The 144,179-nt window shown below is 47.3% G+C and overlaps 1 protein-coding gene across 4 annotated transcripts; it reads left to right on the top strand.

The window, feature by feature from the left end:
• Positions 1-40,192: 40,192 nt before the first annotated feature.
• Positions 40,193-136,273, top strand: LOC137531629 (caveolin-3-like). Of its 4 annotated transcripts, none has more exons than XR_011023688.1 (4): positions 40,193-40,277; positions 54,376-54,526; positions 73,342-73,395; positions 135,762-136,273. XR_011023688.1 is itself a non-coding variant. In XM_068251567.1 (3 exons), exons 2-3 carry the CDS (start codon positions 118,738-118,740, stop codon positions 132,880-132,882), a joined length of 426 nt encoding a protein of 141 aa, XP_068107668.1. In that variant the 5' UTR covers positions 114,932-114,957; positions 118,529-118,737; the 3' UTR covers positions 132,883-133,066. The 4 variants fall into 4 exon arrangements, 2 of the variants coding, with proteins under 2 accessions (XP_068107668.1, XP_068107669.1); XR_011023687.1 differs by lacking the exon at positions 135,762-136,273 and adding an exon at positions 132,544-132,631; XM_068251567.1 differs by lacking the exons at positions 40,193-40,277; positions 54,376-54,526; positions 73,342-73,395; positions 135,762-136,273 and adding exons at positions 114,932-114,957; positions 118,529-118,824; positions 132,544-133,066.
• The last annotated feature ends 7,906 nt before the right edge of the window (positions 136,274-144,179 follow it).

The raw sequence follows: 144,179 nt of genomic DNA, 5'->3' as shown, positions 1-144,179 counted from the left end.
TCAACATGAGTTCCCCAGAGACCTCCGCTGTGAGCAGCACTCCCAACAACAGCAACAGCCAACGCCCCACGCAAGCTATAACATCCACCCCAGCAGCCAGTGGTCAGCAGCAGCCCTCCCCGGAGGAGAACGTTGTGTCCATCAGTCCGTCGCCAGAGCGATTAATGAGGGCTGCCATTGAGGAGATGATGGGGCCTGATGTGGAGGAGGAGGTCTGGCTCAGGCCAGCATCCCAAGTTAATGTTGAGGACGATGAGGGGTCTGTGTCTGGGGATGTTGGGGTGGCAGAGGTGGTGGGTGGGTCAGACTCAGGAGAAGAGTTGTATGATGAGGATGATGATCGGGACCATCTGTATGTGCCTCAGAGTCCGACCCCGGAAAACATGTTGTATCGTGTGTTTAGGTACTAAAATCTGCGTTCCCTCCCAGTAGTGTTGGGCGAACAGTGTTTGCCACTGTTCGGGTTCTGCAGAACATCACCCTGTTCGGGGTGACTATATAGCAGACTATATAGCATTGTGTTTAATGCCACTCTGTGTACACGGCTCAGCCACACTATATAGCATTGTGTTTACTTCCACTCTGTGTCTGCTGGGAACAGTAGTACACCGCTCACCCGCCACTGTATAGCATTGTGCTCTGTGTCACTGCTGACAATAGTGGTACACCGCTCACCCACCACTGTATAGCATTTCTGTACTGCCACTGTACTGCTGCCAGTCAGCGTGTACTTTAAGGATAAGTGAAATGAGGAAGAAATCCGGTGAAAGAGGGAGGGGCAAGGGAAGAGGTGTTTCCCCTGACGGTTCACGTACAGGCCACAGGGGAGCACCCAAGAAAACCCACTCAATACTGCCCATGTTGTCCAGGACAACAACCCTCACAGATCCAAAAGAACAGGACCAGATAATTACTTGGATGACCTCTCAAGCGTCCAGCAGTGGGTTAAGCAGCACCAGCACATCACGCACGAGGTCCGAGTCCTCAGCCAGTTAAAGTCTGGGCTTTCTTTGAAGACTGCACTGAGGATGTTACCATGGCGATTTGCAAGGTGTGCAAGACCCGCCTGAGCAGGGGGAAAAGTATTAACAACCTCTCCACCACCAGCATGAGCCGCCACATTCTATCCAAACATCCCACTCTGTGGGCAAACGCGGCAGGACAGGGTACCACCAGCAACACTGCCTCCCTTGGGTTCACCAGACTCACCACCAGACCCGCCTCAGCAGCAGCAGTAGCCCAGCCATTGCGTGGTTCACAACATTCACAAACATCAGACGATGCTGACACTGTCACTTTCCGGACTAGTGCTCTTGAGGTCTCCCAGTGTTCATCAAACACAACAACCAACAGCCCTTCGGTGTGCAGCGCTACGGTTGAGTTGTCTGTCTCTGAGATGTTTGAGCACAAGAGGAAATTGCCAGCAAATGACCCCCGGGCCGTGGCAGTAACAGCCAGCCAGCATAGCCAAGCTTCTGGCCTGCGAAATGCTGCCATATCGAGTGGTGGAGACAAACAGCTTCAAGGGCATGATGTCAGTGGCCATCCCACGTTACGTGGTTCCCAGCCGCTACCACTTTGCGCGCTCTGCAGTGCCTGAGTTGCATGAGCACGTGGTCAGCTAAATAACCCGAAGCTTGAAGAATGCCGTTGCCTGCAAGGTTCACCTCACCACTGACACCTGGACGAGTGCGTTCGGCCAGGGTCGATACATCTCCCTTACCGCGCACTGGGTGAACCTTGTGGAGCCTGGCAGCGATTCCTCACCTGCTACGGCGCGGGTGTTGCCCACGCCGCAAACAGCTGGATAACAACAGCAGCACCTACCTCTCTGACTCCTTCTCCTCCAACGCATCTCAAAGCTGTACCTCATCCGGAAATGCTAACCCAGCACCAGCAGCAGTAGGATCGTGGAAGCAGTGCAGCACAGCTGTTGGCATGCGTCAGCAAGCGTTGCTGAAGCTGATCTGCCTTGGGGATAAGCAGCACACAGGGGAGGAAATTTGGAGGGGAATAAAGGAACAGACGGATTTGTGGCTGGCACCGCTGGACCTGAAACCGGGCATGAAGCTAGACACCTGGCACGAACTGGCAATGTACGCAATAGAGGTGCTGGCTTGCCCGGCAGCCAGCGTTATGTCGGAACGCTGTTTCAGTGCTGCCGGAGGCATCATCACAGATCGGCGTATCCGCCTCTCCACAGAAAATGCAGACCGTCTGACTCAAATTAAAATGAATCAATCCTGGATTGGAAACGACTACGCAACACTCCTGGACCCCAACCAAGTAACATGACCGATGAACATCTGGGATGGTTTAGCGTTTCCGGTCCCTGTTTATTGAACCTCTCATCTGTATTACATTTATGACTGCATGGCGGCAAAAAGCATTGCTGCTATATCCGCACGCTTTTTGTCCTCATGCAAGGCCTGGGTTGTTGTGTCTCACAAAGCGTGGCCTTCTCCTCCTGCGCCTCCTCCTGTTCCATCACGTGTGCTGCTGCTGCTGCTGCTGCTGCTGGGTTACCGTTGCCGGTCCCTGTTTATGGAACCTCTTATCTTTATTACATTTATGACTACATGGCGGTACAAAGCATGCTATCCGCACGCTTTTTGTCCTCATGCAAGGCCTGGGTTGTTGTGTCTCACAAAGCGTGGCCTTCTCCTCCTGCGCCTCCTCCTGTTCCATCACGTGTGCTGCTGCTGCTGCTGCTGCTGGGTTAGCGTTGCCGCGTGGTCCCTGTTTATTGAACCTCTTATCTTTATTACATTTATGACTACATGGCGGTACAAAGCATGCTATCCGCACGCTTTTTGTCCTCATGCAAGGCCTGGGTTGTTGTGTCTCACAAAGTGTGGCCTTCTCCTCCTGCGCCTCCTCCTGTTCCATCACGTGTGCTGCTGCTGCTGCTGCTGCTGGGTTAGCGTTGCCGCGTGGTCCCTGTTTATTGAACCTCTTATCTTTATTACATTTATGACTACATGGCGGTACAAAGCATGCTATCCGCACGCTTTTTGTCCTCATGCAAGGCCTGGGTTGTTGTGTCTCACAAAGCGTGGCCTTCTCCTCCTGCGCCTCCTCCTGTTCCATCACGTGTGCTGCTGCTGCTGCTGCTGCTGGGTTAGCGTTGCCGCGTGGTCCCTGTTTATTGAACCTCTTATCTTTATTACATTTATGACTACATGGCGGTACAAAGCATGCTATCCGCACGCTTTTTGTCCTCATGCAAGGCCTGGGTTGTTGTGTCTCACAAAGCGTGGCCTTCTCCTCCTGCGCCTCCTCCTGTTCCATCACGTGTGCTGCTGCTGGGTTAGCGTTGCCGCGTGGTCCCTGTTTATTGAACCACTTATCTTTATTACATTTATGACTGCATGGTGGTACAAAGCATGCTATCCGCACGCTTCTTGTCCTCATGCAAGGCCTGGGTTGTTGTGTCTCAAAGCGTGGCCTTCTCCTCCTGCGCCACCCTCCTCCTGTTCCATCACGTGTGCTGCTGCTGGATTAGCATTACCGGTCCCTTTTCCTGGAACCTCTTATATGTATTACATTTATGACTGCATGCCGACAAAAAGCATGTTACCTGTGCAAAGAAAACAGACATTTCCCGCATTTAAAAGACAGTTTTCCCTTTGAAACTTTAAAATCGATTTTCTCAAAAACTATAAGCTCTTTTTGCTAAATTTTTTTCCCTCTTGTACCCACTCCCAAGGTGCACATACCCTGTAAATTTGGGGTATGTAGCATGTAAGGAGGCTTTACAAACCACAAAAGTTCGGGTCCCCATTGACTTCCATTATGTTCGGAGTTCGGGTCGAACACCCGAACATCGCGGCCATGTTCGGCCTGTTCGGCCCGAACCCGAACATCTAGATGTTCGCCCAACACTAGCTTCTACCAAAGGGCGCCGGACCGAAACGTAACTCAAAATTTTATAATCAGCACGTCGCGCTCTTTCCACAGGGCGCCGGACCAAAAGGTAACTCAAAAATTATATTATCAGCCCGTCGCGCTCCTACCAAAGGGCGCCGGACCAAAAGGTAATTTAAAATGTTATTATCAGCCCGTCGCGCTCTTACCAAAGGGCGCCGGACCAAATGGAAACTCAAAATTATATTATCAGCCCGTCGCGTTCCTACCAAAGGGAGTGCCGGACCAAATGGTAAATCAAAATTACATTATCAGCTCATCGCGCTCCTACCGCAGGGCGACAGACCAAAAAGGTAACTCGAAAATCAGAGAAGAACTCAGGGGCATATTTCAAATGATTTAAATATACCCCCACATTCTACTTATGGCCTCCTCCTCCCCTACAGCCATTCCAAACCTCACCAAAAAGGTAAAAAAAGCATAAGCGTGCAAACAAAACAAAGAAGATGCAGGCCGACAATTGCCATTCCAGAAAGTACCAATAGCACTAGCAAAGACCAAGAACTGTGATTTACATGTTCATCGCAGTGCTGTTACTAATGACAAAACAGAAACGATTCAAACTTTTAGATCGAAAAGTGCTTAGTGGATAAGAGCCCTAATTAGTCGTTCTCCTCTAAGCAATTTTTTATATTCTTTTTTGGCATATTACTTTGGGTAACGTAATTCAAAATTATTTTATCAGCCTGTCTTGATCTTGCCACAGGACGCCGGATCAAAAGGTAACTCAAAAATTATATTATCAGCCTGTCGCGCTCCTACCGAAGGGAGCCGCACCAAAAAGAAACTCAAAATTACACTATCAGCTCATCGCGATCCTGCCACAGGGCGACGGATCAAAAGGTAACTCAAAAATTATATTGTCAGCCCATCGCGCTCCTACCGAAGGGCACCGGACCAAAAGGTAACTCAAAATTACATTATCAGCTCATCGCGATCCTACCGCAGGGCGACAGACCAAAAGGTAGCTCGAAAATCAGAGTAGAACTCAGGGGCATATTTAAAATGATTTAAATATACCCCCAAATTCTACTTATGGCCTCCTCCTCCCCTACAGCCATACCAATCCTCACCAAAATGGTAAAAAAGCATAAGAGTACAAACAAAACAAAGAAAATGCAGGCCGGCAATTGCCATTTCAGAAAATAACAATAGCACTAGCAAAGACCAAGAACTGCGATTTACATTTTCATTGCAGTGCTGTTACTAATGACAAAACAGAAATGATTAGATTTTTAGATCGAAAAGTGCTTAGTGGATAAGGGCCCTAATTAGTTGTTCTCCTCTAAGCAATTTTTTATATTCTTTTTTGGCACAGTACTTTGGGTAAGGTAATTCAAAATTATTTTATCAGCCTTTCTTGATCTTGCCACAGGACACCGGACCAAAAGGTAACTCAAAATTATATTATCAGACCGTCTCGCTCCTACCAAAGGGCGCCGGACCAAAAGGTAACTCAAAATTTTTTAATCAGCCCGTTGCGGTCTTTCCACAGGGCACCGGACCAAAAGGTAACTCAAAAATTATATTATCAGCCCTTCGCGCTCCTACTAAAGGGCACCAGACCAAATGGTAATTCAGAGTTGCATTATCAGCCCTTCATGTCCTATCGCAGGGCGCCGGACCAAAAGGTAAATTTAAAATTACATTATCAGCTCATCACGCTCCTACCGCAGGGCGACGGACCAAAAAGGTAGCTCGAAAATCAGAGTAGAACTCAGAGGCAAATTTAAAATGATTTAAATATACCCTCAAATTCTACTTATGGCCTCCTCCTCCCCTACAGCCATACCAATCCTCACCAAAAAGGTAAAAAAACATGAGTGCGAACAAAACACAGAAAATTCAGGTCGACAATTGCCATTCCAGAAAATACCAATAGCACTAGCAAAGACCCAGAACTGCGATTTACATGTTCATCGCAGTGCTGTTACTAATGACAAAACAGAAACAATTCGATTTTTAGATCGAAAACGCATTGAACCACTGTGTGCAGGTCATCACAATTTTCATAATTTTTCAAAAGGCCTTGCGATTTTAAAAACGCAGTGCAACGCAACCAGTGTGTACAGACCCTTACCGATATTTTACTATTGCAGTGTAAATGACGATAATACAATGTCAGTAATACACACCAATATTTTGTTAAAGCTAAACACAACCCTATTCTTACACTGAATACTCCCACTGTCCCACTGAATACTCCCACTGTCAATGCCTACCCTTAACTTCTCTGTCCCACGGCTAACCTCAACCACCCACCCCACTTGGCCAGCTTGAACCAGCCACACATCCCTCCCCCAGCTAGGAGTGCTGCAAAAACATCACTGGAGATTTGGGCGCAGCTGGCACCAAATAGGAATTGCGGCTATAGCTGCACTTAGACAGTAATTTGGGTGCCGTCAAAAGTCGCCCAAATTACTTTGAGGGAAAACTGAAGTGAGAGGGATATGGAGGCTGACGTATTAAACAATACCAGTTGCCTGACAGCACTGCTGACCTATTTGGCTGTTGTAGTGTCTGAATAACACCAAAAACCAGCATGCAGCTAAACTTGCCATATCTGACAATAATGTCAGAAACACCTAATCTGCTGCAAGCTTGTTCAGGGTCTATGGCTGAAAGTATTAGAGGCAGAGGATCAGCAGGACAGCCAGGCAACTGGTATTATTTTAAAAGAAATAAATCTGGTATCCTCCATATCCCTCTCGCTTCATTTGCCCTTTAACCTCCCTGGCATTACGCAGTTTAAGTGGCTGCGTATGCGGGAGGGATTTTTTTTAATTAAATGGGGTTTTTTGTGTTAGCCAGTAGGGATGCTCGGAAAATTCCGCGGAATTATGAATTCCATGATTCCGGCCGGAATTAGGTTAATTCCGATTCCGGTAGTCGAAACGGAATTCCTATACCTCTCAAACGGAATTCCGCGGAAATTTTATAATTCCGACGGAATTTTCCGGAATAGCACAAAAAAACGTCATGGATGTCATGCGCAGTTCCGATCCTCCCCATAGCGAAGCCGGGTGCTGATCGCGGGATCCCTGGGGGTATGTATACCGGAGGTGATCGGGGGCGATCGGAGGGGACCGGAGCGAGTTGGGCAGCATAGTTAGCTAGCCAAGTGCTAGCTAAACACAATGCAACAAATTTTATTTAAAAAATCCTCCCGGGGCGATGTGATCCCCTGCGGCGGCTAGCCTGACACTGTGTCGGGCATACCACCAGGGAGGTTATAAACAGCGTAATTTAGCTGCCAATTGAATTACATCTTTGGCCATTATCCACTGCGACCTGGAGGAGGAATAGCAAATAACGCCGCCAGAACTGAGCCGCTCTTCGGCTTTACCCTGTGCCTCCCAATGGCTTAATTATAGGCATGTCCACAGCTGACCTTAAGGGAAAACTGTAATATCAAAAAAAAGTTTTAAAAGTTTTACTTACCTGGGGCTTCTGCCGCCCTCTGAAGCCTTCCTGTGCCTGCCTCATCTCTGTACGATCCTCCGGTCCCCCGCTGTGGCTGTTTTGTTATCGCAAGTCTAGAGCCCCTGCGCAGCCCTGGCAGTTCATGTCCTTGTTCGCTTTTCCCTCACCTGAAGCGTCCTGCGCAGGCGCAGTACAAGGTTTTCTCATACTGCTCCTACGCAGGATGTTCCCAGGGACAGGGGGTTGGCTGAAGCCCCAGGTAAGTGAAACTTTTTCTTCTTCTTTTTTTAATATTACAGATTTCCTTTGACCTCATGTCCCTCCCCCACCAGTCACTGCAGGGCTGAGGCAGAGGCGAGAGAGGCTCCAGCCTCAGGGCGCAGTTTGGGACGCACAACTGACTCACCTATCATTCCCCTATTGTGTTTGAAGCAAAAAGAAATAAGAAAAAGGGGATACATGGCAGTGACTGCAAGCTAGATAACTAAAGATTAGGATGTTGGAGGGGTTGGGGGCCCTGGGGCGCCTCTTAGTCTAATAGAAATCACTGTATGACAGCTGGGGTGGGAGGGATGGGGGGTGGATTTGGTGTCTCAGTCTTGGATGCTGGAGGACCTTGTCCCGGCTCTGAGTCACTGAAAAAAAATAATTTTGGGGTGCCAACATATGTGCCTAATTAAGTATCTGAACGGGCGCCTATGGCAGCGCCCAAATTTCCTGTTTTAGAGTCTCCCATATAGGTAGCCAGAGAGCCCTGTTTATGTGGCAAGAGAGGGCCCCAAATGCAGTGCACAGCGGAGAGGTGAATTAAAGAGAACCTTAACTGTACGAAAAAAAAAAAGAGTAACTGGGGCTTCTACCAGCTCCCTGCAGCCACCCCGGGGCCTGCACCAGGACAAACCCATCCTCTGGGCCACCGCAGCAACCTACTTTCATTATAATGAGCGCCTTAGTTCCGCTCACCAGGGCCAAGGCAGAGACAAGAGAGGCTCCAGCCTCAGGGCGCAGTGTAGGAGGAGGTGCACATCTCACTCAGCTAACATTTCCCTATTGTGTTTGAAACATAGGAAAAGGGGATACATAGCAGTGACACGGGGGGGGCGCACTTTGGTGTCTCAGCTTAGGGTGCTGGAGGACCTTTTCCTGGCTCTGAAACCCAGCAAGGCATTTTACATATTCATCGCCAGGCTGTTGCTATTGGCAAAACGGGCACAATATGATTTATAGATCAAAATGTGCTTAGTGGAAAAGGGCCCTAATTACGGTAGTTGTTCTCCCCTTCAGATGTTTTATTATATTTTTTTCGGCAGAGTACTTTGGCTAATCTAGTTGGCTAAAAGTAAAACACATTTTGGCCAATAGGATTGTAAGCCGGCACAACACAGCAAGGTAGACTCTTTTAGGCGAATTTCTCACCAAGACGTTGCGTTTTAGGGGACGTTGTGATCGCATAACGTGCCCCTAACGCAACGCATGGTGGTGTTGAAGTTGGACGTCAGATTGAGCTGCGTTATGTAGCTCTCAAAGCAGCCGCTCCAGGTTAGTAATAGGAAGTCCGGATCTTTTTAAGGATTCGGATCATTTGAATTGGATCATTGTAAAGATCCGGATCTTTGAACCAAATCATTTGAATCATTTTACTAGGGAAGCAGACTGGGGGTGAAATGACTAGCAGGACAGGACTTTCCCTGCACTGTACATTCTGTATGTTCCTGTTTCTTCCAGACAGACATCCACTGTGAACCAAACATTGTGATGATCCGGATGATTCGACTCACAAAAAAGATCCGGATCAAATGAACGATTCGTTCATGATCTGGACAACACTACAGTCCCACTATGAGTCACCACAGTGCAGTGAATATTAATTAGCCATGTGGCTGGCCGCGGAGGAGGAGGAGAACTCCTCCTCCAACATTACTGAGCATGTGCAAACAGTCTAACGCTGCTTAGCCAAGTATATCGTACAGCATGCAGCACTTTGTTTAAACGTGCAGCGTTAGAATGTAACGCAACATGTGCACTGTGAACAGCACATTGATTTTACAGTGCTGTGAGTTAGGCTGCGTTACTGGCTGCTGTAACGTGGGACTTTAACGTCCCTCTGTGAAACCAGCCTAAGGGCGGGTTGGGGTTGGGAGTTAGAGAGGTATAGGGGATGGCGGTTTGGAAAAGGATGAGGGGGATAGGTGGTCATAATGGATACCCCTCTTCAGAGCCGGCCTTCGAGTACCAGTGTCATATGCAGGGCATAGAGGCATAAGTGAAGGCCATGTACCATACCACCACCACAGTCACGGGCTTGTCCACCTCTAAAGCAGTATGTCTTATTATTGTTTAAAAACTTGTTAAAGGCCCCTAAGCCAACCAATACAGGAACAATTACAATATGTAATGTAATCAAACTGTACCTATCCCTAGCTCCCCAGCCAGCCTCTACCTATCCCTAGCTCCCCATGAAACCTAGCACCAATCCACAGCCAGTCTGAAAGCTCCAGCCTGAGCCCCCTCTAGCTCCAGTCCATGCTTGACTGACCTAAATGCTCCTGGGGCCCTCAGGCTGAGGCTCTTACATTACCTTAATCTGACATTTGGCAAGTTCATGTCAGTGCAGAAATTTATTACAAAAATGCAAACGGCATAGTACAGTAAAGCATGCTGAAGACGAAAACCTAAGCAATAAAGGGGGGGGGGGGGCAAAATATAAGGTGTGTAAAACAAAATAGGAAAATCTGAGTATTTGTAAATGACACACTGCTCATAACACAAACAGCTAGACTTCTGTAGACCATTCCTTCACCACCACCAAAATGAGCATGGTATGGCGGGCATGACATGCAGGGCCCTCTTCATGTGCGGGGCCTGGGACGATCGCCTCACTTGCCACCCCCAAAGGCCACCTCTGCCCCTCTTACACCCTCAAGTGTAAAGTCCAGGAACATGCCGACCACCTCAGACGGAATTGGGATCCAGTTGGTTCCCGCTTAGCCCTGGTTTAACCCTGGGATCGCAAATTGCAAACGCCTGTGGAATGATTGCATTTTTGCTGCACAATTGTGGACATGGAAGACGACCCCCCCCCCCCACAACTTTTCCAGTTAAAATATAGAGTTTGGGATATACACATGTATAAGACTACCCCTCTTCCAATGCACGTCAAATAAAAAAACATCACATACTGGTGCTATGTATGAACAGATACTGGTGCTGTACTGTATGGGGAATTCCACCTCCCGTGCATGCGCAGTAGACCCGGACTGACGTCACTGAGGCTGGTAATGGAGGACGGCGTGGGACTTAGACACATTTATGGGGCAGGAGGAAGCCCCAGGTAATCAGAGCTTGAGTTAATTTCATCTCTTAGTCTCTTTAAGCCTGGCACTTTCAGGCCTTGTTCACATCTAAAAACGAAAGCGCAAACATTGTGTTTTTGTGTGCTTTTTTTACTGCGCTTTGCGTTTTTGTTAAAAGCGCTTTTCCACGGCGTTTTTTTTATTTACTTCCTGATGCAAGTCAGGAAGTGGACTCTTTGACCCAGAAAAGAATACAGTGTATTTATTCCTAAAAACGGAAATGCAATCGCTGCACAAAGTGATTTTGTGAGCGTTTTGCATTTTTTCTATACCTTCCGTTATAGCAAAAACGCCCCAAAAATGGTACATCCCTTTGCGGACCACATAGCGGACGCAACGTGTTGTGATTAAGGACTTTGGTCCGAAACATGTCAGCTATGAGGTTCTTTGACTGTACTGAGGACATGTCCTATATAAAGTATTTGGTGAAGACATCGTTGCGGATCACTTTTTCATTTTAATATCTGTTGGCTCTCATACTACATGGAGTCAGTAAGATTGGTCAGTGATTGGCCAATCATAGTTGAAAGTGTGTACCAGGCTTTATTCACTGGGTAGCGAATTCACATGCAATTTCCTTCATATACAAAGATCAAATCGATAACTTCCAACAGGTCTGATCTGATTTCAGATCGGTTTTCTGATCGATTTTCCTAAAACTTCTACAAAAAAATGGATCAGAAAAATGATCAGAAATCAGATAGGACCTGTCAGAAATCATCGATTGGACCCGTCTATCTGATGGTAAATTGCATGGTGTGTACCAGGCATAACTTCTATCTGATCAAGTATATGTGTGAAAGTGGAGATTCCATTCTCTATAATGGGGGACAGTTTTATTTACCTAGTTGTGTCCTATTTTGTTCCATCTTATACCTGCTTATTAATGTTATGTTCTCTTTATGGTTATGATTGTCTCACAAGGATATATTCTCTGTCTCAGGCGTATTACCTCCTTCCATAGAGTCCTGTTATAGCTATTGGATGGTTATATATAACAGTCCTTTCTGACATAACGTGATATATCTGTCTATATTACTTTCTATTTTGCTGCTAATTACCATAGTTTCTGTATACAGATTACAAATACACTCACCTAAAGGATTATTAGGAACACCTGTTCAGTTTCTCAAAAATGCAATTATTTAATCAACCAATCACATGGCAGTTGCTTAAATGCATTTAGGGGTGTGGTCCTGGTCAAGACAATATCCTGAACTCCAAAATGAATGTCAGAATGGGAAAGAAATGTGATTTAAGCAATTTTGAGCGTGGCATGGTTGTTGGTGCCAGACAGGCTGGTTTGAGTATTTCACAATCTGCTCAGTTACTGAGATTTTCACGCACAACCATTTCTAGGTTTCACAAAGAATGGTGTGAAAAGGGAAAAAACATCCAGTATGCGGCAGTCCTGTGGGTGAAAATGCCTTGTTGATGCTAGAGGTCAGAGGTGAATGAGCTGACTGAATCAAGCTAATAGAAGAGTAACATTGACTGAAACAACCACTCGTTACAACCGAGGTATGCAGCAAAGCATTTGTGAAGCCACAACACGCACAACCTTGAGGCGGATGGGCTACAACAACAGAAGACCCCACCGGGTACCACTCATCTCCACTACAAATAGGAAAAAGAGGCTACAATTTGCACAAGCTTACCAAAATTGGACCGTTGAAGACTGGAAAAATGTTGCCTGGTCTGAGAAGTCTCGATAGAGTCAGAATTTGGCGTAAACAGAAAGAAAACATAGATCCATCATGCCTTGTTGGTGGTTGAGATGTAATGGTGGTGGTGGTGTAATAGCGTGGGGGGTGTTTTCTTGGCACACTTTAGGCCCCTTCGTTCCAATTGGGCATTGTTTAAATGCCATGGGCTACCTGAGTATTGTTTCTGACCATGTCCATCCCTTCATGACCACCATGTACCCATCCTCTGATGTCTACTTCCAGCAGGATAATGCACTCACAAAGCTCGAATCAATTGGTTTCTTGAACATGATAATGAGTTCACTGTACTAAAATGGCCCCCACAGTCACCAGATCTCATCTCAATAGAGCATCTTTGGGATGTGATGGAACGGGAGCTTCGAGCCCTGGATCTGCATCCCACAAATCTCCGTCAACTGCAAGATGCTATCCTACCAACATTTCTAAAGAGTGCTTTCAGCATCTTGTTGAATCAATGCCACATAGAATTAAGGCAGTTCTGAAGGCGAAAGGGGGTCAAACACCATACTAGTATAGTGTTCCTAATAATCCTTTAGGTGAGTGTATAATGATATGATGAAATCTACTAACACCAAGTGGCCAGTCACGGCTGCTAAATCCCCAGTTATGGTTACTAATGCACTTAAACTCTGCTCATACTTAGTGCTTAATACTGACTGTATGTTCTCTATTAGCAGATAGGATAACTGTAACTGTAAGGCCACATACACACATCAGACCATAGTCTTTTGAAAATGAAAGATCACAGACCAATTTTACCCCCTTCCATGTAGTATATGAGCCATACTCTTCACAGTCTTTTCTATGGAGCTGAAATCCCCATCAGAAAAAAAATATTTGCAAGATGCTGCACACACCGATGCTGTACAGACACAAAAGATCAGTATCTGCAAAAGATCTGTTCCTGCCAAAGATCCGTTCCTGCAAATTGCATTCATAGTCTATGAGATCTGCAGATCATCATACACAACTTGTTTAACTGACATTCATCTGCAGATCAGACAATCATCTGCAGATCTGAAAATCCATCCTGGTGGATCTGATCTGCAGATGAATGTCTGTTAAACCAGGTGTGTATGATGATCTGCAGATATCATAGACTATGAATGCATTTTGCAGGAACGGATCTTTTGCAGGAACAGATCTTTTGCAGATACTGATCTTTTGAATGTCCACAGCATCTTTGTGTGCAGCATCTTGCAAAGATTTATGTCTGATGGGGGGGGGGGGGGGGAGTTCAGCTCCATAGAATAGACTGTGTAGGTATGGCTCTCATACTACATGGAAGGGGGTAAAATTGGTCTGTGGTCTTTCATTTTCAAAAGACTATGGTCTGATGTGTGTATGGGGCCTTAAGAGTTCCTAGTGAGAGTCGTAATGGAGCAAGAGAGACAATGTGGACTTTGTGCGCAAACTGGTGTTCTGTGTGCTAAACTGCGAACAATAAGCATGCGTCCTGCTACAGCGAAGTGGGTAAAAAGGGCACCCGCTGTGCCGTGAAATACAGGGCACATTTATACGCGGCAATTATAAAATAGCAGCTAGCCCCAAATTTCCAGCTATTGCTGCTAATTGCAGCTTGGCGGCAGGGGTGGGAGGGTGTTAAGGATTAGGCTCCATTAACAGAGGTGGTTAATGGTTAGGCACTACGGGGTGGGGGGCCATTAAAAGGTTAGGCACCCCTATGGGTGGCGATGGGTACACAAGCTTGGCTGCTGTCATCGGAAACTAACGAAAAATGATGGCTCGGTCGAGAATTGGGTATAATAAGGGTCCCAATCATGGTAAAAGAGCGATTATTGTCCATATGATGGTTTGGTCGACAATTGTGTATTAACAGTGTCCCAATCATGGTAAAAGAGCGATTATTGTCCATGTAGACCGATCTGTCCCGGAGGATTGGTTTAGATGAGTGTGGCAAATGTCACACTTCTGGGTCCTCATCTTCGCGCTTCTGGTAATAATCCGATTGGCAGGCCATCGTCATGCCATTACTGAATTAAAATGTGCGTCAACAACATTCACTCATCCCTAACCGTCTGGGATTGCTCGTTTTCCAACAATCACGATCTAGCGACTAGCGTGTACCTTCGCACACATGCTAGAGTGTGTCTTTTAGGAAACTAGCTTTAGAGTACAACTTTAAAAGGAACTGTACTGAAAATATTGTAATTAAGGTGGCCATTAACGGTACAATTTTTTTCACCAAATGCGATCTTTCGATGTGATTTTAATGATCGAATTTATGAAGGCAATCAATAAGGAATGATTCTTTGGTCGATTGCTGAGTAGGATAAAATCGACCCAAAAAGACAGAATCATTCATGAAATGTGAACAATCGATAATTACCTTCCGATTATTTTCAATAATGAAAAACGCATTGAATTATGGCATTTGGTGAAAAAATTGTACCATTAATGGGCACCTTTAGTAAAATAGCTTATTACGTACAATATAACTTTATAAATGATCTGGTCAGTGTTTGCCCATTTTAAAATCTTTCCTCATCCCAATTTGCATTCTGAAATCTTTACTGCTGTCTCTGTGGAATTCTTGTTTATTGAGAGTCCCGAAGCCAGTGAAAATAATACCTAATCTCCCAGAATGCTGTGGGAGGAGAATTCTGCATATTTAAATAGCCTCGGCTGTGACTTAATTTGGAGGGAAGGGCTACATACCAATATATTGCAAAATATATAGATATAGGAAGTGATTCTGATGCTGAAAGCAAAATAATTATGGTAAACGTGAGTATCCTGAATAATTTACAATGTGTCATTTTGGTGCCTCTTTAGGGGCTGATGCTATAAAGTCTGGTGACGTTGCCGCGTGCTCCCTTCAATATTACCACGGTAACGCACAAGGCGCTAATGGATTAATGGGTGGTCCTCCTACTGTGCTTCTAATGGTAAAATTGCTGTGCGCTCCCTGCACAATTACCTCTGAGCTCAAATCACACTGCTGTCCATGCACCTGACCCTGTCATAGGAATGAATCAGCCCTGTGCTGCTGGAGCTATAAAGTCTATTTCCACCCCCACCCCACACACTTTCCATGACATGAGGAGTGCACATGGAGGATAGAATTGCACCTCTGTTCTCTTTTTGGCTGGAGAAATGTGAAGGATACATCAGTTGTCATGCTTTGTCATGTGATGTGAGGCTCCATGGCCCCTTAAAGGACAACTGAAGTGAGAAGACTATGGAGGCTGCCATGTTTATTTCCTTTTAAACAATACCAGTTGCCTGGCAGCCCTGCTGGTCTGTTTGGCTGCAGAAGTGTCTGAATAATACCAGAAACAAGCATGCAGCAAATCTGTCAGATATGACAATAATGTCAAACACCTGATCTGCTGCATGCTTGTTCAGGGTCTATGGCTAAAAGTATTAGAGGCCAAGGATCAGCAAGGCTGCCAGGCAACTGGTATTGCTTAAAAGGAAATAAACATGGCAGACTCCATATACCTCTCTCTTCAGTTGTCCTTTAACCACTTCACCACTGAGGGGTTTTACCCCGACCACTAGAGCAATTTTCACCTTTCAGCGCTCCTTCCATTCATTCGTCTATAACTTTATCATTACTTATCACAATGAAATGAACTATATCTTGTTTTTTCCGCCACCAATTAGGCTTTCTTTAGGTGGGACATTATGCCAAGAATTATTTTATTCTAAATATGTTTTAATGGGAAAATAGGAAAAATGTAGGAAAAAATTAATTATTTTTCAGTTTTCGGCCATTATAGTGTTTAAATAATGCATGCTACTGTAATTAAAACCCATGTAATGTATTTGCCCATTTGTCCCGGTTATAAAACCATTTAAATGATGTCCCTATCACAATGTTTGGCGCCAATATTTTATTTGGAAATAAAGGTGCATTTTTTTCAGTTTTGCGTCCATCCCTAATTACAAGCCCATAGTTTATAAAATAACAGTGTTGTACCCTCCTGACATAAAAATTTAAAAAGTTCAGTCCCTAAGGTAACTATTTATGTATTTTTTAATTGTACATTTTTTAATTTTTTTTTAATTACAAAAAAAAAAATGGGGAGTGTGGGAGGTAATGAGTTAATTTTTTGTGTATAAGTAATGAATTTGTATGTGAAAAATGATTTAGGGTGTAGTTTTACTATTTGGCCACATGCGACCTCCAAGTGTCCTTCTGGACGCTTGGAGGAAGTACTAGGAGGCTGGGTACGTTTTTTTTTTCACAATGATCGCGCTGCTTAGCGGAAAAGCAGCAGATCATTGCGGGGCTTAGATCAAGGAACGGGAATGGATTTTCCCGTTCATTGATCTCCAGGCGAGCGGCGGGCGGCGTGTTTACGAGCGGGAGTGCACACTAGAGCGAGCGGGAGCGCGGGCAGCGGCGGGAGCGCGGAAAGTACGGGATTTCTCCGTCCCTGGGGGTTAAAGGATGGAAAAAGGGACGGAGAAATTCGTACGGGCGGGGGTAAAGTGGTTAAAAAGGACCACTATTGCGAAACTCGTAAAATTTTAAATATATGTCAACACATACAAATAAGAATTACGTTTCTCCCAAATTAAAATCAGCTATAAAAAATCCTTTTCAGGGAGTGTCTTTATAAAGGCCATGCTGAGAATCCCCCATGAGGATATGGACTAGTCCAAATCCTATCAGTATTGTCAGATTTGTGCTACAAACTCTAAGTGACAGCAACATAGGAGAAAAGTAATTCATAGCTCATTTTACTCTGGGAGAAACGTGCTTCTTATTTATGTGTTTACATGTATTTATGGCTGAATAGAGTACTGGTTAAGGGCACTGCCTTTGACATGGGAGACCAGGGTTCGAATCCTGCCTAGGGTCGGTACCTATTCAGTAAGGAGTTAAAGGCAAGACTCCTAACACTGCAGGGTGGGCTCTTGAGCGCGTCCCAGTGGCTGCAGCTCTTGAGCGCTTTGAGTCCGACATGAGAAAAGCGCTATATAAATGTTTGGATTATTATTATTATGTATTTCAAATTGTTTTGCTATAATGGTCCTTTAAGAAGAATCAGAGAATAGCTGTCATGTTCCATCTCCCTGTTGGGCCTGTGTGTGAAGAAGAATGTGCAGTGTGTGTGGATCCACATACCGAAGATGAATGAAATTTATATTGTTCTGAGCTACATAATGATTGTGAGACTGACAGCGGGAGGTGACCGCAAGGAGTAATGAGCAGCAGCTGCTGACAGTTTGCGGCCATATTGTGTGTGCCGGGTTCGGTTGGGCCTTACTGTCGAATGATTTGCCTTACCCTCAAGGGATTATGGGACTGGTCAGTGGACAACATAGGGACAGTGCTAGAAGGTTTATTTACATGGGATGTTACTGATATTGTATTGTGGAGCGCCAACCAAAAAAAAAGACAGGAAAAAACTGGAATGAGGGCCGGCAGCAGTGGAACGAGGGGATGCAGAGAGGAACGGGAAGGCTCTAAGGCAGGGGCGGCAAACTCCAGTACAAAATGGGCAGAATTATACACTGGGACCAAGTTGTGGGCCAACTTCAATGTCTAATGGCCACTGCTTTAGCAGTGTCTGTGTTCTATGTTCTCCTCGTGTCTGTGTGAGTTTCCTCCAGGCACTCTGGTTTTTGCCCACATCCCAAAAACATACAGGATTAATTATTAGGCTTCCCCCTAAATTGGTCCTAGACTACGATACATGCACTACACGATATATACATAGACATATGACTATGGTAGAGATTGTGAGCTCCTCTGAGGGACAGTTAAGTGACAAGATCATAAACTCTGTAAAGCACTGCAAAACATGTTGGTGCTATATAAATACTAATGCCTTACAATTATGCCCTGTCTCTACCCAGTAGTTACCTTGTTTTGATGATTAAACCCCCTATTGCAGGGGTCCCCAACCACCGGTCCGTGGGCAGTGTTCCGCTGGGCCGTTTCGGGTCTGGCCTTTCCCCTGTTATCCTATGAGCTGGAAACCGCTTCCTTTCTTATATTCCTCCGTAGCCCCTCTCCTCTTTGCAGCATCTGCAATTACAGCATTGTGTCCCATGGCTGCTGTAAGGAGGGGAAGGAAGCAGGGCAGCGGTTCCCATGGTAATGAAGAAGCATATCGCTGCTACAGGAAGCCGCTGTCCCGCTTCCTTCTCTCCTTACAGTAACTGTGGGATGCGATGCTGTAATTGAAGATGCTGAAAAGAGGAAAGGGGCTACTGGGGAATATAGGAAAGGAAACGGCCGCCAGCTCATAAGGTAACAGGAGCGGGGGTCGTGGGGGGAGGGGGCACCTATCCTAGCTACACTGGGGTAGCTATACTAGCAATATAGGGGTAGCTAAACTGGGGTAACTATGCTAGCTATACTGGGGCAACTATGCTAGCTATACTGGGGTAACTATACTAGCTATACTGGGCTAACTGTACTAGCTATTCTGGGCTAACTGTACTAGCTATACTGGGGTAACTGTGCTAGCTATACTGGGCTAACTGTACTAGCTATACTGGGGTAACTGTACTTGCTATACTGGGGTAACTATACTACCTTTACTGGGGTAACTATACTATCTATACTGGGGTAACTATACTACCTAACTAACTATGCTGGGGCAACTATAGTCCTTATACAGGGGGAAACTGTATTAGCTACCTATACTGGGGGCAACTATACCTAGATACCTACTTACCTATATACTTTACTCCAAATCGGGGAAGAAGGGGGGTGTGGCTGCCGCCACTAACCCGGGGCCCCAGGGAAAAGTTTGGTCGGGATAGCAGGCCCGGGGCTGAAAAAGGTTGGGGACCCCTGCCCTATTGTATTGTGATTACCTATCTAGACTGTCATTAGCTTAGACTTCAGTATTCCCCACATTCAGATTACACACACGCTTTCTCACAGCTCCGTCTCCTGGTATTTACATCTGCAAAAACTAACATTCTCACAGTGCGGCCACACGGGGAGCGCCGCGCACAAGTTCAATAAACATTCTCACAGTACGGCCACAAGGGGGAGCTCCGCACACAAGTTCAATGGACATTTTCCCAGTAACGTCCACAAGGGGGAGCTCCGCACACAATGCTGCCGGCTTACATACGGTTCCTGGTTCCTGGATACTCCGAGGGATGCTTTTAGTCTCGTCCCCCTCAGCTGTGTAGAGCAGAGACACGCCGTCCACCTCCAGCCATTTGTCGCTCGAGCGCTGCTTCCTGTGTCCGCGGAGGTCATGTTTCTGTCCCGCAGGTGATGTAGAAGCCTCGTGCTAGTGACGTGGAGCTGTGCGATTAAGCACACCTTGCCAGTGCTGTATATACTAAACTGTAATATATATGTTATATCTATTAATAAAAGATTAATTCTAGGCACAGCATATACTGTCAGGCTGTATAATGGGAAGCACAGCTTTAATACAAGGTTTTCACACTCAGGCTTATACTGAGCCACCGAAGTGCCGATGGTCCCATCCTGGGGGCCCCAATGCTGAACAAGAGGGGGGCTAGCGCAGGAAGGGGGGAAAGTGGGGACAGAGCGGTGAGGAGAGGGGAAGCCTCCCCCCCTCCCTCACCTAGGGGCCCCCCCTTCCGCGCTCCCCCTCCCTCCAAAATTGCAGCCAGCCAGCGGCAGCAGCGAGGAATAGCTTTCCGACTGAGAGTCAGATCCATAGCTCTGCGTGCCGCTGGCTGGTCTGGGCTTCTGCACTGACTGTCCAATCACGCTCTTGCAGTACTTCCTGTGAGAGCATGATTGGACAGTGCAGTGCAGGAGGCCAGACCAGCCAGCAGCACGCAGAGCTATGGATCTGACACTCGGATGGTAAGTGATTCCTGCGCTTGCTGCCGCTGCTGGCTGCTATTTTGGAGGGAGGGGGAGCGCGGAAGGGGGGAGCCCTAGGTGAGGGAGGGGGGAGGCTTTCATCATCGATCTGTGCCTGCTGCCCCCCCCTTCCAAGCTGGGGGGAACTTGCATTTTGTGGGGGTATCTGCCATCAACCTGATTGCATTTTGTGGGGGTATCTGCCCCCAACCTGATTGCAATTTGTGGGGGTATCTGCCACCAACCTGATTGCATTTTGTGGGGGTATCTGCCGCCAACCTGATTGCATTTTGTGGGGGTATCTGCCGCCAAACTGATTGCATTTTGTGGGGGTATCTGCCGCCAATCTTATTGCATTTTGTCGGAAAATCTGCCGCCATTTGACTACTCGACGAATTATCATGAGGCGTGTAACTACCTGAATATTTTATCTAAAATGTATCTGGTCGGACCTAATCTCTGTGAATAACACCGCTACTTATTTTGTGTCTTGTTTTTTTTTTTTTTTAAGTCTGCCCATGACTCATCATGACCACCCCGATGTACCAGTGCGTGGTGACACCGATTTATCTTTGCTGTGGCGCGCTACGCGCGCGCATGTGGTCATATTCCTATTGGAGACTGTCCTCAGAAGTGCTCACAATCTATTCCCTACCATAAAGTCATGTAAAATTTGTAGAATACATGTGTATATGAGCCCAAAATGGGGGGGGGGGGGAGGAGGAGAGGGGGTGGGCCCCAGGCTGAAACTTCTTTGGTGGGCCCTTAGTGTCCCAGTCCGAACCTGTTCACACTGGTTTCTTAAACTAGATGTTCAAGCATTACTGCACTTGTAGTCATGTCAAACCTGCATGGTGGAAGTTGCTGCGGTGAGGAAGGGAGAGGTGACCAGGGGAAGATTAGGACGGCACTACAGCCGTTTTACGCCGCTCGGGCGCTTGCTCACATGTGTGTCCGTAAGGAGACGGTGCCGGACGGCTTCCTGTATAGGACCTTCAGGCCACGCCTCCGGCGCCGTCTCATTGGTGTGGAGTGACGATGGGGAAAGGTCAGGGGTGAAGGGGCGGGGCTTCGCTGTCTAGCGGCGAAGGGCTTGCATCTGTGTAAAATGATTGGATTACGTAGTGCAGTAAGCCATAAGAGTGACATTAATACAATTACATAAACAAGTGCATAACACTGGGAGCTCTGTGTATAAACTCCATTGTGCAAAAGATCATAACTAATTTAATACGAAACACTGTCCAAATCCTTAAAAAATAATCCAACAGTAAAACCATCTCTCTGTGCTCTGTGCTAACTAGCATACATCCACTGCCGCTTACCTAGAAACATTCATGTTTCTCACTGTTCTTTTCCCCCTAAAATGCATAAAATCATTATTTTATTCCCACATTTTGCTAACCCCCACCTATATTGAACCCATTAAAAAGATCAGAAGCAGCTATGCGAATCCTAAAGACCTAATAGGTTACATTAACCCTTTGGATTGCCATCCTTTTTTGTGTTACTGAAACAAAGGGAGAAATGGCATTATTATACCGAAGGGTAACCAAAAGCACGGGGGAACAAAGGATCCTACATTTTTTCACACTTAATACATCCTCTTGACAGGACACCAAATAGGTAAAGGCTCACACCCCCGCTAAACCGCCGCTCGTGAGTGGAGAAGCGTGTATCAGACAGTCTCCGCGTCCGGTGACGTCACACATGCAGCGCCGCTCCGTAGCTCCGCCCGTAGGGCTACGGAGCGGCGCTGCGCGTGTGAGGTCACCGGACGCGGAGACTGTCTGATACACGTTTCTCCACTCACGAGCGGCGGTTTAGCGGGGGGGGGTGAGCCGGAGCAGCATACTTAGCGCGGCAGGCTACTTCAGAGCTGTATGCTTCCCCTTTGCTATTACCACCTGCATGTGATCTTATGGACTGTGTCCACAAACTTTTATATGTTTTTTATTTTTTAATAAACGTGGGACTACATCCCTTACACTTTTACGCTATGTGAGGCGTTTCTTTTTGGAGGTGACACGCTTTGGATAACAAGTGCCCAGCTGTGGTTGCCTGGGGTGGTTGGGGGGTGGCCTATACCCCTACCTTGCTGACGGGCCCGTTTGGCCAGAATATCCGGTGAGTCTCTTCATATAGGGGGGAAGTTTTGTCTGAGCACATATTCCCTTGCATGCTGTATGGAACATATGCTATTGCCTGCTACATAGAAGGGACTGGACTGTGTTGAGCGCTGAACCCATTTACACTTAAAGTGGACCCAAATTAAAAATACAAGATTTCAGAAATAAAATCTATTTTCTAAACTATAATAATAAATAGCAGCCTTTTTTCAGCTGCATGATGACAATAGAGATGGGCCGAACCGTTCGCCTGGCGAACCTCTCTGGGCCTCTTACTACTTCCGGGTCGCAATGGCCCGGAGTAGTACGCCTGCGCTGCCCGGCGGAGCGCGTCCTAGATCGCGCTCCTGTTGCCGGGCACTCTCTGCGCATGAGCGTGATGTCACTCATGACGTCACACACATGCGCAGAGAGTGCCCGGCAACAGGAGTGCGATCTAGGACGCGCTTCGCCGGGCAGCGCAGGGGTACTACTCCGGGTCAGAGCGACCCGGAAGTAGTAAAACCCCCATGGATTTAGAGATGTTCGCCGGCGAACGGTTCGGGAACCGTTCGCCACATCTCTAGATGACAAATATAAAATATTTTACATTTTTCGGAAGACACCTCTCCATTCCTTTCAAATTGCCGGGATTTTTCTGGCAAACTGGTGGAGTAGATGGTGTCTGGCAATGGAGGAATTGCTAATGGCTGCCCCCAGTATAATCAGTATATGCGATAAAAGTGGCTAGCAATTGGCTAATCAATTTTGGATGTGTGTATGCGCCCTAAGTTACTTTCCCTCTATCTGCAATGCTGAGGTTATGTGATATACACATGGCCCCGGCTGTCTAGAATACTCTGGCCCGCCCCCTAGAATGTGGCTGCTCCTCCCCTCCTTAGTGCTGTCAGACTGGGCAGCTCCACCCCCTGATCTCCAAACAATACAGCAGAAGCTGTCACCTTGTTAGCCACAGCTTGGCACTGACACACTGGCCTGCCCTTCAGTATGTCGCTGCTCCTCCCCTCCTCAATGCTGCTGGTGCACCCAGAGAAACATATAGTAAAATGTCTGTAGATGTAAGGCCTGTATACACTGAAAATCACCAAACACAGTGTGATGCAATTTTGCTGAGGCTATCTGTTGCTGGTTTCATGATTGTTAAATTATAAAACGCAATGAAAAGTACCAGTATGGGCTGCTGGCCGGGGGAGAGCACACCTGTCTGCTCAGCTTGCCATGTGCAGCAGCAGCACCCCTGATCACCTGCAGCTCAGTCTGCAGCCACCTGCATCTATATACAGCAGCCCTGTCCCTTCCAGCAGCCTAACTTCTGTATTCTCCAGACCCACAATGTACAAACAGGTTCTCAGAGCCCTCCCATAGACCTGGCTCCTAACAGCATCTATTTACATCAATAAGACATTCTATAGCGGCCACACGGGGGAGCTCCACACACATGTTCCATGGACATTTTACAGTCCGGCCACAAGAGGGAGCTCCACACACAATGCTACCAGCTTACATACGGGCTTCCTGGTTCCAGGCTGCTCCGTTTGATGCTTTCAGAGGGTTCGCGTCCTCGGCTGTGGAGAGCGGAGACTCCTCCACCTCCATCGGCTTTCCGTGTCTCGAGCGTGCTGTGTCTGCGGAGTTCGTGTTTCCGGTCACCTCACCTGCTGCAGATGCCTCGCGCTTCCAGCTCACCCGGCCAGTGCTATATGTAATGTATGCATGTGGCTGTGCACTGTATAAGAGTCAGCCTGCAGCTGATTTAGAAAAATGTCTGGCTGTTTTTTTTTTTTGGATGCTCTCTTCTGTGCCTGTAGTGTTATGCTGTCTGTGTTCAGGCAGAAGACACAGCGCTGTCTCTGCCTGAACTTTTGAACCTCTATACGCTGCTTTTACCCCCTGCCCCTCACAGACACAAATGATGTGCTGCCCAGCAACCAGAACATCACCCTCTCCTCTCCACCTGACTGTCCCAGGATCCCCAAAACAACCAACCAAAGGGTCACAGAAACAGTAGAAGCTTAGAAATATGGGGAGCAGTGAAGGTGAATTTTTTGTGTGTGTGTACAATCCCCAATAACAAACCTCTCTCCATTTACTTTCTTCTCTTCTCCACCTCTCTCTGTCTCTCTTACCCATCTCTCCCCATATCTCTCTCACTATAGCTATCACTCTTTCCCTCCCTTTCTCCCTTTCTCTTTGCTCTCCCTTAACCTTTTGGGGACCGACGTAATTGGAATCTACGTCCAGCAGGTGCTGCTGCCACCCTGACTGGACGTCGATTCAATGTCCGCGCTAAAGAACCGTCCCGACGCTATTGTGCGCACCGGAGACGGGAGATTAAGCTGTCACGTGACAGCTGACATCTCCCCTCAGTGATCATCGAGTATGGCTGCTGATCATGTGATCACTATGACTGCCGGCGGACCATAGTGATCACTTACAGAGCTGCGGCGGTAGGGGAAAAAGAAGAGGATACACTCACCTTCCTGCCGTTCCCCCGACGATCGGCGCTCCGCTCTGGCCGGCATTCCTGCTGTATTGACGCTAAGTGCCGGGTCCCGGCTTGATGACGTCATCAAGCTGCGACCCGGGACATAGCGTCAGTACGAGCCGGGAAGCCAGCGAGAGCGGAGGGGTCCACAGCAGCTTAACGCTGGAGCCTGGGAGGTGAGTAAAGGCTGCCATCAATACGGGGGACACCTGGCCATCCAGGGGGGACCACAGCTAAGTGCCCACAATAGGGATCCGGCTGCCTGGGCCCTGCACAAATGCGACCCCCCCCCCCTCCGCATGTAAAACACCTGGTCCTTAAGAGGGAGTGGGGCGGGGTGGGGTAGGCAGCCGGTCCCGAAGGGGTTAAGGTGGCCACACACAACACAATTCAGCAATCAATGTTTATAACAATTATTCATATGAACTACCGTAAATGAACGTTTGGGACCACCGATGGACAAAAATCTCCTACCTGATCCAATCAGACTAATGAAATCGATCCGTCAATCAGATTGGTTAGGAGATTTATGTCTATTTGTGGGTCCCAAACATTCACTTACGATCATACATAGAAATAATCATTTGTAAACGATCGTTCAAGGAACTATATCGTTAGTGTCCACCTTACCTCTCATATCACAATTTCCTCTGTCTCCCCCGCCTGTCCTCTCTTCATCATCTCTCTCTTCCCCATATCTCTGTCTCTCTCTTACCCCCCTTCCCTCCTCTCATAAATAAGCAGAAAATTTGGGCATCTGAGGTGCCCAATAAAAATAGCTGGGGACTGCCTTTTATATGAACTGCGGCTAGTTGTAACTACATTTTGTATAGCAGGCAGCCCCACTGCCTGCTGATTTTATCTGGTACCTCAGGCACCCAAGTTTCCTATTATACCTGCCATTTCTGGCTGTTAACATGGCTGCCTATGGCAGCACCCAAAGTTCCCGGGTGTTTTGGAGTTCCGCTACTGCGTTCTGCTGCCACAGTTGAGCGGCTATACACTGCTGGCTTTATTGTTGATGAACTCTGGGCTTTGGGGCCTGGTTAGTGTTAGGCATAAATGAAAGAGGGCTGTTAAGAAGTTGGTGGTTAGTGTTAGGCGTAGATAGAGGATTTGTGTGAGGGCTTGTGCACACCTAAAAGAGCTAGCCTAATTGCAAACGCTAGGCGTTTTTAGAAGTGATTTTTCTTAGCGATTCCAGGCATTGGCCTAGTGACTTCCTAGATATGCCCATCGATTTTTGGAGTGTTTTGGTGTGGCATTTTTTATTTTTTTTTCAGTAGAGCTGAAAGTGTATAGCTTTTCCTTTTACTTAACATTGAGGCTGAATCGCCTCAGAAATGCTGCAGGACCCACATTTGTGTTTGGGAAAAAAAATCACATCACTCTGGTGTGATCTATCCCATTCAAATACATTAGCCAAGCGCTTTTCAAAGTGCTAGCGTTTTAAAAAGCACTCAGAAGAGCTCTAGGTCTGCACCAGCCATGAGAGTTGGGATACACCGTATAGTAGTATATCAGTCAAATATTTTAGGGGGGCATACTAGGATATGTAGGAGGGGCCCAGGAATTTCTTATAGCAGCCCTGGGCCCACAGAGCACAGGGAGGGAGGAGTCAGGACATGGTGATACAGGAATCGTAGGGCACAAAAGGTGACACGGGGAGCTGGGGGGACAATAGATGATAGGGGAGAAGCTGGGGGTATAAGAGATTACAGGGGAGAAGCTGGGGGGAAAAGATATTACATGGGGGCACAAGAGATGACATGGGAGCAGCTGGGGAGATTAGAGAGGACAGGGGAGAAGCTGGGGGGACAAGAGATGACAGGGGAGAAGCTGGGTGGACAAGAGATGACACAGGGTAGTTAGGGGGTAGTTGGTGGGACAAGACATGACGGGAGAAGCTGGGGGGGACAAGAGATGATGGGGTAGCTGGGGGACAAGAGATGATGGGAGAAGCTGGGGGGACAAGAGATGACATGGGGGGACAAGAGATGACACGGGGTAGCTGGGGGGACAAAAGGTGACACTGCGGAGCTGGGGGGACAAGAGATGACATGGGGGGACAAGAGATGACAGGGGTGAAGCTGGGGGGACAAGAGATGACAGGGGAGACGCTGGGGGACAAGATATTACATGGGGGCACAATATGACAAGGGAGAAGCTGGGGGGACAAGATATTACATGGGGGTAACAAGAGATGACGGGAGAAGCTGGGGGGACAAGAGATTACAGGGGAGAAGCTGGGGAGGACAAGATATTACATGGGGGCACAAGAGATGACAAGGGAGAAGCTGGGGGGACAAGACGGGGAAGCTGGGGGGACAAGAGATGACGGGGAAGCTGGGGGACAAGGGATGGCACAGGGGAGCTGGGGGAACGAGATGAAACGGGGAGACCTGTGGGGACAAGAGATGACGAGGAAGTTTGTGGGATGAGAGATGACAGGGGGTAGCTGGAGGAACAGATGATGAGAAAGCTGGGGACAATAGATGACGGGAGGGGGGGAAGCTGGGGGTGGCAAGAGATGACACGGGGAGGAGCTGGGGGGACAAGGTGACACAGGGGAAACTGAGGGCACAAAAGACATAGAGGGGGTTGGGGGGGGGGGGAAAAGAGATGACACGTGGGGGAAGCTGGGGGACAAGAGATGACAGAGGGGGAAGCGTGGGAGCGAGATGATGGGGAAGTTGGGGAAACAAGAGGTGACATAGGTGTTGGGACTGGTAGGACAAGAGATGACACATGGGAGGACAAAAGCTGCCACGGGCAAACTGGGGTGGACAAGAGGTGACACAGGGAGGGAAGCCAGGGGCACAAGAGGGGATGGGGAAGCCGGGGGCACAAGAAGTAACCAGGGCTGTGGAGTCTGTACAAAAATCCACCGACTCCTCAGTTTAGGATTCCACCGACTCCAACTCCGACTCCGACTAAAAGACAACTGAATTGAGAAGGATATGGAGACTGCCATATTTATTCCCTTTAGTCATAGACTAAAACTAGTCCTTGCTAAGAGTACTTGTAAAAGGTACAGACCGGAACAAAGAACATCAGGCCCTAGGCAATGTAACTGTGGGTATATGTAAGAGTGATGTGCAGGTACTCTGCAGGGGAATAAGGAGATTCTTCCTCTATTACACATTCTTCATGCACAATCTGAACCAGTTTTATGGGTGATAGACAACACCTAAGTGTTCAATGTGCACAACATTCTCAGTGGATTCCCAGAGTATAGTACTACTGTGTAACAAAGTAAACCTGAGACAGATGAAATTAAAGTTTTATACATACCTGGGGCTTCCTCCAGCCCCCTTCAGGCTAATCAGTCCCTCGCTGTCCTCCTCCGCCACCTGGATCTTCTGCTATGAGTCCTGGTACTTGAGCCAGTCTGGCGTAGTGCGCATGCACGCACTCTTGCGCAGGTGCAGAACGCTCCTGGCTGTGGAAGCGGCATGCGGCCGGACTGCGCTGACTGGCTGAATTACCAGGACTCATAGCAGAAGATCCAGGTGGTGGAGGTGGACAGCGAGGGACTGATTAGCCTGAAGGGGGCTGGAAGAAGCCCCAGGTATGTATAAAACTTTAATTTCATCCTTCTCAGGTACCATTTAATTCGTAGTCACCAAACCAAATTTTAACAACATATGAAATTATTTGATTTCATGAGCAAAGAGTACATTTGCATAAATCAGAATCAACGCAGATTACCATCTCATAGACCATCTCTATTAGTGACACGGCTACACATCAGGCTTTATACTTACAGCATAGATGTTATTTCGTATATATGTTATGGCCAGAACCCGAAGTGTGGCCACTTCGCACATTGGCCGGCCAGAACCCGAAGTGGATGGCCAGAACAGACGGGGACATGCGTGCCCCCGAGAGTCATTTGCCGCGGCAGGGGAATCCTGCCGTTCCTGCAGAGCGGGTGCTGGCAGAAGCAATGTCTGCAGCCTCCCCGCTCTGCTGCCCCTGCCGCGGCGAATGACTCTCGGGGGCACGCATGTCCCCGTCTGCTCCGTATTGTATAGAAGGCAGGGAGAGGAGAGAGGCGGGGGGGTCGGGGGGAGGAGGAGGCAGTGCGAAAGCCGGCGGCTTCATCTATTACATTGCCGCTGGCTATATTTCATTAAATTAACCAAGTTGTAATACATTTGGCCGCAGCGAGACGGCCGTAAAATACATTGAGCTTAGTGTAATCATTACATTTCTAACATTGGCCGCTGCGCTGCGGCCACTTCGCACATTGGCCGGCCAGAACCCGAAGCGGTTGGCCAGAACGCGAAGTGGCCACATTTCGGGTTCTGGCCATAACATATATAAGAAATTCCTGTGTACCCATCATATATACAGTCACAATCAGATATGTATATCTGACTTTAAAAATACGGGGACTGCTTTATTGAAGCAGCACAAGTAACTAATTTTGATTGGTTTATTTCATTTTTGTGGACTAAGCACAGCTATTACTGTATGTATATTTATTTATGATGACTATTATCTGAGAAATAGAACATTTTATCATATTTTCTATTTTAATTACAGTTTAAATTCATTAGGGGTCGGAGTCGGTGCATTTTTTTCCCGACTCCAGGCACCCGTAATTGCCACGACTCCGACTCCACAGCCCTGGAAGTAACATGAGGGGAAGCCGGGGGCACGAGGTGACGATGTATGCTGGGGACACAAAAGGTGACTTGGGGGAAGGCAGGGGCACAAGAGGTGACGGTGTAAGCTTGGGGCACAAAACGTGACATGGGGTAAGCCAGGGGTCACAAGAGGTGACTGTGGAAGACAGGGACACAAGAGGTGACACAGGGGAAACACAGTGGGGGGACAAGAGTTGGTGACACAGGGGAAAAGAGGAGAAACATGGCAGCCTCCATATACCTCTCTCTTCAGTTGTCCTTTAAAAGGACCACTATTGCGAAACTCGTAAAATTTTAAATATATGTCAACTCATACAAATAAGAAGTACGTTTATCCCAAATTAAAATGAGCTATAAAAAAAATCCTTTTCAGGGAGTGTCTTTATAAAGGCCATGCTGAGAATCCCCCATGAGGATATGGACTAGTCCAAATCCTATCAGTTCTGTCAGATTTCTGCTACAAACTATAAGTGACAGCAACATAGGAGAAAAGTAATTCATAGCTCATTTTACTCTGGGAGAAACGTTCGTCTTATTTGTGTTTACATGTATTTCAAATTTTCTAATTGTTTTGCTATAATGGTCCTTTAAGATGAATTAGAGGATAGCTGTCATGTTCCATCTCCCTGTTGGGCCTGTGTGTGAAGAGGAATGTGCAGTGTGTGTGATCCACAGACCGAAGATGAATGAAATTTATATTGTTCTGAGCTACATAATGATTGTGGGACTGACAGCGGGAGGTGACCGCAAGGAGTAATGAGCAGTAGCTGCTGACAGTTTGCGGCCATATTGTGTGTGTGCCGGGTTCGGTTGGGCCTTACTGTCGAATGATTCGCCTTACCCTCAAGGGAATATGGGACTGGTCAGTGGACAGCATAGGGACAGTGCTAGAAGGTTTATTTACACGGGATGTTTCTGATATTGTATTGTGGAGTGCCAACCAAAAAAAAGACAGCTGTAACCTGCTATAAAAAAGTAAGATACTCACCTCAGAAGAGGGAAGACTCTAGATCCCTAATAGCCCTCCCGTTCCTCGTGTCCCCTCGTTCCACTGCAGGGGCCCTTGTTCAAATCTCCCGCCGGCTGCTTCTTCAGTTCTTCTAGTATGGAGCTGCTCGTCTTTGGGAGTATATAGAGACCCGAGTACTTCAGTGGCCCTCCGAGGATACCCAAAGGCCTCGTCGACATTAAAGTTGAAAACTGGAATGAGGGCCGGCAGCAGTGGAACGAGGGGATGCAGAGAGGAACGGGAAGGCTCTAAGGCAGGGGTGGCAAACTCCAGTACAAAATGGGCAGAATTATACACTGGGACCAAGTTGTGGGCCAACTTCAATGTCTAATGGCCACTGCTTTAGCAGTGTCTGTGTTCTATGTTCTCCCCATGTCTTTGTGAGTTTCCTTCAGGCACTCTGGTTTTTGCCCACATCCCAAAAACATACAGGATTAATGATTAGGCATCCCCCTAAATTGGTCCTAGACTACGATACATGCACTACATGATACAGTGGGTTGCAAAAGTATTCAGTCCCCTTGAAGTTTTCCACATTTTGTCACTTTACTGCCACAAACATGAATCAATTTTATTGGCATTTCACGTGAAAGACCAATACAAAGTGGCGTACACGTGAGAAGTGGAACAAAAATCATACATGATTCCAAACATTTTTTACAAATTAATAACTGCAAAGTTATTCAGCCCCCTGACTCAATACTTTGTAGAACCACCGTTTGCTGCAATTACAGCTGCCAGTCTTTTAGGGTATGTCTCTACCAGCTTTGCACATATAGAGACTGAAATCCTTGCCCATTCTTCTTTGCAAAACAGCTCCAGCTTAGTCAGATTAGATGGACAGCGTTTGTGAACAGCAGTTTTCAGATCTTGCCACAGATTCTCGATTGGATTTATATCTAGACTTTGACTGGGCCCTTCTAACACATGGATATGTTTTGTTTTAAACCATTCCATTGTTGCCCTGGCTTTATGTTTAGGGTCGTTGTCCTGCTGGAAGGTGAACCTCCGCCCCAGTCTCAAGTCTTTTGCAGACTCCAAGAGGTTTTCTTCTAAGTTTGCCCTGTATTTAGCTACATCTATCTTCCCATCAACTCTGACCAGCTTCCCTGTCCCTGCTGAAGAGAAGCACCCCCAGAGCATGATGCTGCCACCAGGGCTGTGGAGTCGGAGTCGGGGCAATTTTGGGTGCCTGGAGTCGGAGTCGGGAAAAAATGCACCGACTCCTAATGAATTTAAACTGTAATTAAAATAGAAAATATGATAAAATGTTCTATTTCTCAGCTAATAGTCATCATAAATAATTAATACATACAGTAATAGCTAGCACAGCTATTAGCTAGCACTAGTCCACAAAAATGAAATAAACCAATCAAAATGAGTTACTTGTGCTGCTTCAATAAAGCAGTCCCCATATTTTTAAAGTCAGATATACATATCTGATTGTGACTGTATATATGATGGGTACACAGGAATCTTATATATACTAAATAACATCTATGCTGTAAGTATAAAGCCTGATGTGTAGCCGTGTCATTAATAGAGATGGTTAATGAGATGGAAATAATTCTGCGTTGATTCTGATTTATGCAAATGTACGCACTCTGTTTGCTCATGAAATTAAATAATTTGATATGTTTTTAAAATTTGGTTTGGTGACTTCAAATTAAATGGTACCTGAGAAGTAGAGTTGGGCGAACAGTTCGGCTGTGTTAGCCGAACTGCAGCCGAACTGTTCGGCTGCCCAACCTGTCATTTTGATGTGGCTCTTACTACTTCCGGGTCGCAATGACCCGGAGTAGTACGTCTGCGCTGGCCCGGCGTAGCGCGTCATAGATCGCGCTCCCGTTGCCGGGCACTCTCTGCGCATGTGTGTGACGTCACTCATGATGTCACACACATGCGCAGAGAGTGCCCGGCAACGGGAGCGCGATCTAGGACGCGCTCCGCCGGGCCAGCGCAGACGTACTACTCCGGGTCATTGCGACCCGGAAGTAGTAAGAGCCACATCAAAATGACAGGTTGGGCAGCCGAACAGTTCGGCTGCAGTTCGGCTAACACAGCCGAACTGTTCGCCCAACTCTACTGAGAAGGATGAAAAGAAAAGTTTTATACATACCTGGGGCCTCTTCCAGCCCCCTTCAGGCTAATCAGTCCCTCGCTGTCCACCTCCACCACCTGGATCTTCTGCTATGAGTCCTGGTAATTCAGCCAGTCAGCTCAGTCCGGGCGCATGCCACTTCCACAGCCAGGAGCGTTCTGCACCTGCGCAATAGTGCTGCGCAGGTGTAGTACGCTCTCGGCGGCGGAGTGTGTGCATGTGCACTACGCCAGACTGGCTCAAGTACCTGGACTCATAGCAGAAGATCCAGGTGGCAAAGGAGGACAGCGAGGGACTGATTAGCCTGAAGGGGGCTGGAGGAAGCCCCAGGTATGCATAAAACTTTAATTTCATCTGTCTCAGGTTTACTTTGTTACACAGTAGTACTATACTCTACATATGCACTCTCCACAGAGCTGCAGGGAATCCACTGAGAATGTTGTGCACATTGAACACAGAGGTGTTGTCTATCACCCATAAACCTGGTTCAGATTGTCAGTCAGTAGAAAGAAGCAGGAGGCGGCACTAGTTGCTGAATGGCACCTTTGCGGGGGTCAGTGGTCAAGGCTGGTATGTGCCTCCGATAAATAGGGCATATATCCAATACAGTAGAAAAGTAGATCCGGGCACCAATACACTGCGAATTCCACTTTTATTTCATCCCACACACAGACAGATACAAGAGCATGGGGCTGGTCTAACAGCCGTTTCACAAGCTCAACAGCTTGCTTCCTCAGAGACAAAAACCCCAGCTACAATGACACATTATATACAGATACACATTTCCGCAATTGTCTTACGTATACACGGAAGAAGGAGGGAGGAGAGAGGGAGGAAACACTCACCAAACCGCCGTCCGGTTCATTTCCGAGCGTGCATCAACTCTGATGGAACGCCCCGAGCCTTCCGGAGTGCACCGCACATAGGCTCCACCCCTTTCAGGGAGGATACCTCCAGGAGTTTCCCTCCAATCGTACTCACCAGCGTCATTGGCGTGGTGACCTCAACATGCGTGCAGCTTCCCGGATGGTACCAATAAACCTGCTTCCGCGTTCCACCCAGCTGGTAACCTGGGGAACGCGTATAGCAACGCCGTTGCTATACGCGTTCCCCAGGTTACCAGCTGGGTGGAACGCGGAAGCAGGTTTATTGGTACCATCCGGGAAGCTGCACGCATGTTGAGGTCACCACGCCAATGACGCTGGTGAGTACGATTGGAGGGAAACTCCTGGAGGTATCCTCCCTGAAAGGGGTGGAGCCTATGTGCGGTGCACTCCGGAAGGCTCGGGGCGTTCCATCAGAGTTGATGCACGCTCGGAAATGAACCGGACGGCGGTTTGGTGAGTGTTTCCTCCCTCTCTCCTCCCTCCTTCTTCCGTGTATACGTAAGACAATTGCGGAAATGTGTATCTGTATATAATGTGTCATTGTAGCTGGGGTTTTTGTCTCTGAGGAAGCAAGCTGTTGAGCTTGTGAAACGGCTGTTAGACCAGCCCCATGCTCTTGTATCTGTCTGTGTGTGGGATGAAATAAAAGTGGAATTCGCAGTGTATTGGTGCCCGGATCTACTTTTCTACTGTATTGGATATACGCTGGTTCAGATTGTGCATGAAGAATATGTGATAGAGGAAGAATCTCCTTATTCCCCTGCAGAGTACCTGCACATCACTCTTACATGTACCCACAGTTACATTGCCTAGGGCCTGATAGATGTTCTTTGTTCCGGTCTGTACCTTTTACAAGTACTCTTACCAAGGACTAGTTTTAGTCTATGACTAAAGGGAATAAATATGGCAGTCTCCATATCCTTCTTACTTCAGTTGTCTTTTAAAATTCCTAAGCGTTGGCAGTTAAAGTACGAATTTCATGTTACATACTTTCAATCAACAAGATTGTAATATGCAAGTTAGAGGAGTCGGAGTCGAGGAGTCGGAGTCGGTGGAATCCTAAACTGAGGAGTCGGAGTCGGTGGATTTTTGTACCGACTCCACAGCCCTGGCTGCCACCACCATTACTGACAGTGGGGATGGTGTGTTCTGAGTGATGTACAGTGTTAGTTTACCGCCACACATAGCGTTTTGCATTTTGGTTGAAAGGATGTGGTCCGCAACAAGTTCTCTCCACAGATACCGTAGTTTATTTAGGACGTATCCTCACAGCAGATAAGTACATAGGATGACATGTTTCAGGCCAAGCGGCCCTTAATCATAGCTCTCATAACTATGATTAAGGGCCGCATGGCCTGAAACATGTCAGCCTATGTACTTTTTATCTGCTGTGAGGATACGTCCTAAATAAACTACGGTATCTGTGGAGAGAACTTGTTGGGGACCACATCCTTTCAACCTATACTTCGGTATCCGGCAGGGACGGATCTAGGGGGGGGGGGGGGCAAGCGGGTCTCTTGCCCCAGGCGCAGTTTGTTGAATTCTTAAAAAGGCGGCAAAATTTGGATGGGGAATGGCAGTTTAGGCGCCAAAACCTGACCTTGCCCCAGGCGCAACTTGGGGCAACTTGGTCTAGATCTGTCCCTGGTATCCGGGCCTGGCCGCCTTGGGTCCAGCACTGCTCTACACGGTGCAGTTGAGCGGTGTTCCATCCCTTTTTTGTATCTGCTTTGCATTTTGGACAAAAAGTTCCATTTTTGGTCTCATCTGTCCAGAGCAACTTCTTCCACATGTTTGCTGTGTCCCCCACATGGCTTGTGGCAAACTGCAAATGGGACTTCTTATGCTTTTCTGTTAACAATGGCTTTCTTCTTGCCATTCTTCCATAAAGGCCAACTGTGTGCAGTGCACGACTAATAGTTCTCCTATGGACAGATTCCCCCACTGTAGATCTCTGCAGCTCGTCCAGAGTCGCCATGGGCCTCTTGACTGCATTTCTGACCAGCGCTCTCCTTGTTCGGCCTGTGAGTTTAGGTGGACGGCCTTGTCTTGGTAGGTTTACAGTTGTGCCATACTCCTTCCATTTCTGATTGATCGCTTGAACAGTGCTCCGTGGGATGTTCAAGGCTTTGGAAATCTTTTTGTAGCCAAAGCCTGCTTTAAATTTCTCAATAACTTTATCCCTGACCTGTCTGGTGTGTTCTTTGGACTTCATGGTGTTGTCGCTCCCAAGATTCTCTTAGACAACCTCTGAGGCCGTCACAGAGCAGCTGTATTTGTACTGACATTAGATTACACACAGGTGCACTCTATTTAGTCATTAGCACTCATCAGGCAATGTCTATGGGCAACTGACTACACTCAGAAAAAAGGGGGCTGAATAATTACGCACACCCCACTTTGCAGTTATTGATTTGTAAAAAATGTTTGGAATCATGTTTGATTTTCGTTCTACTTCTCACGTGTACACCACTTTGTATTGGTCTTTCACGTGGAATTCCAATAAAATTGATTCATGTTTGTGGCAGTAATGTGACAAAATGTGGAAAACTTCAAGGGGGCCGAATACTTTTGCAAGTCACTGTACTCTGTACAGCGCTGCGAAACATGTCGGTGCTATATAAATACAAATGCCTTACAATTATGTCCTGTCTCTACCCAGCAGTTACCTTGTTTTGATGATTAAACCCCCTATTGTAGGGGTCCCCAACCACCGGTCCGTGGGCAGTGTTCCGCTGGGCCGCGGTGGGTCTGGCCTTTCCCCCCACGGTGGCCGCTCCTGTTACCTTATGAGCTGGCGGCCGCTTCCTTTCTTATATTCCCCCCTAGCCCCTCTCCTCTTTGCAGCATCTTCAATTGCAGTATCTTCAATTACAGCATCACGTCCCACGGCTGCTGTAAAAAGGGAAGGAAGCAGGGCAGCGGTTCCCATGGTAACGGCGATGCATATCGCCGCTATAGGAAGCCGCAGTCCAGCTTCCTTCCCTCCATACAGCAACTGTGGGACGTGATGCTGTAATTGAAGATGCTGTAAAGAGGAGAGGGGCCTACGGGGGAATATAGGAAAGGAAACGGCCGCCAGCTCATAAGGTAACAGGAGCGGTGGCCGCGGGGGGAGGGGGGCATCTATCCTAGCTACACTGGGGTAGCTATACTAGCAATACAGGGGTAGCTATACTGGGGTAACTATGCTAGCTATACTGGGGTTACTATGCTAGCTATACTGGGGTAACTATGCTAGCTATACTGGGGTAACTGTGCTAGCTATACTGGGCTAACTGTGCTAGCTATACTGGGCTAACTGTACTAGCTATACTGGGGTAACTGTACTAGCTATACTGGGCTTAACTGTACTTGCTATACTGGGGTAACTATACTAACTATACTGGGGTAACTATACTAACTATACTGGGGTAACTATACTACCTAACTAAATATACTGGGGCAACTGTATTAGCTACCTTTACTGGGGGCAACTATACCTAGATACCTACTTACCTATATACTTTACTCCAAATCAGGGAAGAAGGGGGGGTGTGGCTACCGCCACTAACCCCGGGCCCCAGAGAAAAGTTTGGTCGAGATAGCAGGCCCCGGGCTGAAAAAGGTTGGGGACCCCTGCCCTATTGTATTGCGATTACCTAGCTAGACTGTCATTAGCTTAGACTTCAGTATTTCCCCACATTCAGATTACACACACACTTTCTCACAGCTCCGTCTCCTGGTATTTACATCTACAAAAACTAACATTCTCACAGTGCGGCCACACAGGGAACGCCGCGCACAATTTCAATGAACATTCTCACAGTACGGCCACAAGGGGGAGCTCCGCACACAAGTTCAATGGACATTTTCCCAGTAACATCCACAAGGGGGAGCTCCGCACACAATGCTGCCGGCTTACATACGGTTCCTGGTTCCTGGATACTCCGAGGGATGCTTTTAGTCTCGTCCCCCTCAGCTGTGTAGAGCAGAGACACGCCGTCCACCTCCAGCCATTTGTCACTCGAGCGCTGCTTCCAGTGTCCTCGGAGGTCGTATTTCTGTCCCGCAGGTGATGTAGATGCCTCCCACTGGTGACGTGGAGTTATGCGATTAAGCACATCTTGCCAGTGCTGTATATACTATACTGTAATATATATGTTATATCTATTAATAAAAGATTAATTCTAGGCACAGCATATACTGTCAGGCTGTATAATGGTAAGCACAGCTTTAATACAAAGTTTTCACACTGGTTTCTTAAACTAGATGTTCAAGCATTACTGTACTTGCCTTGTGCTAGCCTTGCAACACATAGTTGGGCTTGATTCACTAACCGGTGCTAAGTGTTAGCGCCGGTGTGAAAAGCCCTTTTTGGCCGCAAACCTACTCTGCGCACGGCCCCGTGCACTGCGCGCGCAGTGCGGGTGCGCCGATATTAGTGCGTGGTGCGATAAAAACGTTGCACCCGCTGGTCCTTAACCCCCCTGGCGTTCTATTAAGATCGCCAGGGCAGCTGCGGGAGGGTTTTTTTTTAATAAAAAAAAAACGATTTCATGCAGCCAACTGAAAGTTGGCTGCATGAAAGCCCACTAGAGGGCGCTCCTAACCCATATTTCTGATCGCCTCCGGCGATCCGCAGTAACAAGGAAGGCCGCAATGAGCGGCCTTCCTTGTTTCGTTTTGCTCGTCGCCATGGCGACGAGCGGAGTGACGTCATGGACGTCAGCCGACGTCCTGACGTCAGCCGCCTCCGATCCAGCCCTCAGCGCTGGCCGGAACTGTTTGTTCCGGCTGCGCAGGGCTCGGGCGGCTGGGGGGACCCTCTTTCGCCGCTGCACGCGGCGGATCGCCGCGCTGCAGCGGCGATCGGGCAGCACACGCGGCTGGCAAAGTGCTGGCTGCGTGTGCTGCTTTTTACAGCGAGCAAATCGGCCCAGCAGGGCCTGAGCGGCAGCCACCGGCGGTGATGGACGAGCTGAGCTCGTCCATACCGCTAAGGTGGTTAAAAGTCGCACCCGAGGCAACAAAAATGACGCATCGGGTGCCTCCGAAGTGGCGCATCATAGCGCTGCTTAACGGGCACCCGATGCGTCATTTTCGTCGCATCAGGTGTGACTGTTAAGGACCAGCAATGCGCACTATTAGCAGTGAGCGGGATTATTTCAACTGTGTGGGAGCAAACCCCCTAACGCCGTGGTTTGCGCACACTAACACTTAGGGCACACTAACCTGTTTAGCGCCGGTTAGTGAATCAAGCCCAGCTGTCTCTTGCAGCATTTCATAGCTCCCAACTATCCCTGTTTTGGAGGGACAGTACCTCTTTGGGGACCCTGTCCCTCTTTCTTCCTCAGTTGTCCATCTTTCATGACTGATGTATACATCTATGTAATCATATGCATATTTCTTATTTTCAAATGTTAATATGAAGGAAAATGAACCAGGATAGAAAGTTCTAGTGTGGTTTAAATTATAAAATAACATATTTTTCTTTTGAAGTCTTTATGGTATGTGCGACTAGGGGTGGGCCTAGGGCGTGATTAACCTCCTTACCATTTATCCCGAGCTCAGCTCGGGGTAACATGCGCAGGAGGATTTCTCAGGCCCCGCTGGGCCGATTTTCACAATTTTTTTTTTATTGCACGCAGCTAGCACTTTGCTAGCTGATTGCATATCTCGATCGCCGCTGATTCGCCGCTACGCTAAAGATCGCCGGCGGCGATCGAAGTAGGTAGGGGGATGCCGCTTGTCAGCGGCTATCATGTAGCTAGCGCTAGGCTAGCTACATGAATTTAAAAAAAAAAGTGCTGCGCCGCCCTCTTGCCGACATAATTGGAACAGCAAGGGGGTTAAGGGTGTGGCAGGGGTGTGGCTTAAGTGTCCCTATTTCTTATCTCAAAAATTTGGGAGGTTTGGCCTGGCCCGGTTCTAGGGGCCGGTTACAATTTTTGGGGCATCAACACAGGTGCCCATTTAAATATCTGAATGGTTGCCTATGGCAGCGCCCAAATTTACTATTTCAGTCTCCCACATAGGTAGCCAGAGAGCCCTGTTTATGTGGCAAGAGAGGGCCCCGAATACACCACACAGCTGAGGGTGAATTAAAGTGAACCTTAACTGTATGAAAGGAAAAAAAAAAAAGTTTTACTTCCCTGGGGCATCTACCAGCCCCCTGCAGCTGCCCTGTGCCCGCTGCGGGACAAACCCATCCTCCGGCGCCCCGCAGCACCCTACTTTCGTTCTAATGAGCACCTCTGGTCCGCTCGCATGCTAATCGCACTCCCAGGATGGGAGCACTCTGCGGATTTGCAGCACCCCGGAGTCGCTTTGTAAGGGCACATTGTGGTCAATGACTGCTGCTCAGGGTAAAGTCCCTGACCATGTATATATGCTACCAAAAGGAATTCAAGGCAGTTTTTTTTTTTTTTTTTTTAAGTAATCGATTATCCCAGGATGGGTGCCATAAACCCATTTCTGTTATTAGATATCGCCTCTATCCTACCTCACTGTGTAATTTCTACTACCGGCCGCTAGGGGGAGCTCCGGGATAACTGCTTGTTCCTTCCTGGAGCTTCTGCCGGAGAATTTCGGGGCTGAAGAGTTCCTGGCTAACGGGGATACAGAGAGAGAGAGGCCACGTCTGCCTCCGATGCTGCCGTTGCTTCGTCTGCAGGAGGATGAGTGCCGGGGTGACGTCATAGCAGCTATTGTGACGTGTGCAGGTGGGCCTCACGTGCACCGCTGAGGATGGCACCTGCAGTGACACGTGACCACGCCCCTCTGCTATTGCTGTGACAATGCTAGTGGATGGAGGTGAGGCATTATGTGCAACAGGGAAAGGCGAGGGAGCGTGTGCTGCGCTGTATATACTGCTGTACATGCAGTTATGTACTCAGTGAAGTGCATATGCATATCCATACTCAAGCTTGGGACACACATTCAATTTTGATTGGCCAATCATTGGCCAATTTTATCACAGCCATGTCGTATCTTGCACAAGCTGGTCTTAGTATTTAAAGTCTCTCACTCTACATTGAGGTGATAAAAGTCTCTAGCAATTGGCCAATCAATTTTGGATGTGTGTATGCACCCTAAGTTACTTTCCCTCTATCTGCAATGCTGGCGTTATGTGATATACACATGGCCCAGCTTTCTAGAGTACTCTGGCCCGCCCCTTAGAATGTGGCTGCTCCTCCCCTCCTTTGTGCTGTCAGACTGGGCAGCTCCGCCCTGATCTCCAAGCAATACAGCACAAGCTGTCACCTTAGCCACAGCTTGGCACTGACACGCTGACCTGCCCTTCAATATGTCGCTGCTCCTCCCCCCCTCCTCAATGCTGCTGGTGCACGTGCACCCAGTAGAGATGGGAAGTTCGGATGTTTTCAATGATTCGGATGATTCGAATCGGATCATTGAAAAGATCCGGATCTTTGATCCGAATCTCGGATCATTTTACTAGAAAGGCATTCGGGGGTGAAATGACTAGCAGGACAGGACTTTCCCTTGGTGGACAGAGAAGGGGAGGGGGGTGGACACAGAGAAGGGGAGATGGTGGGCAGGGAGTGCACAGAGAAGGGAGGAGGGACGAGCAGAGAGCAGAAATGTTTGTTTGCACCCACATGCTGCAATCATATGCTTTACATATATTTCACCTATATGTTCATCTGTATACTTTGCATGCAAACGTTGCACAGTGAAAGAAAGCATTCCCCAATGCATTCCCAGAAGTGAAGTGCAGCTGTTTAGAGCAGTGCAGGAGAATCATATTGCCCTGCAATCACAGTTCCTGCCCTTCTAGCCCAGCACTCTGACTACAAAGTTACTGAGCTGTGCTTCTGAGCCAAAAGTTTCCAATTTGTTCACTGTGCACAACTACGGAACAGACGGCCTGTAATGAGCAGCACATTATAGCCAGGGCCGGCCCGCCCATGAGGCGGGGTGAAACGTTTGCCTCAGGCGGCACTTCTGGGGGGGGGGTGGCACCCACCCGTCCGTGGGTGTGAGGGGCCGCCCAAGCTGGAGGGAATAGCGGGCAGGAAGGGGGTATTGGGCCTAGCGGCAGGGAGGGGGGGTCGGACCCCCCTCCCTCCCTCGCCTGGGTCCCCCGTCCTCTGCTCCCCTCCAGCTTTAAAAAGTTGCGTCGCTGGCTGCAGCTATAAGAGGCAACGGGCGGGTATTACTCACCTCTTCCTCGTTCCAGCGTGCGCTCCACTGACGTCACTTTCTGCGGCTCTCCTCTCCACCTGACTGCCCCAGGATCCCCAAAACAACCAACCAAAGGGTCACAGAAACAGTAGAAGTATGTGGAGCAGTGAAGGTGATTTTTTGTGTGTATGCAATTCCCAATAACAAACCTCTCTCCATTTACTTTCTTCTCTTCTCCACCTCTCTCTATCTCTCTTACCCATTTCTCCCCATATCTCTCTCACTATAGCTATCGCTCTTTCCCTCTCTTTCTCCCTTTCTCTTTGCTCTCCCTTAACCTTTTGGGGACCGACGTAGGTTGAATCTACGTCCAGCAGGCGGTGCTGCCGCCCTGACTGGACGTCGATTCAACGTCCGCGCTAAAGAACCGTCCCAACGCGATTGTGCGCACCGGAGACGGGAGATTATGACCTCTCCCTTCAGTGATCATCGCCTATGGCTGCTGATCACGTGATCACTATGACCGCCGGCGGATCTTAGTGATCACTTACAGAGCTGCGGCAGTAGGGGAAAAAGAAGAGGATCCACTCACTGTCCTGCCGTACCCCCGACGATCGGCGCTCTCCTCCGCTCTGGCCGCCATTCCTGCTGTATTGATGCTAAGTGCCGGGTCCCGGCTTGATGAAGTCATCAAGCCGCGACCCGGGACTTAGCATCAGTACGAGCCGGGAAGCCAGCGAGAGCGGAGGGGTCCACAGCAGCTTAACGCTGGAGCCTGGGAGGTGAGTAAAGGCTGCCATGAATACGGGGGCCACCTAGCCACCCAGGGAGGACAAAAGCTAAAGCTGGCCATACGCTAGGCCTATTACCCGCCGATCAACAGCAGATTCGATCACTGGGATCGAATCTGCTGTCACGTCATTCACGCTAAACGCTAAATTTCGATCGATTCGATCCCGAAATAGATCGGTCCCATCGATCGCTCCGTGCGGGTAATTACCGTCGATCACCCGCGGGTAGGGAGCGCATCGCTAGCGGCGTACGATTGATGCAGGTATACATTACCTGAAGCTGGCATCACCTCCCGTCTCCCAGCTGGCATCTTCTCTGCATCACCTTCCGCATCCGTGTATAACTTCCTGTGTCACTGCAGTGACAGCGGAAGTACAAATAGAGGGCGCTCTATTTGAACTTCCGCTGTCACTGGAGTGACAGAAAGTTATACGCGGATGCCGTGTTGCGGAGAAGATTCCCGGGACCAGGCTTCAGGTAATGTATGCGGGTGGGGGGACAGGCGACAGCGGCAGCTCAGCAGATGGTGAATCGGTTTCAGGCTGAAATCGATTCACAATCTGTTTGCAGTAAAGGCAGCCATACGATCCCTCTCTGATCAGATTCGATCAGAGAGGGATCTATCTGTTGCTCGGATCTGATGGCAAATCGACCAGTGTATGGGTACCTTAAGTGCCCACAGTAGGGATCCGGCTGCCTGGGCCCCGCCCAAATGTGACCCCCCCCCTCCGCATGTAAAATGCCTGGTCCTTAAGGGGGGGGGGGGGGGGTAGGCAGCCGTGTTTATAACAATTATTCATGTGAATTATTGTTATAATCGGGGCAGCACGGTGGCGTAGTGGTTAGCTCTCTCGCCTTGCAACGCTGGCTCCCTGGTTCGAATCCCAGCCAGGGCACTATCTGCAAAGAGTTTGTATGTTCTCTCCGTGTCTGCGTGGGTTTCCTCCGGGCACTCCGGTTTCCTCCCACATACCAAAAACATACGGATAAGTTAATTGGCTCCCCCTAAAAATTGGCCCTAGACTACAGTACTTACACTACATAATATAGACATATGGCAATGTTAGGGATTAGATTGTGAGCTCCTTTGAGGAACAGTTTGAGGGACATTATAGCGCTGCATAATATGTCGGCGCTATATAAATACTAAATAATAATAATAATATGAACTATCGGAAATGAACGTTTGGGACCACCGTGGGTCAAAAATCTCCTACCTGATCCAATCAGACTAATGAAACCGATCCGTCAATCAGATTGGTTAGGAGATTTATGTCTATTTGTGGGTCCCAAACATTCACTTCCGATCATACATAGAAATAATCATTTGTAAACGATCGTTCAAGGAACTGTATCGTTAGTGTCCACCTTACGCCTCATATCACAATTTCCTCTGTCTCCCCCGCCTGTCCTCTCTTCATCATCTCTCTCTTCCCCATATCTCTGTCTCTCTCTTACCCCCCTTCCCTCCTCTCATAAATAAGCAGAAAATTTGGGGAATTTTGGGCATCTGAGGTGCCCGATAAAAATAGCTGGGGCTTCCTGTTATATGAACTGCGGCTAGTTGTAACTACAGCTTGTATAGCAGGCAGCCCCACTGCCTGCTAATTTATCTGGTACCTCAGGCACCCAAGTTTCCTATTATACCTGCCATTCCTGGCTGTTAACATGTTCCCGGGTGTTTTGGAGTCCCGCTACTGCGTTCTGCTGCCACAGTTGAGCGGCTATACACTGCTGGCTTTATTGTTGCCGAACTCTGGGCTTTGGGGCCTGGTTAGTGTTAGGCATAAAAGAAAGAGGGCTAGTGTTAGAAAGTTGGTGGTTAGTGTTAGGCGTAGATAGAGGATTTGTGTGAGGGCTTGTGCACACCTAAAAGAGCTAGCCTATTGCAAACGCTAGGCATTTTTAGAAGTGATTTTTCTTAGCGATTCCAGGCATGGGCCTAGCGATTTCCTAGGTATGCCCAGCGATTTTTGTAGTGTTTTGGTGTAGCATTTTTTTTTTATTGTTCAGTAGAGCTGAAAGTGTATAGCTTTTGTAATAAAAAAATAAATAAAAAAAGCTTGTAAAATCCAGGGCTGTGGAGTCGGTCCAAAAATCCTCCGACTCCTCAGTTTAGGATTCCACCGACTCCGACTCCACGACTCCGACTCCTCTAATTTGCATATTACAATTTTGTTGATTAAAAGTATGTAACATGAAATTCGTCTCTTAACTGCCAACGCTTAGGAATTTTACAAGACAACTGAAGTGAGAAGGATATGGAGACTGCCATATTTATTCCCTTTAGACTAAAACTAGTCCTTGGTAAGAGTACTTGTAAAAGGTACAAACCGGAACAAAGAACATCTATCAGGCCCTAGGCAATGTAAGTGTGGGTACATGTAAGAATGATGTGCAGGTACTCTGCAGGGGAATGAGGAGATTGTAAACAGACAACACCTCTGTGTTCAATGTGGACAGCATTCTCAGTGGATTCCTGCAGCTCAGTGGGGAGTGCATATGTAGAGTATAGTACTACTGTGTAACAAGATAAACCTGAGACAGATGAAATTAAAGTTTTATACATACCTGGGGCTTCCTCCAGCCGCCTTCAGGATAAACAGTCCCTCGTTGTCCTCCTCCACCACCTGGATCTTCTGCTATGAGTCCAGGTACTTGAGCCAGTCAGGCGTAGTGCACATGCACACACTCCGCCGCCAGGAGCATACTACACCTGTGCAGCACTATTGCGCAGGTGCAGAATGTTCCTGGCTGTGGGAGCGGCATGCGGCCGGACAGCGCTGACTGGCTGAATTACCAGGACTCATAGCAGAAGATCCGGGTGGTGGAGGACAGCGAGGGACTGATTAGCCTGAAGGGGGCTGGAGGAAGCCCCAGGTATGTATAAAACTTTACTTTTCATCCGTTTCAGTTACCCTTTAATTTGTAGTCACCAAACCAAATTTTAATAACATATCACATTATTTGATTTCATCAGCAAAGGGAGTGCATACATTTGCATAAATCAGCATCAATGCAGAATTATTTCCATCTCGTTGACCATCTCTATTAGTGACACAGCTACACATCAGGCTTTATTCTTACAGCATAGATGTTATTTAGTATATATAAGAGATTCCTGTGTACACATCATATATACAGTCATAATCAGATATGTATATCTGACCTTAAAAATACGTGGACTGCTTTATTGAAGCAGCACAAGTAACTAATTTTGACTGGTTTATTTCATTTTTGTGGACTAAGCACAGCTATTACTGTATATATACATTATTTTTAATGACTATTATCTGAGAAATAGAACATTTTATCATATTTTCTATTTTAATTACAGTTACAAATTCATTAGGAGTCGGAGTCGGTGCATTTTTTCCCGACTCCGACTCCAGGCACCCAAAATTGCCCGACTCCACGACTCCGACTCCGACTCCACAGCCCTGGTAAAATCGCTCTGTTCTAGCATTTTTTAGAGCGATTTTCCACTTTCTTTTACTTAACATTGAGGCTGAATCGCCTCAGACATGCTGCAGGACCCGCGTTTGTGTTTGGGAAAAAAATCACATCACTCTGGTGTGATCCATCCCATTCAAGTACATTAGCCAAGCGCTTTTCAAAGTGCTAGCGTTTTAAAAAGCGCTGAGAAGAGCTCTAGGTCTGCACCAGCCATGAGAGTTGGGATACACCGAATAGTAGTATATCAGTCAAATATTTTAGGGGGGCATGCTAGGATATGTAGGAGGGGCTCAGGAATTTCTTATAGCAGCCCTGGGCCCACAGAGCACAGGGAGGGAGGAGTCGGGGACATGGTGATACAGGAATTGTGGGGCTCAAAAGGTGACACGGGGAGCTGGGGGGACAAGAGATAACATGGGGGGACAAGAGATGGCAGGGGAGAAGCTGGGCGGACAAGATATTATATGGGGGCACAAGAGATGACAAGGGAGAAGCTGGGGGGATTAGAGAGGACACGGGAGAAGCTGGGGGGACAAGATATTACATGAGGGGACGAGATGACACACGGTAGCTGGGGGGACAAGAGATGACATGGGGGAGCTGGGGAGGCGAGATGACATGGTGGGACAAGAGATGGCAGGGGAGAAGCTGGGGGACAAGATATTACATGGGGGGACAAGAGATGGCAGGGGAAAAGCTGGGAGGACAAGATATTACATGGGGGGGACAAGAGATGGCAGGGGAGAAGCTGGGGGGACAAGATATTACATGGGGGTAACAAGAGATGACAGGGGAGAAGCTGGGGGGACAAAATATTTCATGGGATTACAAGAGATGACAAGGGAGAAGCTGGGGGGACAAGAGATGACAAGGAAGAAGCTAGGGGGACGAGATGATGGGAGAAGCTGGGGGGACAAGAGCTGATGCGGGAAGCTGGGGGACAAGAAATGGCACGGGGGAGCTGGGGGGACAAGAGATGAAACGGGGAGACCTGTGGGGACTAGATGACGAGGAAGTTTGTGTGATACGAGATGACAGGGGGTAGCTGGAGGAACAAGAGATTACGAGAAAGCTGGGGACAAGAGATGACGGGGGGGGGGGGTGGAGGAAGCTGGGGGTGGCAAGAGATGACACGGGGAGGAGTTGGGGGGGGGGGGGGTTGGACAAGGTGACACAGGGGAAACTGAGGGCACAAAAGTTGACATAGAGGGGGCTGGGGGGGGGGGGGGGGAACGAGATGACACGTGGGGGGAAGCTGGGGGACAAGAGATGACAGAGGGGGAAGCGTCGGGACGAGATGTTGGGGAAACAAAAGGTGACATGGGCATTGGGGCTGATGGGACAAGAGGTGACACATGGGGGACAAAAGCTGACACAGGGAAGCTGGGGGGACAAGAGGTGACACAGGGAGGGAAGCCAGGGGCACAAGAGGGGATGGGGAAGCCGGGGGCACAAGAAGTAACATGAGGGGAAGCCAGGGGCACAAGAAGTAACATGGGGGAAAGCTGGGGGCACAAGAGGTGACAGGGTGTAAGCTGGGGACACAAAAGGTGACTTGGGGGAAAGCTGGGGGCACAAGAGGTGACAGGGTGTAAGCTGGGGGCACAAAAGGTGACATGGGGAACCAGGGGTCACAAGAGGTTACACGGTGGAAGCTGGGGACACAAGAGGTGACACGGGAAACAGTGGGGGGACAAGAGTTGGTGACACGGGAACAGAGGTTAAGAGGTGACACCGAGGGGTCAACAGGTGATATGGGGGCAAAAGAGGAATAGCAGGACATGTGTTTACACAAAGGGGGGACAAGAGGTGACACAAAGGGGGATACAAGAGGCACAGGGGGAACAGAGGGGGCAAGAGGTTACAGAGGGGGATAAAAGAGGCACAGGGGGAACAGAGGGGGACAGGAGGTTACACAGGGAGAACAGAGGTGACACAGAGGGGGACAAAGAAGGCAGAGGGGGACATGAGGTGACACAGAGGAGGACAAAATAGGTGCAGGAACAGAGGAAACACTGGGAACAGAGGTGACACAGGACAGGCTAAAAAAAGATCAAAGATTAGTGGTCCATATTGAAATGACAGCGTCATGCAAGTGGCTCCACCCAAATCATGTCATGGCCACGCCAATGTTTTTTGCCACAGTACGCAAAGAGCGCCGCTCCCTTTGGAAGGGGGATGCAGGTTGTCAGTCGCTTGGGCCACAAAAACCTTAGCTGCACCCCTGGGATGGCGTATGGGGGAATCACCACAGTCCAGAAGGGTAGGGAATAGGGATAATGGCGCCGTGCCGGGCTGCAGCTAATAAGCAAGTCTTGATAAAGAGTATTGATTTTAATTTATGAGTAATAAATGGCGTGACATGCCCCTGATGAGTCATTGATGAGGAAACAGGTAGGGCGGGGCCTCAGGCGCGGTGTGCGGAGACGCTGGATACGAAACGGCAGTAGTGAGGACGTGTAACTTTTAAATGCGCATTTAATCCTGATGACATGTGCAGCGCTGTTCGGTCAGGGTGGATAGCCCAAACAAGCGATTGTAGCTGGTCATTACTGGATCAGCCATAGAAGCTGGTGAGCGTGCATTTCTCTCATTTTCCACTGTGGTGTGGACACGTGTGGGGAGTTACACACTGAGCACTCGTGGTGACTATATGGAAGTATAAAACAGGGTCACGCGCTATGTTTCTACTTTTCTTGTTTTGAGTGACATCTAGGAAGAAGGTAGTCCGTGAAAAAAGTGGATTGCATCTCTTCACTCAAAAAACGTATATGCTGATTTGTCAATTGATCAGCCAATCCCGTTGGTAAGGGTGTTCTGACATTTATGTGTGTGGAGTCAATCAAGCTGGTGTTGGAGTTATTTGAACTTTGTGAACTGCTGTTAAAGTGCAGACTGAAGTATCAGCACAGTGTGGCAACACTGGGACATTAATATACGCTGGTTATATGTGATCTATATGCTGGATTATTTACAGAATTTATATACAATTTATACACATTTTATACTGTTGGAAGTAGGTTGTGTTGAGCGCTACACCCATGTACCATATGGTGCAATCATTAATAAATGGAGTGAGCAAGGGATCAGTGCTATGTGGTAATGGCAGGATTGATTTATCAACAACCTGGCAATGGTGCTTTGTACTACCTGCAGCCTGTGCAAGATAATTTTTTGTGATGCCTGTGTAGAGGGAATTGCAATAGCATGAGTATTAAATGGAGTGAGCAAGAGATCAGTGCTATGTGGTAATGGCAGGATTGGTTTATTAACATATAAATAGCTGAATTTTTTGCTTTTGTTTAATAAACTGTATAATGCAGTTGTTACATGTATACATCATCTATACATATTTCTGGGCCTCAGGGAAGGTTGCTACAGACTGTATTGGTAAATATATGCAATGTGTGACCACACCCACTTTTGTTGTAGTCACACCTACTTTTAGCTGCATGTCAGGGCCCGCAGTTGGAATTTTGCACAGGGGCCCACAGCTGGCAGTGTCCGCCACTGATGCAATAGCATTGCTGACTATACTGTAATATATATGCTGTATATTAATAGAAGATTAATACTAGGCACTGCATATATTGTCAGGCTGTATAAATGGAAAGCACAGCTTTTATGCAATGATTTAACATTTGCTTCTGCAACTGGGTTTACAATCATTACCTTTGTGCTGTAACTGTGGACTTATCATTCTGGTGGACTATATTTACATTGATAACACAGTCCACTTCAGCTTATAGGAGGGCTATCTAACTCTGGCCTCACCTCCATCTCCTCTGGTCTGTTACCTGAACTCTAGCAATCATTAGGGCTCTTTCACATCACAGAACGTGTGCAGGAACCAATTTTGTGTGCACATTATGACCTACGGCGTGAACGTCGGGAAGTTGCGGTGCAAAGCTTATTGGCGGCAGTAGTTCTAATTCCCCCGATGGGAGAACGCTGCGTCTGGACGTTACAAAGCTCCCACGTTACAACGTATTTGCTCTGGAATGCTTTGTCTAATGTAAAAGTTAACATAAAAGTCAAATAGGCTTTCATGTTACCTTTCTAAACACAGCCTAGGAGTGATCGGTCAAAACGCACGGTGCAGCTCCTAGTGTGACAGAGCCCTTACTGGTTCAGCTGTATCACACTGCAGTCCTCAGATCCAAGTTGCACAGCTGCTGAGCCATAAAATATTACCTGCAATTCTTCTTAGGGCTCGTTCACACTAAGTGCTGCGCTGTCAGCTATGACGCATTGCATATAGTGTGCGGTCCATAGACTTTCATGTTACTTTTCACCGTACACATTTTTCCAATAGGTTCTATTGTGTTGCCGCTGCCAATGTCTGCGCTTTGAGACCCCTCGATGTGCATTCCGTGTGATTGCAACGCATGCACAATATCACATTAGGGCATGTGTTCTGTAGTGTAAATGAGCCCTTAGCAATGGTGCTGGGGATACCCTGTTTAATAAAGGGCTCCTGACCTGAATCTTGGGCCTGTCATCTGGCATACTGTGATCTTCTGGGCTGTCTATAACCTGAGGTCTGTGTATGGGGCCATGCTGAGCGATATTATACCTGAGGTCTGTGTATGGGGCGATGCTGAGCGATATTATACCTGAGGTCTGTGTATGGGGCAATGCTGAGCGATATTATACCTAAGGTCTGTGTATGGGGTGATGCTGAGTGATATTATACCTGAGGTCTGTGTATGGGGTGATGCAGAGCGATATTATACATGAGGTCTGTGTATGGGGCAATGCTGAGCAATATTATACCTGAGGTCTGTGTATGGGGTGATGCTGAGCAATATTATACCTGAGGTCTGTGTATGGGGCGATGCTGAGCGATATTATACCTGAGGTCTGTGTATGGGGCGATGCTGAGCGATATTATACCTGAGGTCTGTGTATGGGGCAATGCTGAGCAATATTATACCTGAGGTCTGTGTATGGGGTGATGCTGAGCGATATTATACATGAGGTCTGTGTATGGGGTGATGCTGAGCGATATTATACCTGAGGTCTGTGTATGGGGCGATGCTGAGCGATATTATACCTGAGGTCTGTGTATGGGGCGATGCTGAGCGATATTATACCTGAGGTCTGTGTATGGGGCGATGCTGAGCGATATTATACCTGAGGTCTGTGTATGGGGCAATGCTGAGCAATATTATGCCTGAGGTCTGTGTATGGGGTGATGCTGAGCGATATTATACCTGAGGTCTGTGTATGGGGTGATGCTGAGCGATATTATACCTGAGGTCTGTGTATGGGGTGATGCTGAGCGATATTATACCTGAGGTCTGTGTATGGGGCGATGCTGAGCGATATTATACCTGAGGTCTGTGTATGGGGCGATGCTGAGCGATATTATACCTGAGGTCTGTGTATAGGGCGATGCTGAGCGATATTATACCTGAGGTCTCTGTATGGGGCGATGCTGAGCGATATTATACCTGAGGTCTGTGTATAGGGCGATACTGAGCGATATTATACCTGAGGTCTGTGTATGGGGTGATGCTGAGCGATATTATACCTGAGGTCTCTGTATGGGGCGATGCTGAGCGATATTATACCTGAGGTCTGTGTATAGGGCGATACTGAGCGATATTATACCTGAGGTCTGTGTATGGGGCGATGCTGAGCGATATTATACCTGAGGTCCGTGTATGGGGTGATGCTGAGTGATATACCTGAGGTCTGTGTATGGGGCGATGCTGAGCGATATTATACCTGAGGTCTGTGTATGGGGTGATGCTCAGCCATATTATGGTGCAGTTTGGGAAGGGGAGGTGGGGAGTTTAGCTGGCAGTGTGTAGGGCTGGCTCATATTCCACAAGGTGGCTGCTATGGCTTCGATATGCTGAAGCTATGTACACACATGCGAGAATTGTCACCCGTAAGAGATCGAGAAACAATCCCTCGGGCAATAATTCGGGGAATGATGTTGTTGAGGCCAGCAATGTGCTCTTTTGCTATGGAGGAGGGCAGAGGGACGACAACCGGGGGATGACGGAGGGGCTTTAATTAGTGGGCGGGGGCTAGTAAAAAGCATTGCGAATGGTTGTGCTTGGGCATCGGGGATCGTTAAAAATCCTACAGGACGGATCTTTAATGTTGCCCGAGCAATAGCGATCCGCGGCCTCTGTACACACATAATAATCGTCAGTTGAAACTGAAACAGCGGATAACGACAGACGCATGTGTGTGCGTAGCTTTAGGGTGCATATACACATGCAGTTTTAATTGGAACAATAATTGACCAATTTTTCCATTTCTATGTAGTATGAGGGTCAATAGACTGCATACTATGAGCAGATTGTGTAGGTAAAACCTCATACTGCACGGAAGTAGTAAAATTGGCAGATCAGAATTGAAGCAGGCATGTACAGGGAGCAGTCCTTATGCCCACTGTGTTCCCCCCCCCCCCCCCCCCCATTCATCCCCCTCTGTTCTCTCCTAAATGCAAACAGAAGGTGCTTCAGGGTTGGCAGGCACTAGGCCTGGCGTGTGTGCGTCATTGACTCGTAGTTTGCAATGATGACGCTTGCGCACTGCTGCTGACCCGGTAGCGGCTTTTGCTGGCTTCTAGGAGAGAGCAGAGGGACACCGACCCGACTCTTCCGTCCTAGCCTGAATCCAGCATACTTGCCTCAGTGTTGCTCTTCCACCTTCTCGTCTGCATTTCTAACACACAATATCTCAGAGATGCTATCGTACTGTTATGCTGCTAGTATGTGAAACTGTAGCCGCTAATGTATTGTAAATGCTATTAGTATATGTAATTTGTCACCGTGTATATGTAAAATGTATAACTGTCTTTATGTACGTGTCCAAGCTGTGTGTATCACAAGCAATTCCGAGTATGGCACCACCGTACTTGGCGAATAAATCCATCTTGTATCTTGTAGAGGTGAAGGCGGGGGAGTGGGGGGGGGGGGGGGGGGCATGAGGATAACTCTCTGTACATGCCTGCTTCAATTCTGATTGGCCAATTTTACTACTTCTATGCAGTATGAGGTTTGAGGCTTAAGTGCCTCTTTAAAGCGGATCCGAGATGAAAAACTAACTATAACAAGTGTCTATCTTATCTAAAGCTTAGTTTACACAGCATATCTAGCTGCAAACCGCTTTAAACGTATATGATTATTTATTTACATGTTCTGTTTGTCACATTGTCACAGGCTGAGGGCTGGAGATGCTATCAGCTTGCCTGTGTGTAAATTTAGTCCCCTCTCCTCCTCCATCCTCCCCTCTGCCTCTGAAATTAATGGCTAGTAACCCCCTCCTCCTCCTGCCCAGACTGAGCTCCCATAAGCCCTTGTTACAGTGCCAAGGCACAAAAGGAGCTGTGGGTGAGGCTTGTTTAGTTTATAGGGAATTAGAGTATTAAAACAAAACAAAAAAGATTTTGGCTTGAGGAATGCCCTATAAACTATATGAAAGGAACACAATTATGCAACGAGTAAAAGTTTGTCTCAGATCCTCTTTAAGTTTTGGGTAGGTTGGAAAATGAGTAGCGCCTTTAAAGACCATTGATGTGACAGAAAATTAGAGCATGTATCTAGGATCCAGCAACTGAAAATTTCAAATGCAAATACATTTTTTTGTTGTTGATTTTGTCCTCACTTGTATAACAATCCGGTATAACGCAGGTGTTTAATATGTATCTGCTGTATCCCCTTTCTGGCTACTTATATTTTATTTAGTGACTTCAGATCCAGATAGACATCTGCTGATGGTTGTGTAGCCTTAGGGATTGTTTCTATTGAAGGGCAGAGCCCTGTGGGTGCGCGTCACTCCCGGTGGATGGGCGGGGCTTGCGAGGGGCTAAAGCGCCCCGAAATGCAGCAAACCATGCGCGATTCAGCGCTGAATCACCGTGCATGAATGGTAATGGCAGACAGTGCAGTCTATGCACTGTATGCTGTCTGCTGTCCCTGCGATTGCATTTCCATAAGTGTGCATGAAAGTGCACTATATGGAAAACAAGCCCTTATTTTCTATTTAGTGCCAGTAGAGAGGGTTAGCATTCAGCTGACTTCCATGCATCCAGATTTGCTTGCCAATGCTGTCCCTTTCTTCTGTATCAATACAAATGTCTCACTTGACCGTTTTGCCGGCGATTTCGGCAAAACGCTCAAACACTAATGCTTTTCAAAGTGCTAGAGTAATAAAAGTCTATGGGCCCGTTCTCATTTGGGTGATTTGCGCTAATAGCTGCAAATCACCCAAAAATGCTAAATGCAAACGCGTAGCCTGCACCATTTTCTGGCGATTTCCCGGCGATGACGTTTTAGTGCTATAGAAGCGCAAAACGCGATCACTAAAAAAATTGCCAGGTGTGAATGGTAATTTTTTTTTTTTGGGCGCTAATCGCCAAAAAACGCCAGAGCAAAACGCTAGCAAAATTGCTAGCGTTTTGCGATCAGCAAGTGTGAATGGGCCCTAAATATCTGTTTTTGCCTAGAAAAAGTGTGATCACCTGACCAGTCTCCTCTTCTTCCCCCTACCCTAGACCGCTCCGCAATGTTCATCCCACTGGCATTCTGGGACATACAAATCTGCCATGGCACTCTATGGGGCTCTACATCATTACCTTTGGATGCAGCCCCTGGCTCACCAGAAACAAGAAACACTGAGGACAACATTGTCTCTGAGAAAAAAAGGTATGAAAGACCATCTGAGTAAAACAAAGCAGAAAAAATTCCTTAAGGCCCCCATTTCCATAAGGGGTTTTTGTGCCTGACTTCACATGCACAAATCTAAATTCAGAATTGCAGCCTATTGAAATCAATGGGCTGATTCCCAATTTGTGTGCATGAAAAAAACAGAAGCATTGCTTTTCTTCTTTCTCTGCCTGAAAGAGGTAATATTGTATTATGCAACTAAAGGTGCTCATACATCAGGCGACTTTGGCGGCCGACTGACTAACCAATTTGATTATTATTGAACTGGTTGAAAATCGGTGCCATCAAGTGCAGGCCCGATCGATGATACGACCAATTTAAGGCCGAAAGTTGGTTGCTCGGGTGTGAGGCGGTATGGTGGCCGAGTTTGAAACGTGCACGAAACCCGCGCCGCTGCCGCCTTAATGTATAAATGTGCCCACCTCTGTGTGCATTTATACATTACCCGTCCTGTAGCAGCCTCCTCACGGTGTCTGTAACCTCCAGGTGGCCTCCGTACACGCCACTGGCACATAGCGTGTAACGTCAGACACTATGTGCCAGTGGCATGTACAGAGAGTCGCCCGGAGGTTACGGACACCGCGCGGAGGCTGCTACAGGACAGGTAATGTATAAATGCACACATGGGGGGGCACATTTATACATTAGGGGGGCAGCGGCTAGGTGGACGTGGTGGGCACAGCCGATTCCCTGTTTAAATCGGACAGAAATTGACCTGCAGTATATGGGCAGCTTCGATGAACAGACAAATTTATCTAATCAGATTCGATTACAGATAAATGTGTCTCTTTGTCGAATCTGCGCATAATCTCCTGATGTATGGGCACCTTAACAGTTTTCTCCAGTCAGGACCCAGTGAGACTACTGATAAGGAATTACAGCCATAAACTACTTTACTCTAGGAAGCCCAGTTCTCTGCCAGGAGAGGATAGAAATAAAAAAAAGGTTAATATTTCATATATTTCAGCACTCTGAGGGATATCTAAAAGTAGGAGGATATATACAATCGTTTACCTCTTCACTTAAGTGTCACTTTAAAGGGAATCCGAGGAGTGCCTGCATTTAAAAGAATACACTTACCTGGGGCTTCTTCCAGCTCACCATAGGTGGCGAGGTCCTGCGGCGTCCTCCTGGCTCCTCGCCTTCAGCCTCCATCGGCCCCCTGTTATCGGCGACACCCGGGCCTGGTGTTGGCAGGCTCTTCCTGGTTAATGACGCAATGCGTCATCACGGCGGCCGGCGTGACAGGTCTGCGCATGTGCAGGTTTTACTCTTCCTCCTTCAGGTGCATTATCTTCAGCCGCTTTCTCCCTTGCACCTGTCACAGCCACCCTCCTCCATTCCGTCTCTCACCTTGAGCACTTCCTGCTCCTCTGCCCACAGCAGCAGCCAGGTGTCCGTGAAAGAAATCTTTGAGCGGAAGAAGCCAATGTCTGCCAGTCACCCCCTTGCCCGGCGTCTGACAGCTGGCTTGGCAGAACTGTTATCTCGCCAGCTGTTGCCATACCGGCTGGTGGACTCTGAGGCCTTCAGAAAATTTGTGGGGTAACGCAGTGGAAGATACCAGGCCGCAATACCAGGCCCTTCACTACAAGCCACACCCTCTTTTTCTTACCCGCCAGTGTCTGCCTGTGAACTCGCACAGGTTACATAGCCAGTCTTTCATGTGTCGCCCTATAAAAAAAAAAGTCAGCTTGCAGCCTAGACATTAACCATTGCTTAAAGGATTTATCAGGCTAAATTACACTAAATGAGCTTTATTCACCTGGTGCTTTCTCCAGCCCCTTGCAGCCGGCTGTCCCACGCCGACCGCTCTGCTCCCCGCCGCTGTCCCGGTCACCGTTCTCTGTATGCAGGCTGACCGCGAAGCGCCGCTGTCAATCAGCCACGTGGGCCATGGCGATTTGCAAAAGCACAGTAGTTTTGCGCCTGCGCAGTGCGCCGCGGACCACATGGCGATGATTGACAGCGGCGCTTCGCACAGCTGCAGTAAGGCCGGCCTCGCGGTCAGCCTGCATACAGAGAACGGAGACGGGGACAGCGGCAGGGAGCGGGACAGTCGGCTGCAAGGGGCTGAAGAAAGGCCCAGGTGAGTAAAGCTCATTTAGTGTAATTTAGCCTGATAACTCCTTTAATAACTATGGGAGGCTGCTCATCTAGCCTTCCATCTTTGTGGGCTGCGTCGTGGGAGTCCGCTGTGACCAGGAGTTAAAGATTTCACCTGTGCAATGTGCTCCTGGCCGTTGCAATGCATGCAGGGAGCTGTAGTTCGTAGATGTGAGTACATCTCCCGTCAAAGTGATGTATGACATGCACAGCGACAGTTGGAAACATGCTCCAGTGGTGGAATCTTTGAACTCCCAATCGCTCTGGACTCTCATTGCACACTCCACATGGATGGAGAGGCTAGAGGAGCAGCCCCCTAGTAAGCAATGGCACTCCCCTCAATGGCACACTGCGTTACAAATCCTCATGGGGAGGTTTAGACAAAAAAGGTCTTGGGTCCACGCCACTTTAACACACACGCCGCACACAAAACCACAGGATCCAGTTCAAGTTAACACACACCACACACAGGATCCATGGCTAGTATACACACACGCACGCACACACACACACACACACGATCCATGGCTAGCATACATGCACGCACACACTGTACACACACCCACACGCAGGATCCATGGCTAGTATACACGCACGCACACACACACTGTACACACACACACACACACACACACACAGGATCCATGGCTAGTGCACGCACGCACACACACACGATCCATGGCTAGTATACACACATGCACGCACACACTGTACACACACACCCACAGGATCCAGTGCAAGTTAACACACACCACACACAGGATCTATGGCTAGTATACACACACGCACACACTGTACACACACACACACACGATCCATGGCTAGCATACACACATGCACGCACACACTGTACACACACCCACACGCACCACACGCAGGATCCATGGCTAGTATACACGCACGCACACACTGTACACACACACACACGATCCATGGCTAGTATACACATGCACGCACACACACACGATCCATGACTAGTATACACACATGCACGCACACACTGTACACACACACGATCCATGGTTAGTATACACACACGCACACACTGTACACACACCCACACGCACCACACACAGAATCCATGGCTGGTATACACGCACGCACGCACGCACACACTGTACACACACACACACACACACACACACACACACACACACACACACACACACACACACACACGATCCATGGCTAGTATACACACATGCACGCACACACACACTGTACACACACACACACACACACACACACACACGATCCATGGTTAGTATACACACACGCACGCACACACTGTACACACACCCACTGTACACACACCCACACGCACCACACACAGAATCCATGGCTAGTATACACGCACGCACGCACACACTGTATACACACACACACACACACACACACACAGGATCCATGGCTAGTATACACACACGCACGCACACACTGTATACACACACACACACACACACAGGATCCATGGCTAGTATACACACACGCACGCACGCACTGTACACACACACACACACGCACTGTACACACACACACACACACACACGCACGCACACACTGTACACAGACACCACACACAGGATCCATGGCTAGTATACACACGCACGCACACACTGTACACACACCCCACACACACGATCCATGGCTAGCATACACACATGCACGCACACACTGTACACACACCCACACGCACCACACGTAGAATCCATGGCTAGTATACACACGCACGCACACACACACGATCCATGACTAGTATACACACATGCATGTACACACACACGATCCATGGTTAGTATACACACACGCACACACTGTACACACACCCACACGCACCACACACAGAATCCATGGCTAGTATACACGCACGCACACACTGTACACACACACACACACACACACACACACGATCCATGGCTAGTATACACACATGCACGCACACACTGTATACACACACACACACACACACACACACGATCCATGGTTAGTATACACACACGCAGGCACACACTGTACACACACCCACTGTACACACACCCACACGCACCACACACAGAATCCATGGCTAGTATGCAAGCACACACACACACACACACACACACACACACACACACACAGGATCCATGGCTAGTATACACACACGCACGCACACACTGTACACACACACACACACACACACAGGATCCATGGCTAGTATACACACACGCACGCACACACTGTACACACACACACACACACACACACACACACAGGATCCATGGCTAGTATACACACACGCACGCACACACTGTACACAGACACCACACACAGGATCCATGGCCAGTATACACACACACGCACGCACACACTGTACACACACCCCGCACACAGGATCCATGGCTAGTATACACACGCGCACGCACACACTGTATACACACACTGTACACACACCACACACAGGGTCCGTGGCTAGTATACAGAAACGCACCGCACGCACACACTGTACACACACACACACCAGGGCAAAGTTAACACACACCACACACGGCTGTTTCTTCCACCCCCTCTCCGTCTGTCACCTGAAAACGCATTCTGGTTGACTGCTTGGACACTGGACAGGAAAGGGGTCGGTGGGGCGGAGCTTTTTGCCTACCTGTGCTGCTGGATTCGTCGTCCTCTCTATCCCCTTCCATCAGGGCTCTGGGTGCAACAACGCAGACAGGCTAATTTCGCCGGACAGTGATGCCCCCGTATCGCCTTGGCCGTCCACGTGGTTTCAAAGTTCCACTCCCAGGACTTCAGCCGGCAGCAGAGACCAGACGAACAATCACGCCGCCCCGCGCCGCCTATGCATGCAGCTGCTGTTCATGTACAAGTTGCAGCGCTGCATGCAGGCTTCAATGCAGCGGCGGCCAGCCAGTGGGCGAGGAGAGCGGCACATAATGACTGTGTGTGTGCATGTGTCACTAGCAGCCCGCCCCTCACTGTAGTTGCGGTCACGGCCGCCGGATCATGTTGAAAGGAGGAGGAGGCGGGCGGCACTGGCATTAGAGTTGTGTTTTTCTGGTTTTTAACTCTAAAGGGACATGATTTAACCCCGCCTTTGCCAAATCTGGCGCCTGTAGGCATGTGCCTTGCGTGCCTTATGGTAAATCCGGCCCTGTGTACCATGATGTAGAAAGGCTAGTGGTGTCATCTCTGGCACACAGCGTTGGGTCAAGGGTCCATCTGACCACGGATGCCTGGTCTGCCAAGCACGGTCAGGGCAGGTACATTACTTATTCGGCACATTGGGTCAACCTGGTGACCGCTGGCAAGCAGGGAGTACATGGCTGTGTAGCGGACTTAGTTGTGACACCTCCACGGCTTGCAGGCAGGCCTGCTGCCACCTCCTCTCCTTCTCCTCCTACTCCTCCTGCTACATCCTCTCCAACTACACACCCCCAGCTCCTCAGGGCCTATGCTGCATTCCAGGTACGACGGTGTCACACCATCTTGGACATGTCTTGCCTCAAAGCCCAGAGTCACACTGGAGCAGCTCTCCTGGCTGCTCTGAACAAACAGGTGGATCAGTGGCTGACCTCGCACCAACTGGAGATAGGCAAAGTGGTGTGTGACAATGGCAGCAATCTCATTTCGGCTTTGAGTTTGGGAAAGTTGACACATGTACCCTGCATGGCACATGTGCTCAATCTCATAATACAAAGATTTGTGTGCAAGTACCCAGGCTTACAGGAGGTCCTGAAGCAGTCGATGTTCGACCGCCTGCTACAACAGGAGAAAGCCATCAAAGAGTATCTGTACAACTACAGTGAAAGGACATGCTCTGCGGAGCTGGGGATGTTATGGCCGAAGTACTGGACACTCATGCATAATGCCTGAAGGCTCATGCGTCCGTTTGAGGAGGTGACAAACCTGGTGAGTCACAGTGAAGGTGCCATCAGCTACTTGATCTCATATGCTTTCTTCCTGGAGCATGCCGTGCGTAGAGTGGTGGATCAAGCTGTGGAGGAGTGTGACCAGGAACAGGAGGAGGAGGAAGAGTTTTTGGAAACATCACCTGCGGCATCATCAACACCTGTGGCATCACGGGAGGAGGAGTTGTCTGGGGAAGAGAAGTCAAATGAGGAAGGTGTTTTTTTTAGTTGAGGCGGCGGAAGAACAACCACAGCAGGCATCGCAGGGGGCTTGTGCTTCTCACCTTTCTCGTGGTATTGTTCATGGCTGGGGGGAGGAGGAGAACTTACCTGAGATCACTGAGGAAGAGCAAGAGGAGATGGCTAGTACGGCAGCATCCGACTTAGTGCAGATAGGGTCTTTCATGCTGTCCAGCCTGTTGAGGGACCCCCGTATAAAAAAAAACTTAAGGGGAATGACCATTACTAGGTGGCAACACTAGACCCTCAGTATAAGCACATCTCTGCCTGCAGGCCGCTTGACTGCCTTCTCCGCCACCACCAACAGGGTCCAGGACTCTAGGTGGATTGCTGAATTTTTAAGGCCGCTGATAATAGTTTTTCTGGTGCGTGTGCATGCCTGCCTAATTTTTCTGCCTTCGCTGCGGCTGCAACAACAAAACAAAAGGCATGTACATGTGTCAATTCCCCTTCGTGATCGTTACCTTGCCGCGGTAAAGGGGCTTGCGTATCACAATGAAGCAATTACCGGCTAAATGAGTGTGTTGGGGGGCAGACCTGACCCAAGAAGATAGATGAGGTCGTTGCTTCATTGTGGACAGACCAAATTCGATCAGCTGGACACTGTCACTGTTGTTCTGTCATTCAGCTATCTCAGCCCAACCATATGGGCTTGAAAACAACCATCACCTGCACTCTCACCACGGTGCGCACCAGTCCTGCATGGCCGTCACTACACAAACAGCTGTTTGCCGTGCGTTACCCAGTGAGTTTAGTCTGTTAGTGTGAAGCAGTACACTAATTACACTAACTGATTGATGTATACACATGCAAAATGTTTTAAAGCACTTTAGGCCTCCAATTTAGCAATAAAATGTGATTTCTGCCCTTAACCATTTTCGGACCGCAGTGATTGAGATCTACGCCCTGTTTTGGTGGGCTCCTGGCTGGCAGGGCGTAGATCTCAATCACTGTCCGCAGCGCGCATCCGCCGTTTCCGCCGCTACCCGCCGATCGCGCCGCTCGAACCCGACTATTCTCGCCGCATCTCACAGGCTCTGCCTGTCTCTATAACGGCAGAGTCATGTGAGCCGGTCAGGAGCCGATTTCATTGGCTCCTGACCTTGTCTTTCAATGTAAGCCGTTCCCATTGGCTTACATTGAAAAACAGGGTCAGGAGCCAATGAAAGCGGCTCCTGTCCTGCTCACATGACTCTGCCGTCATAGAGACGGTATAGTCTATGTCCTGAGGGTCTCGGCGAGCGGCGATGACGGCGGTTGCGGCGAGTATGTGCGGCGATCCGTCGGGATTTCGTCGGGATTGGACCAGCGGTCTCTGGTCTTTAAGTGCCCAGAGACCGCTGGTCCTTAAGTGGTTAAAGAGACTCCGTAACAAAAATTGCATCCTGTTTTTTATCATCCTACAAGTTCCAAAAGCTATTCTAATGTGTTCTGGCTAACTGCAACACTTTCTACTATCACAGTCTCTGTAATAAATCAATGTATCTTTCCCCTGTCAGACTTGTCGATCTGTGTCTGGAAGGCTGCCAAGTTCTTCAGTGTTGTGGTTCTGCTATGAACTCCCCCTTCTAGGCCCCTCTATGCACACTGCCTGTGTATTATTTAGATTAGGGCAGCTTCTCTCTTCTCTCTTATCTTTTACAAGCTGGATAAATCGTCCTCTGAGCTGGCTGGGCTTTCACATACTGAGGAATCACAAACAAGGGCAAAGCTGTTTGCAGGAAGAAAAGATCAGCCTGAGGGCTCGTTTCCACTATCGCGAATCCGCATGCGTCCAACGCATGCGGATTCGCACATGGTATACAAGTGAATGGGCCTGTTTCCACTGTTGCGTTGGTGATGTGCGGTTTTTTGTGCGGTGAAAAAACGCACAAAAGAGCCAACGAATTCGCCTGAGAGTGGAATGCATGCAAATCGCATGCAATGTATTTAACCATCTTAGCGGTATGGACGAGCTCAGCTCGTCCATTACCGCCAGAGGGTGCCGCTCAGGCCCTGCTGGGCCGATTTTGATGAAATAAAGTGCAGCACACGCAGCCGGCACTTAGCCAGCCGCGTGTGCTGCCTGATCGCCGCCGCTCTGCGGCGATCCGCCGCGAGCAGCGGCGAAAGAGGGTCCCCCCAGCCGCCTGAGCCCTGCGCAGCCGGAACAAATAGTTCCGGCCAGCGCTAAGGGCTGGATCGGAGGCGGCTGACGTCAGGACGTCGTCTGACGTCCATGACGTCACTCCGCTCGTCGCCATGGCGACGAAGTAAGTTACTTTTGGCCGCCGGAGGCGATCAGAAGAACGCCTCCGGAGCGCCCTCTAGTGGGCTTTCATGCAGCCAACTTTCAGTTGGCTGCATGAAATAGTTTTTTTTTTTTATTTAAAAAAAACCCTCCCGCAGCCGCCCTGGCGATCTTAATAGAACGCCAGGGTGGTTAATAGGGAAATCGCACGTGTTTTTTTACGCGATTACGCGTGCGAAATTGTGACAGAGGGTAATAGGAGATGTCCCCTAACGCACTGGTTTGTTTACTTTTGAGCGATTTTAACAATACAGATTCTCTTTAAACCCTGCTGTGCGTAAAATCTGGATTTTTCCCTGGGACTTTTGGCGTGTATGCCCTCTGCTATGCCCCCCCTACCGGTGTTAGACCCCTTGAAACATCTTTTCCATCACTTTTGTGGCCAGCATAAATGTTTGTAGTTTTCAAAGTTCGCCTCCCCATTGAAGTCTATGGCGGGTTCGAAAGTTTGCGCGTACCCGAACTTTTGCGGAAGTTCGCATTCGAGGTTTGTGAACCTAAAATCGGAGGTTAGAGCCATCTCTAATGGTGGTGGCAGCATCATGCTCTGGGGGTGCTTCTCTTCAGCAAGGACAGGGAAGCTGGTCAGAGTTGATAGAAAGATGGATGGAGCCAAATACAGGGCAATCTTGGAAGAAAACCTCTTGGAGTCTGCAAAAGACTTGAGACTAGGGCGGAGGTTCACCTTCCAGTAGGACAACGATCTTAAACATAAAGCCAGGGCAACAATGGAATGGTTTAAAACAAAACATATCCATGTGTTAGAATGGCCCAGTCAAAGTCCAGATCTAAATGCAATCGAGAATTTAAAAACTGCTGTTCACAAACGCTGTCCATCTAATCTGACTGAGCTGGAGCTGTTTTGCAAAGAAGAAAGGGCAAGGATTTCCGTCTCGAGATGTGCAAAGCTGGTAGAGACATACCCTAAAAGACTGGCAGCTGTAATTGCAGCAAAAGGTGGTTCTACAAAGTATTGACTCAGAGGGGCAGAATAATTACGCACACCCCACTTTGCAGTTTTTTTTTTTTTTTAATGTTTGGAATCGTGTATGATTTTCGTTCCACTTCTCACGCGTACACCACTTTGTGTTGGTCTTTCATGTGGAATTCCAATAAAATTGATTCATGTTTGTGGCAGTAATGTGACAAAATGTGGAAAACTTCAAGGGCCCGAATACTTTTGCAAACCACTGTACAAGAGCTATGACTGATGCATGGCTATTGTTGTGTTTGAGTTATTTCTGTTATTATTATTGGGCATATCTATGGTGCTTACATGAGGAACAGATATCTCTGAGCATTAATTACCGAGGGGGCTATTTGCAAATCATCCTACTTTATTCTCCACTTCTTAAAATATTCTTATTATTGCTTTCATAAAGATGAATGTATAAATAAATCATATTTTGACCACTTCTGATCAGTATTTACAGGCTATACGAGCTGAAAAAGGACAAAAGGCTTTCCTCACCTGGGGCTTCTTTCAGCCACTTGAAGTCTATCTGCCCCGTGCTGGCGTTCCATCATGCTTTAGGCTGCCTTTGTCTGTAAGATTGTGTCCTGCAGCTTGGTTGTAGTCTTCTGCACGGTCGGAACCCTACTGCTGACTTGCAGTTTTCTGCTCATGTGCAGGCAGACTGTGTGCATCTCGTGATCACAATCCCATGGCTAGGAGCACTCTGCGCTTGCATCGGGGGCAATGGCAGCTTTGAGCATGGCAGAACTTAAGCGTGGGACAGATACTTGAAGGGGCTGGAAGAAGCCTTTTGTATGCACTAAATCACAGCGCAGATGATCATTCTCTCCAGGCACAGAGCGGATCCCACCTTCAGCGATCCCTCCAGTAAATCCCCTGAAGACGGTGGAAAGCCGAAAATAGTCAGGACTAGAGCGGGCAAAGTTGTGCAGACCAGCACTGTGCTTAGTACCACAAGGGTGGGAAGCGTATATACCAGGAGAGGGTCCTAAGTGACCCAGGATCCTCTAGATCACATGTGTCAAACTCCAGGCCTGGAGGACCAGATCCATGCTAGTGTTTAGGATGGACTGAGAAAGAAAGGAATGTGTTCTACCTGATGGACCACACCTTTCATGATTCAGACTCATCAATTCATCTGAGCTGTATCAAAAATGTGTGAGGATCTCGGCCCTCGTAGGACCGGTTTGACATACCTGCTTTAGATGTAAGTGACTTTGCTGTATCACTGGCTGCCTTTTTATGGAATAAAGTTTGATCCTGATTTCATCTACTGAGAGCATCCCTCTGCTTCTTTGGTGCACCGAGTGCACACCACTAGGTCTTTGGATCTACTGGAGGGATCTCTGGAGGTGGTATGGATCCGCTCTGGGCCTGGAGATAATGATCATCAGGGCTGTAATTTACTGCATACTGTTTATCTGAGGAGAACAAGGATATATCCTATACACAGCAGCAGATAATCTATTGAAATTGGGGCGCCTCTACTGTACATCTATGGAAGAAGAAGACCTTTGTCCAATGGAATTGACTCCTGACCGGTTCACGGAGCTCTGCTGTCATATCGACGGCAGAGCAAGTGGGCTTCAGTGACGGGTCCGTGCGACGTGTTGTCGGTGATTTAATAACATAAGTACATTTCTTCCAGAGTAAAATGATCCATAAATGACTTTTCTCCTGTATGCTGTCACTTACGGTAGGTAGTAGAAATGTGACAGAATCGACAGGTTTTTGGGCAAGTCCATCTCCTCATGGGGGATTCTTAGCATGGCCTTAAAGGGAACCTAAACCCAACAAGGAAAAATGAGTTTCACTTACCTGGGGCTTTTACCAGCCCCATGCAGCCATCCTGTGCCCTCGACGTCACTCCTGGGTCCTCTGGTCCCCCGCCGCAAGCTAGTTTCATTTTTGTCAACTCTGAGTTGGCGGGCCGCCACGCGTATCATTGAACGCGTTAACCAGGACGCTATAGCGGGTGTCAACACGTATCTTTGTACGCGTTGACACCCGCTATAGCGTCCTGTTACCGCGGTAACACGTTCAATGATACGCGTGGCGGCCCGCCGACTCCCGAGTCGGCAAAAACAAAACTAGCTTGCGGCGGGGGACCAGAGGATCCAGCAGTGACGTCGAGGGAACAGGATGGCTGCAGGGGGCTGGTAAAAGCCCCAGGTAATTTAAACTAATTTTTCCTCGTTGGGTTTAGGTTCCCTTTAAATCTTTATAAAGACTCTACCTGAAAACTATTTATACAAAAATGCTGGCCAGCCTCCCTGCTGACTTCACCCTTTTTTGGCAGTTGGATGGAGCAACTGCCATTCGCTAAGTACTTTTGAAAAGAAAGAAACCCCTGAGAATCCCCCATGAGGAGATGGGCTACTCCAAAACCTGTCAGTTCTGTCAGATTTATGCAATCTGCTGCATAAATCTGTGTAAATAAGTGACAGCAACATAGGAGAAAAGTAATTTTATGATTTTTGCGATACTGGTCCTTTTAAGGGGCAAAAGACTGCTGGTACGCAAGTGGTTATAGAAAACCTCTCAGGTACAAAACGGATACTTACTTCGGTAGAAGGAAGCGCTGGGTCCTCAAGACGCTTCATTTGCTGTATAGGCAAACCCAGGATTTTCAAAGGGGGAATCCTGAAAGGTCTCCCTCAGCCACACACACCACAGTATAATATCATGGTAGGACATCATGCTGGGTACACATAATGCAATTTCCCGTTCAATTGACAAGATCTGACAATTATTTCCTAAATGTCAAATCTCCTCACAATCGACAACGATATCGATCAGGAGCAGTTTGGATACAGATAATGACAGCCGACATTGTTAATGTAGGGGGAAGGGAAGTAATCACATAGCAGAGCTCAGGGCTGTGCTCATACCTGCTCTGTTATGCCAAGTACACACCATACAATTTTCTGGCAGATTTACCTGCCAGATCGATTATTTCCAACATTTCCATTCTGAATTTCGATCGAAATTTAAATTTCGTTTTGTATAATTTTTTTTGATCATTTTTTAGATCGATTTTCATTCAGTTTTATGAAAAATGTATTAAAAAACAGATCGAAAAACCGATTAAAAAATTATCGCAAAATTCAGTTTGGACATGTTGGAAATAATCTGGCAGGTAAATCTGACAGAAAATTGTATGGTGTGTACCTAGCATTAGGTTACCCATGCTCTACACATACTGCTGCTCCATTCAAGTAAACTGTAGCAGAGAAAGAAAGCGGGCAGCAGGGCAGTGCTATGAGCTGCAGGATACCTGCAGATATTCTGGTGTCTCAACTTGTGTCTGTCCCCAGAAACTGCACCGGCCCTGGTCTGAGGGGGGATTCTGGGCAGCTGTAATCCCTCCTGCGTTTGCCTATGACGCAGTACCCGTGCTATTGTGAAGCTGCAGTCGAATCGCTATAGCTGTGACATGCTTGGCTATAGGGATGCGGTCTGCGGAAAACTTCAGCCAACACCATTTTTTTTTCTGGGGGTTGGGAGACGGCGCACAATTTGGGATGCAACCTATTGATTTCTGAAATCACTTGCGGAAAATGTCCGTGGTTCACGGCTAGTGGAAATAGTCCAGCTATGCTGTGTAATATCTATTTGTCATACTGTGTTTTGACAGTACTGACAGTAAACTGTGTAGATGGATATACTCCGTGTACAGGTGGATGGTGTCTGCAGGTCTGTCCAGAGTGACAGGTGTTGTGTATTGTTAACAGGTGGAAAACACTGATGTGTGTCCTCACATTACATTTCTCCCCCTTGTCACTTTAAGATGGCCATACACACATAGATTGCAACCCAATGTGACAGTCAGATTGATTCCTCTCTGATCTGAATCTGATTAAAGACTTTCACAATGTATATACAATATAATTTCCTGTCAAATCAGTGAGTCGATTCCATAATTTACGGTGTGTCGATAGAGAACGGGATCAATTTTGTGCAGTACTCATCTGAAAATCAATCCCGTTCTCAATTGGGAGCAGATCGGACATGGCGTAAATGATAAATTTTGCCCAACGATGTGAAATTGCATTGTGTGTGCCAGCCTTTAGGTGCAGTGGAATGTTATGGGCCATTGATCGACCACCACTTATCCGCCTTCCCTGATCAAGTAAGATTTTCAGTCCAATCGTAATTTCAATACTTTTTTTTACCAAATATTGGTAGAGATTACAATTGATACAGCATGTTGTACTACAGATTTTTGGATAATGATTTTGGATTGATGAGGAAAATCTGTGTATATGGCCTGCTTCATTGATAACTTTTAACACTTAATAGAAGACCTAGGCCTATTACAATAATGGGCGCTACGCACCTCGCTCCCTCCCATCATCACCGCAGCATCACCCGCATGGTCAGCGCGCACACGACCACAAAGCTTGTACGCCTGCATGTCGCAACGGGGGAGAGACGCCAAAATGTGCGCGCACATACGCCTATCCCCCTGCACCAGTCCTCCTGTGCTGTCCAAAGTCAAACTATGTGCCGCGCGTGCCCGCTGGCCTAAACACAGGGACACAGGAGAATGAAGGGACACAGTGATTATTATATAGGAAGAGGCCAGTCACATCTTGTTTATCACCTACTCAGTGAAGTGATAGTTTTATTTAGGTTGGGGCAGGTACACTTGCACGATTACAGACTCAATCTCAGGCTGACACTTCAGGGCTGAATGCTGTACAGACCTATCGCTAGCCTATAGGCTAGGAAGGCGTCTGTTAATATGAAGTGCGTGGGGATGATAGGACGACAGATAATAGAGAGGGGACAGGTGGAAAACAGTCGGGCATAGCTTAGGTCTCATTACAGCTAAAGATACAATGTAAAAACAAAATAAAAGTCTGCGCTTATGGAATACAGTATCACTACATGGAGCGCACTGGTAAATGGCAGTCTGTAAATAGCCTATCGATCAATATGCGTAAAAAGTTCAGAAGCGCTCACAGCTCAACACAACACAAAGTTCAGTCTATCAGAAAGTCACCATCCAGAAGTTCAAAACAACCGACTGGGTCTCCCAGGGCTGTAACCAATTCCTTGGTAGCTTGGCCAACACGTCACATAAAATATAAAGAGAAAGGGCACATAGCGTAATCCAATACTCATATATTGCCCATCACCATTCAAAGTGAATTTGAATACCACCTCGTGCAGGATCACACTCCCCCCAATGCTCCCGCACTCACCCAGTCAGCCTCCAACTAATCCGAATGTCTGGATATAAGGCATAAACAGGGGATGTGGCAAATCTCACTTCCATTCACAGGATGATCTAAAACTTAAAAAGCGCCAGATAGTGTAAAACCTTTTTAATTCCTTTAAAACACAAGAGTATTGCACTCACAAGCGTAGTTGGTCATAACGCGTATAGTACATGCGTAGTCCGCGGTCCCGGGTAGCCGCTCACACACACGCCGCCTCAGACCCTCACGACCTGCTGCTTGACCAACCACGCTTGTGAGTGCAATACTCTTGTGTTTTAAAGGAATTAAAAAGCGCCAAATAGTGTAAAACCTTTTAATTCCTTTAAAACACAAGTATCTGATGGTGTCCATGGAGCCGCTCTCCAGTTGGGTGAAAAGCAGAGGCGGATTGCCGCCTCTCCTCGCCCCTCTCACTCTTCCTTCATAAAGGGGGGGGAGAGGCGGAGATCCGATCGTCGATTGATGTCAGGAGAGGCAGAGCTACAGCAGAAAGCTCTGCCTCTCAGCGCAGCAAAATCCATGACCAAGTTGGTCGTGGATGTTTGCCTGGTGAATTAGGGGGTCTAAACCCCTCGTTTTGTGGTGGGGATGCGGCGGTTTACTTGTGCTGAGACTACTGAAGCGAATAATAAGGTAAAAAGGGCAAAATGTATTCGCTTCAGTGTCTCTTTAAAGTGTACCACCAACTAGTGTTGTTTAAAAGAAAATAAATATGGCAGCTTCCGGAGGTCTCACACCATTCCATTCCATTTAAAGAGAGTCTGAAGCGAGAATAAATCTCGCTTCAGACCTCATAAATAGCAGGGGCATGTGTGCCCCTGCTAAAACGCCGCTATAGCGCGGCTTAACGGGGGTCCCTTCACCCCCAAATCCCCCTCGATACACCGGGGGAGCGCTTCCTGGTTGGGGCAGGGCTAACCGCCGCAGCCCTGCCCCACGCGCGTCTGTCAGCGCGTATCTCCGCCTCTCCCCCGCCCCTCTCAGTCTTCCTTCACTGAGAGGGGCGGGGGAGAGGCGGCGATGCGCCGCTGACAGACGCGACTGGAGGCAGGGCTGCAGCCGTTAGCCCTGCCTCCAGGAAGAGACAGCCAGCGACTTTTTTACGACACACTTTTGCGGGGGGTGGGTTGGGGGTGAAGGGACCCCCGTTTAGCCGCGGGATAGCGGCGTTTTAGCAGGGGCACACGTGCCCCTGCTATTTATGAGCTCTGAAGCGAGATTTATTCTCGCTTCAGAGTCTCTTTAAAGAGGCCAAAAAAGCCCTCTTTCAAAAACAATGCTAAATGTAATTTTACCTTCTTAACTGCTTGCCGTCCGCGTCACGCCCAGGACCGCCACTCGGCGTAAAGTCCTGGGGCTTTGTTTTGCAGGAGATCACGCACACGCTGCGCGTACATCTCCGCTTGATAGGCGGAGACGCTCAGAGACAGAGGGCGAAACCGCCGTCTATTTACCGTGTGCAGAGCTACGATCTACGGCTGCCCCCTCCAGAGTCTCGGCGGTGATCCGCTGTCAAAGGCTGAAGCCTATGACAGCTGATCACAGTGTTTGGCTGGTGGAAGAAGGGAGGGTGGGGATGGGATAAAATTCACAAAAAATTTGTGAAATGTATTAAAATTGTAGAAAAATAAACAAACATCCCAACAGGGATGAGAGCTCTGCTGGTGGGGAGAAAAGGGGGAAGGGGATCACTTGTGTGCTGTGTTGTGTGGCCCTGCAGCTTGGCCTTAAAGCTGCAGTGGCCTATTTTACAAAAAATGGGGGGGGGGGAGGGGGCGGTAAAGCATGTGGTCCTGAAGTGGTTAAAACAAGTTATTTGTGATAATTAAGCTGTGGTACATCACTCCTGAATATGCAAATCATCTCTTTATGCCCTTGAGAGCAAAGCTGCACATCCAAAACTGCTGGTGTATATTGAGCCTGTAGCTAATACATTTTACAGAGCCACACCAATTCAACAAATATACATACAGCCTGTTTCGGACTTATTGGTCATCATCAGTGTATGGTATGAATTGATATGGCTCTATGGAATAGGGCTATGGGCGGGGCTCCCAAACGAGAATTCTAGCTAAACATTCCACTGAGGCACATTCGAGCTTTGGGAGTGAAAAAGCCAGTGCTTAAATGATACATCCGGCAATCTGAAAAAATGAGGGCTCGTTCACATTGCGCTCTGTTGGCTTTTAGCATTTTTTGAGGTTTTTTTTCTCCTCCCGGCGCTCGGGTGGGTGCAGCGGTTTTCGTAAAACGCTTCAATAAGTGCTTTTTAAGTGCGATTGCGTTTTTTACTCCCTGATGCAAGTCAGGAAGTGAACTCTTTGACCCGGGAAAGAATAAATACAAATTCTTAAACGCGATTTTGTGAGCGTTTTGCGTTTTTCCTATACGTTCCATTGAGGCAAAATCGCCTCAAAAATGGTCCGCGCACCCCTTTGCTGAACACACAGTGCATGAACTTGCTCATAGACATTCATTGCACACGCATTTTGTGGTCGATTTTACAAATCGCCTGCGCTTGAAAAAAGGCCAAAAATGCCTCTAGTGTGAACGAGCCCTTGCGACCTGTTCACACTAGAAGCGCTTTTTTGAGCGTTTTGCAATTGATTAGCGTTTTTAAAATCACTCCCATTCACTTTTATTACAATTGCGGTAAAAACAGCCGCAATTTTGCGATCGCGTAAGTGAAAATCGCAGTGATTTTTTTTCCGCAATATTTACCTCGATTTTCATAAAAGTGAATGGGAGCGATTTTAAAAACCGCTATTCATTTGCAAAACACTCAGAAAAGCGCTTCTAGTGTGAATAAAAAAGATGTGTCTAGCGCTGCAATAGACTGTCCACACCGCCTATGGTATCTGATGGTGTCCATGGAGCCGCTCTCCAGTTGGGTGAAAAGCAAAAAGCGATCTAAGAAAGATACATAGAGCGCTCCATAGTGTAAAACCATAAGGAAGTTTAATATGCGCAGGTTAAAATTGTACTTACAAGATAAAAGATGCAATAAGACTCATAGATAGCCTGCAGACACTTCTGTCCCTCCTGTACGTGTTTTAGCATCCCTGCCTTCGTCAGATCACCGAAACGCGTTATCACGCTAGAGGCACGTTGTGACAGCAGACACGCCCCCCACCAGTGAGAGGACACTCCAGTACATCGGATGCCACGCTGCTGGCCACAGCCTGGCGGTGCCCATGCTACAGAAGGGACAGAAGTGTCTGCAGGCTATCTATGAGCCTTATTGCATCTTTTATCTTGTAAGTACAATTTTAACCTGCGCATATTAAACTTCTTTATGGTTTTACACTATGGAGCGCTCTATGTATCTTTCTTAGATCGCTTTTTGCTTCTAGTGTGAATGGGCCCTCAAAGTTTCACTCACTTGGTGCGTCTTCCGGCCCCTAGAAGTCTATTAGGTCTCACGGTGCAGTTCCTCTCTGACCCAGGCATCGCTCTCCCCTCTGTAAGATCAAAACCCACAGCTGGGTCGGGATTTTCTGCGCATGCGCGGGCATGCCTTTTGTGATTGCGCCATGTTAAGGCGGACTTGTAAGATCGAGACTCAGCATTGCGCTGGCGGCCTGCCGTGTGTCTCTCGTGATCATGCCCCTGTCGCCGGAAGCACTCTGCACTTGCGCAGTTCAGAAAGTATTGAACTGCGCAAGCGCAGACCACTCCTAGTTCCGGAAGTGCAATCACAAGAGGCACGCCCGCGCATGCACAGAAAATACCGACCCAGCCGTGGGTCACGATCTTACAGAAGGGAGAGCGGAGGCCTGGCTCACAGCGGAACTGCACTGTGGGACCTAACCGGCTTCTAGGGGCTGAAAGAAGCCTCAGATGAGTGAAACCTTTACTTTTCACTGTATAAGGACCTTACAAACCTGCCCTGCAGTCTTTGAATAAAACACTCTCTACAAAGCACTGTAGGGAACCACGTTCTATCTGAGTCACAGTGCTATGCAGTGCTAGCTTATTTTAGCTATAGCAGAACATTATTATGATGAAAAGGCCCTCACAAAAAGTATTGTTATAATTTTGGTATATCTTCATTGCAGGTGACTTCACCACATACTTGCAGCGCGTGAACAGATAGAGATGCATTGCCTTTGGTGAGTCCCTTCGTTTGAGTCTTCCTTTACTCCGTTTGTGACAGTTATATATATTTCTCCATTAGGGGGCGACAGAATCCTAGGGAAGAAATGTTCTGTTGTTCTTGAGACATAAGTCACCCACTGCATAAACCACGTTAAAGCGTACGTGAACTCAGAACTTCCTCTCTGCTCTAAAAGATAAGCAGCAGCATAGCTCCCAACTGTCACTCTTTTGGAGGGACAGTCCCTCTTTGGGGCGTACGAGAGGAATCGGCGACTGGTGGGCGCAGGATACAGCCGGTATATGGCTGATTCTGCTGCTGCACAAGTCCCGGCCATGTTAAATACTATTCCCCCTCCAGGCCACCATGAATGGTGGGGAATGCAATAATCTGGCTTCCAGCAATTGCTGGAAGCTGAATTATTGTGTTTTAAAAGTAACTTCAGCTCAGTCTTCTGACGGCGCCGAAGTTACTCCCTGTGCGCTGCGCCAAAGTCTCCTGCGCTGGATTCACTGTGTTCCTCTTTGGGAGCTCTGTCCCTCTTTCCTCTTCATTTGTCCTTATCTCAGGGCTTTGTCAATCTTTCTATGTAAATATATATTTTTCTCTACTAAAAATCGGTTTCATTGACTCTAAACTTCATTCCCATCCTTTAAAGAGACTCTGAAGTGAATAACATTTGCCATTTTTACCTTGTATTTCGCTTCAGAAGTCTCAGCAGAGGTAAACCGCCGCAAAACGAGGGCTTTAGACCCCCAAATATCTGGGCAGCGCTTCCTGAAAGAGGCAGAGCTTTCTGCGGTAGCTCTGAATCTACTGATGTCAATTGCTGCCTCTCCCCGCCCCTCTCAGTCTTCCTTTTAAGAGAAGGGCGGGGAGAGGCGGAGATCCGCACGGCGATTGACATCAGGAGAGGCAGAGCTACAGCTCAAAGCTCTGCCTCTCAGGGCAGAACAATCCACGACCAAGATAATCGTGGGTGTTTGCCCCGGGATTTGGGGGGTGTCTAAACCCCTCGTTTTGCGGCGGGGATGCAGCGGTTTACCTCTGCTGAGACTTCTGAAGTGAAATACAAGGTAAAAATGGCAAATTTTTTTCGCTTCAGAGTCTCTTTAAATTGATATATTACTAATTTTAAAATGTTAATATAAAGGAAATTGAACCAGGATGGAAAGCACCAGTGTGGTTTGAATTATAAAACAACATATTTTTGTTATGAAATCTTTATGGTATGCGTGATTAGGGGTGTGACCGGGGCGTGATCAGGGGTGTGGAAGGGCGTGGCTTAAAGAGAACCCGAGGTGGGATTCAATTATGTTAGTGGGGCACAGAGGCTGATTGTGGACACTAACACCAGCCTCTGTTGCCCAGTGGTGTGCCTCCAGGACCCCCCTGCGCGCCGCTATACCCCCCCGCAGTGCTACCGACACACAGCGTGTCGGCAGCACAATGTTTACCTATGCCTGTCTGTTAGCGCCGCTCCCCCCGCCTCCTCCGTATCGGCGCTACCCGCCCGCGTCACTTCCCTCCAATCAGCGGGAGGGAAGGGACACAGGCGGGTAGCGCCGATACAGAGGAGGCTGGGGAGCGGCGCTAACAGACAGGCATAGGTAAACATTGTGCTGGCGACATGCTGTGTGTCGCTAGTACTGCGGAGGGTATAGCGGCGCGCCCCTCTTTCTCATCTCAAAAAGTTGGAAGGTATGGCAACAGCATACTAACATTTAAAGAAAAACATTTCTTTATTACAGCTGATACAAATCTTGCAATAAATCTGCAGTGTGTCTACTTCCTGCTTTTATAGAAGCATATTGTTAACGTCCTGTGTTTACCAATTAGCTGCTCTGCCGTTGCAGCCAAGTGACACAGCTGTGAGATCAAATCACAACTTGTGATCAGTCACAGAAGAGGGGGAATTAGAGATTCTAAACTCTCTAAATACATACAAGGTGAATTTCTCTATGCTTTCCTTCTGTTCTGTGACAGAGTTCAGGTCCACTTTAAAGAGAACCTGAAGAGAGAGGGATATGGAGGTTGACATATTTATTTCCATTTAAACAATGCACATTGCATGGCTGTCCTGCTAATTCTCTGCCTCTAATACTTTTAGCCATAGAACCCTGAATAAGCATGCAGATCAGGTGAAGTCTGAAAAGATTTGCTGCATGTTTTAGGTTTGTGATTCAGACACTACTCATGCCAGATGATCAGCAGGACTGCCAAGTAATTGGTATTGTTTAAAAGGAATTAAAAAACAGCCTCCATAATCATCTTACTTCAGGGATCCTTTCAGATTGTCAGCTGCACGTTTTTGCTGCCAGTCCAAATGGCAGCATTTAATAATTCCAGTTGCATTATTTGTATAGCACGGTTTTCCTGTTGGACTCAGAGCGCTTGCGAGGCAGCCACTAGAGTGCATTAGCAGTGTTAGCATGGGCGTAGGGGTCACCGTCGCGACCGGGCCCAGCTCCTGAAGGGGCCGGGGGGGCCCGGGGGCAGAGGCGTCCCAGCCACCAGGCAAGGTCAAACGGTGGCCAGGAGCACAGGGTGGGGGGGGGGGGGGGGGTGCCAATGTTCCCCCGCCAGACTGTGCAACCCCTGTGGTGAACTGGCCGTGGCATCTAATAGACGCCGCGCCAGTTCATCCCCGCAGCTCACTGCTCCAGCCTACATAGTCTTCCGGCAGCCAGAGCAGGGCTACGGCAAGATGGCGTCCGAAGCCCTGTACTGGAGACTATTTGTGTCTCCAGTACAGGGCTTCGGGCGCCATCTTCCTGTAGCTCTGCTCTACCTGTCAGCGTGGGATATTCGCAGGCTGGCTGGCTGTGCTGCTGCAGATCGTCTGGGGAGCAGCGCCCAGGGAGAGGAGTCTTCTGCAGGTGAGTGAATGCTTTTCTTTTTACAGATAATTATACATTTTTAGTGTCACGCTGCCCGCATTAGGATGATTTCCTGGTGAACGCTGGCCACAATACGATTATTTTCTGGTGAACGCTGGCCACATTACGATTATTTTCTGGTGAACGCTGGCCACATTACGATTATTTCCTGGTGAACGCTGCCCATATTACGATTATTTTCTGGTGAACGCAGGCCACATTACGATTATTTCCTGGTGAACGCTGGCCACATTACCATTATTTCCTGGTGAACGCTGCCCATATTACGATTATTTTCTGGTGAATGCAGGCCACATTACGATTATTTCCTGGTGAACGCTGGCCACATTTTGATTATTTCCTGGTGAACGCTGGCCACATTATGATTATTTTCTGTTAAATGCTGGCCACATTACAATTATTTTCTGGTGAACGCTGGCCACATTACGATTATTTTATGGTGAAAGATTGCCACATTACAATTATTTTCTGGTGAACGCTGCCCACATTACGATTATTTTATGGTGAATCATTGCTGCGTTATAATTATTTTATGGTGAATCATTGCTGCGTTATGGATTATTTTCTGGTAAAAGATTGCCGCATTACTTTTATCCTATGGTGAAACATTGCTGCGTTATGATTATTTTCATCAGGGGGCACCACACGGGGGGGGGGGGGGGGGGGGGCGGGCACATCCAGATTCGGCATCGGGGACCAGAGGTTTGTAGTTACGCCACTGAATGTAAAGCTAAGTACACACTGGGGGACAATTGTAGCTGTCGCTAGCACACGGGAGCGTGTGCGCGACAGCTCGGCGACAGCTCGTCGCCAAGTCCCTCTGCATCCACACGGCAGCAGAGGGATTAGCGATGCGGCGGAAGCTGTCGCCGAGGTTCCTCCCCCCCGCCGGAAGCTCCGTGTGCTGTGTGTGGGTTGCTGTCGCTAGCCCGCATACACATGCGGGTTTGGCGACAGTTCCGGCGAGGTTGCGGCGGCAGCTGTAGCCGGCGATTGAACATGTCAATCGCCCGGCGACGGTTCGGGGCGGACGCGTCATACACACGGGCGAACTGTCGCCGCAACACGCGCGTGCCACGTGGTTGCAGCGACGCCCGTACCCCGTGTGTATGAGCCTTTAGGGAGCCTTGCCCAAGAACTACTGAATAGGTGCTTGATTACTGAATTGGGAAGCCTTTAACCATTACACTATCCAGCTACTGAATATCCATGTGTATCAAGAGTTTGGCAAACAGTGGAGTTACCCAGTGAATGCCGCAGCCATGCTCAGATATGGCTCAATATGACATCCGCTTCTCCACCGCCTGTGCCAAGTGCTAGCATGCACTTGGCCGGTGCACGGCAGGAGCTGACAAGCAGGGAATTCACCTCCCTCAGCCTCCCATGTGAAAGAGGCCTAAAGCTAACCTGTTACCAGGCTGTGTACCTCTCTGATAGAGGATTGCTATTGTCCTCTCAAATGTTTTATTTTAGTTTTATGATCATTTCCCCCTTCATAGCAATGTTGAATGCCTTTTCTAACCTGGAACTAGCGTGAAGCGCAGTGTAATAAGTGTAATATTTACCTGCTCCAGCACTTCCTTAGGTGTCCTCTTCCTCCCTGCAGCCATACACTCTATGCCTGCATACTGCCAGCTCCCAATGCATGTCATGTGATCAGAAGCCGGGTATCCAGCATAGAGTTTGCGGCTGCTGAGAAGAAGAGGAGACCGGATGCAGTGCTGGAGATGGTAAATGTTACCTTGGTCTGCAGGACTGTCAGGGGGTTGTTATGCCCCTGATCTCATTGACTCTTCATGCTTTTCAAATATGAAGTGGCAGCTTCTGTTAGAAAGCTTTTACCTTAATGTGAGCCTGATTTGAGGTAGGTATGATTGCTGACTTTCTAGGATTCTTTGAACTCTGTGGCAGTCTGTACTGCAGTGGTGCAGGTTGGAACTTGTGACTTTAGAACTGCATGATTGTTGCAGGTTAATTAATCTACCCATACATTATAATCTTGGTATAGTAAACTCTGATATAGTAAACATTCCGCCATAGTAAACTGAATGTCCAGGTCCCAGCCAAGCCCCATTATACGGTAAGTATATGGAAGCAATGTCTAGTATAGTAAACCTGGTATAGAACCTCTGTTATAGTAAATCTGTTTTTTGGCCCCTGCAGTATTTGGTATCTGGCTATAATGGAAAGTGGACAGGCGCATTCGTCCATCAGTTGGAGACTCATGAGCTGTGGGTGGGCTGGCAGCTACTTGTAGCCTGCTCGCTACTTGCACACTACTCTGGGACTGTGTGGATTTCCTTTAAAAGCATCAGCTGGTGATACCTATGCTTCCTGTGTATAAAGTGCTGCATGATTACTGAGAGGATTGCCTATCATCCGTGACTTGCTTGTGCATGGCTGCAACGCCACAGTATCATCCAGGCTGCACAGAAATATGGACAGAGTAGCACTCTAAGGGCCTGATTCACAAAGCGGTGCTAACAGTTAGCACGCTGGTAAAAAGCCCTTTATCACGCCTAAACTCAGTTTAGGCATGATAAGTTTAGGCATAATAGGTTTAAGTTTGATAAGTTTAGGCGTGATAAGTTTAAGCACCAACTGGGTTAGCACCGCAGTGCACAGCTGATCAAAAGTTTTGCACTAGCAAAGTCTGTTGCACTTCGCATAGAGTTTAATGGCGCTGCTTTGCGTGCGGGACTTTGTGCGCGATCTAAACTTATCTAAACTTAGCATGCCTAAACTTATCACGCCTAAACTTAGCATGCCTAAACTTATCATGCCTAAACTTATCATGCCTAAACTGGCTTTTCACCAGCGTGGTGCAATGGTTATCACGCCTAAAGTCTCTAACTGGGTTAGCACCGCTTTGTGAATCGAGCCCTAAAAGTGCTTTACCTGCATTACCTGGTGAGACCTGAGCTTCCTGTGCAAGCTGCTGCCTGATTATTGCATGCAAATCTCTACGTGTTGAGCACTGTGCATGTGATCTAGATTAGACTCTGTCTGTGCTTACTTACTGAAGCATTGAAGAGAAAAAATGACTCACAATTATTGAGCGAATAAAAGCGGACCTGAACTCAGAACTGCCTCTCTGCTCTAAAAGATACACAACAGCATACCGTAATAACCTTAATAAATCTGCACTGTTTCTACCTCCTTTCATTGAAAGAGACATATTATTAAAGTGTAACTGTTGGACATAAAATCAAAAATCAATTCTTTATTTTTATCTGGTAAACAAGTTATAAGAATGCTAACCAGGCAATCCAAAAGTTAAAAATCACTATTACTTTTCTTGTTGATAAATGATCATTCCCCAGTTTACCTGATTCTTATTTGGTACAGTGCCACACAAAGGAAGTTGCAGAGCATTCTGGCTTGTTTTGCTTCTTTACTTCCCCCTCAGACTTACCGTATATACTCGCAAGCAAGCCGAATTTTTGACCCCCAAAAAGGGGGTCAAAAGTTGGTGGGTTGGCTTGCTTGCGAGTCGCCTGTGGTCCGCCAACCAAGACCCCCCCCCCCCGCCCGGCGGCCGCCGCTATCACCAGAGCTGGCGCCGCATCTTCTATTATTCCCCTCTCCGCTCGTATAGTAATTCACTCACAGCAGTGCGCCCCACTGCGGCTGCTGTGTGATGACGAGGCAGGAAGCCATAGAGAGAGAGAGCGGCTTCCTGTAGCTATGGGAACCGCTCTCTCTCTCTATGGCTTCCTGCCTCGTCATCACACAGCAGCCCCGTGGGGCGCGCTGCTCTGAGTGAATTACTTTAAGAGCGGAGAGGGGAATAATAGAAGATGTGGCGCCAGCTCAGGTAATAGCGGCGACCGCGGGGCGGGGGAGAGGAGGGGGCACTACCTATACTGGGCACTGTACTAGCTATACTGGGGCACTATACTGGGCACTACCTACCTATACTGGGTGCTCTACTGGGCACTACCTACCTGTACTGGGCACTATACTAGGGCACTATACTGGGCACTACCTACCTATACTGGACACTATACTGGGCACTATACTAGCTATACAGGGCACTATACTGGGCACCACCTACCTATACTGGGCACTATACTAGCTAAACTGGGGCACTACCTACCCATACTGGGCACTATACTAGCTATACTGGGGCACTACCTACCCATACTGGGCACTATACTAGCTATACTGGGGCACTATACTAGCTATACTGGGGCACTATACTAGCTATACTGGGGCACTAAACTAGCTATACTGGGCACTTTACTAGCTATACTGGGCACTTTACATTGGGGCACTTTACTAGCTATACTGGGCACTTTACTAGCTATACTGGGCACTTTACTAGCTATACTGGGCAATATATTAGCTACACTGAGCACTATACTAGCTATACTGGGGAACTACCTACCCATACTGGGCACTATACTGGGCACTATACTAGCTATACTGGGCACTTTACTAGCTATACTAGGGCACTACCTACCCATACTGGGCACTATACTAGCTATACTGGGCACTATACTAGCTATACTGGGACACACTGGGGGGATCACGCGGCCAGCATTTCCTACCCCCGGCTTATATGAGGGTCAATCATTTTTTCCTGTTTTTTTTTTTCAAGTAAAAGTTGGGGGGTCGGCTTATATGTGGGTCGGCTTGCTTGCGTGTATGTACGGTAACTAATGCAGCCTGATTTGCGGAAGCCTCTTTCCCTCCTGTTTTTCCCTCCCCCACCTCTGTTCCTCTGATTGGCCAATATTTCTCATGCTGAGCCAATGCACTTTTTATTGCAGAGCTGGGTGGGAGTGCCTGAAGACTGGGAGGAGGGCGGGCAATGTATACACAATCAAGCAGAGGAGAGTAAGGGAGGAAATGACATCAGGATTGGCTTCAAGATAGACACAGTTAAAATGGAGAATCCTAAGAAGGATTTTCTCTTTTTTTTACTATAGAAAAATCACTGAAAACAAAATGTTGACAGTGCAAAACATATGTTGTGTAAGTAGAGGGAGTATTTATCTAGTTATATATGTGTTTTTTTATGAGACAGTATGGCTGACAGCTCCTCTTTAACATCCTGTGCTTTCAAATGAGATTATCTTTGTGCTTAAAGGGACACTTAAGCCAGGAATAAAAAAATCAGTTTACTTGCCTGGGGCTTCTACCAGCCCACTGCAGCTATCCCGTTCCCTAGTAGTCACTCACGGAGCCTCCGGTCCCCCGCTGCCAGCTGATTTTCGTCTTCGCTGACAGGTCTAGCCACAAGTATTTTTCTTCGCGTTCCCGTCCGCAATGGCGTCCTGCGCCTGTGCAGGGAGCTATTGAGGACGGGAACATGAAGAAGGATACGTGTGACCAGGCCTGCGCAGAAAGCCAGCCAACTCCCTGTCAGGGCCTGTCAGCGAAAACGAAACTAGCTGGCGGCGGGGGACCCGAGGAAGTGTGAGTGACTGCGAGGGCACAGGATGGCTGCAGGGGGCTGGTAGAAGCCCCAGGCAAGTAAAACTTATTTTTTATTACTGGCTTAAGTGTCCCTTTAAGTATGACAATTTATGATCTAGTAAACCACTTTGGCTGGTCCTTGCGAGTTTACTATAAAGGGATTCTACTGTATTGTGGCCTAATATGGCAAGCCAATCAATTCCCCTCCAATCAGAAATCAGTCAGATTATGATTGAGTCCTACGTTGCATGACACGCTCAGCCTCAAGTTTCATCATAGACCTGTCGAACATTGATCGAATGGCGAGTGTTGTACTACTCAATGCAGTGCAGTACAAGGCAGCCATCGACGCCCCGCATCTCCTCCCCCGTCCGCTTGCACTGAAAATTTCCAATGTGTCCAATCACACTTTGGATTGCTAAACTGGACAAAATCAATTGAAAGTGAATAATTTGGATGTGAGAGGGGCAATAGATGACCATGGAATTGGTAAACAATATTGATACATGTATGGCCAGTCTTAGTAAAGAGACAATAGATAGGGCATGACAACCAGGGAACCAGGGCCATCACCAGTTATATGCTAAAGTGAACCTGAACTGAGTAACATAATTTAAAATAAACACGATGTATCTGCAAATTAATATTACTTACTTAACTCGGCCTCAGTTCCTCACAGAAGCCATTTTCTTCTAACAACCATCCCTTCTAGTTCTGATGATTTTTTTCTGAACTGAAATATATCAGTTGCTGTCAGTTATAGCTGAAAGGACAACTGATGTGCAAGGTAATGTCCATGTTTCCCTATGGCTCACGTGGGCAATATTACAGTTTAACAGTGTGCTGACCCGAGAGCTGTTACAAGGTCATCACAATTTTTAAAATGGAAGATGGAGAATTCCACCGATCACAGTGGACAAACAGGACGCAGTAGAAGAGATGGAGATTGAGCAGACTACACAGGAGGCAAGTATGACGTGTGTATGTTTATTTTGACTTTTAATTTTCAGTTCAGGTTTGCTTTAGGGCTATTGCACACCGCAGGTGATTCCGCAGCGATTGGGCTGTCATTGCCATTATCAAATTGCAAGTGCATTCACACACAGCTGTCGCAAAAGCACTGTATGTAGCACAATGGGAGTGATGCCCCCCCCCCCCCCCCAAAAAAAAAGCGGCAAAATCAATCAATTTTTTGTTGATTTTTGTTGTGAAACAGCCCTTACATAATACTTATGAAAACATCCAACAAATGTCTGTTCTCATTTTTTTTTCTCTTCTTTTTGTGAACAATTAATAACAACAGATGAATAAAATGTGTAATCTACAAGGCCACAGAATTCACCCCGTTCCTTTGTTTGCCGCTGTCGTGTTGCCTCCCTCCAGTAAGCTGTAGAGAAAGCTGCCACCGGCTCTAGTGAATTCGGTCACCGGCTTTAGTGAATGCCGTGAATTGAGTGAAAAGAGTGTATGGATTTGCCTGACTTTTATAAATTTACACCCTGGAGATTCCCTATTAAAATCTCCATTTTGTCCAGCGGGGGGCAGTATATTATGCGGCGCATTATGCAGTATGATTATAGGATTCTGCATGCTGATTGATAGAAACAGCAACAGATGGTGGGAAGAGTAAATATTTTACACTCCAGTAATAAATGTCATTTTTATGCAGAGTTTCTATATCTGGAGGATAAACAAGCAGTAATGGGTCTGTCTATCCGGCTCTGTGGCACTGACAGAATAGATCATGTCCTAATGACGGGTCTGGGAATGGGGATATTGTACATGGCGATTAACTGGCGGAGAAGAGATACTTAGCGGGAGAGTAGAAATGGATGGTTTCGCATACAAGCGTGATTGTGCCGTCTGAAGGAAGACGCCTTTCCCATGAATCACCGCCATGTCCAAAGGGAGACGAAATTACATCTATCAAATGACATGAATAGAAATATGGAGGAGTGTATAGACACGTAAATGCAAAACACTGAAAATGATATTTTGCTATTTTGTGTAATGGGGAACATCTATTCTGACAGTTTCTGCTTTTACAGATCTGTTCTGGACAGTCTGTGCACAAACTTACTCCATATTTACATACCAATCGGTTTTCCCTGCAGTAGTTTGTGTCTCCCCTCCCACAATGGTGAGATTTCCCTGCAGTAGTTTGTGTCTCCTCCCCTCCCACAATAATGAGATTTCCCTGCAGTAGTTTGTGTCTGCTCTCCACCCACGATAATGAGATTTCCCTGTAGTAGTTTGTGTCTCCTCTCCACCCACAATGAGATTTCCCTGCAGTAGTTTGTGTCTGCTCTCCACCCACGATAATGAGATTTCCCTGTAGTAGTTTGTGTCTCCTCTCCACCCACAATGAGATTTCCCTGCAGTAGTTTGTGTCTGCTCTCCACCCACGATAATGAGATTTCCCTGTAGTAGTTTGTGTCTCCTCTCCACCCACAATGAGATTTCCCTGCAGTAGTTTGTGTCTGCTCTCCACCCATGATAATGAGATTTCCCTGTAGTAGTTTGTGTCTCCTCTCCACCCACAATGAGATTTCCCTGCAGTAGTTTGTGTCTGCTCTCCACCCACGATAATGAGATTTCCCTGTAGTAGTTTGTGTCTCCTCTCCACCCACAATGAGATTTCCCTGCAGTAGTTTGTGTCTGCTCTCCACCCACGATAATGAGATTTCCCTGTAGTAGTTTGTGTCTCCTCTCCACCCACAATGAGATTTCCCTGCAGTAGTTTGTGTCTGCTCTCCACCCACGATAATGAGATTTCCCTGTAGTAGTTTGTGTCTCCTCTCCACCCACAATGAGATTTCCCTGCAGTAGTTTGTGTCTGCTCTCCACCCATGATAATGAGATTTCCCTGTAGTAGTTTGTGTCTCCTCTCCACCCACAATGAGATTTCCCTGCAGTGGTTTGTGTCTCCTCCCCGCCCACAATAATGAGATTTCCTTGCAGTAGTTTGTGTCTGCTCTCTGCCCACAATAATGAGATTTCCCTGCAGTAATTTGTGTCTCCTCCCCTCCCACAATAGTGAGATTTCCCTGCAGTAGTTTGTGTCTCCTCCCCGCCCACAATAATGAGATTTCCCTGCAGTAGCTTGTCTCTTTCCCTCCTAAGATGGTAAGATTTCCCTGCAGTAGTTTGTGTCTCCTTCACTCCCCGCAATAGTGAGATATCCCTGCAGTAGGTAGTGTCTCCTCCCCTCCTAAGATGGCGAGGCTTCCCCTCAGTAATTTGGGTGTCTCTTGTTTTACTATACAGATGTTTTAAGGCCATTTTCCACTGGCCACCACGTGCGGCTGCGAGACGCGCGGTGGCTCTTCCTGGTCAGCGGGAATGCTGACGAATCCCAGAGACCGTGCCACGGCTATGGGATTCACAGCCTCCCGCATGGAAACTGAGGGCAACGTCGGTCGAATCTCTAAGGTAAGCAATTCGGCCGGTGGCGCCATTGTTTCCAATGGCAGAGTTTCCCCACGTGGTTTGCCTGCGGGGAAACTCTCAGAATTTGGCCCGGTTTCCACGCTAGTGGAAAACGGGCCCTTAAGGTAAGCACTGATGCTACATATTTGTCACTTGAGTGGATCAGTCATGACCCTCTAGCTGAAATTCTGCATCAATACAGCTAGTCCCCAATGTCTTCTAATCCGCCAACTTGAGCGATTACTATTGTGTGTGCCTCCCAATCATCCTCCACTCACCTGCCCTCCACTCTTTATTAAACAGAAGAGGGCTGCCTAAGGGCCTTTACACTATATCAGTAGAGATGGCCCGAACCTCCGATTTTCGGTTCGCAAACTTCCGCAAAAGTTTGGTTCGCGCAAACTTTCGCGAACCGCAATAGACTTCAATGGGGAGGCGAACTTTGAAAACTAGAAACACTCATGCTGGCCACAAAAGTGATGGAAAAGATGTTTCAAGGGGTCTAACATCTGAGTTTTTGCATGGATGAGTGGGATAGATGCCAAAAGTCCCGGGGAAAAATCTGGATTTGACGCACCGCAGCGTTTTAAGGGCAGAAATCACATTGCAAGCTAAATTACAGGCCTAAAGTGCTTTAAAACCTCTTGCATGTGCATACATCAATCAGGGAGTGTAATTAGAGTACTGCTTCACACCGACACACTAAACTCCCTGTGTAACGCACCGCAAACAGCTGTTTTTGTTGTGACAGCCGTGCTGGACTGGTGCGCACCATGGCGAGATTGCTCTTCCTCAGTGATATCAGGTAATGTCTGACTGCCTTATCAACTTTCGATAGTTCTTTCTCTACCATTGTTAAAGCTTACATCTATTTCTTTTTTTTTAAATTACATTTTCTGCTGGCTGTTCAGTACCTGTAACGAGAATCTGTTATGGAGGGCAAGTCTGTCATTGTGAATTACCACGGGTAATGGCCGGAGAATCGGGGTTCGGTTCCGGTCAGTAGTGGGAGCCTGAGAACCGGCTACCACCACCACACATCCAAGTAAGGACCCATTTGCTGTATAAGTAATGTACCTGCCCTGACCGTGCTTTGCAGACCAGGCATCTGTGGTCAGATGGACCCTTGATCCAACGCTGTGTGCCAGAGATGTCACCACTTGCTTTTCAACATCACGGTACAGTTTAGGTATCACCTTTTTTGACAAAAAAATTGCGGCCTGGTATCTTCCACTGCGGTGTGTGGCTTTGCTTTTGTGTTTGTGCTTTGTAATCATGTGCCTTCGTAAGGTAGTTGTCCCTACGCGGGTCTTGGTCTTTCTACGGCTCAATTTTCGGTGGCAGAGGGGGAACAGATGGCATTGCTCTCATCTGAGGCAGACGCACACAAAAATTTCCACACTGCTGAGCCCTGGGGTGATGGCACTTTGGTGGGGGCGGCCGACTGATTGTTTAGTGGGGTGCCAGAATCAGAGCAGGAGGAGGAAGATATGTCACGCTTCCGTGCAGAAGCTGAGAAAGATGAGGTGTTCTGTGTTAAGTAGTCAACTACGTCCTGACAAAATTGGGGGTTGATGACACGTGCCTTCTTCCGAACACTGTACTTTGGTCAGGGCCACACGAAATCACGACAGCGCGACCTCAAACAGACTTGCCAGGTGGCCTGTCTCTGCCTTTTGTTTTGTCCATATTGCGGGGGATGAAGTGAAAGATATGCACTGACTTGACTAATACAATGTGCAGTCTCACAGGTGCAGTTAACAGGTATGCACGGAGTGGTATATCACACTGCGTGCACTCACGTAGGTAGGTGGGTGCACTGAACACAACAGGTAGGTATATGCAGTGATGGGTATTACAAATGTACACCTGTCACACACACGTACCGTGAACAGGTAGAGTGACTGGTAGTATTAAATATCACACTGCATGCGCTCGTGTAGGTAGGTGGGTGCACTGTGAACAACAGGTAGGTATATGCAGTGATGGGTATTATAATGTGCACCTGTCACACACAGACAGGTACCAGACAGGCACAGTGACACTGCGTGCGCTCACGTAGGTAGGTGGGTGCACTTTGAACAGGTAGGTATATGCAGTGATGGGTATTACAATGTGCACCTATCACACACAGACAGGTACCGGACAGGCACAGTGACACTGCGTGCGCTCACTTAGGTAGGTGGGTGCACTGTGAACAACAGGTAGGTATATGCAGTGATGGGTATTACAATGTGCACCTATCACACACAAACAGGTACCGGCCAGGCACAGTGACACTGCGTGCGCTCACTTAGGTAGGTGGGTGCACTGAAGAGAACAACAGGTAGATATATGCAGTGATGGGTATTTACAATGTGCACCTGTCACACACACAGGTAGTCAATGTGCTGAATGTGCTGGGCCTGGCAGTGGCACACAAAGTAGGAATTACCAAGGCTGTCTATGCAACACAAAGTGTCTGTGGGACACACACACACAAAATAGATCACAAGAACAAGATTCGCTCTCAAAAGAGCTGTTGAGGGGTGCTTTTTTAGCAATAAGAATCAGCAAGGAGCAAGCTAAGAAGCCTACAAGAGCCTAAGAAAGCTTTCCCTATAGGTCTCTGCACAGCAGCTCTCCCTTCTCTAATTACTGCAGGCACACGAGTGGGTGAAAAGCCTGATGCTGCCTGCCTTTTATAAGGGGAGTGGGGCTCCAGGAGGGAGTGTAGCCTGAATGGCTACAATGTGCCTGCTGACTGTGATGTAGAGGGTCAAAGTTGACCCTAGTGATGCACTATGGGGGCGAATCGAACTTCCAGAAAAGTTCGCGTTCACTCGCGAACACGAACCACTGAAGTTCGCCGGGAACCGTTCGGGCCATCTCTATACCTCAGTTGCTCTTAAGGTGGCCACTAACGATACAATCTTTTTCATCCAATTTTACCAAATCTATGTAGTATAAGGGTAAACTGAGTGAATATATTGGGCTTGATTCACAAAAGAGTGCTAACTGTTAGCACGGCCGTTTTTGCGCGGATTTTCGAATTGCGCACGATCGCGAATTTTCGTGCGAAACAATAACGGTTTAGCGCGCAAACGCGAATTTGCCCGCAAAATGGATATCGTTTTCGCGCAAAAAACCTGTTTGCGCGTAAAAACGTTATCGTTTCACGCGAAAATTCGCAATCGCGCGCAATGCGAAAATTTGCGCGAAAACGGCCGTGCTAACAGTTAGCACTCTTTTGTGAATCAAGCCCATTGAATGGATAATTTAGACAGTTACCTTCTACTACATAAAAATGGTAAGATTGGATGAAAAAGATTGTACGGTTAGTGGTCAGCTTAAAGGGACTTCGAGCAGTGCCTGTGGGTATGCCTTTAAGCATACCCACTGTCACAGGAGCCCTAGTGGCTGACCGCACTTAGCCTTCTAAACGGTGCCAGCGCACAGATCGTGCGAACTCTGGTCGCAGTCAATGCGCAGGAACCGTTAAGAATTAGCCGCAGACAACCGAGAAGGGAGCCTGTGAGACACGGGTAATTACAACGTACACACGATTCCACGGTATCTGCCACCACCACTGGTATGGGCCAGTGGACCCGATTTACTGACTGACTAGTCCTGCGAATAAAACAGTTAAACACACGGTATTCTGTCTAGCCAACAACAAACAAACAGTAGCGTATCTTCAGAGACCCGGGATCAGTTCTGTGTGTGCTGATAAGCAGGGTAGCGGAACAGTGAATGACTTGGAGGAAGTCTTTTATTCACAGCAATATAAATAATTAATATATACAGACAATTATTAAAATCAACAATTATTAAAACAGTAATAGCCAGTATAAAAAATAAAAGAAGGGAGAAAAATACTTAGTTCCTGGAAAGATGTCCTTTTTGTGGGAAAAATCAGAGTTCTGGGTTTCAAAGTTCAGAGTTCAGACCAGGTGGATGCCAGCATATCCTCAAGCTGGCACCGATGAGTTCAAGGTGTTTTCAGGGTGGAGGACTAGATGCCCACCTGCTGGCCAGGTGCTTTTGATGAAGCTGGTTTGGGGGTGTGGCAATGCCGGCCCCTCTGAGTCACCAACCAATGACAGTTCATTCCCTCTGAGAGATTTTAGGGCTAAACTTATGAAATGCTGTAACTCCTGAACCATACACGTTATATTTAGGGGGGTAACAGCGTCATACTTGTTGGAAAATACAGATTAATATAACATCAGACACGGTTAAGCCAGCGGGTCAGGCTCCTGAGAAGATTCATATCTCGATAATCGGACGGTCTATCCCAAGGAATTTCATATCCGCACGATGGCCAGATTTTACCGAACAAGACGATATGAATGTTATAGCTGTGCGACATACGGTTTTCGTATGCCGACAGGAAATCATATCACCCATGCTTTTCTTATGGCCCGTGCTCGGTGCCGGATCGGCTGGCTTTCTATGGCCCCCCTGTGGAGCCAGTTTCCTGGTCCTTTTCATGGGGACATCTGCTGTAGGGGGAATGAGCTGGGCCCTGCAGGGAGTCCAGCCATGTGCGACATTCCTGAGGGGTGAGGGGACTGCTCTGGCTCACAGGGGAACAGATCTCTGGATTTAAAACACAAAATGTAATTTTCGGATCGCTTGCACGACTGCTCAGATCCGACAGGGAGCGATCAGGAAAGCGACTGTGAATTCTCTAGATTCACCTGCGTTTCTCACGGCTATTCCGTGACACCTCCCTTTCCTGACGCTGTGTAGAGGGTTGTCAGCAAGACATCCGTCGTAGCAGCCATTGGCGCTGTTGGGCCTAGTTCCCCCTGACACCGGGACAGCCCATCAGCGTTCCGGTGTCGGCCAACCTGGCTGACGGGTCTCGGGTTGCCGGTGCGGCAGGGAAACCTATTGGAGCCTGTGGCTCGGTTCCCCTGGACCGGTCGCGGTCTGCTACCCTCAGGGTTGGCCCGACATGGACCGTTCTGGACAGGGCGTTTGCGCCACTGCAGTCGGACGTGGTGTCTGCCGGGACTGCTGACAACGGGCAGTGGGTTGGTTAGGTCAACAGCCAGCCCACGCAGGGTTCCCCTGCTAAGTGGCTGTGGACCTAAGGGAACCCCGCGGGAATCCCTGGACCTTCCCAGCTCCTGACAGACGGCACATGCTCTGCAGTAGTTTGCTACATCCCTGTTCATCCGGGGCCAATAAAACTGTTTCCGAATACTGGCAAGTGTCTTGCGGACCCCTGAGTGCCCTGTCAGAGGATTACCATGTGCGGATTTCAGCACATGTCCCCTGAACGCACTCGGGACCACAAGCCATTTGGTATTCGCGTGGGATCTACCTGTAGGGGGCTTTACAGACTCACTGTACAGTCTCCCACCTTCCCAGTACACCTTGAAAGCGGCCCCGTCTGCGAGGGGCTCAGCGGCTTGCTGCCTGAGCACCTCCAGGCTTGGGTCACTTTGTAGTGCGGCTGAGAATACGGCGCTGTCAGTTTCAGCCAACTGGCTCATGTCACACGAGGGCAGCGGCTGAAAGGTCTCATCCCTGCGGTCAGAGGAGGGGGAGGAGGCCGGAACCCCCTCCACCTGTTCTGAGCTCGGGTTCTGAGCAGTGCAGCTGCGCGGTACTGCTAGCACAGGTACACTGTCAGAATGGCACAGACGGACATTACTCAAATCATCATTGCATGCAGTAATGACATTGATAGGTATAGACATTTTTTCATTACAGACAGGTTGTACAGTAAACTCAGGTACAGTTACAGCATCATCACAACAGACAGTCTGTACATCAAACTCAGGTGCCTTTTTAGCAGGCACTATTGAACCTGGTACCTTTGAACTGGGCACATTCAACCCACCTCCCCCTGGTGCTCCCCCAAGTGTATAAAGTACCTGGTGGTGGGTGGAGAGTCCGTCTCCTTCCGTGAGCGACAAGGCGGTCGTGGCAGGTTCATAGTAGGACACAAGCTTGCCCAAATCAGTCCCCAGCAACACAGGGACTGGGAGATCCTTCATAACCCCAACAACCCTTTCGTGGACCCCTCCTCCCCAATCCAGCTTCACTCTTGCGTGGGCTATGTGAAAAAGGGTGCCCTCTACTCCAGTAAGGGCAAGGGATCGGCTGGGGCTGATGCTCTCCTTTGGCACAAGGTGCGAGTGGTTAACGTAATGTCAGCTCCGGTGTCTCGGAATCCGGTGACAACTTTGCCGTTCACTCTAACAAGTTGCTGCTGGTCGGTTCGGTCGCGGAGTTCCTTTCCGCGGGCAAACAGGACAAAATCTGATGATCCAGGCTGTGGTTCGCTGGCGGGTTGCCTCTGCTGTGGGTGAGGTACAGGTGATGCAGATGATCCAGGTGCTGGTGGTGTCTGTCTCCGCTCCGGACAGTCGAATTTCATGTGTCCGGGCTGGCGGCAGTAGTGACAGGTGACCTCTCCAGGCGCTGCAGCCCTGGGTGCAGAAGCTGTGCTGGGTGGCCTCTGTGGCTGACGGCTCACAGGGGCAGGAGAGTCTGCCGAGGCATTGGGCTGACCTCCTCTCCAGCTGGATGGGACAGTTCTGCGGGTATCAGCCACCCGGGTAGTTGCAAAAGTCTCAGCAAGGTCTGCAGCGACAGTGGCTGAAGCCGGCCTGCGTTCTAACACAAACTGCCGTACATCAGCAGGGCAAATGTTCAGAAATTGTTCGAGGACTATCAAGTCCTCCAGGACGCCATAAGACCCTTTGGTGAGGCCTAGAGTCCACTGGCGGAGTGTGGTGAGCAAGCTGCTGACCACATCTCGGTACGAATCAGAAGACTTTTTCTGCCAGGCCCTGAACTTTTTCCGATAGGCTTCTGGCGTCAGCTGGTACTTAGTAATGATAGCGTCTTTTATAGCAGCATAATCATTATCCTTCTCCGCAGGCAATTCTGCGAAGGCATCAAGCGCTTTGTAATGCAGCAAAGGTGTCAGATGTCTGGCCCACTGGTCTTGGGACAGACGATACTGACGGCATGCTTTTTCAAAAGACCGCAAAAACAAGTCAATGTCTGTGTCTTTTTCAATATTAGCAAATTTAAATTTTGCACTTACGGGTGGTGCAGCTCCTTCAGCAGGGAGGCTGGGCGGTGAACTCCGGCTGGCCTGTTGAACCTTTGCCATGTTGAGCTCATGCTGTCGTCTCTCCCGCGCCTCTGCGGCATCCCTCTCCGCGTGGCGTTCTGCAGCAGCAGCAGCCTTGCGTTCTGCAGATTGGCGTTCCCGCTCCTCGCGGGCTTCCATGTACTGCATGTACCTTTCCAGGTCAGTCTCCATCAGCTTTTGTAATGCCTGCTGCATTACCGGGTCAGCACCCATGGACAGTCCAGTACTGGCCAGTTCCGGGCGAGTACTGTCAGAAACTCTGGGATTGGGGTCCACACTGACATTCTCCTGCGTAACTGTTGATGCAGGGCCCTCAGGATGCACAACCTCTGTACGGTCAGGAGTCTCAGTCTCTGGTTCCCCTCGATTGTCAGATGGGCTGGAATCCACTTCAGCGGACACTCCCGTCTCCCGCAGTTGCTGGGTATCCCATTGAAACAATTCCGTTACCAGGTCCCCTTGTTTCTTGCGGCCGACATCAATGCCTCTCTCTTGGCAAAGATTTTGCAGGTCCGCCAGGCACATTTTCTTGTAGTTCCCGGACATTTCCACGCCAAATAAAATAAAACTTTTGGGGAGAGGTACTGGCTACACAGTCTCTCTGTATATATAAAAAATATATTGCCTTCCAGCTACACCAACGAATTAGTTCGTTTCTTGATAGCGCTAGCACTATCTTAGATACTTTCAGCACAACACAGGTCCCAACTGCTGCCTAACACTGTCACAGGAGCCCTAGTGGCTGACCGCACTTAGCCTTCTAAACGGTGCCAGCGCACAGATCGTGCGAACTCTGGTCGCAGTCAATGCGCAGGAACCGTTAAGAATTAGCCGCAGACAGCCCAGAAGGGAGCCTGTGAGACACGGGTAATTACAACGTACACACGATTCCACGGAATCTGCCACCACCACTGGTATGGGCCAGTGGACCCGATTTACTGACTGACTAGTCCTGCGAATAAAACGGTTAAACACACGGTATTCTGTCTAGCCAACAACAAACAAACAGTAGCGTATCTTCAGAGACCCGGGATCAGTTCTGTGTGTGCTGATAAGCAGGGTAGCGGAACAGTGAATGACTTGGAGGAAGTCTTTTATTCACAGCAATATAAATAATTAATATATACAGACAATTATTAAAATCAACAATTATTAAAACAGTAATAGCCAGTATAAAAAATAAAAGAAGGGAGAAAAATACTTAGTTCCTGGAAAGATGTCCTTTTTGTGGGAAAAATCAGAGTTCTGGGTTTCAATCAAAGTTCAGAGTTCAGACCAGGTGGATGCCAGCATATCCTCAAGCTGGCACCGATGAGTTCAAGGTGTTTTCAGGGTGGAGGACTAGATGCCCACCTGCTGGCCAGGTGCTTTTGATGAAGCTGGTTTGGGGGTGTGGCAATGCCGGCCCCTCTGAGTCACCAACCAATGACAGTTCATTCCCTCTGAGAGATTTTAGGGCTAAACTTATGAAATGCTGTAACTCCTGAACCATACACGTTATATTTAGGGGGGTAACAGCGTCATACTTGTTGGAAAATACAGATTAATATGACATCAGACACGGTTAAGCCAGCGGGTCAGGCTCCTGAGAAGATTCATATCTCGATAACCGGACGGTCTATCCCAAGGAATTTCATATCCGCACGATGGCCAGATTTTACCGAACAAGACGATATGAATGTTATAGCTGTGCGACATACGGTTTTCGTATGCCGACAGGAAATCATATCACCCATGCTTTTCTTATGGCCCGTGCTCGGTGCCGGATCGGCTGGCTTTCTATGGCCCCCCTGTGGAGCCAGTTTCCTGGTCCTTTTCATGGGGACATCTGCTGTAGGGGGAATGAGCTGGGCCCTGCAGGGAGTCCAACCATGTGCGACATTCCTGAGGGGTGAGGGGACTGCTCTGGCTCACAGGGGAACAGATCTCTGGATTTAAAACAACACAAAATGTAATTTTCGGATCGCTTGCACGACTGCTCAGATCCGACAGGGAGCGATCAGGAAAGCGACTGTGAATTCTCTAGATTCACCTGCGTTTCTCACGGCTATTCCGTGACACCCACAACTAATTAATTACATCCTCACACCTACCAGCATGATGTTTGTAATTATATCCCCCTGGGGTCCTTGTATTTTATTGTATTGCACTGAATGGAGCTGCCGACACTGGGGAAAGTGTCTTCCTGCATAATACAATGCTGAATAAGGAATCCAAGATGGAGGCCGCGAATTCGATCATGAAAATAACGAAAACTAAAAGCCGTAGGGTGGCAGTTTATATATCATTGGAAAGAGGAGAAAGAGAGCTTCAAAATGGTATGCATCTTTCCATAGTAACTGCACTGCTCGGAGTCCCTTTAAGTTATAACTGAAAGGACAACTGATTTTCTAAGTAATGCCCATGTTTTCCTATGGCTTAGTTCACACTATACGTGTTCTGAAAGCTTTTTCACAATGCACTTCTATGGTGGAAACAAAACACGTACTAATACGTACCAACGCATTAAAGGGAATGTCCAAGCACATAAAAAAAAATCTACTTACCAGGGGCTTCCTCCAGCCCCTTGCAGCCGACATGTCCCTCGCCGCAGCTCCGCTCTCAGCCACTGATCCGGGGTCCCTGCCGTGCAGAGGCCGACCCCACGAGGTCGTCCTCTATTCTGTCTGCGCGAGTGCTGCTGTAAATCAAGTCCACGTTGTCCGGAGTACACTGCGCAGAACTTCTGCGCCTGCGCATTACACTTCAGACATCATGGATTTGATTGAACAACAAACACAGAACATTTATATCACGCTTTTCTCCTGGCAGACTCAAAGCGCCAGAGCTGCAGCCACTAGGACGCGCTCTATAGGCAGTAGCAGTGTTAGGGAGACTTGCCCAAGATCTCCTACTGAATAGGTGCAGGCTTACTGAACAGGCAGAGCCGAGATTCGAACCCAGGTCTCCTGTGTCAGAGACAGAGCCCTTAACCATTACACTATCCAGCCACAGCCCTGCGCTTGCGCAGGCGCAGACATGCAAGGGGCTGGAGAAAGCCCCTGGTATGTAGTTTTTTTATTATGAGCTCGAATATTCCCTTTAAGTGTAAAAGGGCCCTTAGGTTTCACATGGGTATTAAATGCACAGTTGTGGCGTTTGTCACTTAAGCACTGCCCATTCCAATGTAAACGCTACATGTTGCATCCAGGATCGGCTATGTTCAGCACGCCCAAGCTCCCCTAAGGGGCTCCAAACACAACCCAGACCGACCGATGAGAAGTGTTTAGCATGGGCATTGGCGTAGCAATAGGGGTTGCGACTGCATTGGGGCCCTGCCTCAACCACAGTATTAACTCCTTATTGGTCCTGCGCTTGTGATAATCACTTGTATAGAAGCTTTGAATAGTAGTAATCATTAACAACTTCAAGCTGTTCCCCATCCCCTTCTTGCACCTCTGACACTGTAGTTTTCCTTGGCAGGTTTTGGTGCATTGTATCATTTGTTATGTATAGAGTGCTTGGGGGGCCCAATGTGAAACTCGCACCGGGGCCCAAAGCTCCTTAGCTATGTCACTGAGCATGGGCTAAACGTGCCTCCACTAAAAGCCCGCCTGAACTGGCCCTAAAGCCTCATCTACACGCGTAGATGAGGCGGTGATGTGGCTTATCAATCGAGCCGCTGATGCTACCGCCGATTCCCTGCTCATTCCCAGCGAGGGGACAATGGCAGGGAATCGAGCGGAAGATAAGCGGCGCGGGGACGAGCGGGTATCGAATCCGGCGCGGGCGAGCAGGGACGCGGAACAGTCGATCTGGCGGCTAATCGAGCCGCCGAATCGGAGCCTCATCTACACGTGTAGATGAGGCTTAACAAGTGGAAAGTCGCTATTATGTTTATATCCTCTTCTCTGACTTCTGGATTCTCATTTTGTATTAGTCACAATATTTATAAAACAGTGAATGCTGTAGCAAACTCTTATCTTCCTTGCTGTACATCAGTGATTGTTACATGTGCTGCAGAGGGTTACTGGGAATCTTTACTGACTGACACACTAGCAGAAGCACTGTTCAGGTTCCTGCCGTCTCCCACCTGGACTGGGCGCCCCAAACATGCCAACAAAAGGATAATGGCTTCTATAATCCTTGGCAATGCATCACCCCCCTCTTACACCCCTTTTTTGTGTTTTTTATTTGTGTTTGTTTTCCCTTTTCTAATCAGGAGGTGTGGGAGAACACACAAAATTAAATATATGACAGCATTTAACTCAGCAGCGTACCCTGATTGGTTGCTATAGCAACTGCATCATTACAGAGCGCTTTCATCAGGTGAAGGCAGAATGAGTGAAGGGGATGGGGATGGGGTTATAGCTGGTGTCAGGATGGTCGGTTCCAGCGTATAACTCTGTTGATGTACTTGCACCCCTAGATGCATTAATGGGGACCGGTCGCTAAAGCCACGCTTCACGTGCACAAATAGGGTATATATTAGTGCTGCCAACTCCCCTCATTATTGTTTTTTACATGAAAGTGAACCCGAGCTAAAAATAAACTGATGAGATGAACAATTGTATTTATTCTCCTACTCCTAAAAATGACCTTTTTTTTTTTTTAAAGATATCTCATGGCTATATTTTATATTTAAACATTTACAAAGTAGATTATTATTATTATTATTATTTATTAGATTTATATAGCGCCAACATATTACGCAGCGCTGTACAATAAATAAGGTTACAGACAATGATAACAGGGGTGACAGAACAATACAGGTAATAGACAATAGATACAATAATACAGGTAATAGCAAAAAGATACACAACACAATGCAGACAGTAGTACAATGCCAGATCATAAACTGGAGTGGTAGTGGTAACAAGTTCCAAATTCTGGGTAAAGTGCACACAGTCAAGTATGATACACAAGTGGAGAGGGCCCTGCCAAAGGCTTACAATCTAGAGTGAGGGGTTGGTGACACAAAAGGAGGGGGTGCAGCAAGAAGTTATTGGCAGAAAGGATTAGGGCAGTGTTGAGTTGATGTAGGCCTCCTTGAAGAAGTGAGTTTTGAGTGCTTTTTTGAAGGTGTTGAAGGTGGGAGCGAGCCTGATGGGCAGTGGGAGAGAGTTCCACAGGATGGGGGCAGCTCTAGTGAAGTCCTGCAGTCGTGCATGGGAGTGTGAGATGCGTGGGGTGGTTAAGAGGAGGTTGTTGGAGGAGCGAAGTGGGCGGCCAGGTGTATATCTGCTGACCAGGTCAGAGATGTAGCTTGGGCAGGACTTGTGTATGGATTTGTAGGCCAAACATAGGACCTTGAAGCTAATTCTGAAGTGAATTGGAAGCCAATGAAGGGATTTGCGTAGGGGAGTCGTGGAGACAGAGCGATGGGAGGAGTAGATGAGTCTGGCTGCTGCGTTCATGATGGATTGTAGGGGGGCTATGCGGTTTTGAGGGAGGCCTGACAGGAGGGAGTTGCAGTAGTCCAGGCGGGAGATGAGGGCATGGACAAGGAGTTTGGCAGTGTCTGGGGTCAGGAAAGGCCGGATCTTGGAGATTAAGGGCTTGATTCACTAACCGGCGCTACGTGTTAGCGCTGGAGTGAAAAGCCCCTTAGTGCCCGGAAAGTAGACTATTAGTGCGCGCAAAACTTCGCGCGTTAACTCGGTGCGCTGAAAATGTTGCATCGGTGCACGCGAAACGTCGCATGGGGTGCGATGGAAAAGCTGCATATGGAGCCTCTGAAACAGCGCACCAGTGCACCCGACGGTGCGACCTTAAGGGCGCACTGGTGTGACGTTTCAGGGGCACCATATGCGCCGTTTTCATCACACCCCATGCGATGTTTTGCGCGCACCGCACCGGTGCAACCAAAGTGTTAAGGTGCCCATTAATAGTACAATTTTAGTGAATGATCACTCATGATCATGAAAATCAATAAAAAAACAAATATAAAAACCAATTAAAATCTCCCGATTAAAACCAAAGGTTACTGTTATTCCAGCTCAAAAAAAGGGAAATAATAAAGTTCCAATAATCAGGTATACAGAGCGTACATAGAAGGCTACTCAAATATACCGTATATACTCAAATACAAGTCGACCTCGTGTATAAGTCGACTCCAATGTTCAACCCTCTGAAGCTGGAATTTTTAATTGACTCATGTATAAGTCTACCCAGCACAGTTATGGCTGCACTTGGGGGACCAGGAGGTGTTAATGACTGCACTGCATACAGTATTGCAGCCATTAGCCCCTCCTGTCCCTTAAGTGCAGCCAATAACTCCTTCAGGCCCCCAAGTGCTGCAATTATTCATTCCCCTTCCTGAATCCCAGTATTTCACTCCTGCCCCTTTCCTTGTTTATTGTTGTGGCCAGGACTTTCAGACCTGTGTTTTTTTGGCATTTACGTTCCTGAAAGTATCACTTACCACAGGGTACATTGCTGCAAATGGGAATGTCAGAATTAGTACACACATTACTCGGTGTTGCCTGTGACTCATGTATAAGTCGACCCATATACTTTTATGAAGTGAATCAGACCTACATGTCTAGACGTATACTCGAGTATATACAGTAATACTGCGTGTAGGACAGTGCACTTTCACAGTTTTATGTTTATACATATTATGCTATTTACTGTTATGGTATATGAATTTACAGCACTAGTCACTTTATTAGTTGTATGGATACTTATTGTGGTTTTTTGTGTGCACAGATTGTAATTGTATAGCAGATGGATAGTTGTTTTAGTGTATCCTTTGCATTAGGCACTTTGTTTGTATTATATTTGAGTAGCCTTCTATGTACGCTCTGTATACCTGATTATTGGAACTTCATTAATTCCCTTTTTTTGAGCTGGAATACCAATAACCTTTGGTTTTAATCTGGAGATTTTAATTGGTTTTTATATTTGTTTTTTATTGGATTGTTAAATAAAGCTGAATCAATATTTGTTTGTACTATATACGTGTGGAGCTGTTCTTTATCAGATATAAATTTGTGAACTAGATTGGCACTTTTCTTTGGAGATAATTGTTATTTACTAGCCAATTAGGTTATTGACCTTAAAAAGCTAGATGTTGGGCCGAATGGCCCCTATCGCTCCCTTGCCTTTGAATAATAATCATGAAAATCATCATCATTTTTTATCAGATTACTCAGATCATATTGTATGAAAACAGAGAAGATGGCCGCTCGATTATTTCCAAGCATTTCCGAGCGCGTTTTGATGAATGTTAGGTTGATTCTCATGTTAAGTATGCCAAATCGACCTAACGATCCATGGAAACGCGAATTGGACCTGTCGGAAATAATCGAGCGGGGAATCAAGTGCGGGAACGCACCGTGTGAATGGACTACCCATAGAGTAAACACAGAGGCTTAACCCTTTCAGTGCTCCCTACAATGTACAACCGAGTTGAAACTTCCGGCTTTTTTTTTTTTTAGTATTTCCATGAATTGTAGTAATGATAACCTTTTTCCATATAGGTTATCATTCTGTGGCTATTCTTATAGAGCAGTGAAGAAGCTCTGAGTTTAGTTCACTTGCTAAAAGCCACTTGCTAAAAGCCCCTCTGAGCCGCTTCTGGGTCGAATGGTAGCGTGTTGGTGCTGACCCGACGGCGCATGTCCTTGATTGCGCGGCTGGGAGTGTTCTGCGCATGCGCACATCAATTGTGAGGTCATGTGCAGAGCAGTCGCAGAACCACAATCAGGAATGCGCGCCGCTGGATCAGCACCTGCGCACTACTGCCTGACTCGCATACATGCCTGCTCCTCCCTTTTTTTTAACATTTTTGTCAGCTCTGTCATCCTGGTTAGATCTGGCAGTCCAGGGAACTCTCAGTAGCTTTCTCTACACACACTTGTAGTGAGACTAACAGTAGGCAAATGTCCCAGAATGTTAGATGGCGAAACCGTTGTCTAATTACAGCGCTGCGGTCTACAGCAGAGCTGTACTGGGTGGAACAGGCAAAAATGGTGCATGGTGCCGCAGTAATGTACATAAACGATATTTATCGTTTTATATGTTAACAAATGTTATGCAGCAGGGATCAGGGAGAGAGGCAGTGGGACACTAGGCAGCGGGGGTGAAGGGAGTAGGACTAGGTGGAGGGAGGATTAGGTAGCATTGGTATACATTACCTTGTCCCCCCTTGTCCTTAGCTTGCAGGAGTCCTTCATCCAGCCAATCACCATGCGGCTTCAGTTTCCGCATGGTGATTGGCTGGATGCAGGACTCCTGCAAGCTAACTATGAAGTGAAGGAGCGATCGCCGGCCGGGACACGGTAATGTATGCCAATGCTGTCTAATCCTGTCTCCACCTAATCCTACTCCCTCCACCCCGCTGCCTGGTGTCCCGCTGCCCCTCTCCCTGACCCTCGCTGCCACACTAGCCACCCTGAATTTTTCAATGGCGCATCGTTCCGCTTATAAATGTTTTATAAAAAACGCTATTTACCGGTTTAATGTATTTACATGAAAACTGTATATAGCGTATTATGATAAAAAATAAACAAACATCTGTGGGGCAATCAGAGAGCTCTGTTAGTGGGGGGATCACTCATGTGCTGTATCGTGTGGCCCTGCAGCTTGGCCTTAAAGCTGCAGTGGCCAATTTAATGAAAAATGGCCTGGTCTTTAGGGGGGTTTAACACTGCGGTCCTCAAGTGGTTAACTGACCAAATGGATATCACAGAAGTTTTACAGACTTAAAGCAGACCTGAAGATGGTTAAAAAAAAAAAAAACGCTCCAAAAAACGCTAGGCATGTTTAGTAAATCTCTCTTAGCAGCGGTGGGGGACCCGTGGAGCTACCTCTTTCCGGTAGGACTTTTCACTACACTGGTGGTTTCGCTCTTTGATCACTTTCATGCAATCTGCACTTTACTTGCTAAACCTGTAGCACTGTGTGGTCCAATCTTCCCTCCCCTATTTTTCTCACTCACTCCTTTGTGAGATTTTTTCTATATTGATTTTTTACTAGTGAGTTTAATGGTTATTCTCATGAGGTCATGTGATTGTCATCCTCATTGTTTGCAATTTGATTGATTCAATTTATGCACATTGCACTTTGTTTCCCCCCCCCCTTTTTTTCCCTCTCCCCCCCACCCTTCCCCCCACCCTTCCTGGCACTATACATGCTCATTGATAAATCACTTTAAACCAGCCCTCCATATTTTTTCACACCCACTGGGTGTGTCATTCGCACTTATTGCACTTTATTGTCCTCCCGGATCTCCGACAATTTGGGTTCATATGTCATTCCCCACCTGGTTTTAATTGTATGTTTTTAATTGTTTGAGGATTTATAAATAAAGGATTAACTTTTTGCAACATTATTTGTGTACTGATCTGGTGCGTTTTTTTGAGGTCATAGCTGTTGGCCATTGGCCATTCTGCACATTTCAGTGTACTGTATCACATTGAGGTAGTATTGATCGTTTTTCTTTTGGATGGTGCTCTACATGTCTTGTATGATGTAGTAAATCTCTCTGAACATGCCTAGAATCTCTCTGAAAATCTGCTTCAAAAACCTCTGGCGTTTTGCAGATCTGCTAGAGGTCTTTGGTGTGCACTGACCCTTTTCTTTAGCTCCTTTAATGAGTCATCAATCCACCATGTATGGGGAAGTGGTGTAGACCGTCTGATATGTACTGAACCAATGCCGTCACCTTTAAGCTATGTACTCTGGCATCTTTCCTGATTGTTTTGGGTAACAGATTATTAACCGTCATGGTACATATATGCTGAATGGCCATGTATTGAGCAGTACTTTCGGTTTTATGGAGTGCAGAGGAGGAGTGGGATATGCCCGGTTTAAAGGGGCACTATGGCGAAATATTGTAAAATTTAAATTATGTGCAAACATAGACAAATAAGAAGTAAAATTTTTTCTGAAGTAAAATGAGCCATAAATTACTTTTCTCCTATATTGCTGTAACTTACAGTAAGTAGTAGAAATCTGACATAAGTGACAGGTTTTGGACTAGTCCATCTCTTCATAGGGGATTCTCAGCAAGGGTTTTATTCTTTATAAAGACATTCCCTAAAAAGGATTTAAACAATGATGCTGGCCAGCTTCCCTGCTCGCTACACAGGTTTTTGGCAGTTGAACAGAGCAATTGCCATTCTCTAAGGCCTGGTGCACACCAAAACCAGCTAGCAGATCCGCAAAATGCTAGCAGATTTTGAAACGCTTTTTCTTATTTTTCTGTAGAGTTTCACCTAGCATTTTGCGGTTTTGGGAAGCGTTTTTGGTGTAGTAGATTTCATACATTGTTACAGTAAAGCTGTTACTGAACAGCTTCTGTAACAAAAACGCCTGCAAAAACCACTCTGAACTGCCCTTTTTTCAGAGCGGTTTGCGTTTTTCCTATACTTAACATTGGAGGCAGAAACGCCTCCGCAATCCAAAAAATGCCTCACCCCGGGAGTATGCGTTTCAGCAAAACGCCTCCCGCTCTGGTGTGAACCACCCCATTGAGATACATTGACCAAGCGTATCCGCAGCCGCAAGCGGCTGCAAAAACGCCAGAAAACCCGCTCGGTGTGCACCAGCCCTCAGTGCTTTTGAAAATAAATCCCTGAGAATCCCCCATAAGGAGATGGACTAGTCCAAAAGCTGTCACTTCTGTCAGATTTCTACTACCTACTGTAAGTGACAGCAACATAGGAGAAAAATAATTTATGGCTCATTTTACTCTGGAAAAAATGTACTTCTTATTTGTTTGTTTGCACATATTTTAAATTTTACAGTTTTTTCACCATAGTGCCCCTTTAAGAACGTCAGTAGCATTAACTAGGTATATTGAACTTGGCTGACTGCAGGAGTGAAGATCATTGACATCGTAGGGACACCTACCATGTTTGCATGGGTTTCCTCCAGGCACTCCAATTTCCTCCCACATCATTAAAACATACAGATAACATTAGCTTCCCCCTAAATTGGCCCTAGACTACAATATATACACTACATGACTCATACAAAGACATAAGACTATGGAGGGGAATAGATTGTGAGCCCCAAGGGACAATTAAGTGACAAGACAATATACCCTAAACATCGCTGCAGAATATGTTGTCGCTATATAAATAATAATCGTGTAACTCGTTAGGATGTTGGGTCATGTGATATGTCACTAGAGACTGGGAGCCATATGGCTGGAATGAAATGTGATGTTGGATTGTGAAGAAGTGAGACACTTCTCTGCTCATAATTAACTTTTCAGACAGTTAGGCTCTTTTCACATCTAAAATCGAATCGATTTTTGGGGGCGTTTTTTTTTGTTCCCCCTCCCAGCGCTCCACTGCACGCTACGATTTTGTACAAAGTGGTTTTGTAAGCGCTCTTGCAGAGCAATTCCTTTTTTTCACTTCCTGGCGTCAGTCAGGAAGTGAACTCTTTCACCCGAAAATGAATAAATACAATGGGCTTGATTCACAAAAGAGTGCTAAGTGTTAGCACGGCCGTTTTCGCGCGAACTTTCGCATTGCGCGCGTTCGCGAATTTTCGCGTGAAACGATAACGTTTTTGCGCGCAAACGCGAATTTCCACGCAAAAACGATATCGATTTTGCGGGAAAATTTGCGTTTGCGCGTGAAAACGTTATCGTTTCGCGCGAAAATTCGCAATCGCGCGCAATGCAAAAATTCGCGCAAAAACGGCCGTGCTAACACTTAGCACTCTTTTGTGAATCAAGCCCATTGTATTTATTCATAAAAGCGCAAACACAATTGCCGGATAAAGCCATTTGTGAGCGTTTTGCGCTTTTCCTATGCCTTCCATTGTAGCAAAATCACCCTGAAAATGGTACATGCAGCGCTTTGCTGAGCGAAAAGCGAACGAAACGCGCTGATATGAACTGTCCCATAAGGAATCATTGCACTAGTTATTTCAGGGCATTTTTAAAAATCGCCCGCGCTAAAAAAAGCAAAACGCCCTAGGTGTGAACAAGCCCTAAATGCCGGTTGCGAGTGCTGCCTTATAAATCTTGTCAACTGAATCATAGAGTTCTGTTGGCTTCATGGTAGGCCTGGCCCTGGAGGGATTTGAGTGGAGCCAAGTGACTGAAGAGGACCAGGCACTTCCATGGCAGTGTGATGATGAGGGGGTGGAGCCAAGAACAAAAAAAAGATTTGTAGCAGGTGTATGCATTTTCTAGAACAATCCTTTTCCAGCATCCATGCCCCATGCTGGCATTGATAAAGCACTGTAAACGATACTTGTTAAGTCCTCTTTTTTACGTCCAGTTTCCCTGTAGCGTGGCCAATGCTTGTATTTCCGTTGGAAACCACACACAGCACTCGGCAACAACTTGTGACGGTGGAAGCCAAATGACAATTGAGATTCTGCAACATTTCTCTGCTACTTACAATGGAATGTTTATCTAACCTGCGGGTGTTGTGAGAGGTTATCAGGAGCATCATCAAACATGTCCAGCCGAGCCTGGTGAGTGACAGAGAATCATGCAAGTCTTCTTTCAGGCCTTTAAGTTGCAATAAGTACACTTTAAAGAGGACCTGTCACTAAAATCGCCCCTTCACATAAGTCAGTAATGTCATAAGTTAGGATTACCAAACTACGTTCTTACTTTAAGCAGAAAAGTTCCAGCCAGGGCACCATCTCCATGGAGTTTGTATGTTCTCCCCATGTCTGCGTGGTTTTCCTCCAGGCACTCCGGTTTCCTCCCACATCCCAAACGCATACAGATAAGTTAATTGGCTTACCCCTAATTTGCCCAAGACTACTCTGTACATCGGACTATGGTAGGGATCAGATAGTAAACCCCTCTGAGGGACAGTTATTGACATGACTATGTGCTCTGTACAGCGCTGTGTAAGATGTTGACCCTATATAAACGCTAAATATTAGTTTACTCCTGCCATGAACAAAAGCTTGAGTCTAGAAATTCTTTCTCTGTCAATAATATTATTGGACATTCCAGAAAAGAGTGACAACATTCTGAATGTTAGAATCACTAAGCGATACCATAGCCATCTTTATACGCTTTTTGCAAGCGATGTTTGGCATTTTGTAAGCAATTTTGTGTTCCTATACTTTAAACACAAGCGCATTCGCTCCAAAAACGCCACCTTTGACACAGTAAGAAGCTGATATGTACAAGAAAAATCAATTTGGCCAGGTAAGTATTCATTTTTTTATGTAAACATTACCCTTCTCCTTCCCCAGAGTCTAGAACGTTACTGTTGACCTATAATTGACCAGTAAACAGTAAATCATTTTACGGTCCCCCTTTAAAGCATGGTAGTGTAAAGGATAGCATTCTCGCTTTGCAGTGCCTGGGTCCCTATTTAAGCACTTAGGCATGGGCGTCGCTAGCCCTATTTTAGGGGGGCCTGTGCCCACAACATGTCTTAGGGTGCCCCCAATCTATTTACTGGGGTGCCCCAACACAAGTGCCCGAATGCAGGGAGCAGCGCAGAAAAGGAGAGCTGTGGGGACAGCAGTTGGGAAAGGGGGACGTCTTCCCCCCCCCCCCCCTCCTTCCCTCTCCTTGGGGCTCGCTCTCCCCTCCAGAAGGAAGTCTTGTGCGGCGGCTGGCAGCGGGCGAAACTTACCTCCGTCTCGTTCCAAACGCCGGAAGTTCTGGTGCCGCCGCTCTGGTCTGGACTGGACCAGACTAGCGGCAAATCCATTAGACCATCCCGCGCCTGCAATGAGACGGAGGTAAATTCCGCCCGCTGCCAGCCGCCGCACAGGACTTGGTTCTGGAGGGGAGAGCGAGAGAGGGGGAGCCCCAAGGTGAGGGAAGGAGTGGGGAGACTCCCCCCCCCCCCCCTTCCCCACTGTGCCCACAGCTCTCCTTCTCTGCGCTGCTCCCCTCCTGCTGGGGGACACCTGGCTACCTATTCTGGGGACATATACCCCTGACTACATATACTGGGGACATATACCCCCGCCTACATATACTGGGCACATATACCCCTGCCTACATATACTGGGGACATATACCCTTGGCTATATATACTGGGCACTTATACCCCTGCCTACATATACTGGGGACATATACTCTTGGCTATATATACTGGGGACACATATACCCCTGACTTCATATACTGGGCACATATACCTCTGCCTACATATACTGGGCACATATACCCCTGACTACATATACTGGGCACATATACCCCTGACTTCATATACTGGGCACATATACCTCTGCCCACATATACTCAGGACATATACCCCCGACTACATATATTGGGCACATATACCCCTGCCTACATATATTGAGCACATATACCTCTGGCTACATATACTGGGGGCATTATACCTCTGGCTTCATATACTGGGGACATTATACCTCTGGCTACAAATACTGGGCACATATACCCCTGACTACATATACTGGGGACATATACCTCTGGCTACATATACTGGGCACATATACCCCTGACTACATATACTGGGGACATATACCCCTGACTTCATATACTGGGCACATATACCCCTGACTACATATACTGGGGACATATACCTCTGACTACATATAGTGGGCACATATACCTCTGGCTACATATACTGGGGACATTATACCTCAGCTACATATACTGGGCACATATACCTCTGGCTACATATACTGGGCACATATACCCCTGACTACATATACTGGGGACATATACCCCCGACTACATATATTGGGCACATATATCCCTGGCTACATATACTGGGGACATATACCTCTGGCTACATGTAATGGGCACATATACCTCTGGCTACATATACTGGGCACATATACCCCGGACTACATATACTGGGGACATATACCTCTGACCACATATACCTCTGGCTACATATACTGGACACATATACCCCTGGCTACATATACTGGGCACGTATAGCACTGGCTACATATCCTAGGCACATATACCCCTGGCAACATATACTGGGCACATATACCTCTGGCTACATATACTGGGCACGTATACCCCTGGCTACATATACTGGGGACTACTATACCCCTGACTACATATACTGAGGACATTTACCCCTGGCTACATATACTGGGGACATATACCTCTGGCTACATAAACTGGGAACTAATATACCCCTGACTACATATACTGGGCACATATACCTCTGGCTACATAAACTGGGGACTAATATACCCCTGACTACATATACTGGACACATATACCCCCCGGCTACATATACTGGGGACTACTATACACCTGGCTACTTATGGAACATCCACTAGCCACCTATTCTGTGGACATCTATACACCTGGCTACCTATTCTGGGGACAACTATACTCATGGCTACTTATACTGGGTACACCTATAGACCTGGCTACCTATGCTGGGGGTACCTATTTTGGGTGGAACTGTCAGATTATCTGCATTTTTGGGGAACCGCTGTTAACAGATTAAGTGTATTTTGGGGAACCGCTGCCAGATTATGTGTATGTTAGGGGAACGGCTGCTGCCAGATTACGCATATTTTGGGGAACTGCTGCCAGATAGCTAGCCAACCTGCAGCCATCCCAGTGGTAGTAGCCAATAGCCAGGTGGGGGATTTAGAGGGGAGAGTGCAGTTAGAGCCAGCTAGCCACACAGCCAGCCAGCCTGCAGCCAGCCCAGTAGTAGTAGCCACTAGCCAAACAGCACCTGGGACTGGCTGGGCCTGTCTGCTGTGCTGTGCTGTCTCTGTGTGCTTATCTCTGCTATCTCCAATATGTCCAGTATGAGCTGTTTTCTGTGCCTGCACTGATAGTGAACTAGCTGCAGTGTGTGCAGATCTATGCTACCTCCAGTATGTACAGTAAAAGCTGTTACTTTGTATTTGTACTGATAGTAAACTAGCTGCAGTGTGTGCTGATCTCTGCTACCCCCAGTATGTACAGTATAAACTGTTACTCTGTGCCTGTACTGATAGTAAACCAGCTGCAGTGTGTGCTGATTACTACTACCTCCAGTATGTACAGTATAGGCTGTTACTCTGTTCCTGTACTGATAGTAAACTATGCAGTGTGTGCTGATCTCTGCTACCTCCAGTATGTACAGTATAAGCTGTTACTCTGTGCCTGTACTGATAGTAAACTAGCTGCAGTGTGTGCTGATCTCTGCTACCTCCAGTATGTACTGTATAAGCTGTTACTCTGTTCCTGTACTAATAGTAAACTAGCTGCAGTGTGTGCTGATCTCTGCTACCTCCAGTATGTACAGTATAAGCTGTTACTCTGTGCCTGTACTGATAGTAAACTAGCTGCAGTGTGCTGATCTCTGCTACCTACTGTACAGTATGTACAGTATAAGCTGTTCTCTGGTGCCTGCACTGTGTGTGCTGATCTACCTCCAGTGTGTACAGTATAAGGTGTTATGCTAGGTACACACCATACAATTTTCTGTTAGATTATCTGTAAAGACCCATCTACACGATACGATTCTTTGTACAATTCGATTACGATTCTATTTACAGTCCGATTAAATCCAGCATGTCTGATCGGGATTCGATTCAATTCGATTTGCCATTGTTTTGCAATGGCAAATCGAATCGAATCCCGATCGGGCATGTTGGATTTAATCGGATCGTAAATAGAATCGTAATCGAATCGTACAAAGAATCGTATCATGTAGATGGGGCTTTAGATTTACCTGCCACATAGATAATTTCCAACATGATGGAAATTATCTATCTAACCATCTATCCGCCTAGCAATTAGGCATTGTTCTACTCAGCAGGAGATAACCAGAAGACAATGCACCAGAGATAATGACCATTCTCTACAGAAAATAATGTAACAGAAACCTCTGGGTACACACTATGAGATTTTCTGGCCGATTTACTGTCAAATCGATTATTTCCAACATGTCTGATTTGTTTTCAGGTCGATTTCCATTCAGTTTAATAGGAAATCCATCGAAAAATGCTCAGAAATTGATCATCGGACATATTGGAAATAATCTATCAGACAGTAAATCGGCTAGACAGAAAATCTCAGTGTGTACCAGGGCTGTGGAGTCGGTACAGAAATCTTCTGACTCCAACTCCAACTCCTCAGTTTATGAAACCATGACTCCAACTCCGACTCCGGGTACCCAAAATGGCCTCGACTCTGACTCCTTACTCTAATACTTAACAGGGCTGTGGATTTTGTACAAAAATCATCCGACTCCCGACTCCTCAGTTTATAAATAAACGACTCCAACTCTGACTCCGGGTGCCCAAAATTGCCCCGACTCCTCGACTCCGACTCCACAGCCCTGGTGTGTACCCAGCATAATAACAGAAAATTGTATGGTGAAATCTAACACAAAATTGTATGGTGTGTACTAGTACTCCGTGCCTTTACTGATTGTAAACCAGCTGTATTGTATGCTGATCCATGCTACTTTCAGTATGTACAGTATTAGCTGTAAAGCCTGGTACACACATACAATTTTGATTAGCCAATTTTATCTCTTCATCATATTCATTGTTGGTTGGCCCACTTACTACATGGGGGTGGTAAAATTGGTCAGTGATTGACCAAGCAAAATTGTATGTGCGTATACATCTTTTATCTATGCCTATACTAATTGTAAATTATCTAAATAAAGGACAGGGGGCTCCATCCAATATTTCGATGGGCAGGCCCGTTATATGTAGCTTACACTGCTGCTAAGTTCATGTACATTTGGCCCCACCCATGGCCACACCCACTCACAGAATGGCCACGCCCATTTTGCAATACACGTACACCCCACCTGGTGCCCACAGGTGCCCCAGATCTTCAAGGACCCTAGGAACGCCCCTGCACTTAGGACTTTATCTGTGTGTTGAGTTTGTATGTTTCCTCCATGCATACGCTAGAGGAGACCCGGCCAGAGGAATCATATGGTGGCATCTCAGCCAAGTGTTCAGCATATGTACAGCAGCGACACAATGTCCTTCAGCACCCATTCACTTTAAGGCGATTTGTGGGCGTTTACCACAGATCGCCGACGATCGCTAGCGCTTTTAAAAACGCTAATGTAACGAAAAGTATATAGCAGTGATCTCACTATCACAATCACCGCTGATTCGCTGTAAATGCAAACACGGTGCATGCAGCATTTTTTTCATGAGAAAATTGCAAAAATGTAGAATGAAAAATATGCGCAAAACGTGAAAAAATTGCCGCCACAAAATGCTAGTGCTTTTGCTAGCGTTTTGCGATTCCCCAATGTGAATAGGCCCTTAGTGATTTGTCACAACAGATCAGTAGGATACTTTCTGCAGATATTTGTATGTTCTCCCTGTGTTTGTGTGTTTCCTCCAGACAATAGTTTCTTCCCATATCTAAAAAAAAATTAATTATTAGATTTCCTCCAAAATAATCCTTAAAATACCCTGAAATGGGGGAAGCTATTGAATGAAGCCAATGGTGGGCTAGATTAGCTTCTCCTGAGTGTCCTTCCCCGATCCTCTTACCTCTGAGCCCTGCAGAAGTTCCTCTGAGTGGAGCAGAGTGTTTCTGATTTGCTCAGGCATGAATTGCACATGTGCATTGAAAGAAAGCACTGAGAGACAAGCGCTTGCTTTTGCTGTGCTCTAAATGGAGCAGAGTGTTTCTGATTTGCTCAGGCATGAATTGCACATGTGCATTGAAAGAAAGCACTGGTAGACAAGCGCTTGCTTTTGCTGTGTCTGCTTGGGGGAATTTCCTGGAAAAGTATTCGACTGGAGAATCCCTTTAAATACTCTGAGGACCGAGCACAGGGAATGGGAGGGATCCCCGAGGACAACAAGCAGCGTCAGGATACTGAGGAGGGGGCAATCTAGCCCACCAGGTGCTGTATTCATTCCCCCACCACCACCACTAGCCCTCCCTCTCGATGCCTAACACTAACTGATCCCCCGTGGTGGTGTCTAACCTACCCTCCCCCACCCCACTTGGGGTGCCTAACTCTAAAACTACGCTGCCTAACCCTAAAACTACTCTGGAGATGTCTAACCCTAAAACTACCCTTATGGTGTATAACCTAAAACTACCCTGGCGGTGTCTAACCCTAAAACCATCCTGAGGTTTTGAACCCTAAAACTACCCTGATGGTGTGTAACCCTAAAACTATCCCAGTGGTGTCTAACCTAAAACTACCCTTGTGGTGTCTAACCCTAAAACTACCCTGGCGGTGTCTAACCCTAAAACCATCCTGAGGTTTTGAACCCTAAAACTACCCTGATGGTGTGTAACCCTAAAACTATCCCAGTGGTGTCTAACCTAAAACTATCCTTGTGGTATCTAACCCTAAAACTACCCTGGCGGTGTCTAACCCTAAAACCATCCTGAGGTTTTGAACCCTAAAACTACCCTGATGGTGTGTAACCCTAAAACTATCCTGGTGGTGTCTAACCTAAAACTACCCTTGTGGTGTCTAAAACTACCCTTATGGTGTCTAACCTAAAACTACCCTGGCGGTGTCTAACCCTAAAACCACCCTGTGGTTTTGAACCCTAAAACTTCCCTGATGGTGTGTAACCATAAAACTTCCATGGTGGTGCCGGCTCCTGACCCAATCCTTCAGTACTTTTGGGGTCCACCTTAGGTGGCAATGTTAATAGCCACTATTAGCAGTAAGTTGGTCGCCAGGTAAAATACCAGGCGTCAGGGCCACTGCACTTAACAGGGGTCCACTGTTTCAGATTTCCACCCTGCTGCAGGCATTATAAGGGGCTACCCTTCCCCCTGCTGGATGTTTAGAAATCTCCCAGTAATTCAGGTTCCATGCGTGGGTGGTCTGGATGTTATGGAAATCTGAGGCAGGTATGTTTGGCTGCTTGCCATAGTTATGGGGATTTATATGGTTTCTATGTATATGTGTTGCATGCGTGTGTCTATGTACAGTGTGTGTGTGTAAGGTGTGTTCCGCCCTGTGATTTTCCTGTGATTGATGGGTGAATGTCATTACCTGCTGTTTACATGGAGCGCCTTGAGCTACAGATTGGGCCCCTCCCTCCCTCTCTGTGTACTAACTACCACTGACAACTAGGCATGCCCTCATAAACTACCTGTCACCTGAACTTCACAGTACCACTGTAATTTGTTAGAAAGAGGAAAATAACACCTAGCAAATACCCATTACCAATTATGAGCCCATTAGCGTAATTTCCAGGCACACTTTCTTGCTGATATCGATGATAATTAGACCACAAACCCTAGTTCAGCTTCCCATTTTTAATGCGTATGTTAGTACATTTGCAGTAATTAGTCATTCACATTTTTTTCTGCATTGAACACCTGTACTTTTTGCAATCATTTTATTAAAATAACTTGGCTGGCTGAATCCTGTTGCTTTATTTCCTGTTGTGCCATTTTACTGGACAGAAATCTGCCCAGAATTAATACCCTGTCCCCTCAATACTCTCATGAAGGATGGGGCACCATACTGTCAGATCACTGGACCCAGCACACCTGCCCCTTTTGATTGGAAGAGATTACCTGATTATAGCCAGCATTGCAGCTACATGAGAGACTCGTAATAATAAGACAGTGACAGTGCTGGCCACAAAGAGTAAAAGTAGCCATACACTTATAGGTGGCCAGCCGGACAACCCTCTGATCGTATGTGACCAGAGATGGTTCTGTAACCGGTCCACACATTGTACTCCGGCATGATTCCGGCATGAAATGTGCTCCCCCAGGTGTTGGCAGCAGTGCTCTCACCTGTCCTGCCGTGAAGCAGTTAATTTTGGCAGCCAGTGCCGATTGTCATAGCAGCAATGCTATGCTGCGCACCCCACCTAGCGGTAATTCGGGGTTCTGGTGGTTGCCAGACCCCGCATTCCATATACCTCCGAGTTGCTACAACTCGGAGGAGGAATAATATTTAACACCACCGGGGAGTTTAGCTGCAGCAGGGAGAGCCGTGCCTGTGCAGAACTCTCCAAGCCACATGGGCGCAGGCGTAGCAGATGCCGACCTGACGAGGTTGGCATCTGCAGCAGAGGGGGATCCCGGGACACCGGAGCTGTGGTGAGGGACAGATAGGCTGCCAGGGGCTGGAGGAAGCCCCAGGTAAGTAGATCCTGTTTTTTTTTTCCTCCTTTAAACAAAGTTACTCTCAATCCAAGGTTTTACTGTAGTGCTTTTCTTATGCTGGACTCAAAGCACTTGAGAGCTGCAGCCACTAAAAATGTGTGCTCTATAGACCACCCTGTAGTGTTAGGGAGACTTCCCAAAGACCTCCTTAGTGAATAGATACTATCGTCAGCCAGGACCGGACCCCTTTTTGCATGTGCCTTTAAAGGATGCTCCAGGTGCAATGAACAGGTTTGTTTTTACCTGGCCTGGTTCATTTTGGCTTAAGAATTAAACAAACCGGTATGGAAGAGATGTTAACGGAATATATGTTAACGAATGGATCCGTTCACATTGGTCCATTTGAACGGATCTACAGTATGTGGTCCATTCCGCTGATTGGATCGCAAGTTTGGGTCTAGATAGATTTTTTATTTTTTTTTGCATCGATGGATGCATCGCATTGACCACGCACTAACTGTGCGGAGGGTCACAGACAGAAGATTAATTCCTTTAAAAACTGATCCGTTCCACAGATTAGTTTTCCATCCATGCCAGTGTGAACAGGACCTTACCTGGGGCTTTTTCCGGCCACCCATAGTGTAGTTGTAGGTCCCATGATATCCTCCTGGTCCCCTTTGTTGATCAGCCGTAAAGTCTGCAACACCTCTGAGTTGCACACTACTGCTTGTGCGCCTCCTAGATTGTGCTGCCATGGCTGGGGGCATTCTATGCATGCGCAGTTTGTTAACACTTTATCACATTACAGCATTTGATCAGTAATCAGTTGAACTATTGCTCTGCTCAATGCAGTACAAAACTATGCAGCTGTCAACTGACCGACATCTGAATGGAAATCTATTGTTGTTCCTCATTGTGCTGTTGATATGTATGCATTATGGCCTCCTTTTTGAACACATGCTGGAAGTGATTATCTTGTGTTTTGATCATACTGCCCGGTGCTTACAGTAGAGCGCCTTTAGGATCCTTTCAGCTCAGTTTGTAATATATTATGAGATGACAAAGCTTAAAGGATACATCGGTGCAAATTGAAATTAAAAAAAGGGAAAATGAAGAATGCTTGTAAGCACTTTTAGATAACTCCTACTCCATGTGAGATTATGACCATTTTTTTTACTGTTGTTGCTCTATTTCTTATCAAAGCCAGGGCCGGTTCAAGTAACAATTGGGCCCTAGGGCAAAATTAGCCTGGGGGCCCCCCAACAGACAACCCCGACCAAAAAGCGTCATTAGAGGCCCTTTGTTGCATCCACATTTCCCTCTTGGGCTCCTGAGCTGGCTGCTGACTCTCCCCCAATCACCTTCCAACTTAACAGACTCTGCAGTGTCCCTGGGGAGCAACAGTTAAGATGGGGGGGACACCTTGGGGGCCCCTACAGGCTCTGGGGCAATTGCCCATTTTTTCCTATGGAAGCTCCGGCCCTGATCGAAGCGGTTTGCTTAGGTGAGCGCCTTTCTAATTATTGCTCACATAATTGTAGGTTAAAGATGATTCCTTTTTGCTATTTTGAAAATTGTATAAAATACACTTACCTTTACTGTTTTGGTACATGATTTTTTTTGGTGTTTATTGTTCATAATGTTTGTACTTGATGATTGTCAATAAAGCTTATTCGAAACAAAAAGGGGGGTAGCAGGTTTAGTTGTCACAACTACGTAGTGCAACTGCACAAACAAGGACGCGCGTCGCCTGTGCAGTCATCGGTGACCACCCTGACCAGGAAGTAAGTTTGAGGGGTCGCTAGGCTGTACCGGAGGGGGATAGAGGAGAATGGGGAGGGGGCAGTGGGCATGAGGCTAGTCCACTAAACATGCCTGCTCTCCCCCCCCCCCCCATTTTTTATTTCAATTTGCACTAAGGTATCCTTTAAATAAACCTTAGGGGGAACAAAGATCCCAATTTGGCCACTTACCTTGGGAGAAGGGATGCTCCAGAGGCTTCCCCCCAGTCGCCCTCTTCCTTGCCGTTCCAGCGCTGAGATCCCTGCAAGTCTGGTGACAAAACGGAGCTCTCCTGCACTGTGCAGGAGCAAACGGCTCATGCAGCTGAATAGCTTTTTTCAGCTAAGCCCAAGTGGCGGCTCCATGCTTGTGCGCAGGAATGCGCTACCTGCTCCCACGCAGTGCAGGTGATCTCCGTCTTGTCGACATGCATGCAGGGCTCTCAGCGCTGGAATCCTTGGAGAAGGGCTCCGTGCTACTGCACAGGTGCAAGACAGGTGCAAGGCAGCGCCATAAATAAAACTTCGGAGGTCTCTGTGCTTGGACGGAGGAGGACAGGGAATGTCTCTGGATGATCTCACTCTCCCCAGGTAAGTATCTAAAGTCTCCCTGGTTTGCTTTTAAGTCCTGCTTACTTGCCTGCTTTAACAGGACAGTAACAGAATGTTTATAGCTCAATGCATGAAACCTAGAAGAAAAAAAAAACATTGCATATACTCAAATAAAAGTGATTAATCAGTTATGGCACCTCTCCTGTATCTACAATGGCATGTGCAGCAGACGTGCCGTTCTGATCCAACCTGTTATCCTTTAGACCAGGCGTGGGCAAACTTGGCCCTCCAGCTGTTGAGAAACTACAAGTCCCACAATGCATTGCAGGAGTCTGACAGCCACAGTCATGACTCATAAAGGCAAATGCATTGTGGGATTTGTAGTTCCTTAACAGCTGGAGGGCCAAGTTTGCCCATGCCTGCTCTAGACCTTGTTTGTGTCCTAACACAACCCCCCCAAACCCCCCCCCCCCCCTCCCAGCCACACACATACACCCACGTGAGGCTGCCCCCAACCTTCACATTGGTGGCAGAGTGTCAGCCTGAGAGCATGCACTTAGCATGGCATTATGCATGTATGTGGAGCCCCTACAGAGAGATACACAGGATAGGGTAGAGCCATAATGGACCCTAAATGAATGCAAGGCGATGGGAGGTAGTGGGGTGCAATCTTACTGTTTTTACATGTAGTATAGGTATGATTTTTTTCCTTTTTAATATTGAGATTTGGAAAAAGTTTTGCTATAAGCCAGGCTGAGTCAGCACACATCATTAGCAAGAAGTTTTGAATCAGGATACCATTTATTATCTTAAAAAAAAAGAGTGAGCTTTTGGCTGTGCAGCCTACTTCAGACTCAATCCCTATATGCTGACAAGATGTTAGAAAACACAGCATACAGGAACAGTCTAAAATAAAAAGAGTAAGCTTTTGGCTAACAAGTCTTCTATAAAGGAACACTGTAGGGGGGTCAGGGGAAAATGAGTTGAACTTAACCGGGGCTTCTAATGGTCCCCCGCAGACGTCCTGTGCCTGCGCAGCCACTCCCCGATGCTCCGGCCCCGCCTCCGGTGCACTTCTGGAATTTCAGACCTTAAAGTCAGAAAACCACTGTGCCCGCATTTCCGTGTCCTCACTCCCGCTGATGTCACCAGGAGCGTACTGCGCAAGCCCAGTATGGTCTGTGCCTGCGCAGTACGCTACTGGTGACATCAGCGGGAGCGAGGACACGGCAACGCAGGTGCAATGGTGAAATTCCAGAAGTGAACCGGAGACGGGGAGTGGAGCATCGGTAAGTGGCTGCGCGGGCACAGGACGTCTGTGGGGGACCATTAGAAGCACCGGGTAAGTTCAACTCCTTTTCCCCCGACCCCCCTACAGTGTTCCTTTAGGCTGGTTTCACACCAGGACGTTGCGTTTTAGGGGACGTTATGGTCGCATAACGTGCCCCTAACGCAACGCCTGGTGCTCTCTGCTGTGGACGTCAGAATGAGCCGCGTTCTGCAGCTCACTCTGGCGTCTGTGATGCCGTGATGCATACTCTTGGACGCATGCGGCATCACGTGGTCCCGCCGGCCAATCGCCGCACAGAGCGGCCGTTTCAAGAAGTAAACACTGCACGTCACTGAGTGCAGTGAATATTAATTAGCCATGTGCCTGGCCGCTCTCCGCTCCTCCCCAATGTTACTGAGTATGTGCAAGCAGTCTAACGCGGCACTGCCGCTTACAAAGTACTGCATGCAGTACGTTATATTATGGCGCAGCATTACACTGTAACGCAACGTGGGCACTGTGAACAGCCCACTGATTTTTCATTGCTGTGCGGTGGGCTGCGTTACAGGCTGCACTAACGTACGCCTGTAACGTCCCACTGTGAAACCAGCCTTAAGGTGGCTAAAACAGCAAAGTCCCCGGTATCTGGCATAGACAGGGATTGCATGATGCTGGATACATGTACTTGCCGGTAGAATAGCATCAACACCCCCCCACCCCCCAGCAGCAGCGGAAACAACTTACAGATCGTCCGGGCACCATCTGGTGACACGCCGGGAGCAATGCATGGATGCCAGAAAGCCGCTGGGAGCAGCAGGTTTTTAGTAGATAGACTTCTTAAGGAACAATCAAGTTTATTGTCCCAATGCACACAAATACAATTATGATTCGCCCATTCTGACGATCGTTTCGGGGCCAGATAGGTACCCTTTGTCAAGGCACAAACAGACAGCCTATATCGTTTGTGCCTTGACATAATTGTATATGTGTGCATTGGGACAATAAACGTAATTGTTCCTTAACCTCCTGGGCGATAATCCCGAGCTAAGCTCGGGGTACGTCGCGCAGGAGGACTTCTCAGGCCCTGGTGGGCCGATTTGCATAATTTTTTTTTGTTACACGCAGCTAGCACTTTGCTAGCTGCATGTAACTTCTGATCACCGCCACTACCCGCCGTGCCGCACAGCCCCCCCCCCCCCCCCAGACCGTTTGCGCAGCCTGGCCAATCAGTGCCAGGCAGCGCTGTGGGGTGGAACGGGACTCCCTCTGACTTCGATGACGTCATCGCGAGCGTCGCCATGGCGACGGGGGAAGCCTAGCAGGAGATCCCGTTCTGAACGGAATCTCCTGCTTGCGCTGGGTGGGGGGGTGCTGCTGCACAGCTGCTATCATGTAGCCAGCGCTAGGCTAGCTGCATGATTACATCTCCTGGGCGATGTAATTGTATCGCCCAGAGGGTTAAGAAGTCTGTGTGCAGATCCCCTTTTTGATTCTTGGATGTGGATTGCTACGGGATACCCAGCACCAGCATTACTCCACTTCTTGGTGTGTGTTTTTTTATTAGGTTTTTAGTAGATGTCGCCTGGACTATTGGAGGTTTTTATTTCCGACTTTGAAAACCCCCAAAAGTTCGGCCCTGTTATCCGCCTCAGGCATGCCGGTTAGTTGATATTTCTGATAGCCTGAGTTTCGGGCAACGGCTGTAAATGGTATCATCCTGATTCAAAACTTCTTTCTTTTTCTGATGGCTAGCACAGTACAATACCCTACAGCATCCATCATTCTCAGTGATAGTGGCTGAAGTGGTTTCTATAGAAGCTGGGTGAAGCTGGCCTGAGTGCAGCCAAGACTGTTGATGCTGCTCCCATGGTGACCTGGTGTGGCTACTTTATAAAACCTTCCCGGATGGAGAGAAAGCAGAGATCAACCTGCCCTGATCACAGAGCCAATCTCCAGCTAACATGGCCGAGCCCAAGTCCATCCCTAGTGCGCCAATGCCTCTGGACATGGAGCATCGTGATCCCAACAACCTGAATGAGCATGTCCGAGTGAGTATCGATATAGTAGATAAGTTGGGTGCCACACATCATACAGTTTTTTTAATTTCTTTGTAATTCAAGAATTACAATTTTTCTGATTGATTGTAACATTTAAAAAAAAATCTGACTACACACAAGTGTTTAATTATGAAAAAAAGATAGAAAACTCTGAAAAAAATGTGTTTGCGTCTTTACCTTAATAAATTGACAATCTACCCTACACCATTCAATCTTCATAAAAATTGATCAACCACTCCCGATAGACTTATATAAAAAAAAAAATAAAAAAAAAAAAAATGGGAAATCCGATCGGCTTTCATGCTCGAATGAAAAAAAAAAGAACTTTCATTTTTTTTCTGGAAAACCAATCGCTTTGATTGCAAAATTGGATCATTTTATTTGTGTGCGGCCACCTTCAAGGTGAGCATTTATGATACAATCTTTATTGTACAATGTTTCCAAAGCTATGTAGTAGTGGAAGTTTGAACTGAGTGAATATACTTTGAATTTATATTTTAGGGACAACAACAACAAATTACATTTGTAAAGCGCTTTTCTCCCATATGACTCAAAGTGCATAAGCATGGCTCAGGCCAGTAATTGGTTGATTGGTAAATGGTAGTACAGAGGACTCTAAGTCGGGAAATGCCAGGCTAAACAGGTGGCTTTTCAGGCTGGATTTGAGTAACTCCAGGGAAGTGTCTGTCTTTACTGGGTGTGGTAGGGAGTTCCAAAGGGTAGGGGAAGCATGACAGAAAGCTCTGTCTCCAAAGGTTTTGAGGTGCATTCCGGGAGTGACCAAGTTTATGGAACCTGCCTGATCTGAGGTTATGAGAGGTGTGGTGCAGTTTCAGCAAGTTCTTCATGTATCCAGGGCCCAAATTGTGCAGGGATTTGAAAGTAAACAGTCCAATCTTAAAGAGTATTCTCCATTAGAGATGGCCCAAACTGTTCGCCGGCGAACGGTTCCCGGTGAACTTCCGTGGTTCGCGTTTGCGGAAAACCGCGAACTTTTGCGCAAGTTCGATTCGCCCACATAGTGCATCTTTAGGGTCAACTTTGACCCTCTACATCACAGTCAGCAGGCACATTGTAGCCAATCAGGCTACACTTCCTCCTGGAGGCCCTCCCCCCCCCCCCCCCTTATAAAAGGCAGGCAGTGTCAGGCATTGGACTCACTCGTGTGCCTGCAGTAATTAGAGAAGGGAGAGCTGCTGCTACTGCAGAGAAAGCTAAAGGGAAAGCTTAGTTAGGCTCTTGTAGGCTTGTTAGCTTGCGCCTTGCTGATTCTTATTGATAAAAAAGCACCCCTCAACAGCTCTTTTGATCTTGTGGTGTTCTTGTGATTTTTTTTTATTTTATTTTTTGCGTGGCCCACTTGCATTATATACAGCCCCGTCAGTCAATCGCAGCTGGCCTTTGGCACCTTAATTCCTACTGTGCCACTGCCAGGCCCAGCACATTCAGTGACTACCTTTGTGTGTGACAGGCAGCTGCACATTTGTAATCCCATCCCAATCACTGCACCTGTTCACTGTTCAGTGCACCTACCTACCTATACCTACGTGAGCGCACGCATTGTTAATACCACCAGTCATTGCACCTGTCATTGCAGTCCGTGTGTGTATGTGTGTGACAGGCAGCTGCACATTTGTAATCCCAATCACTGCACCTGTTCACTGTTCAGTGCGCCGACCTACCTATACCTACGTGAGAGCACGCATTGTTAATACCACTAGTCATTGCACCTGTCATTGCAGTCCGTGTGTGTGTGTGACAGGCAGCTGCACATTTGTAATACCAGTCACTGCAACCTGTTCACTGCACCTGTGTAACCGTACATTTTTGTACCAGCAGTCACTGCATACCTGTGCACTGCACCTGTGTAACCGTACATTGTATTAGTCAAGTCAGTGCATACCTTTCACTTCATCCCCCCCAATATGGACAAAACAAAAGGCAGAGGCAGGCCTGTTCGAGGTCACGCTGTCGTGATTACGTGTTGCCCTCGTCCAAAGTACAGTGTTCAGAAGAAGGCACATGCCATCAAACCCCAATATTGTCAGGACATAGTTGACTATTTAACACAGAACACCTCATCTTTCTCAGCTTCCGCATGGAAGCGTAACATATCTTCCTCCTCCTGCTCTGATTCTGGCACCCCACTTAACACTCAGTCGGCCGCCACCACCAAAGTGCTATCACCCCAGGGCTCAGCGGTGTGGAAAGTTTTTGTGTGTCAGAGCAATGCCATCTGTACTTTCAGCCACCGAAAATTGAGCCATGGAAAGACCAAGACCCGCGTAGGGACAACTACCTTACGAAGGTGCATGATTACAAAGCACAAACTGCAATGGGATGACTAGCTGAGGAAAAGCAGCACACAAAATCAAAGCCACACACTGCAGTGGAAGATACCAGGCCACAATTTTTTTTCTCAAAAAGGGTCAATCTGACCACGGATGCCTGGTCTGCAAAGCACGCTCAGGCCTGCCCGAAGACTTAAGTCAGTCCCAACACACAGCATCTCTGCCTGCACGCCGTTTGACTGCCTTCTCCGCCACCACCAACAGGGTTCACCAGGACTCCAGGCGGATTCCTGAATTTTTAAGGCTGCTGCTAGCAGTGGCCGCTATAATAATTTTTCTGGTGCGTGTACATGCCTGCCTAATTTTTCTGGCTGCACTGTGGCTGCAACAACAAAACAAAAGGCATGTACATGTGCCCATTCCCCTTCGTGATCGTTACCTTGCCGTGGTGAAGGGGCTTGCGTATCACAATGAAGCAATGACCGCCGGCTATATGAGTGTCTCGGGGGTTGGCACACCAAAGATAATAAGGTCATTGCTTCATTGTGGACAGAACAAATTCGATCAGCTGGACAATCACTGTTGTTCTGTCATTGAGCTACCTCAGCCTGGCGACCGTATGGGCTTGAAAACCGCTATCGCCTGCACTCTTGCCATGGTGCGCACCAGTCCAGCATGGCTGTCACAACACAAACAGCTGTTTGCGGTGCGTTACACAGTGAGTTTGGTGCGTCAGCGTGAAGCAGCACACTAATTACACTACCTGATTGATGTATACACATGCAAGATGTTTTAAAGCACTTTAGGCCTCCAATTTAGCATGCAATGGGATTTCTGCTTTGCGTCAAATCCAGATTTTTCCCCGGGACTTTTGGCATCTATCCCACTCATCTATGCAAAAACTCAGATGTTAGACCCCTTGAAACATCTTTTCCATCACTTCTCTGGTCAGCATAAGTGTTTTTAGTTTTCATAGTTCGCCTCCCCATTGAAGCCTATTGCGGTTTACAAAAGTTCACTCGAACTGAACTATTGCGGAAGTTCGCCAACCCGGTTCGCGAACCTAAAATGGGAGGTTCGGGCCATCTCTATTCTCCATTTTACAGATTTGTTTTTTGATGCTCAATTCCCCATTGATTAGCACACCAAGGCTGCGCACAAGGTTGGAGCTGTTTATGTCTGAATTCCCAATCCTGATTGGTGTTGATTTAGGATAGAGCTGTTTTGATGGCGAGCGCTGGCTTTGGACAACAAGGACCTCAGTTCTGTCAGCATTCAGTTTCAACCAGTTGTCATTCATCCATGCCTATAGCTCAGCTAAGCAAGAATTTATTTTTGGAGTAGAGTCTGTTCCACCAGGTTTGAAGGATATGTATTGTTGTGTGTCATCGACATAGCAGTGGTAGCACGTAGACTGCAAATAGCAGAGGGGATAGGATTGAGCCTTGTGGCACTCCAAATTTTAGAGGTTCAGGGTTGTACATGACAGGTCCTAGGGATACTCTCTGTGTTCTGTCAGTCAAGAACAATCTGAACCGCTTGAGGACTGATCCATTGATGCCACAGTACTCCTGCAGTCTGTTGAGCAAGATTTCCTGGTCAACTGTATCAAAAACTGCTGAGAGATACAACAGGATTTGGATGAGGCATTCCCCTCTGTCCCTTGCCATGACAGATCGTTGCAGACTTGGATGAGGGCTGTTTCAAAGCTGTGTTGTTTCTTTAACCACTTGCCGACCGCACGCTTATACCGTGCGTCGGCAAAGTGGCAGCTGCAGGACCAGCGACGCAGTACTGCGTCGCCAGCTGCAGGCTGATTAATCAGGAACGGCTGCTTCCTGTCAAATCACGGCGGGGGGCTCCGTGAATAGCCTGCGGGCCGCCGATGGCGGCTCGCAGGCTAAATGTAAACACAAGCGGAAATAATTCGCTTTGTTTATATTTGTACGGCGCTGCTGCGCAGCAGCGCCGTAAGGCAGATCGGCGATCCCCGGCCAAGCAGCGGCCGGGGATCGCCGCCATGTGACAGGGGACGTCCTGTCACTGGCTGCACAGGACAGATAGCGTCCTGTGCAGCCTCGATCACCGGGGGGGGGAGCAGGTAGGAGAGGGAGGGGGGAATTTCGCCGCGGAGGGGGGCTTTGAGGTGCCCCCCCCCCCCCCCGCCAGCCACACGCAGGCAGAAGAGATCAGACCCCCCCTGCACATCATCCCCATAGGGGGGAAAAAGGGGGGGCAATCTGATCTCTCTGCCTGCACCCTGATCTGTGCTGGGGGCTGTAGAGCCCACCCAGCACAGATCACTAAAAACAGCGCTGGTCCTTAAGGGGGGGTAAAGGGTGGGTCATCAAGTGGTTAAGCCAGATTGTAGAGGGTCCAGTATGTTGTTTGCTGAGAGCCTAGCTTCAAGTTGCAGATAGACAACCTATTTGTTTTCAATAACTTTTCCTAAATAGGGGAGGTTGGAGACAGGTCTGTAGCTGCTCCGGATCCATTGAAGTTTTTTTGAGAAGGGGCTTGATGATTCCTTCTTTTAGAGAGGTAGGAAACCTCCCTGCTTGCAGAGAGCAATGGACTATTTTGTGAAATGCTGGTCCAAACAGTCTGGGCAGGTCTGGTAGTCCCTCATATTACATTATAGTGGTAAGACTGTACCTTTAGGAGAATTTAGGAGAGACAGAAGCTGTCCGCACGTGTAAATCTTATTTGGTGGGGGAGACAGATACTGGTTGCACTTCTAATGCTGGGTACACACAATGCGTGTTTTTCGGTCGATTTTCCATCCAATCAATTTTCAATACGTTTTCCTGCTCAATTTCCCACTCGATTCCCTTATCTTTTCTTACACTTCTATGAGAAATCGATCAGAAAAACTATCGTAAATGAGATTGGACATGTCGGAAATTATCTATCGGACCATCTATCTGCCAAAAAATGTATGGTGTATTCCCAGCATTACTGAGTGTGGATGCAAATAAATGCTGCATTCCTAAATGGACATCTGACTGGAAAGGGGGGGGGGGGGGGGCAGATACTGGTTGCACTTGTTATTGGGGGTAACAGATACTGGCTGCACTTCTTACTGGGGGTAACAGATATTGGCTGCACTTCTTATTGGGGGTAACAGATACTGGCTGCACTTCTTATTGGGGGTAACAGATACTGGCTGCACTTCTTATTGGGGGTAGCAGATACTGGCTGCACTCCTTATTGGGGGTAAGAGATACTGGCTGCACTTCTTATTGGGGCTAACAGATACTGGCTGCACTTCTTACTGGGGGTATCAGATACTGGCTGCACTTCTTATTGGGGCTAACAGATACTGGCTGCACTTCTTATTGGGGGTAACAGATACTGGCTGCGCTTCTTATTGGGGGTAACAGATACTGGCTGCACTTCTTATTGGGGGTAAGAGATACTGGCTGCACTTCTTATTGGGGCTAACAGATACTGGCTGCACTTCTTATTGGGGGTAAGAAATACTGGCTGCACTTCTTATTGGGGGTAACAGATACTGGCTGCACTTCTTACTGGGGGTAACATATACTGGCTGCACTTCTTATTGGGGGTAACAGATACTGGCTCCGCTTCTTATTGGGGGTAACAGATATTAGCTGCACTTCTTACTGGGGGTAATAGATACTGGCTGCACTCCTTACTGGGGGTAGCAGATACTGGCTGCACTTCTTACTGGGGGTAACAGATACCGGCTGCACTTCTTACTGCAGGTAACAGATACTGGCTGCACTTCTTACTGCAGGTAACAGATACTGGCTGTACTTCTTATTGGGGGTAACAGATACTGGCTACACTTCTTATTGGGGGTAACAGATACTGGCTGCACTTCTTACTGGGGGTAACAGATACTGGCTGCACTTCTTACTGGAGGTAACAGATACTGGCTGCACTTCTTACTGGAGGTAACAAATACAGGCTGCACTTCTTACTGGGGCTAACAGATACTGGCTGCACTTCGTATTAAGGGTAACAGATACTGGCTGCACTTCTTACTGGAGGTAACAGATACTGGCTGCACTTCTTACTGGGGGTAACAGATACTGGTTGCACTTCGTATTAAGGGTAACAGATACGGGCTGCACTTCTTATTGGGGGTAACAGATACTGGCTGCACTTCTTATTGGAGGTAACAGATACTGGCTGCACTTCTTATTGGGGGAAAGAGATACTGGCTGCACTTCTTATTGGGGCTAACAGATACTGGCTGCACTTCTTATTGGGGGTAACAGATACTGACTGCACTTCTTATTGGGGGTAACAGATACTGGCTGCACTTCTTATTGGGGCTAACAGATACTGGCTGCACTTCTTATTGGGGGTAACAGATACTGCCTGCACTTCTTATTGGGGGTAACAGGTACTGGCTGCACTTCTTATTGGGGGTAACAGATACTGGCTGCACTTCTTATTGGGGGTAACAGATACTGGCTGCACTTCTTATTGGGGGTAACAGATACTGGCTGCACTTCTTACTGGGGGTAACAAATACAGGCTGCACTTCTTACTGGGGGTAACAGATACTGGCTGCACTTCGTATTAAGGGTAACAGATACTGGCTTCCCTTCTAATTGGGGGTAACAGATACTGGCTGCACTTCTTATTGGGGGTAACAGATACTGGCTTCCCTTCTAATTGGGGGTAACAGATACTGGCTGCACTTCTTATTGGGGGTAACAGATATTGCCTGCACTTCTTATTGGTGGTAACAGGTACTGGCTGCACTTCTTATTGGGGGTAACAGATACTGGCTGCACTTCTAGTTAGGGGTAACAGATACTGCTTGCACTTCTTATTGGGGGTAACAGGTACTGGCTTCCCTTCTAATTGGGGGTAACAGATACTGGCTGCACTTCTTATTGGGGGTAACAGATACTGCCTGCACTTCTTATTGGGGGTAACAGGTACTGGCTGCACTTCTTATTGGGGGTAACAGATACTGGCTGCACTTCTTACTGGGGGTAACAGATACTGGCTGCACTTCATATTGGAGGTAACAGATACTGGCTGCACTTCTTACTAGGAGAAAGGGTAATTGCCTAAGGTGGAAATAAGCTAGAGCCTGCCCTACCTGCAGCAAGAAGAGAGTTTCTAGGCAGTCCATTCCCACATACTGACAATACAGGTCCCAGGCTTACAAATAAAAATTATTTCATACTTAGCCGGTGCTGGAAATTTGTGTATCTCCGCAGATTGAAATAATAGGATTTTCTAATGCTTGAGACCAGGTAATATTGCTTGTGGCTTCAGATTTAATGCATGTTCTCACTAGATGTTTTTTTTATACCACCCACTGTGCTTCTAAATGCCACACATGACTGCCAAGGCTATTACAGTGAAAAGTAATAGACCACAAGCACTCGTGTTTAGAAAGGATGGAAAACAAAATCCATATTATATACCAGGTTAATTGATTTTATTTACTTGCAATTTGACCTGAATTTATTTTATTTGGGCGCTCCAGACAAAATTCTAGTTTTTGATGATGCGCGGAGGAGTTTTTATTGCTTTCTGGGTTCCAGGTGAAGAGATGCGGCAAGATCAGCTGTGTTGTCACCATGGAAACGGGACATTGTAGGATAGTGATGTTGCCAGGAACATCTGCAGAGTGTCTGTAATGATTGTGAGAGGGGCATATAAAGCAAGGGTCTCATTTACACAGCTGCCTTGAATTATCTCACCGTAGTCACTTAGGTGCGTACACATGCTATAATACGCTTGGCGTGTGTTCTAGCTTCAGTAGTGTCTGAATCAGAAACCTGAAACAAGCAAGGGGCTAATCTAGTCAGACTCCAGTCAAAGCATTTGATTTGCATGCTTGTACAGGGTCTATGGCTAACCGTATTAGAGGTAGAGGACCAGCAGAACAGCCAGGCAATGTGCATTGCTTGAAAGGAAATACAAATGTCGGCTTCCATATCTCTCTGAAATGTGCGCCCTCTAGGTATCTCTCCAGCGGCTTCTGGAGAGATACGTAAATGGCGCACTTCTCCTACGCTTAGACTGGCTCTGACTGACAGAAGTGCAGGGTCCCGGTTCTCGTAGCTGCCGGCTGGGGAGGATGGCGGCGTGGGATCGATCCAGGCGGATGGGGCTGGAGGAAGCCCCAGATATGTATAAAATCTTTTCCATTTTTCATCTCTGGTTCACTTTAAAGAGAACCCGAGGCGGGGTTTGCACAACGAAATCCACGTACAGAGGCTGGCTCTGCCTATAGAGCCCAGCCTCTGTTGCTAATCAGATCCCCCCTAAATCCCCCCTGCGCTCAGCGAGACCCCATAAATGAGAGCCGCGCTGCCGACACGTAGCGTGTCAGCAACGGCTGTGTTTACCTTTCTAACGTCAGTCTCGCCGCTCCCCCCGCCTCCTGCATCGCTCCGGTCCCTTCCCTCCCCGCTGATTGGAGGGAAGGGACGCGGGCGGGGACGGAGCTCTGCAGGAGGCGGGGGAGTGCCGAGACTGACGTTAAAAAGGTAAACACAGCCGCACAGCGCGGCTGTAATTTATTGGGTCTCGCTGAGCGCAGGGGGGATTTCGGGGGGATCTGATTAGCAACAGAGGCTGGGCTCTATAGGCAGACCCGGCCTATGTATGGGGATTTCTTTGTTAGAACTCCGCCTCGGGTTCTCTTTAAGGGTCAGTGCTCCTTCCATTCATTCGCCAATAACTTTATCACTACTTATCACAATGTAATGATCTATATCTTGGGTTTTTTATCCACCAATTAGGCTTTCTTTAGGTGGTACATTTTGCTAAAAATTATTTTATTCTAAATGCATTTTAATGGGAATAATAAGAAAAAAATGAAAACCATTCATTATTTCTCAGTTTTCTGCAATTAAAGTTTTAAAATAAAACGTGCTACAGTGGATGAAACCCAAACAATTTATTTGCCCATTTGTCCCGGTTATTACAACTTTTAACATATGTCCCCAGTACACTGTTTTTCGACAATATTTTATATGGAAATAAAGGTGTATATTTTTAGTTTTGCATGCATCACTAATTACAAGCCCTTATTTGCAAAAATAACTAGTAATATACCCTCATGACATGCATATTAAAAAAGTTGAGTCCCTAATGTTGGGTACCTGAGACCTTCCTTTACTGAGGATTCCCTCCAGATGCGCACCCTTTTCCCTTTCAATAGGTAAAGAGGGCCATTTATGACCAGTAGCGGATCCAATGGAGTGTCGGATGCCTGGCACAGCAGCAGGTGCGGCAGATGTCAGGAAAGCATTAGGGTAAGTGGCACTGTAGAGGTGGCGAGTGGAGTTGTGACAGTGAATGACCGTTATCCAAGGAATTTCTTATCACCAGGAATGGCATTGGGCCCAAAGAGATAGAAATCAAGGACCTGATTCCCTTGGACGACATCGCTGGTCCAGGCTTAGCTGTATAGCTGACGACGCACTGTGTTTCTATGCGGGTGTGGGGGGGCGAATGAGAGGGCCAAAGAGCGGCGTGTGCGTGACATCATGTGGTGTTTGCGAAAGCGGCGCAAACAATGGGATCGGCATCGCTGGGGGTGAGCAGATCTGCCGGGTGGATATCTTAGGAGTCAGAGGGCTGCTGTAAACGTCTGATTATCTGCTGAGGCGGACATTATCGGCCGATTCGGACAGGTAACTGTAACAGCTTCCTGCTGCAGCTGCCCATTCTGCATGGCTGCATAAGGTAGCTGAAAAGCAGGTCAGGCTGCAGGTCCGGAGGCTCGTGGCTCTGCGGTTGTGAGTCTTAAAAAGTAGACCCGCGCAGGCCTCTAGTTTGAGCTACAGAGTAACTGTCACGGACGGTTGCGGGGACGCAGGCGCGTCCTGGCACCGCCCGTGAAGTAAAGAACGATCGCACTCGATTCCTGCATCGATTGCGCTTCAGACAGTAACCCTCAGCTAAGACAGATTCCCCAGCTGTTCCTAAGCTACAGTGACAGCCTGGGGGGAAGCTGTTAATTAGCTGGGACATATTCCCTGTGGAAGGCACAATTTCCCTTTTGGCTCTGGGAACCAGGTGACACTTAGCTGATCTCATGGAGATGTTAATTAACAAACCAGGAGTCTTTTCAGAGCCAAGGAAGCTAATCCCAGCAGGGGGCAGACTTAGCGGAACCATTCAGCCAGGATAGGGAAACATAGAGTTATGATCTTTATGCATGTTTTAGAAGTACCATACATCGGAGAAATGTGAAAGTTATATCATTCTGCTGGTCCGGAGCTTGTGAGTGTTTTGATATTAAATTTGGGCCCCTAGCCTAACCAGAACGCTGGGAATTCCACCGTTTTGTAACCGGGCATGCAAACATGCCCAAGTTTGATATCATATTAATCGGTAGGTTCTGGGGATCGAGAATATGTAATTATTATCTGTGTGCCGGCCGCGCAGGTCGGCCTAGGGAACCTGTCAGGATTATGGGTTTGCTAAAGCCCCTGCCCAGGTGTGATTACCATAGTCCGGCCTAGGGGGCCGACTCTGGAAGCCCGCCTCTGAGCTCATCTCCATTAAAAGTGAATGAGCTGCCTGAGAAGTTTTTCCTCACTTTACCATCTTCATGACAATCTGCTGCCAGCCAGAGGACATAGGGCTGGTGGCCATTTTGCTGACCCATCTGAACAAAGAACTCTAAGAACTTGAAACCGTTTTGCTTGAACTTGATTGGAAACCAGAACTCTGATTTTTCCCACAAACGGGACATCTTTCCAGGAACTAAGTATTTTTCTCCCTTCTTTTATTTTTCATACTGGCTATTACTGTTTTACTAATTGGTGATTTTCATAATTGTCTGTATATATTAATTATTTATATTGCGTGAATAAACGACTTTCCCCAAGTCATTCACTGTTTCGCTACCCTGCTTATCAGCACACACAGAAATGATCCCGGGTCTCTGAAGATACGCTACTGTTTGTTTGTTGTTGGCTAGACAGAATATCGTGTGTTTAACCGTTTTATTCGCAGGATTAGTCAGTCAGTTAGTGGGCCCCACGGTCCCATAGCAACCGCGGTGGTGGCAGTTTACTCTGAACCAGTAGGTGACGTTGTAATCACCCGTGTCTCACAGGCTCCCTTCTGAGTTGTCTGCGGCTAATTCTTAACGGTTCCTGCGCATTGACTGCGACCAGAGTTCGCACGATCTGTGCGCTGGCACCGTTTAGAAGGCTAAGTGCGGTCAGCCACTAGGGCTCCTGTGACAGTAACCAAGCAGTTACTCTGTTGTACTGGTCCAAGCCCAACCCGTAGAGCCATATCAATCCCTGCCATGCACTGAGGAGGACCAAAAGTCTGAAACAGGCTGTCTGCATGTGGGGTTGATGCGGCTCTGTAAAATTTAAAGCTATAGGCTTGCTATACACCAGCGGTTCTGGATGTAAATGAAAAAGAGAGAAAGGGGCGCTCTCTGGTGCATTAACTTTTTTTAATATGCTTCTAGCAAGGATAAAAACATTACACTTACGAGATAAAAGAAAATACAAGCTCATCAGACACACAGGTCTAAACGACCCGTCTCCCTCAGCGGATGGAAAGCGCCTTGGTCTCCTCCACGCTGTGGCCCGTAGTGTGGGGTTCCAATAGGAAAAGAGCATCGGCGGTGCAGGGATGAACCGACCAATCCTAATTAAAGAGAAATGTCGACCAAGACTTCACCTTTATCCCAATCAGTAGCTGATACCCCCTTTAACATGAGAAATCTATTCCTTTTCACAAACAAACCATCAGGGGGCGCTGTATGGCTGATATTGTGGTGAAACCCCTCCCACAAAGAAATTCTGAGTACGTACTCTTGGCAGTTTCCTGTCTGTGAACCCTGTTGCATTGTGGGAAATAGCTGTTTACAGCTGTTTCCAACTGCCAAAACAGCAAGCAGCAGCTACATCACTTGCCAGCAGTAAAAAATTTTACCATGTGATAAATGTCAGAATATAAATCAGGGATTTAAAATATTTTACAATGGGCAAACACTGACTAAATCATTTATACATAATTATTGTAAAAATGAAGCACTTTTTGATTACATTATTTTCACTGGAGTTCCTCTTTAAGCGCCTATTACGTCATAACGCGTTTCGGCGTGCCATGCCTTCGTCAGATGACGTAAAGACGCAAGGGAAACATTTAAATACATATCCTGTATCTTAGCAACAGCATCAAAAAGCAGGGACGGAAGCTGCCGAGGTACAAATTACTGCCGTGATTACTATACCATATTGGAGTAGCCTCACACCACTGTCCGCAGCTACCAACATTAAAAATGCACATGTTTATATAAAAAAACACCATATTGAGTACAAACCATTACATACAGTGCCAAATATATGCATGTAAGTGTAATGTTTTTATCCTTGCTAGAAGCATATGCACCAGAGAGCGCCCTTTTCTCTCTTTTTCATTTTCATTACAATACATGCTCAATTCCCACGAGCAAACAAGGGAGCTGCAATATCTGTAAACGGAAGTGGTCCTGTTGTGATTCTGCCTAGTTGAGCGCAGTGTGTTTAGAAGGTTCTGGATGTAAGCCTGGCTTCTGGGGCATAAAGAGATAATTTGCATATTCCGCAGCAGTGCATTGTGGGTAACCACAGAGGTTCACTTAAAGCTGAATTATCGTAAGTACCTTCTGTTTTTAAGAAGGCAAATCACACTAGTTTGAGCTACTGATGCTTTTCCATCTCTAGCACCAGTCTGCTCATTCTTCTCTAACATCAAAAAAGCATTTTTTGACCACTGAACTACCAGTCCCTGGACATTTTTTCTTTTTTGGACAATTCCCTGTAAACATCTGCCGATCTGCAATTTTTTAGACCTGCCCTTTTAGCCCCACGTGTAGATGCCCACTAAACGCATTCACTTTCCGCCATGTAATTGGCTGATAAGCTATTTGTGTTAACAAGCAATTGAGCTATGTACACTTGCTCAACACAGATTTCACATAATCGGAAGACAATCATGTTAAAAAATGTAGACGAGCGACCGATATCGAGCATTTTAAACGATTCATCTGGCAGATCAACTCTGATGACTGTTGGGCAAATATTGGCCACATGTGTACAGTGTTGTTTAAATGACATTGATCTACAGAATGCGCGCATGTCGTGCATAAGGTCACTGTCGCTTGTGCCTGCAGTATTTAAATGAGCTGGTTCTTTGTAATATCGGTGTGCGGACAACGTCGTTGGAAAGACTCGTTTGTCTTTGCCGCTGGTAAAGTCGTTTCCATGACGTTGGTTGTTTGCGGTGACTTTTGTAGAGCGTGTCTATGCACCTTTGGTCTGGTGAACCAATATAGTGGGCAGGCAATGTATTTGCATCACTGAGAGACAACAAGAGTTTATTCGTTAGCACATTAGATTTACACTTCAAGTGTAATGCTCAAGTTTGTAATGCTTTTAAACTGCCTTCCTCCCAACAGGTCCTCTTTGAAGATGCCTTTGGGGAACCGGAGGGCTCGCACAGCATCCCGGGGGTGTGGGGCATGTCCTACAAAACCTACAAGGGGGTGAAGAGTTGCTGTTACATTGTGCTGTCCGTCCTGTGTGGGTGCCCCCTTGCCTTCTGCTGGGCACTGCAGTTCGCCTGTTGCCAGTGCTGTCACATCTGGTGTGTCGGGCCCTCCATACGCTTGTGGAACATGAATGTGTCCTGCATGAAGATGTTCTGGAGCTCCTGTATACATTGCTGCTGTGACCCGTGCTACGAGGCCCGTGGCTTGTGCTTAAGCTTCATCCGGGTGCATATGAACAAAACATAAAATGGACCGACCCTCCTCCAGCCCAGCCCCTGGCCAGAACCATTCGTATCACTGGCTCCTCCCTGTCCACTATAACCCAATCAAAACATACTACAGGAGCTAACACTTCATGGGCACCACCTAGGGCCAAATTAGCTGTGACTGGATGAAGTCTCTATATTACTTATATATGAATAAATGGATTTGCACACCAGCTTCAGTTCCATGTGTGGTGAATATGTATGAATATATCATGTAAAGGGTCACACCAACCAGAAGTGATATGTTACAGTTTGGTGAATGGTGGTGGTGGCCTGTTTAGTAGAAAAATCTATGGTATATAACATATATCAACTGAATGCCAATACATGTTATCTGAACAATTGCAGTCTTCACGCAGTAGGAGATGCCCCAAGTGGAAGTTTTTTTGGGGTTTTTTTTTTCAACTAACCTTCTTATGAATGCAAAATGGCAAAAATACAGGCTTTTGTTGTAGTACCATAGTCAACACATTTTGTGGGTCTAACCTGCTTCCTCGGGTAAATGTTGCAGGTGCCATGTTTCATGGAATGAGTGAACTCGCCAAAGTCTGGTTCATGTGTTTGTGTCAAAATCATACCCTACTGAGATATCAATCCCCAAAACCAATGGATCGACCAGATTTCTTGTGTTATTTGTGTGAAGAGACCTGATTAATTGCTTTGTATCACAGGCCCTCCTCACTCCATTCAAATGGTCAATGTTGGCCGAGGTGCTTATGATTTTGACTTACATCCAGATTTTTATGTTTTTGAACTTTTATTGAGCAATAAAAAGAAATAAAGTTTGAGAACCCAAAGTGAATCTCAAGTCCAAAATCAAATTCTTACCTAAGAAGAGGGAAGTCTCTGAATCCTACAGAGGCTTCTCACGCCATCTTCTGCTGCTGTCCAGGACCTTTCAGCAAGTCGTAACCAAGCTGCTCTTCCTGCACAAGCAGGTCCGGCTTACTGCGTAGGCGTGGCTGTTCTCGCGCATGCACGATACAGCGCCCTCTTGCTTGAAGAAGAGCACGGTCGCGAACTTGGAAACCGCCAAAAGCTTGTTGGACTCCTGGGAGGGGGGGCACGCTAGTCAATGGTGGTCAGGAGGACAGCGTGGGAAGCCTCTATGAGATCCAGAGGCTTCCCTCTTCTTACGTAAGTATTTGACTTTTGACCCAAGGTCAACCTCTTGTACATTTCAACAATAACAATAGCACCAAACCAGGAAAAACAATAGTTCAGCTGTTATTTTTCTAACATCCATTAGTAACATACAAGGGGGTCCAGAAAATAGAATCATTTTTTATAATACCAGCAATATATAAGCGCTGTTGTCCTGCTTTCTGGCTGATCGTAATAGCAACCCCAAGGCCAAAAGCTCATGAAATCCCATTGTCTGCAGATACTGGAGGACAGGGGCCTGAGTGAGTTTCCCATTGTGACCTTTATATACTGCCTATTACTCTCATTTCTTGTGCAATAAATGGATGGTGTTCTTCAGAGTGTAAGCAATTTTTTCAGTTAACATAATTTGATGTAGTCTCTTGGGTATCTCTTTGGCCTCTTTCAGATGGACACCTGAACTGCGCGCTTGTCAGGCACTTTAATGCCCTGCTCTGCATTCAGAAGCTCCATTTAAATGCAGTTAAAATGCAGCCGCAACATGCACGTCAGCACTTGACACGCAGTGGCATTACCCAGGGCAATTTCTAGGCTAAATTGCACCTGGGGTGAGAATATATAAATAATATGGCATTTTCTATAGTCAGGTTAGCCAAATATTGGACATTTATTTGATAGCCAATGACTTGTTTTATTAGAATTTCAACATGTTCTGAAGCCTCTTTAGAACTCCATTCTAGGCTAGGGTGCCCATTTCATTACATCCCCGGAAATAAATGGGAGACGCAGTGGGAAAGAAGGTGAATTTTCACTGCGGTGTTCTATCATCTGGTCAAGAGCTTAAAGGACCAGTTACAGGAAAAATGTTTAAATTTACACTACATGTAAACACATACAAATAAAAAGTACGCTTATTCCGGAGTAAAATGATCCTGTCCCCCGCCGCCCACTCACTTCCCGGAATTTACAACTTTATTGTCGCATGTCATTGTGCCTGCATATCTCTCGCCGCTCGCGTCCTTTCTCCCGCTCATCTCTCCTGGAGCATACTGCGCCTGCGCAGTACACTAGAGGTGACATCAGCGGGAGAGAGGGCGCGCGAGGCGAGGGACACACAGGCGCAGTGACTTACGACCTTAAAGTCTGGAAGTGAGCCACAACGGCGGACCGGAGAATCATCCTGCGGCGTTTTGAATGCGATTGAGCTCTACTATACTGAGTATAGTAGCTCAAACGCAATTGCATAATGGAAATTGAAAATACCCTTACAGCACTCCTTTAAGTCACTCAATCTAAACTTGCATCCAGATTTAATTCAAGTTGTATGCAGCTTGGAATTAGGCTAGTCAAAATAATTGGCCCAGTTTGCATACAGTTTGCATGCAGTGTGCATATATTATCATCATCTTATTGACCATCTCTATTGACTTTATAGAGCAAACCAATAGGAGTTGTTTTCAGCCTCGTCCTCTAGGTATAACTGGTGGTGGGCAATGATTTGTTGCTACTGGTAATAGTAATGAGCAAATTATTTGAACAACATGCAAATATCGTGTTAACAGGCCAGAGAATTTGCAGGAATTGAAGTGCAATTAAGCAGGAACCTAAATCCAGGAACTGCCAGTTGCTTACCTAGATCTGGCTGAATTGAATTATTTGCATCGCAGAGGGGCAACAAAAGTTTATTCATTAGCACATTAGCGTTATACGTCAAGCTTGTAATGACTTGGCATTGCATGTCTTTTCTCCTAACAGGTCCTCTTTGAAGATGCCTTTGGGGAACCGGAGGGCTCACACAGCATCCCGGGGGTGTGGGGCATGTCCTACAAAACCTACAAGGGGGTGAAGAGTTGCTGCTACATTGTGCTGTCTGTCCTGTGTGGGTGCCCCCTGGCCTTCTGCTGGGCACTGCAGTTTGCCTGTTGCCAGTGCTGTCACATCTGGTGTGTTGGGCCCTCCATACGCTTGTGGAACATGAATCTCTCCTGCATGAAGATGTTCTGGAGCTCCTGTATACATTGCTGCTGTGATCCACTCTACGAGGCCTATGGCTTGTGCTTAAGCTTTATTCGGGTACAGGTTAAGAACACATAAAATGGACTGACCCGCCTCCATCCCAGGCCAGGACCTTCCGTATTACTGGCTCCTCCCCTGTCCAATATAACCCATTCATAACATCACAGGAGCTAACGCTTTATTGCACCACCTGGGGCCAAATTAGCTGTAACTGTGAAGTGTTCTCCATAACTTTTGCACAGGAATAAATGGCTTTACACGCTAGATTCAGCTCCTTGTGTTTTAAATATTGATGTATACTGGTAAGCGCTGCAGGTAATGGAAGGAGTCACACCACACAGAAGTGATATATTACAGTTTGGTGGATGCTAGTGGCAATGACTTTGTAGTACAAAAAAATATATACAACATACACTACTCTTCAAAAGTGTTAGGAAACCCTAATTTAGCAATTTTTTTATTGCATGCATTTAAATCAGTGGTGTGACAAAATGGCACCCGTTACCACAGGGGGCTATAGGGGCCCACTCTCCCTCCCCCCTAATGTGCAGAGTAAGCACAGGGAGCGCTGTTATAGTTCACGCTGTTGTGGGATCTCCTCCTTCCATCATCTGGGCACTGCTTGCTGACATCCTGAAGCTCCTGATGCATGTCACGTCATCAGGAGCCTCAGGGTGGCAATATAGAGCCGTGGCTCCTTAGAGGAAGAAGAGACCAGATGCAGTGTGGACTAGGACAATATATAAGCACTTGCTGTGCTTACTCTGCACCATAGGGTGGAGGAGAAGCTGAACAGCTGGTCACATTGGGCAGCATTCACTAAGGGCTGGTCAGTTTAAAATTCCGGTTCGGGAAAGTACCGCATGCGGTGACGTTCACTTTTTTTTCACAATTCACAAACATTTTGCTGCATGCGGTAATTTCCCAATAGTCTGCGGTAATGTGCTGGTCTTCCTCCTCTGCTGCAGCCATGCAACTCAGTGCTGCCTGAATTTCTCTGAGAGGAGGTTGTGTCTGCACAGCACCGCAGGCTGGTGGGGGCACTGTGAGCAAGTGTGCTGTGCCTGTGTGTGGGGCAAATCTCCTCTGTGCTGTCACCTCTGTGCTGTCACGTCTGGCCCACTCTCCTAAGAAGTGAGACCTGTTTTTTCACTTAAAGGAGAACTGTAGTGAGAGGTATATGGAGGCTGCCATATTTATTTCCTTTTAAGCAATACCAGTTGCCTGGCTCTCCTGCTGATCCTCTGCCTCTAATACTTTCAGCCATAGGCCCTGAACAAGCATGCAGGAGATCAGGTATTTCTGACAAATTTAGACAGATATGACAAGATTAGCTGCATGCTTGTTTCTGGTGTGATTCAGACACTTCTTTAGGCAAATAGACCATCAGGGCTGCCAGGCAACTGGTATTGCTTAAAAGGAAATAAATATGGCAGCCTCCATATCCCTCTCACTACAGTTCTCCTTTAAGTCCTACAGTGCTGTCACCTCTGAAGTCCACTCTCTCCTGAGAGCTGCAGAATTCCGTTTGTTTATTTCGTTAAAGAGCCACTGAAGTCTCTTGTCCTCTTCAGCATTAAATTTGAAGCGGATTCACCGCATACCCGTGGCAGAATAAGTGATAAATAGCCCAGCAAAGTTCCTGGTCTCGCAGATCTTCCTTCCTGGTAGAGGCAGAGCTATATGCAGTAACTCTGCCTTCTCTCCAGTCAATCTCTGCTGATCTTCTCCTCTCCCCGCCCCTTTCAGTCTTCCTTTACTGAGAGGGGCAGGGAGAGGCAGAGATTGACTGGACTGGAGGCAGAGCTACTGCGCAAAGCTCTGCCTCCCCCAGGCAGTAAAATCTGCGACTTGCAAAGTCGTGGAATTTTGCAGGTCTATTTCTGAGCCATAAAAACTCGTTCTGCTGCGGGAATTCAGCATATCCTCTTGGAATTTAATGCTGAAGAGGACTTAGAAAGAAAATAAGGTAAAACAAAGAGACTTCAGTGTCTCTTTAAACCCCGCTGGTCAGGGTATGAGAGCCTATGAAATGATTTGCAGGACACGGTGGCTTCTCCTATTGGCTTGAACATGAAGAAAACCACGGTCCTGAAACCCACATAGGAACAATATTCCTAGGACTGCCGGTGCTGCACATTGCTCAGGTCACCTCCCTGAGCAACAAACATGCAAAGAGTGAAGAGGCGGCACACAACTGGCTTTGCTAAATAAAGCATGTATTGAAAGCCGAGCAACACTACATGTTACGAACCATCACGGTTCTTCCTCAGGTGTATAATGAACCAAACAACACAACCTCCATTTATAATAGCTCAAAAAGCATGCCCCTTGGATAGGGGGCGTGGTAGGCACTAGCTAGACATAGGTTACTCCTCGCTATTTCAATGCAAGCACCAATATAATATGTTTAAATGCAATTGTATACATATTAAATAGTATCAAAAATGCAAATTTATGTTACCTAAGAAATGTGTATGCAAATGTTAAAAAATACATGTTCAGCGGCATTCCACTATGGGCTACCCAAATCACTATAATGGACTGACAGTACTCCTAGGGCATTCCAATAAGGCTACATGAACACCAGCCTGTAAAAAGAAAGATGAATTGCGTGATGGTACACACTAACACATAACCTCATTTGATGATCTTAAACTCTATGCAAAATTATTATAAAAAGCATTTCCGTTGCATGTTCATTCATCCCTCTCGGATGTATAATATCCAGATAATTGATCCAGTGGGCTTCTTTTTGAAGCAACAATTTGTCTTTGTCGCCCCCTCCAGACTTGGGATCTATGCATTCAAGTACCAACCAGCGTAATTGTGGGGCTCTATTCCTGGCCTAACTAAAATGCCTAGTCACAGAGGTTTCATATTTGGTATCTCCTTCCAAAAATTTACCAATAAACGCTTGTGCTCCTGTATACGTACTCTCACTGCTCGCGTGGTCATACCCACGTACATCATATCGCACGGGCATTTTAATCCGTAGACAACGTGTGCTGGCACATGAAAATCTCCCCCTGATCTGTATCTGTTTACCTGTATGAGGATGAGAGATGGAGTTGCCCCTCACAATTGCTAAGCAAACATTGCAGTTGCAACAAGCAAATGTACCATCCCTTTGGTGGTTCTGCATCACTACATTAACCTCCCTGGCGGGGCATTTCTGTCTGGAATTAGGAGTCAAAAGCGGTACGTTTTTTTCTAGAATTTTCGGCCTCCAATTCTTAAGTCATAATTTACCAAAATATGATAGAATAAAAGCCTGGTTAGACATTCTGCATATAAATAAAAGACTAGAACACAAATTTTGTGAGTTAATTAAATTTATGAAGACACTTAAAAATTTTGAAACTGTACAAATAAGAGAGTAGTCAAAACCAGGGCAGAGGTCGGTGCAGGCGGCATGCAGAAAGTAGTCAAAATCAGGGCAAAAATCGGTAACAGTATGGCAGAAGCACTTAACTCAGAAGTAGTTAGGAACCAAATGGCTATATTGTTACTATCCTGCGCTTTCAAATAAGCTTTTCTGCCATGGCAGTCAGGTGACACAGGGGATAGATCAAATTACAACTTGTGATTAGAGACAAATGAGGCTAAACTCTCTCTATATATACATGTACATACATACACGTACATACGTACGTACACATACATACATACATACATGTACATACATACATGAACGTACATGTATGGATGTACGTACATGGATGTATTTAGGTTCATGAATGTATGTACGTACATGTATGTGCGTGTATGTATGTACATACATGCATGTGCATACATGCATGCACACGCATGCATGTCCAAGCATATACATACATGTACCGACGTGTGTGTGTGTGTGTGTGTGTGTGTATATATATATATATATATATATACATACACACACACACACACGTAGGAACGTGTATGTATATATATACATGTACAGACACACAGGGCAATATCACTCTTTTTTTTTTTTTTTTAACACGTTTTGGACCTGAACATCTTCAGGTCCACTTTAAAAATTAGCCCCGCCCCACCGCATGACATCACAACACCCCCGCTGCCACCGCGCACTGATTGGCCGCTGGGTCCCCAGAAGAATAGAGGGGACTTCGGGATTCTGACGGCAGGAAAAATTCACAAAAAGGTTCGGGGGGAGAAGACTGGGTCCCGCTGGCAGCGCTGATCGTGCGCGGGACCCAGTTTACTAAAGCAGGAGGCAGATTCTTCACAGTCTCTGCTCGCATCAGTCCCCGCCGATCTCTGCCTCTTCCCGCCCCTCTCAGTCTTCTTTTACTGAGAAGGGCGGGAAGAGGCGGAGATCGGCAGAGACTGACTGGACTGGAGCGAACACAGTGAATCCAGCGCAGGAGACTTGGGTGTAGCCAGCGCCACCATAGGCTGTAATAGGAATTACGGCTATAGCGGTGCACAGGGAGTAACTTTGGCGCCGTCAGAAGACAGAGCTGAAGTTACATTTAAAACACAATAATTCGGCTTCCAGCAATTGCTGGAAGCCAAATTATTTAATTCCCCACCATCCATGGCAGCCTGGAGGGGGAATAGTATGTAACACGGCCGGGACTTGTGCAGCTGCAGGATCAGCCATATACCGGCTGTATCCTGCGCCCAAGTCTCCCACGCCAATTCCTCGTACGCGGACTGGAGGCAGAGCTACAGCGCAAAGCTCTGCCTCCCCCGGGCAGCAAAATCCACGACCTGGAAAGTCGTGAAATTTTGCCCTGGGATTTTGGCGGTATAAATATCTCATCCTGCCGCGGTGATGTGGCGTTTCAGCTATGGTCTTATTGCTGAAGCGGACTGCCCAGTAAAAAGAAGTCTTTTTTTTAGGCTTCAGACTCACTTTAACATTACACCACACATACATGATTAGCTAGCGGCAGCTTACAGCTGGAGGTAAACACCAAACACTTTTGTTTCAGGGCTCTTTTCCACTATGAAACGTTAATTTAAATTTCCTCTATGCAATTGTGATTGAGCTACTATACTCAGTATAGTAGAGCTCAATTGCACCCAAAATGCGGCAGGACGACGATTGAGCTTGACCCAAGATCGCGATGCAATGGATCGCACTAATGGAAATTGCTGCTGCCATTTCCATTAGCTTAATGTACCTTGCATTTTGCGATCTGTTAGGGTAGTGGAAAAAGGCCCTCATTTAACAAATGCTTTAATCTTTGTCAATTGCAATTGCTTGACATTTCTTGAGGTATTTACCACACAAGTCGGTAACTTTCCCCAGTGGTCTGTAATTTTCATTTTCAGTGTGGTAATGGCTTTAGGGAATTAACCCTTGACAACCTGTTCGGTAAAATCAGCTGTTTTGCATTACAGAATGTAATGCTTAGTGAGTGCTGCCCTACGTGGGAGAACGAGTTGCCCAGCTGGGGGGGGGACAACAACATTTTGGGTAGGGGTCCAGGCTGCTGATGTTATGCCTCTGATATTAATGCCTCACTGTACTCTGAAATGAAAGCATAAAACAAACAATTTAAGTTAACAAAAAGAAATCATGGAATCCATGCATAAAGCAAGATGTATTTTAACCTTTTGACTCATCAAAGAAGCCACCTGTGTTAGCTAAACCTGCTGAACACACTCGCAGTATTCTTTCTACAATGGAAATATTCTTCAGAAGGTTCCTCCCAACTCTGTTGCAGAAGTAACTATAAATGTGAGGCACATGTAAGTGGCTATGCTTTCACTCTTCTGTTCATGCCGTGCTTGTATGGACAGGAATCCTCTGCTGACATTAGAACTGTGGCCACGCTAATTACCGTACCTATTCGGATTGACACACACCCCTTAGCTTGGACATATATTTGACACACTCGGGAAATGACTGCAGCCTCTGAGGAAGCAGAAGTATCAGCGATATGGGGAAGCGCTATTAGGAGTGTACAAAATGGGGAAGCGCTACAAGGTGAGTGCAATATGGGGAAGCGCTATAAGGAGAACACAATATAGGGGAGCGCTGTAAGGAGAGCGCAATATGGGGAAGCGCTATAAGGAGAACGCAATATGAGGAAGCACTATAAGGAGATGGGGAAGCACTATAAGGAGAGCGCAATATGGGGGAAGCACTATAAAGAGAGCGCAATATGTATAGTGCACTATATGGGGAGCGCAATATGAGGAAGCACTATAAGGAGTGCTCAATATGGGAAAGCACTATAAGGAGAGCGCTATGTGGGGAAGCACTATAAGGGAAGCGCAATATGGGGAAGCACAATAAGAGAAGCACAATATGGGGAAGCACTATATGGAGAGCGCAATATGGGGAAGCACTATAAGGAGTGCTCAATATGGGGAAGCACTATAAGGAGAGCGCTATGTGGGGAAGCACTATAAGGGAAGCACAATATGGGGAAGCACAATAAGAGAAGCACAATATGGGGAAGCACTATATGGAGAGCGCAATATGGGGAACACTATAAGGAGAGCGCAATATGGGGAAGCACTATAAAGGGAGCGCAATATGGGGAACAATTTTGGGAAGAGGCTCCCTGGTTGAATAAAAGCATCTAAAAACAGTTTAAAATTGAAAGATAAGAAGTGGCTTACCTCAATGACGAAAATCTGAGCCAGAGGCTCCCTTTGCCAGATTGTTTTCCCTATTTGGCACTGCTATTGGCCTGAGGAAGTGGGCTGAGACCCGCAAAACACATTTCCTGTGCTAAATAAAAAATCTTTTTGTTATAATTCAGGAGGTTTTCGTCATTGAGGTAAGCCATCACTTATCTTTCAACTTTAAACTTTTTTTAGACACTTTTATTCAACCAGGGCGCCTCTTTCCCAAAATTGTGCTTATAAAACCCCCGTACACTTGCTGCCCGAGGGGTGGTGATAGACCACTGGTGGTTTTTACCACGGTGGACATCGGTCTCTGTTTTTCCGAAAAGAGTGACCGCATCCAGGTCCCGGTCAGGACCAGCCTGTGTGGAGTCGGGTTAATTATCTCCACCTGCTTATTGTGGTCGGTTGCCCCCTGCAACCCTCCTTTGTGAGTAGCATTTTTTATCTCTTTACTCATCATTGTGGTCATTGACATATTGCACTACTGGGCTCCCGCTTCTTGTCTCCTGTGTCTTTTTCTACAAGGTGCCAAGACACCCTCACCACAATGCAATATGGGGAAGCACTATAAGGGGAGCGCAATATGGGGAAGCGCTTTAAGGAGAGCGCAATATGTATAGTGCACAATATGGGGAAGCACTATAAGGAGATCGCAATATGGGGGATCACTATGAGGAGAGCGCAATATGGAGAAGTACTATAGGGAGAGTGCAATATTTATAGAGCGCAATATGGGGAAGCACTATAAAGAGAGTACAATATGCGGAAGCACTATAAGGAGAGCGCAATATGTATAGTGCACAATATGGGGAAGCACTATAAGGAGAGCGCAATATGGAGAAGCACTTTAAGGAGAGCGCAATATGGGGAAATGCTATAAGGAGAGCGCAATATGTATAGTGCACAATATGGGGAAGCAATATAAGGAGAGTGCAATATGGAGAAACACTATAAGGAGAGCACAATATGGGGAAGCACTATAAAGAGAGCACGATATGGGGAAGCACTATGAGGAGAGCACAATATGGGGAAGCACTATAAGGGAAGCGCAATATGGGGAAGCACTATGAGGAGAGCGCAATATGGGGAAGCACTATAAGGAGAGTGCAATATGGGGAAGCACTATAAAGAGAGCGCAATATGGGGAAGCACTATAAGGAGAGCGCAATATGGGGAAGCACTATAGGGAGAGCGCAATATAGGGAAGCACTATAAGGAGCGCTCCATATGGGGAAGCACTACAAGGAGAGCGTAATATGGAGAAGCACTATAAGGTGAGCGCAATATGGGGAAGCACTATAAGGAGAGCACAATATTGGGAAGCACTATAAGGAAAGCGCAATATGGGGAAGAACTATAAGGAGAGCGCAATATTGGGAAGCACTATAAGGAGAGTGCAACATGGGAAAGCACTATAAGGAGAGCACAATATGGGGAAGCACTATAAAGAGAGCACAATATGGAAAAGAACTATAAGGAGAGCACAATATGGGGAAGCACTATAAGGAGAGCACAATATGGGGAAGCACTATAAGGAGAGCACAATATGGGGAAGCA

This window comes from Hyperolius riggenbachi, chromosome 9 (genome assembly GCF_040937935.1).
Source record: "Hyperolius riggenbachi isolate aHypRig1 chromosome 9, aHypRig1.pri, whole genome shotgun sequence".
In the NCBI taxonomy this organism is placed as follows: domain Eukaryota; kingdom Metazoa; phylum Chordata; class Amphibia; order Anura; family Hyperoliidae; genus Hyperolius; species Hyperolius riggenbachi.
The sequence above is the reverse complement of the archived record's forward strand: the minus strand, read 5'-3'. Positions and strand labels throughout refer to the sequence as shown.

Excerpts from the sequence above, each read along its gene's own strand:
- LOC137531629 (XM_068251568.1), top strand. The coding sequence starts at position 118,738 with ATGGCCGAGCCCAAGTCCATCCCTAGTGCGCCAATGCCTCTGGACATG. Across the intron at positions 118,825-135,761 it reads ACCTGAATGAGCATGTCCGA|GTCCTCTTTGAAGATGCCTT; the intron begins GTGAGTATCGAT and ends TTCTCCTAACAG.